General features: G+C 40.4%; 1 protein-coding gene and 1 long non-coding RNA gene across 7 annotated transcripts; one reads left to right on the forward strand and one right to left on the reverse strand.

The window, feature by feature from the left end:
* Positions 1 to 2,022: 2,022 nt before the first annotated feature.
* Positions 2,023 to 105,595, reverse strand: LCLAT1 (lysocardiolipin acyltransferase 1). 6 transcript variants are annotated; one of them, XM_044437850.1, is made up of 8 exons: positions 105,367 to 105,593; positions 95,748 to 95,960; positions 73,646 to 73,814; positions 68,750 to 68,948; positions 56,396 to 56,542; positions 52,510 to 52,626; positions 52,389 to 52,415; positions 2,023 to 4,486 (listed from the first exon to the last, which is right to left on the reverse strand). In XM_044437850.1, exons 3-8 carry the CDS (start codon positions 73,808 to 73,810, stop codon positions 4,011 to 4,013), a joined length of 1,131 nt encoding a protein of 376 aa, XP_044293785.1. In that variant the 5' UTR covers positions 73,811 to 73,814; positions 95,748 to 95,960; positions 105,367 to 105,593; the 3' UTR covers positions 2,023 to 4,010. The 6 variants fall into 6 exon arrangements, with proteins under 6 accessions (XP_044293785.1, XP_044293696.1, XP_044293958.1 ...); XM_044438119.1 differs by lacking the exon at positions 95,748 to 95,960 and adding an exon at positions 23,490 to 23,726 and having other exon boundaries at positions 4,360 to 4,486; positions 105,367 to 105,595; XM_044437761.1 differs by lacking the exon at positions 95,748 to 95,960 and having other exon boundaries at positions 105,367 to 105,592.
* A 2,098-nt stretch (positions 105,596 to 107,693) lies between these two features.
* LOC123027428 lies at positions 107,694 to 117,432 on the forward strand. Its single transcript, XR_006415516.1, has 3 exons — positions 107,694 to 107,825; positions 109,940 to 110,090; positions 113,760 to 117,432. It is a non-coding gene; the product is annotated as an uncharacterized LOC123027428 (long non-coding RNA).
* Positions 117,433 to 144,179: the final 26,747 nt, after the last annotated feature.

The following is a 144,179-nucleotide window of genomic DNA, read 5'->3' on the forward strand; positions in this document are numbered from 1 at the left end:
CCTAGCACTACGTGGAAATGCCATGACCGATGCTGGGACCTTCTGCATGCGAAGCAGCTGCTCTGCCATGATCTCTCATCAGGTGAGCTGCCTGTACTTGAGAGACAGTGACTTTATGTGCTTATCTCAACAGGTGAATGGGCATGCATGCATGCCTCTCAGCAAAGACCTCATCTGGCTGTCAGGACAGAAAAAGTTGTGCATTGCTGTTTTATGTGTACATAGACCACTCAAAGCATCATGGATAAGCTAAACATTCAGATGAACAAATAATTAATAGAAACCCTTTCTTTAAATTCTAATGCAGATGGAAAAGGGAAAGTATTAAAGATACTTCCATTAGATTTAATTAACAATCTGAATGCAATTTAGATAATTGTGAATTTACATCATTTTAATGTCTTTGCAATTATAGGGAAATGTGATGACATATGATCACTGCACACTTAACGGAATCAAATCAAAACTTGTAGCACCGTTTTCTTTCCATTATACTGGCTACTTGAGTTAGCATGTGATGCATGTTACCAGGGTTGCTAGGACACAATGCAATGCCTCACATCCTTGCTGCATAGAGAAGCCTTTGAACTCATTCTGGACATGGGAATTTTTGAATATCTACATAAAGCAGCAGGGTGGGGGAGGGAAGGAGGCTGGGGGGCAGATAGGAAGCGGCGTAAGCCCTTGGGATTGGCCTACTTCCTTCCCTCTCCCCAGCACACCTCCTTCTGCTGTCCCTAGTGCCCAGTTTTAACCTCCAGAAAGGGTAGGAAACAGCTGGCACAGATCTTCCCTGTTGGAGGCAGTGCTCAGCCTTTGGAGTCTTGGCTCTGAGATCATAGGATCCTAGACTTGGGACTCCCTTAGTCTTGGGAAAACAGGAAAGTTCCTTCATCTTGGCTCAAGTGCAGCCTAAGATATTTTGCTGCTTGGGTGTGGAGGAGCAACTGGTGCTCACCCAATCAAGGTGAACAACACCCTGAGCCAACTTGGCTTGGCACCTGGGGGAGAACATCCCAGAATGCCTCTCTCTCTTCCCGACAGCACAAATGAATGCAATAACATTCATGGCTTCCATGATCCTCCCATTCTGCTATGATTCGGCTATAGGACTGGGGATGCCCTTTTGGGCCAAGGGTTCAAAGAAGGAGCAGATTTCAAAGCAGGCTTCACAATGTGGCTATTTGTTATAGTAATGTGATGCAAAGCAGTAGGCATTTGTTGTAGTTGCTCATCTGATCATGAACAGAGGGGTGCTCTGGAGGAATAATCTCATGAGATTACCCTCCTCACCTTTGCTGAGTGATGTCCTATTACAACTCCAGGTTTCAGGGAGCCTCCTCCATCAATGGATCCTTCCAGGCAGCAGTCATTCACAGCACCTGATGCCCCACAGTGCTTTGCAGGAAATTACACTGGTTGTATCTCCTAGATTTATCTGCTCCAAAGGATTATTTCAATGGTGGGGATGGGAGGCGCTGTCCTTCTGTGGCAGAGCTGAACAACATGCTGTGCATGCAGAAGATCCCAGCTTCAGCCATGGCATCTCCAGGCAGTGCTGAGAAAGAATCCTGCCTGAAGCTTTGGAGAGCTGCCACCAGTTACTATCAGCAGTACTGGGCTAGATGGAACCTTCTTCTATGGTAGAAGGCAGCTTTCTGTGTTTCTAACAGTGGGCTCTGGTAGTTGCTGAGGGTGCCATGTGGCAAACCAGGCCTGATGGAGTTTTTGATGGTCACTGAATACATTCAGCAACCCATTAGTCCTTGAATAATCTCTTCTTGAGCTGACTTGGAAAGGTTTGGCCTTGGGCTATATTAAAACATCCTGTTCCATTTTGAAAATATCTGGTTTGATTAACTGAACTCATGTCCCTCTTTCCCATAATTGTTATTCTTCTAGTAGCACAACATCTTTGATCCTTTGACGCTGGAAGCCTTAATAGCAGATAAAACTGTTGACTGAACACAAACAACTTTCATTTTGCTATTATACCGAAGAATCCAATAAATAACACCATTGTGCCTTTTAACTTCTTTATTGTTGCTGTAGAGTAAGTTGTTCATTCCTGAATAAAACATTCTAACATTCAGTAAAGTTGTAAAACTAAGGCTATTTTGGAGACCTCTTGTAACCCAACATCTTTTAACACAACTGGTTTATAAAATGAATCCATAAAAATATACTGCAGAAGCAACAGCAATTGAACAAAGACATGGAACTAGACGTGTTTAGTATGATCAACACAGAGTACTTCACATGCTTGCTTATGGCTCTGGTATTAGTAATATTCAGTGCAGGAAAGAGAAATGCCTTGGTCTGTTTTGTCAGTAGTAATAACTTGGTGACAAACACAGCCAGTGTGATAGCTCATCTTAAGTCCAATAAGTGCTGGGGGAAAAGTGCTTAATCAAATATGATGATGAATGACTAAGCTAAGAAATGGAAAGAGCACATGTACACACAGCTAGAAATGTTCACTAACTAGAAAAGGAAGCTGTAGGAGAATGTTTGTTAAAAATATAGGCCTATTTTGAAAAGGATCTTGAGACTGGGAGTGAAGTTTCTTCCTGACATAGTGCTTCACCTCCAGGCATTTTGGGCAACATTCTCCATTAGCATCGTGAAAGTCCATTCAGATCATAGTTCTAACACACTGTGGGAAAAATTCAGCAGCTTTTTCAGAGAGGAGATGAAAGTACAGCATACATCTGACCTCATCTGCATGCTTTCACTCATTGGCTTTGCTGTATATCCTGTCTGGTGCCTGGGAAGGAGGTGAGGGCAACAGATCTGCAAGAATGGATTTTATTGTGAAGTTCACATATCCATGAATATGATTTTGCATTTGAAAACATTCCTTAAAAATTGCTTAGGGCACAATCTTAAAGCGGTTTAGAGAGGAAAAATTCTAGAATTCCCAGCATTCCCCAGCTGACCGTGCTGGCTGGCGAATGCTAGGAGTTGTAGGGCCTTTTTCTGTCCAAACATGAACAGGAGTGTGCTCTCAGGGTTTGTTATAATTCCAGTGTTAACGTTATTTCCACTTTCAATTTCATGAGAGAAAAGTTAATTTCCCCTAGTCAGGTTTCTTCCCCCCCACCCCCCATTCAGGTTAGATTCTTGCCCCCTTTTCCCTGATTTTTGTTGGTTGTCAAGTTTGTGTTGGATATATTTCTCTATCTAATGAACAATTTCCTATGGGATTATGTTGCAGGCCAACCCAGTTCTGAAGCTGCCTCTTATCTTAACATATGACAAACTATTCACAGGACATAGACATAGCAACCTGAATGTGGTATGATGCTATGGACAATTTAATATATGTGAGGATGACAATGCCTAATTCAGCTGTGCACAGAAACTTCTGTCATGTTTACTTAGTGATAAACCCTGATCAAATTTGTTTTAAAGCAGGATTTAAATGTAGAAATTGGAAGAATTCAACAGGGAGAGAAGAGGCGTATCAAAACTGTACACAATAGAATAGACCTATATTAAGGCCCTGACTTTTGTTTTCTCATCCACATGCCAGAAAAATTGCTGATGTTAATGATGACATATCATTCCTCTGCAGAGGGAAATATTAGAAAGAGGCAAATATGAATCAGTAAATAAGCTGGAACTGTGAAACCTCACATTTTATTTATGGAAAGGCTGTGGAGAAATCATAGCCCACTACTTTTAGCTCCACCATTGGCCCAGCTATTTAGAGCTACACATTCAAAAGGTTCAATGGCTCTCAACTTTGATTGATCAGCAAATTGTTTTGCAGCAACATAGCAGATGCTAGTTGCGAGCAAGAGACACACTCATGTTACATTCAAAAAATACAAAAATCACAGGACCTACAATTTTCCTTTTACACTGTAACTGTATAGTGCCAATGACAGCACTAAGAAAGAGTAATGATTCTCATGCAAATCTTCCCACACTTTGAAAACACTGTAGGACACCTGAAAAACATCCACAGACTCAACCACTTTAATTTAATCTCCTCTTGACTTCTGTTATTTCTTACTAAAAAACTGATGACATGCAAGTTCTATCAATTCAAGCCCACCAAACAGTTTTTGTTGGACAATAAAAATGACAACCACAGTCACAAAATACCATCGTACAAAGCTATACCAGTATAGCAGCACAAACACAGCCAGTGTGAAAAATGTCCAGTACAAGAGTGAAATACACTTAACAACCATGACCCTGAGCTCAGATTTACAGGGTGGAATCTTGCTTCTCCCTGTCACATCAAAGTATTTTTTGCCTTCGTAGAACAAACGCAGCCTTTCTTCCTTTTCCTCCCATCGCTTCTGACACCAGCGTTGCAGCTCTTCCCGAGAGGCAGGAAGAGTCTGTACTGGATATCTGTGGACGTGAAAATGAATTTCCTTTGGGAAGTTCCCATAGAGAAGATGTTTCTCAGTTTGAGGAATGTTCTGAGGATATGCCACTGTTATGTCATGGACAGCATCGAGGTTATTAGCTAGAGAATAAACAGGTAAAAGACTTTGAATATAGTCAATGACAGTCAATGCAATATTAGTTCATGGAATATAATACTGATTAGATAACTATTATGACATAAACATTCACAAAACCCATTAGAAGTTGTCATTCTCCTCTAAATGAAACCAGGAATGCAGCTCAAAGATTTTTAAATATTGCATTTACTATTTGCCTTTTCATATTTAATAAAATAGATTTGGAAATTCTATCTACTTAATTTTAGAACTTCAGTAAATATCCTACACATTATTCAAGATGCCATATGGGAAGCTTCAGGTGAGAATAATGCATGTGGCCATTTAGCTTGAAAGCAGTGATATGAGCCAAGAACTTACGTGTTTATAAGAGAAGACCTGTTAGATCAGACCAAATGGAAGTCTAGTCAAACATTCCATTTCCCAAAGTGACCACTCTGATGCTTCCAGAAAGCATGACAACACCACCCATGGCCTTAAGGCAATGGCCAACTCTTACAAATGTTCCCCACCGAATGGTATTTGGAGGCATGTCTTCCTCTGAATGTGAAAGTTCCACAGAGTTATTATGAGTGCTAGACATTATTATAATGCAAACTCATTTTGTGATACTGTGCTTTTAGTTGTATTTTTTATAATTACATGCTAAAGACTCATTTTGTAATATTTTAGGGTTCCCTTCCACCACGGATAAAGCTGAAAACAGTGCACCTTTCTAATAAGAAAAGTGGAGTGTCTTTCCAAATTTTGTGCTATATATTCAGGCCTATTTGCTAAACTGGTTCAATTTTGGTATTTTTTGCTCAAGAGACTGAAGAGGCTGAAGTTGACTGCTTCTATGATGGCCTATAACACCTTCTAGAATGAACACCCAAAAATGATGTCCTTATCATCATGGGAGATAGGAATGCTAAAGTAGAAAGCCAAAGGATAACCAGAATAACAGGCAAGTGCCTTGGAGTACAAAATGAAGCAGAATTTTGTCAAGAGAACATGCTGGTCATAGCAAACTCTTTTCCAACAACCCAAGAGATGACTCTACACATGGACTTCAACAGATGGTCAACAAAGAAATCAGATTAACTATGTGCTCTGCAGCCAAAGATGAAGAAGCTCTATACAGTCAGTAAAAACTAGACCAGGAGCTGACTGTGGCTCAGATCATGAGCTTCTCGTTGCAAAATTTAGGCTTAAATTGAAGAAACTAGGGAAAAGTACTAGGCCACTCAGGTATGACCTAAATCATATTCCTGATAAATATACAGTAGAGGTGGCAAATAGATTTAAGAAATTAGATTTGATAGACAGAGTGCCCAAAGAACTATGGATGGAGGTTCGCAACATGGTATAAGAGGCAGCAACTAAAACCATCTCAAAGAAAAAGAAATGCAAGAAAACAAAATGGCTGTCTGAGGAAGCTTTACATAGCTGAGGAAAGAAGGGAAGCAAAAGGCAAGGGGAAAAGGGAAAGATACACCCAATTGAATGCAGAATTCCAGAGAATAGCTAGAATTGATAAGAATGCTTTCTTAAATGAACAGTGTAAAGAGATAGAAGAAAACAATAGAATAGGGAGAACCAGAGATCTCTTCAAGAAAATTGGAGATATGAAGGGAATGTTTCATGCAAAGATGGGCATGATAAAGGACCAAAATGGCAGGGACCTAACAGAGGCAGAAGAGATTAAGAAGAGATGGCACGATTACACAGAAGAACTGTACAAGAAAGGTCTTAATGTCCCTGATAACCACGATGGGGTGGTCACTGACCTCGAACCAGACATCCTGGAATGTGAAGTCAAGTGGGCCTTCGGAAGTCTGAGCAACAACAAAGCTAGTGGAGGTGACAGTATTCCAGCTGAGCTTTTCAAAATCCCAAAAGACAATGCTGTTAAAGTACTACACTATATATGCCAGCAATTTTGGAAAACTCAACAGTGACCACAGGGTTGGAAAAGGTCGGTTTACATTCCGATCCCAAAGAAGGGCAATGCCAAAGAATGTTCAAACTACTGCACCATTGCACTCATTTCACATGCTAGCAAAGTGATGCTCAAAGTCCTACAGGCTAGGCTCCAGCAGTATGTGGAGCGAGAACTACCAGAAGTACAGATAGGGTTTCAAAGAGGCAGAGAAACAAGAGAGCAAATTGCCAACATGTGCTGGATCATGGAGAAAGCTAGGGAGTTCCAGAAAAACATCGACTTCTGCATCATTGACTATGCTAAAGCCTTTGATTGTGTGGATCACAACAAATTGTGGCAAGTTCTTAAAGAGATGGGAGTACCAGACCATCTTATTTGTCTCTTGAGAAACCTATATGCGGGTCAAGAAGCAACAGTGAGAACTGGACACAGAACCACTGATTGGTTCAAAATTGAGAAAGGAGTTCAGCAAGGCTGTATACTGTCGCCCTGCCTATTTAACGTATATGCAGAGCACATCATGAGAAAGGCGGGCCTAGATGAATCACCAGTTGGAATTAAGATTGCCGGGAGTAATATCAACAACCTTAGATATGCAGATGATACCACTCTCATGGCAGAAATTGAAGAGGAACTAAAGAGCTTCTTGATGCGGGTGAAGGAGGAGAGTGTAAAAGTTGGCTTGAAATGCAACATTAAGAAAACTAAGATCATGGCATCTGGTCCTCTCACTTCCTGGCAAATAGGTGGGAAAGAAATGGAGGTAGTGACAGATTTTATTTTCCTGGGCTCCAAGATCACCGCAGACAGGCACTGCAGGCCAAGAAATTAAAAGACGCTTGTTCCTTGGAAGGAAAGCTATGGCAAATCTAGATAGCATTCTAAAAAGCAGAGACATCACCCTGCCAACAAAAGTGCGTATAGTCAAGGCTATGGTTTTTCCAGTTGTGCTGTATGGCTGTGAAAGTTGGACCATAAGGAAGGCTGAGCGCTGAAGAACTGAGGCCTTTGAATTGTGGTGGAGAAGACTCCAGTGAGTCCCTTGGACTGCAAGGAGATCAAAGCAGCCAGTCTTAGAGGAAATCAACCCTGACTGCTCTTTAGAAGGTCAGATCCTGAAGATGAAACTCAAATACTTTGACCACCTAATGAGAAGGATGGACTCCCTGGAGAAGAGCCTAATGCTGGGAACAATAGATGGCAAAAGAAGAAGGGGATGGCAGGGGATGAGGTGGCTAGATGGAGTCACTGAAGCAGTCGGTGTGAGCTTAGGTGGACTCCAGGGGATGGTTGAGGGCAGGAGAGCCTAGAGGAATGTTGTCCGTGGGGTCATGATGGGTCAGATAAGACTTTGCGACTAACATAACATAACATAACCAGCTTTGGTTGTTTATTTTTGCACTGTCACTCTATGCTTTTGATAGAGCTCATTGCAAATTCTATCTGCAGTGCAAAGCCTGTAGGTGTAGTTGTTCAAGTGCTGGACTGGGACTAAGGAGATATGGGTTTCGGTCCCTATTCTGCCATTAAAACCACTGGGTGACTTTGACCAGTCACTGGCTCTCACTGGCTCTCTCTATTGCTATCTTGCCTTATTTAGTTTTTGTAGTTTCTTTATGGATTTTCATTGTTATTGGCCTCATTGCAATCATGGAGTTTGTTGTGCTGTAGATTATATTGTTTATTGTATATACAGATTTTATCATGATGTAAGCCTCTCAGAGAGCCTATGGCTAGTGGGGTGGCATCCAAAGTAAATAAAAAATGAACCTTGCATGTTGTCTTGGGTACAATATAAATGCATTGTAGTAACAACATCATAGTTTTGGATGATGGAAGGCTAGGGTGGGTGGAGAAAGCCTTGCTATTTACATCTTGAGGAGTATCATGCAAAAGCACATTTAAACAAACAATTTCTAAAATATGAGACTGTCATTTGATAGTCAGTTGGCAACTCAACTTGAGAATACAGAAAGTTGATGCTAAACTCATTTATTGCTGCTTTCTTGGAACATGAGAAGCAGCTAACAGAATTACTTTATGCACAAACACTGACATTAACATGACGCACTGCTTTCTTGTCCAATATCTTACCAGACTGCATTCTTTTGATACTTCATGAAGTCAGCATACCTAATCCAATGTAGGCACTGAATTACCTGAATGTAACAGTTACACTAAGCTGTGCCAGTACATTAATTTATGGTGTATTTCTTTGAAAAATCTCCTGGGGAGAACAGACTGCATCAAAATATTTATGATGAGAACTGTTTGAACTTGCGACATTTGAGATTCAGCTATTTCAGAAAGCTATTGTAAGTTATTGTTCCAGAAATGAGTAAGATGCAACACTGTAAGATGTAAGCTTTCTCCGTTCTTTGTCATTGTTTCTAAAATTCTGCAGACAATTTTTTTCTTCAGTAATTTTCTCATAGTTGCACTGAGAGTCCCTCTACCATCTCATCATAACACTACTGCAATAAGGATGGTGATCAAATGTTGTGTACTTTCCACATACCCTTCTTGTAAACACTACATGGTGGGCAATAGGCAACAGCAGACCATCCTTACCAGTACTGCCCCCAAACAATTACAGAACTGGAATTTCTCTATTGCTTTATTTTATTGATAGATCATCCAATAGTTGAAATGTTTGGCATGACATAAATGATAACAACACGCAATAAAACTAGAGAGGCCACTTTTAAACAAGCAAAGATAAACAGCACTAACAACATTTCAGAGCAAGATAAAAAGCATCAGGGAAAGGGGCATTTTAAAACTATAGCTTTAAAAGATACTAGAAGGTATAAAACAAGGACCATCTAAAAAGATCACTTAGTTTGTTCTTAGTGAAGTTCTTTGAGGTTGCATTTTGCAAATTTACTTCAGAATAAACCCCACTGAACATTTCTGAGTAAACATCCTTAGCATTTCATGGCAAAAGTGAATCTACTACAAAAACACAATCTTTCGTGCACATGTATTTGATTTCTGCGTGTATCAACTTGATCTTCTGGCTGTTAATAGCTTCCAAGCCACCCTACCCTCTCTGCTGACCTTGTGGTATCAACATAGAAAAACTCTTTTTTCCCTAATATTGAAAAGGATTACATGCGTCTAAATGTATCTATTATGTAGGTCGTGCATATTTCAAAACAACGTAACATAGCAGCTTAGAAGGATTCTTTTTTTAAAAATTCTGGTCATTTTGCTATTCAGAGATAGGAAACTTCAGCTGATTTATTTAAGCACCGATGAAAGGAGCATTCCTTTTCCTGTCAGAGAACTAAGCAGTCAGAAGCATAGTACCTAACTAATAGGGTCTAAATGTTCTCTGCAAGTTTTTCCATTACAAGTATGAACATGGGAAAGGCTAAACTATCATGTGTCAAGGTCTTTTGAATTTTTTAAATGCATTAGTTAAGGAAATCCCCCCTAAATCAGAAACTTCTGTAAGGCAGATAGAAGGAACTTTTGATTTCAAATTATCCAAGGTTGCTTCTTCCATACCTAGCTAGCAAATGGCTTAACCCATGACTTAAACCTCTCTGGAAACAAACAAGGACAAACCTACCTATGAAATCTCACTGACTTTTCCAGTTAATCTTCCACGAAGCCATATCTTTTCCACAAATATACTTAAGCATGCAAGGGAACAGATTTAGTTGAGGTGACAAGTGGTATTTTGTTTCTTTCTGGTCCCTTGTATCAGTCTAGACAAGTTAATCTTTTCCTTCAATTGATTTTTTTGTTTTGTTTTTATTTTTAAAGCCTAATGTAAAACCTTAAGATGTGAATTCCTGCCTAATGAAGTAAAATGAGTGAGGCTACCCTGATCTGAACTGTCCAGGGACCTTTGCCTAAAGGGAAGTATTAACAAGTAAAAAGCAAATAAATATTGTAGGTTTCTAACTAAAATATCTATGCATGGCTCATCTGTGACTGTAAGCACCTGTAATTCTACAGCCAAGTAGCTGTTAAGTTAGGCCATGAAGTTCAAAGGAAAAAGCCATTATCAACTGTTCATGGAGGGAAGGGGGGGTGACTGGCACCCTAAAATCTAATTCCAGTAGCACAAGAAGCTCTCATTTGTTTTCACAGGACCTTGCCAGCAGCTACACATACAGAGAATGGAGCCCTGACTGCCTTCATTTGAACTCCACTAGGTTGATGAAATTAATTTGCATGTGTGTGAAATCAGTTAGAAATTCTTCCCTAACAAGAACACAAGTTTGTCACCTGAAACTGGCCAAATTTGTTACTGCTGTTGGTCTGTCATGCCACCTGGACACAGTTGTGCCATTTCTGCATGGTAACTTTGACTTCCCAAAACCAATGAGAGAATCAATGATCTGTTCTAAGGCTTGTATGGTGCACAGTGGCTTCTCCAGACAGCTGGACTCAGGGATCTCCATTTACCATTGTTGGTATAGAATTGGCAGATTGCTGTGGAAAGAGCGATTGCTGAAGTGGCCACTCAGCCACCCATTCTGTTACCTTCAGCGTCATAACAACGCATGTGTCATCATTCCCTTTATTCTTACTGGCTGAGTGATGTGCCCATCTCTCTGTTTACTTGCATGGAGGAAGAAGGGGGAAATCATAGGAAAAGTGTTTATTTAATAAAAATTCCTTTGGGAACTGGAGCGGCTGGGCAGCATTGCAGAGATGCAGATACACTCAGTGGGTGGGGGGAAGAACCTGCATCAAAACTTCAGTGCATCAATCAGGATGAGGCTGCTGAGGACAACAGGGGGCAAGAGGGTAAAGAAAGAGATTTTACTTGTGGGGGCTGCCGGGAAAATGAGAGCAGGACGATGGGGTGGGCTTCATGGAAACAGCATTGCCCAGGAAACCACATGACTGTTTGATGCGAAGTTCAGGCAAAAATCTGTGTGCCATGGAAACAGCACAGACTTGTCATGCTGTGTTAACCCAGCCTTTCTGTGGTTATGCGTAGCATCCAGGCATGCACTAAAGCAAAGTTATGCCCTTGCTTATGCCACATGTCTGATCTCCTATGGAAAAATGGTAATACCTGTCTCTTCATCTGATTCCCTATGTGACTGCAGACACCCCTGCAAAAACATTACAGTCAATTATTATGGGGCAAGTAATCCATGTGATTGAACAACAGGCTATTCAATTCTTATTCAGGCCCCAATTTCAACCCTGATGGTTACACCTGTCCAAATAATTTTTAAGCTGCATTCTGAGTACCACACTTAGGAGTAAGTCCCACTGAACTCAGTGGGAATTTCCACTCTGAGCAGACCTGTACAGGATTGTACTGTTAATGTCCTAAGAAGAATTCTCATTCTGTTTAGGAATAGCAGCGTTTTTCTAACTTCATTTAACAGAGTACCTCAGAAAACAAATATGAAACAGTAATATGAACTCATGCACAAGATTCCTAATAAAGATGAAGCAGTAAAAAGTGCAATAGCTTCAGCTACTTAGAAACTACTAAGCAGGAAAACAGCCAGAAAGATTATTGTCTGGCTCATTTCTATTAAGATTTCTTTAGAAACTTTAAAATTGCTCATATTTCAGGATCTACAAGAGACATCTTTCTCTTTGCAATTACAATGCAAATTTAATTGCTTTTAGGTCAGGTCAGCAAGAGGCAATTCCAAGAATCATAGAAGGCATGGCCTATGTTTTCTGCCCTTGATATGTGCAAGTCTCTAATTATGGAGGCTTATATGCATCCAAGGCAAAGCCCAACTTCTGCTGCCCTGGATCTTGTGCCCAGTATTTTGCCTTGATGGCTTTTTGTCATTTAAATGATGTGGTGAAGAAGAGGAGAGGAGGAGGCTGGGGTGGTGTATGGATACAGTGCACCTATTGGCCCCACCCACACTTAGTGAGGTTTAATCCAGTATATTCAAGGTCTTGAAAACAGATCACAAGTTTGGCTATTCCCCTTTGCCGAAACGAATAAGAACTCTAGATAAATTAATTTATTATAATTTCCTGACACTAACAAGTTAGCCCAACAAGAGAGTTGCATTCAAGCAACATGGAACAGAAAATCAAAGGTCAATAATTAAGTGAAAAGGCAGTCTTACTGCAGAAATTATACTAAAATGCCCAACATGTTTTGGGCTATATCCAACTTCTAATCAGGAGGAAATTCAATTGTAGCCCAGTTACATGAAGGGTATTTTGCCAGTAAGGATCTGAATTCAAAAGCAAACATATGTTCTTCAGAATTCCCTTTGCATCTGTAAACATACTGGATCAGTAATACACCTGTCATTCTTAAGCTTTAATCCTATATTCATTTAAACGGGAACAAGCCCCACTGAGGGGCTTATTCTGCATAAATATGCATAGGATTGCAATCAGTATATTGACTGTTGAGTTCTAACATTAATAGTCTATTTCATTTAAGCCACACAGGTATTATCAGCCTTTTAACTAAAGCAAAGTAATGCTCCAATTTTAATTGCCGTTATTCTTGCTACTGTTTGGGCACCTGACTGAAGTTTTGCACTTTCACCTGATGACAGCAACCCTATTAAGTACAGCAGCCTTACCAGGCATAAAAGGTACAAATGCCTCAATTTTCTATTCTTCAGGCCACCATGTCATATCCCATATGTGTAACTGAAGTCTATTATGCAATTACCTTCTGTAGAAATCTGCTGCTCTTTCTGTGGATGGCCATTTTAGTCACTCAGGTCTTCCTGTGCTCATACCTGATAACTTTGTGGAATGTAGCCAAAGTATCAACGGCATCTCAACTGCACAGCTTAATAACAATTAACTGAAACCTAGCCTTTCTGCCAAAAGCGTTGCTTAAGACAGCTAACAATAAAATACAGAATAAAAATATTAATTAAAACATGGCATTAAATGAACAAATTAAAAACAGAAAAGAAATAAACACTCAACCAATTAAACAGTCCAGCTTCACCAATTTCACCCTCTGTTACTTCATTAACTATCACAGATCTCCTTGCTTAGCATTCAGACTTTTTGTGATGTAAAAAAAACCATCTTTTTGAAAGCTAGTTTCAGCAAGGCCATGAGGCATTTATCCATTTATCATATGGATAAACAAAATGCAGTGAGCAATTCCTTCCCTGAAAATGGTTATTCTAAGTACCACTTCCCAGTTTACATCTGACTGACCTGACATACTTCCTCATGTGCATACTTAAATATGCAAAAGAGTCCTAAACCACATGAAGGACGCTTAGGAAATACTGACATCAGACTGTATGCTACGCTTGTGTGAGTGGCAGGTAGCTAACTTAACCATGCTTCCTCTTCTCTTATTCTTCCTGAATCCTCCCAAAATCCTCTCCAGCAGGTTTGGGAGCCCTCCTGAATAGTGCAGGTTGTGTTGTGCAGGTGGGGAGGAGGAGGAGGAAATCATCTGAAATTGTACTGAGGGATCTTGAACCCACAGTTCTTTAAGCGTGCACTTAAGCTTCCTAGATAAGTGAATACAGGATTGTAGCCTAAGAAATGCATGTCTGGAAGAAAAAAAACACATACAGATGGATAAAGGGGCACTCACACTCCAAATAAGATTTTAGTAGTAACATAAATATTTAGAATGTATCATTAAAAATAACTGAGTGAAGCCAATTCTTAGGTTTCTTGCTCACTTTCATCTTCTGGTCGAGCTATGCTTTATTTCTAAGGCATTAAAAGTCTATTTTTCACAATCATTCCAGCTGACTTTAATGATTCCGTAGTATGAACACTCTAGTTGCCAGATAAATTTAAGTATCTGATGTAATGATGTGTCTTCCCTGGCAGGCTATGTTAATGAATCTCATCAGAAAATGGCACTATTGACTACTTAATTGGATGTTTATTTAAAGGGTTTGGGTGTCTCACTGATCATGCAGATGAATGAGGTGGTACCATACACCTGTCATCCTGTCAGAACAAATTCTAACTGCCAATAAGATGATGTAACTTTAGAGAAGAGGAAGAATCTAGATGTGCTATGGAATTTCATAGTGCATTTAAGACGTTTTCAATACAATCCTGTCCACTTCTACACAGAAAGAAGGCATACAACTGGTATATAATAACAATCTGGAATACTGTACTGAATCACAGCAGCAGACAGTTCAACACGACCCAAATTACTTCCTAAACTTGCTATATAGGAAATATGCCTATACCAACTCTTGCCCACAGGTTTGTAAACCTTACCAGATTAGTCAAACTCTCTCTGAAAAGTTTTCTTTAAACACGCGGCATTCCAAGCCCACGCATATTTACTTAGAAGTCTCCACTGCACTCAGTGCTCATTCCCAAGTAAAAAAGAGTTGGATTCGCCAACTGCTTATCTTAACTTTATTTGTTATGCTCCATCTACATCTCTTTTAGCACCCACAAACACTGCTATAGTCTTTGTTGAGTGGAACAAGTTTGCGTTAAGTGCATCAGGGTTGCTGCCCCCACAGGCACCCCTGTACAGCAATCAGCATAGCAGGCTCATCCAGGATTATTACACACTATCCAGGATGTCTTCTTACATTTAAAATCCTTCTCCCTTTTTACAGAGCTTGCTGTTTCATGAACATCTAGAATTCTCTTTTTAAAATGCTTTAGCGGCATTGTATGCTTTTTCTCCTGTGTTGACACTAACTATCCACATTCTTTAAAAAGCAGCAAACAGCAGCCCAGTTATTCTTCCTCTCTTTGCAATAATGGCACTGGATGAGGCCTGGCAAGATTATTGTGTACTGGATCAGTAACATGCATTTGCAGCACTCTTCACTTGTGCAGAAAAGCCTCAGCGGTGCTCCCTGTTGTTCACTGACAAGTTCATGTAATGCCAACTGGTTAAAATGCAGACTTTGCTTGAAGGATGTATTTCATGTATTAAGAAAGAATACAACAAAGAGCAAGGAAGGATGAAAGATATGGCTAACAGGACAAAGCCAGCTGCTGTGCAGCTTTCTAAAAGGTTGAATTTATCCAAGTGCCAACCTGGCAGCTGCATTTTAGCCTTCATAGTTATGTTTTCCTTCCCAGGCTCCAAAGTACTATTCTATTCTATGAATTACAAAGCAACTGAGCTATAAATAAAATGCACACAACATATGAAAAGTGGAGAAGAGGAAGGACAAAAGAATGGAATAACAAGTTATTTTCATCTTCTCAGGATGACCAGGCAGAACTGACTCACTGCTCTTTATTACCCTGTTTGTGTAATGCAGCTAACGGACTTAGCAATTGCACATTTCCCCCAATTATGCAAACCTGTTCCCTCTCAGGCCCATAAATCACATTTAAAAAATGTATGACACATGATCAGAGTAATCACTATTTGCTACTGAGCATCAGGGAAGTTGCCCATAGCCAGTTCAGAGGGCTCTAGTGTACACACAACTGGCAACTGATCCATTCCCTTGAATGTACAATGGGCTGCTTGAAGTATTCACTGGCATTAAACACAGAAGCTGTCCTCAGAGAACCCATATTCACTGATGTTTTTGAATGTATGCAGCATGAGTTGGACTGGCATATATAGGTAATACAAGGTGAAAATGGAAGTAAATTTTAAGTTGATTCTACTATGAACATGTAGCAGACACTTGGCAGCCACAGAGTGATACCGTGCCTGTTCCTGCACTACAATCCTACTAAGGTACACACTGAATTCCGTGAAGGTACCAATGTCTTACTTTTACAAAAATCAAAACATACATAAATTCCACTGTTCAACCAAATGTTTTGGCTATGTGATCAGTGTAGTATCAGAGTCTAAGAGAGGTAAGCACAAACTACACTGGTTGGGGCATGCTGGGAGTTTTATGCCTTTTTTCAGTCTAAACTTAGAAACCTAAGAAAGAAAGCGAGTCAGAAGGGGCCTCCCGAGCCATATACTCTGAACCCCAGCTTACAAAAGTCTTAGCTTACACAAGTCTGCACCTTGATTCACACAAAATCCTCCCCAACTTCTGCAAAACTTACATGAGTTTGCAACTCAAGAGCACACTGTTCATGCAACAAACATCACTGAAACAAAGTCCAAGAAGTGGCCTAGACAGGTATGGGGGCTGCTTTCTAGTTTTAGGGACAATTGTTTCAAGGTTGCTAAAATCAACTTTTTGAAAGTTTTGTACTTACAGCAAGCAATACACCACTAAAATATTCCAGTGAAAAAATATTGCCACATTCAGTTCTCGATCACATGTATGGTCTGTAGAATCTGTTGATTTGGTCTAAAATAGTAATACTGATACTAATAGTGATGACATTGTTGTGGTAGTAGTAAGAAAATGCTTTAAACAAATTCCCATTCACCTACTGCTTTATTAAAGCAAAGTTAAAATTTGTTCAAAAAACAGCGTAAAATGGTCAATAAATATATATTGCATACTGTTAAACTAAATATAATAAACTTAAAAGCATGCTGAAACTATGCATACATTATTAAAACATCATTTCCCATGCAAATAAATACAGCAGGCATTTATTTTTCTATAGCATAATTTAAATTAGTTTAATTTACTTTCTTAGTAGAAATTTGCACATAAATTCCATTGCAAAAACAGAGGTTTTTCTAAGTGGAAGGCCTGAAATGAGTGGAAATGCTTGCTTCTCAATTAGGACCAGTTGTCAAAGCTCCCCTATGTGAGTTCTACCAACCTGCATTATTCCAGAATTGCACATTTGGTAAATCTTCATCCCAAGAGAATTGTCAAAGGTGTAAGTACCCTGTTTACTTAACTATATTTTTATACAACTCAGTAAGTGACGCTTTATGTTGGACTTTTCCTTTCAAGCCCACCATTTCTGTAAAAAAGACTTTTTCTTTTCTATATGCAATATTCCACAAGACAATCCAAATTAACTTTTTGCTGCAATAAACTTATTTTGCACATTCATGGTGTTAATTATCTTGTGTACATGAAGCAGTAACAATGGCAGTTCAATCTACTTGAATCCATGTTGTAACCCAATAAAATTATGGGAAAAGTCAAGTGGTATGGTTGTGAAAGGCATTGTACATGCATGTACTTTACAACTGGCCTGTAATCAACTCAAGATTTCCAAATTCATAAAATTAACAGGTTAGTCTGGTAACTCTTGCTAAGTTACTTGGCGATTTCTGGCATCCACCTTTCTTCACTTTTCTAACAAAATAAATTATAGGACAATTTTAAAGGGAAAAAGTAGGATCCCCCCTTTGAGAGGGATGTTTTTACCTCCCTTGAATTCCATTTTAGGAACTCCTTTCATTATGTTCACCTGATTTTCTGCAGCTAAAGTACAAAATCTAACGCCGCATGGTAAACCAGTGACCTTTGCTACTTTCTAACAAGGCTGAAGAGCTGTGTTTTTGAATCAGAGAGGCTTTCTGTGACCAAGTTTGGAAAGAGAAGTTACAATAGAAATCTTAATGTAAAATGGTATATATTTTCTCTTGGTAAATATCTTGGTAAAATCTGTGCTGATGCTCTAAACTGTCCGAGCAAGTTTAGCTATTGGTAAATAAAACAAACAACAATATTAAAATCTTGTTGCCAAAACTACATCCTGCTCCTTTCATCAGTGCTCCAACTCAACCACTAGAGAGTTCTCTTTAGCTACTCAATGTTCTTCACAACTGTGTCCAAGGCATGTAAATGATCCTTTAATACTTGGTGGCTTAAGGAAAAGCAACTGAAATAGCTGCAAGGTTAAGGACTGCAAAGCTACATGATGTATTTACAATATTCATTGACATGATAATGAGATTAGATGTAGTAAATAAGCTAACAAATGGGTTTTTAATTCAGGGCACTTTATTGAGAATCCCATGGCTATTAACAGTAGTCAGGATCTAAATAAGCAGGCAGTAGTATAGCCTTATAGCTCCCCATCCAAATAGTGCTCATAAACAATGGAAGATGTGCAAAACTGAAATAGCTGCAAGATAAATACTGGAATGTATTTGGAATGTTTTGGGCATATACTCTTCATTCTGGAGGAGTCACATTAAAAAAAAGCTCAGAAAATGGTTTTATATGAGAGAGGGAGAGGGAGAGGGAGAGGGAGAGGGAGAGAGATTTTCTCCAGATGAATAACTTATGTTTAAAATATACTAAATGTGCTGTCTGGATAAATGCAATTTTACACTGATAACTCTACTCCTTTTGATCCTCTTGCTATTTGCTACCCTTAAATTTTTCACCATGCCACAAAGAAATTTCTTTTGCAATGGAGGGAAGTTTCAAAAGCCAGTTATGATATGCCTAGAGATCAAACAAAACAAAACAAAAGATGAAGTGAACCAAAATTCCACTGGGCTAGCACAAGCCCAAATGGCTCTTTGTTTCTTGGCTACTAAAGTTAACATTTTCTTCTCTAGTAGACTGCTGTACTGGAAAAAAAAAAGAAACTCCTAAACACCTTAATCAATGCAAGAAGTCATTACTAGATTTCAGAACTGGTATCTCTCACTACGTAATCATGATGTAACCTAAAATTCTCTTCTCCTTCACAATTCATACATTTTTCATGTCTGCTGTCGAAAGGAACTGGAAATACAACTTAAAGAAAATCAGTAATTTTCTGTTTGATCTAAGATGGATAAATTTGGAGCTTAATCAGACATAGGTACTTAATGCAAAGCACATGACCAGATTTCTTGCTGCTTCATTAGAACTGCCAAACAGGTATGTGTTAGTAAGTGAACATTCTCAGCAGGGTTTTAGGTACACATATTCAAACAAGCCATGGAAGGAAATCAGTTTTGGATAGGTGAACAATTAAGCTTCAATAGTTGCTGCCCTGGCCAGCAGAAGATGGTGCTCTTTAAGAACCACTTAACATTAAAGATGCAGCAAAATTACCTTTCCTAAGGAGCCATTATTGTTACTTCACAGATATCATGACTCACTAACTACAGGCAAACCCTGCTACCCTTTATATTTGGATCTGCAAAGAGGCATATCCAAATGCAGCTCATAAAACTTTGGAAGTGACAGGTGTTTAAAGCCATGACTGGAAGGATGGAGAAATGTTCTTACAGCTGCTAATCTGCTGGCACTGAAGCAGTTTCTGACATACCACAATACACAAGTGGACAAATCTTATTAAGTTCAATCAGCCCAGTATTCAGGGAGCCATCTTAATCAGAAAGGGATTTAATGAAACATCTCAGTTCCAATAAACACTCTTTAATTATGACTGACTAATATTTATCCACAAAGAAGAATTTGTTTCAGGATTAGCCTAAGACCTGGAGGAAGCCAAATACATCAATTTAATAATGAAATGCCTAATTAGGCTATAATGGATTTCTAATTGTGATATATTGCTATGTAGCACAGATGACTTGTTTCATACAATTGCTTTTCACTAGCCATATCATGGCAGTTTAAAAAGTACAAACCTATAAATAAGAGAAAGGGCTGAAAATGATGTGCTACCCATTGTTTCAGACACATTTAAATCTTTATATAGAGACCAGCTCACATTCTCTCCTTCCCCTAAAAGATAACACAGAACTGACCAGGAAGCATCAACTAAAAGGCTATATACTCAATGTCATCTGCAAAACTATTTCATCTGCCCCAATCTTTACTCAGGTTGTGGTAAAAAGGCAGCCTGCAGATTAATTAATAACTGAAAAAATGTTACGTTTTTAAGTTAAGTTCTAATGTTGCATACACAATCCAAAATACATGGATATAATATGAAATTTATATACATATACTTATTTTGTGTGTGTGTGTTGCATGTAGTCGTAAACTATTGTGAAACTCCTGATTGTTAGATACAGGAAAGAGACTACTCAGGTGACTGAAATTGCAATTCTGCACACATTTACCTTGGAGTAATTCCCACTGAAATCAGCGGCACCTCTGATGCATAGGACTACACTGCATGACTTCACTGCTGTTTATATGAGGCTTGCTTGTGGCAAAATAATTTTGCTAATAGTGAAGTCAGTTTCACAAACCTGTTGTCTAGATAATGGCTGACTGCTCTCTCATGTACTTTACAGATCTTTTTTGCCCCTGTTAACAGAGTGATACTGACCTTTGTTAACAGAGAACAGGTAATCTAAAACGTTCATGGCAGGTGAGAGAGGTGAACTTAGTTCATGCACGGAGAATTTCTGAAGTCAAAATTACCTTAGAAAAAGAATTACGAAGAGTATCTATGCTACACAGAACATTTGGTGAGAAAGGACTTGGCCCTTTAATAAAGGAAGCTGAGCCTTTGTAATTTTCATGGAAACATAATACTAAGTCTTTAATAGCAAATCAATTAGCTGGGAGAACTGAAAGCACTGTTATAAAATGTAGGAATGCTAGGGCCTGTCTAGTCTGTGTTTGTTGTATACTTAGCGTCTGAGATGCTAAGAAAAATTACCTGGGGTGTGCAAGTGCCATCCTATGGATGTTGAGGCAGAAACAAAGACCTACAACTCCCAGCATGCTGTAACCAGCTATGTAAAGTTACAGGTCTGTGTGTGTAAACAGGAAAAGGAACCTTTAAAGAAGTTAATAGAAGTAAAGTTTCCAGACTCCTCCTTTACTCTGCAGCCATCAGCAATGCCTGAAAACCATAGGAGTCTGGAGACATGGTGTCTCCCGAACTATGTGGGATTGCATACAGAAAGCTTTTCTTTTGCAAACCTCCTTAAATTATCTTACAATCCAGTGCAAGCCAGTATTTTTGTTAAATACCAATCTATCTTATTTCCCTGTGGATAAAGGAATGTTTTTAACCCTATTTTGCCACTTTTAACTAAATGTAGGATGCACTGAAAATCAGGATGTGCTGTAAGCTGTCTGGGAATAATGCAGTTCAGGAACCACTTTTTCCCACATGAATCTGCTCAAAAACAACCATCAAAGGGGAAACGGCAACAGCCTCAAAAGCACATTGAAGTTCAGTTGGTCGGGATGCAAAAAAAATACCTTTTCCCTCATGGTAGCCAAAGAATGGTTTGCTTAAAATGTTGTTTGCTTTTAAGCATGCACTGAAAGCTGAATTGTTTTGGCAGACAGTTTTAGTTTCACCTCTTTTTTCCCCTTGGTAATGAATGTATCATTCTTTCATTCATCCAATTAACAGATCAGAATTTATATAATACTTCAGTGTAGGTATTTAATTAAAAATAAACAACCAGACTCACTCCCGAGAATGTTCTCAATCTCTCAGCATGGACAAAGTAGGGATGGGATATGATAATATGCAAAAGAAAATACACACTTATTTGAAATAAAGAGCAAACCCTTGCACTTTTTCCATTTTAAAGTGAACTGTGTTCCAAGTTTATCTCAAGTTATGGTAAAGTGGCTGTATGTTTTCCTTTACTGATGTGCTGGCCTATACCCAATATTAAACTAATATAAAGTTTATAATCAGTGTATAAGTCTATGAAAACTCTATAAAATATTTTAAGCTGTGCTCTGCTGTCAGATGGAGACCTCACCTGATGTCAGATGGATATCTTCCTTTCCCACCTGATGACATTAAATCCGTCATCAAGAGCAGGCAGTTGCAGGGTAGGACAGAAATGGATGTCCCACTTTCAGTTTTCAAGTACTACTTTGTTCAGCTTGATACAGAACCATATTCCACCTTCACTGACTTCATCCTGAGCTTTCACTATTATTTAACTTTTCATTTAATAATCTGGCATCATCTGATGTAGAGGCTATCTTTAGAATTCTAGCTTTACCATAGTCATTAAGATAGCTATATTTGCTCTACAGTAGTCCTTCAACCAATAAATGTTCAGCGTGTTCCATTATTTCTTCTACTTCCTATTTTCAGATGCCATACAGATATGTGAAAATAGTTCTTTTACGTGATACATCAAATAGCAGAAGGATGCAATAACTAGATTGCATAATACATAAATAAAATAAAAACTAGACACTCCAGATTTGAAAAGTATGTTATAGGGCTGATTATACTATCTATATATCAGCAACTTGATGGAGCTGTCACACTTCATGACCATCACGATAGGGAACAGTAATGAGAAAGCAAATGAATTTACTGAACCTTTTTTCAGTCATTTTCTAGAAAATGATTTGGTTAGGCTGAACTATTTATTACCTTCATTAACTAGACATCGTTTGTCATGGGTCTGATGAATCTTCATTGGTATTTAAAATCTTTATGAGAGGAACTTTCCCCAAGCTGTCAAACACTGCTGTGCTATTTTGGTCACAAAGAGTGCAGTCCTGCTGGTGGTGTGCATGTGTATGCATGCCACATTTGTTTTATTGAATAGAGCTCCTCTATTGAAGGCATATTTTGTCCTCACTTCACTATCCAATAGTGAATAGGAAAAGGGCCTGTGCATCCAGTATATATACAAGGAACCACTGACATGCTTCGGCACTATGGGACAACAATGCTTCATGTCCTGGGATCATTGGCAACCATGAACTGTCTTTACTGCATTCTATTGCACCCCAAGAGCCATGGGAAAAGCTGTCATTTCCTTAATGCTAATAATGTTTCGCTCCTAAAATAGACAGATGTAGAGACTTCTAGGATGTTGAAGGCAAGTAGGCTAGAACTACTCATATCTGTGTCTTGTCTTTACAGTTGAACTATCTATATATACCATGGGTCCTCAAACTTCAGCCCATGGGCTGGATACGGCCCACCATGCTCGTTTATCTGGCCCGCCTCACATCTTTTGGTCTCGCTCAGAGAAAACCATCTCCGACCGAGTCCAAAAGCTCTGATCTGGTGCAGGCGTTCTCTGTCACTGAGATCTGGTGCACGTGCCAAATTGCAAGAGCTCAACTGCACATGTGCCGGCTCTCCCCCCCCCCCCCCACCACAATTGCATGCATGTACAGAAGAAAGCAGGGTGCAAGAGAGCGAGAGAGACGAAGACACTAAAGGATTGAAGGTAAGAAAAATCTAACTTGTAAAATCTATTTTTAATTATGTGAGCCGTGGCTACCTTGCCGAGCCCGGGGCAGCCACTTGATGATGGAGGTGCAGGAGCAGTGGCCTTCTATGGGCAAGCCACTGCCATCATCGAGCGGCAGCCACGCTTCTTCCCCCTTGCGGAAGGGAGAGGCGCCCCGCTCAGACAGCCACGGCCCTGTCCCAAAAGCAGTCCTTACCTTCCTTCTTGCGGCCCTCTCATGGCTGGGGGAGCCACTCTGCACTCGCCTCTCTGGCCTCCCCCTCCCCCTCCTGGAGCCAGGCAACCGCCTGAGAGGGGACCTTCCTCTGGCTTGGAAGCGGGGCGGTGGCGAGGAGCAGGAAAGGCCTTGACTGAAGTGAGCGCACCCTCATGGCTCGCCCTCGTATCGTGTTCTCCCTTTTGGCAGGTGGTGCGATGTCATCTTGGGCTTCTGCTGTGGCCCAAGCGAGCAGAGCAAACATTTTTAATTTTTTAATTAACTTTTTAATTTAATTAATTTTAAAATTAAATTATACAATGATACATCAGCTACTTAAGTGAGCAATTCTATGGCCTCTAGACAACAGAATAAGCTCTAAGATTCTAAGATTAGAGAAACCACTCTGGAGAATCATCCCCTTGTAGGTGACATGGAAAGAACCATCTCAGCTGCACTCCTAGGTTAAGAAAGTGAATGGGGGGGACTTCAATGGGTAGGGAAGGAAGGAAACTGGAGGGGCCAGTATACCAGCCTCCCCAGCCTTTTCCCCCTTTTCCCCAGCTAGACAAACAATAAAAGCCCATCTAGTGAAAATGCAGGGCAGGGTAAGATCAACTCTACTGCTTGCTTGTCCTCCTCTGCAAAGGATGATCATAAGCCTCCATGTTCAGGGACTTAAAATTACTGAGGGTGTAACCCATATGAATGCACCCGAAATGAGTATAAATACAGGCTATAGTCTTGTAAACTAACACACCTTTTATCTTTGCCTTTAATAACAGTGAAGCATAGTGATTGCAAAGATTGGATTGTTGGCTTTACAGAGAATTCCAACACAAAATTTGAATAAATAACCTATTCTAGTAACATAAAGGTATTAATGAAACATCATGGAGGCCTCTTGGTATAAAAATAGTTTGTGTTGGATGTATTTATAGCATTCTATTTCAGTGATCTATTGTTAGATAAAATGCTTATCCACTTTGTCTCCTCATGCAATCACTTCAAAATACTGAAAGGACAACATTGTCTGCAAAGTTATAACATGATTAATTCATAAACTTCACAAGCTCTTAAAAGCGCTCCCCGTTTCAAGAAATATTTACATTTGTCTAATGTCCTCAATGTCCTCTTAGAACACTAAAAAAGAAAGCAGAAAAAACCCTACAGCAATAAAAAAGAAATACGGCATGGAGATTTGTCTAGTGCTGATGGGGGGATCCGCAGAGAGTGTCCCACAGCAGCACATTCTACAAAAGGAATTAAAGCCATGAAATTAACATTTTAATGAAGCAGAGAGACCATTGACGTCAGGACTACTCACTGATTGCTGCTTCCAGGTGGCCTAATGAGATGAAAATGAAGTTTATATCCTCAGCTAGTCTAAGCCAGGCTTGTTTTGTGACTATGATTGAATTTAAATGAGAAGACACTGCTGTGTGCAAACATGTCTAGGCTAGTTAGCAGGCTGTTCAAATCTAAGCACAATACACACAATAAAAGCTTCATTTAAAATATTTCAGTTAACAGAAAGCTACATTAAAATTACAGCCTTTGTTACCCTATTCAATTTTTTATACATAAACCCAATGTACATATGATACAGCAGCAGCAGCTGTGCCAGTTAGTCTTGGTATCCATATGCATAAAAACACAGAAACGACTTCCACCTTACTCTGCTTTAAAAGGAGATTAGACATAAGGTTATCATTGGCTAATAATCATGATGCATATATATTCTGCTTCTGACACTAAATGGTTCTACTATCATAGGTAGTATATCTCTTAAGACCAATTGCTCAGGACAGAAATGGGAGGATGCTGTTCCCCCCATGTGAACTTATAGGATTCTCATAGACAAATATGATAGAGATGAAAAGACAACTGTTGGAATCCTCTGACAGAGTAGTCAACAGCAGGTTAGGCCAACTTAATAGGAAAAAGCAGTTTCAGATTCTGAAGTGGCAGCACTTTCGATTAGCCTTCTCTCACCTGGTATCCTCCAGATGGTTGCATAGTTAACCCCCATGGCTCTCTGTAGATGCTCCATTCTCTCTCTCTCTCTCTCCCTCTCTCTCTCTCTCTCTCTCTCTCTCTCTCTCTCTCTCTCTCTCTCTCTCACACACACACACACACACACACACACACACACACACACACACTATGCCAGGCATGCTAACAAGTGGAATGAGAAAAGCAACACAAATGATAAGCATATAGACATGCATGAATCCCCTAGTTACCAGGTTTGACTTCGAGATACATCAATTTTCAGCAGCCCCATGTAGGCCACAGGAAAGTATTTTAGCACATCTGAAAACAGTTTGAAACTACAAACTACAATGAAGAAAGCAAACTTTAAAGAATCATAAATTTAGACTGTCAACTTATAAGCAGATCTGGATGACAACACTGTCACTCTGTAGTGCAATTTTACAAATGCTTCAATCAAATCCAAACTGTGTTGATATTCAGAGGCTGAAATATTGGAGCAAATATATTTAATATACTTAAAATTCCAAGAGGGGAAATGATCACATCTCTATTATAGAAACATAGAAAACAGAGCGAGTCAGAAGGGGCCTCCCGGGCCATCTAGTCTGACCTCTGGCACCAGGCGGCTCCGCTCACGACATGCCCACCATGTGGACGTCCAGCCTATCCTTGAACACCCACACCGATGGGGCCTCAATGACCTCTCGTCATTATAAAGGCTTGCTTTTCACTCTAAAACAAGAAAAAAGGGAGGAGCCAGGAGGACCATATTATGAATACAAACTCTTTACTACATTTTTCTTTTAATATTTATTTTCTGTACAGCCTAAAATCCTATGTTTTTAATGTAAATACTAAAGCTTCAAAACCATTTTAAGTATTAATCTGAAAACTATTTGGATTATTAAATAAAGTTGGATTTTAAATAATACCAGATATTATACAGGGTAGTAACGCAGTCCCCACTAAAGAAATAAAACAGATAAAAATGTGTCACTTTTAAAATTTGAGTAGAAAATGTTTTGTCCATTCAAGAAACAAGAATGAAAGGATGAAATGCTAAAGAAAGTATAAGTAAAAAGCCATTTTTCAAGTTTGTAAGAGGCAATGTTTGCTTTGAGTTCATAAGAAGCAATCCTGAAAGATGCAATTCTAAAAGTATTTGGCAAGCATTCTAAAATCCATCAGCACACGCAAGAGGAGGGTCAGTTGGCTGTCCTGTGAAATACTTAACTGAATATTTTTAAGTCATAAATTTAATAAAATGTACATGTGCTAAATTTACTCCCCTACTTAACACACACCCTTTTTTGGTAACCTCTCCATTCTGGGAGACTATTTTCCAATTTGTCAATGCAGTGGGAAGGCTCAAAGAGTAATCCCACAGGAATCAGTCCAAATGAAGCAAGCAATGGCTAAATAGCTTTAAAAGCCTTTTAGGGTATAAAAATAGAGAAGATATAGAAAGTTTAATATCTGTGGTTGTGTTAAAATAAGGCAATTAAGAGCTGAGAAAACTAATGCAAAGAAAATATACAGCAGGCTAAATCTCATCCCTTGTAGGATTTGACATGTCTGAAAGGCAAGATACTTTCTCCCTACCTTCTATCTTAACACAGAAGCAGCTAGTTGCCTAGCTCACAATTCTGCCACTTTGTTCTAAAATTTTTGATAATCTTTTAAAGAGCATGATCCATCAATTTAAATAATTTCTAGTAAATACTGAGTAGATGCTATACTGAGATTGCAAATATGACAAAATGGTTAAACTATACTTTCTAAACCATTGTCTAATACTGATAAAAAATCAACCTATTTTAAGTAAATTGATACCTAAGGATATCTATATGTAAACTCTATTAAACATCAGTTGGAAAGCTGATTAGCCCAAACAGCAAAATGTCTGTAATGCAACAGTCGCTGCCTTCCTTGTTTCTGTTCTTGCCATGCTGAGCAGCCCGGTCTGAAGAGGAGTTTGACTCAATCTTTGAAATGCTTGTGCCTGAGCATCACCACCACCACACTGCATTTGTATCTCAACTTTGTCCGTCTTCCAAGGAACCCAAGGTGACTTACTTAGTCCTCCTCCACTCCATGTTATCCTCATAACAGCTGCAACCCTGTGAGGGAGGTTAGGCTGAGAGGAAGTGACTGGTACAAAGTCACCCAGTGAGCTTTACAACTGAACAAGCACTAGAACCCATATTGCCCAAGTGCTCAGTCCAACACTCCAACCACCACACCACACTGGCTCTCCTGAGAACTTTGTGCAGCACTGGAGACCTAACAGTTGTGAGTTGAACACCCATTCAGATTTTGCCACTTGATACATCAAAGTTTGGGGCTGAGGGGGCAGAAGCTGGGGGTGCTGGGGGCACAACCAAGTCTCTCTACACAGTTTCAGCCCACTTGTTTAGACAAATGCCTGAACAGGACTAGAACATTGCTATATCTTGGTCGTTTTCACATTGCTGTCTTCCAACTGAAGTTCAAAACTGTTCTGGGAGATGGCAAAGTCATTTCTGTGTGTTATATGTAATGGATGATATTAGTGTCTAGCCTAGCATTCTACTTTGTGTTATTCTAGTGTTGCTGAAAGTGCTCAGAAGAGAAATAGCAACTCCTACACAGGAGTGAGATAAATGAGAAGTTCTGTTCTGCAACCATTACAGCTTGTCATAATAAGACCCATATAACATTAATAATCAGGTTTTCTTATTCACATCAACCAAGAAATGGAAATGGAATTACTGTTCATGTAAGTATAGACAAAAGCCTCTAGTCCTATAAAAAATAATTTAGAAATGCCTTCTTTCACATTTTGAATTCCAAATTATCTAATTTCCTAAGAATATACTCAAAACTACCACTGTATTTGAACCTCTTGCAATTACTTGTCTCTTCCTGTCTTGTACTCACATGCACTTGTTTTGAAGATGGTATTTACAGAGTATCTTAAAACTAATGTTAGCACTTTTCCACCTGTTCAACTGAACTGTTAAGATCACAAGAGAAAAAGTTGTTTCTGTATTAAGAGAAGAACAGAGATTGAAATGTGTTTGTGATAAGGGAAGACAGTTAGTTTTAGAAAGCTGGAATAATATTTCAAGTTTTTAAAAAGTGACTATTTTGACAGGAATCCCCAACTGCTCTCAGAAATTTTGTTATGGATCTGCTGTTCTATAAACAGAAGAGTTCCTTCCATTCAGCGATCTTAATGCAATCCAACAGATACTCATGCAGGCCAAAGGAAATTTCTGCCAATTTCTTCCCTCCTACAGCAGCTGCCAGAATTTCGAGGCACTGCATCTGGAAGGGATAACTGGTGAAAATTACCCCCTTCTACCTGCAGGAAGTTTATGGGGCTTTGCTTTGCACAACTCTGGAAGCAACCAGACAGTTCAGATTCTCAAGCTTTGCACAACCACTCACATACAATATTTATGCAATATTTCTGATGCAAATATTCAACTAGAATTATATATGCAGATATAGTGGAACTTCAGTTAAGATACTGCGCATCCAACTAACTTCATATTTTTCAAGAAAATGTGTGAATGTTATGTTTGCAAAGGAACTTGCCGATATATTATCAGATGTATTATCTGTATTCACATTCATTCACATCACATAGTGCTTAATTAACAAGTACTGTTAGAGAAATTGTGTTTACTTATTAATTCTGGTCTAAATGATTTTACATGATTGGTTAATAGTCCCAGAAAACAGAACATTTAATTTCCTTTACTCTTTCGTACTGGGAAGCAAGAGAAGCAGTATGAAAGCACTTCAGGAATCATGTTCTTTACCCACCATTGCTGAATTATTACTCAAGTATTCCTAAGAAGTATTTAGTCATTCTAATTTACAAGCATCTAATGAGAAAATTTGTAATTTTAATAGTTGGTTTGTTTATTACACTGTGCTGTCAGAGATTCCTTTGTATCTAAATTCACCATTTTTTATTTCAGCCAAAGTAGAGAATTTTAAAAGCTCATCATTGCCCTCAGCCTTTTTAATTTGAAATTAATCATATCCTATACCTCCAATGCTTCTCTGTAGGGTATTCCTACTCTGGAATAATTGCATTCATCAGGTAAAAAACTGTGCTAGCATTGATCCAGCTCTCACTCTGGTTTCCTTTCCAACCCCACTAGTTATTCAACATATCCACCCTCACTAGGTTATACAGATGAGTCTGATAGATGCCTATGGGGCTATGTGAAATCTAGCTACTTGTAAATTGTTTCAAACCAGGCTCAGATACACATTTGGGAGCTCTGCAAAGGCCACCTCAAAGACATGAGCTTTGAAAGTTCTTTGAATTATCTGATTCGCACCAAACTCAATATGGATTAAAATTCCCAGCTTTCCCCTCTCTACAGGTACAAAATACATTGAAACATGGGAGATGGAGTTCTCCAAGGGATGTAGTTTTCTACTTCTCATGTCATAAAGCAGGAACAGTTAGGACTCAACAAATATAAAATGAAATATGTGGAACATAGCCTCCTAAAGAAAGAACTGAAAATCTCACATAGCTATGGGTGATATCCCTAATAGATTTCTATTTTCCCTTACAGCTCTACTGAACTCCTTCAGCCAGCTTGTTGTCATCTTTCCTGAAGGCAGCATACATTATCCTGTTGCCCTTCATTCCAGCACTCTAAATTCCCCAGATATTACTGCTAACTGTTCCTGACCAACTCAGCAGCACATACTTCTTAGAACATGCTTAACATTATATAGAATAAGAATACTATGAATGAAAAAGCAAACAAAAACAGATGAAAAACTGCATTATTTAATAAACCAATGCAGGAAGAAAGGGTCATTATAGACTAGTCCTCAAAACACACTCAGAGATTAGAAAAATAAACTGGTTTAACCTAAAGACTTCCAGGAATTATAACATTTATTTCGTAATATATCAAGTCTAAGGTCAGCATTATGTTTTTGTTAAATGGAGGCTATAAAAGAAACTGATTTGATAAAGGGAAGGAATGAAATCTATATTCGCCAGTCTCATATTGTATACTTATACTAAATTATACTGACATGGCACTAGCAAGTCCGAAATAGCTATGCTTGAAGCCTATTATTTAATTCCAGTGTCAAAAAAGTACCATTTTCCTCCACCACACTATAAACTTTTGGATTCCTGGCAAGCTTTCTCTGCATACCAGTGACTATGCAGAATGCCAACAATGTGGTTAACTGCAGTTAAACCAGGTAGCGAATCTGTAGAGAGTGTTTCAATGTCTTTGTTTTTACTATGCTACCATTCTGCAATTCTGTTTCCCAAATTAGGGACCTTCTATGACCTATATGGCCAATTCTAAGACCTATAAAGCCAATGCTCACACCCACAACCTTCATGTGCTGCAAGATCAGGGACAGGTCTTGGGTTGCACGTGGGTGGGTGCGCTTCATACCCACCTTTCACTAGATGCAGAAGACAGTACCTGAAGCAGAGATACCACACCTGAATGTACCATCTTCCTGACTCAGTGATCCATTATGAGCAAGACAGAACACACAAAATCAACTAAATAAAAATTAAAGCTTTTAGTTAATGCTGAGCAACTGCATGTTGGCTTCAGGTAATCTCCATGGGGAGGATATTCCACAGTCAAGATGGCACAACCAAGAAGGCAGTCTCATATGGAGAAGAACTTTCCTTTACAATCTGAAATCACTAGTTATTTATGTTACAGCTGCTGAACTTCTTTTGGCCTGAAAGCCAAATTTTATTCCAGAGAGGCCCTCAGGGGCCACATTCTAGAGGTGGGTCAGGCTGAAGGCAAAAGGGATAGGGCCAAAATACCAGCACGTTAACTTAAAGCTCTTACTGCTAGCACTCGTAACTAAGGCTTAAGAGAAATTAAAATGGGAGAAAGACTACAAGAACGCCAAGAAACAACAAAATGATTAGTAGTGAGGGAAAGAGGGTGGAGCCAGATTTAGGTGCTGCCATCTAGTTATGACCAGACCCAGACTTACTAGCTTCAACGTAGTTGTACCATATGCCCATATGCCCTATTGGCCCTGCTTTCAGTAGGGGTAATGGAAAACCTGGGTTCAGAAAGATGCAGTCTCACCTGATTCAGCCATATATTTTCTGTACTGTGAGGCAAAGGTCTAGAGGTGCATGGGTCTTAGACCCACTCCAACAAGTAAGGGCTGTGTATCTTCTGAAGAAGCACAGAAGTTTCATAGAATCGTAGAATAGTAGAGTGGAAGGGGCCAAGGAGGTCATCAGGTCCAACCTCCTACTGTTGTGGGACACCAATTTACACCATCCCACTCAGATGACTGTTCATTTCTGTCTTGACTCTGTCTAGTGTGGGAAAACTCACAACCTCTCTAGGCAATTGGATGCACTGTTGAAATTGATCAGACAGTGAGGAAGCTTTTCCTAATATCTGACCTGAATCTGGGTTGTCACAACTTGAGTTGATTATTCTGTGTCCTACATTCTAGTATCAGTGAGAAGAGATCTTGATCTTTCTCTATGTGACAGCCTTTGAAATACTTATAGAGTGATTATTATGTCCACCCTTGGTCTTCTCTTCTCAACACTGAACATGTCCAGTTCTCCCAGTCTCTGTTCATAGGGCAGTGTTTCCAAACCTCAGATAATTTTTGTTGCACTCCTCCGGACCCTTTCTAATTTTTCTGCATCTTTCTTAAATCTTGGTGCCCAGGACTGCACACAGTATTCCAGGTAAGATCTGACTAGTGAGGAGTATAGGGGAACTAGGACTTTTCATGTTTTGGGAGTAATACTTCTACTAATGCACCCCAAAATAGCATTTGCCCTTTTTGTGGCTATACTGCATTATTGGCTCATACTTAGCTTGATGTCTACAAAAGCTCCAAGGTCTTTTTCTTTTTCAGTTCTGCTGAGCCATATATTTCCCATCTTGCAGTAATGCATTTGGTTTCTTTTTCCTAGCTGGAGGACTTGGCACTTGTCCCTATTGAACCTCATACTGTTGCTTTCAGCCCAGGGTTCAAGTTTATCAAGATCACCCTGAATCTTTATTCTGTCTTCTAGGGTGTTTGCTATTCTACCCAATTTTGTGTTGTCTGAAAATTTGATTATATTTCCTTGTACTTCATCTAAATTGTTAATAAAAATGTTGCCGAGCACTGGCCCTAGGACTCAACTCTGCGGCATCCTACCAGTTACCTCTCTCCAGTCTGAGAAGGTGACATTGATGGGCATTTGTTGTGTCTGATTTAGCAGCCAATTTGGATCTACCTAACAGTTTTTCTATTTGGTCCACTTTTTGTTAATTTGCTTATAAAAATGTTGTGGGACACTATGTCAAAAGTTTTGCTAAAGTCGAGCAAGATTATATCCACAGCGCTCCCTCTGTCCGTTTGAGAAGTAACCCAGTCAAAAGATGAGATGAAATTAGTCTGACAGTATTTATTTTTGATAAATCCATGCTGGCTTTTAATAATCATTGCATTTTCTTCAAGGTGTTTGCAGACTGGTTTTTAAATAATTTTCTCCAGATTTTTTCCAGGGATTGATGCTGCTAACTGGTCTGTAGTTCCCAGGTTCATCTTTTTCCCCCTTTTTTGAAGATAGGGACAACATTAGCCCTTCTCCAGTTGTCTGGCACTTCTCCAGTTTTCCAAGATCTATCGAAGATAATAGCCAGTGGTTCTAAGAGTTTGTCCTTCTCTTTCGGTTCTCACATTCTCTATTATGTTTGACTAAATCAGCATTCTAGAATGCTGAGGTTTTATTTCTAAAATGTTGTGCTACTTTGCTGTCTTACATAGGCTTTCCAGATAACAATAAAACCTAATGTGACAATGTGACAGTTAATACTACAAAAGAATTACCTGAGAACAAAATCAGTTACTGTCGATCTAATCCACCACACACAGACTATAAAGGTAGCAAGATATCCAGACAGCAGTACATCACAAACAAACAAACATTTAGTAAAATACTTTCTTAAAAACCTGAGCTCATCTTTAAAAGGAGTGATTGCCTTTCAAATTCCACAGTATAACTGCTAAAAATGTCCTATCCCTCTAACAACCAGTCTCACTTCAGAAGAGGGGAAATCTAGAGCAAAACACTTTAGCATCAAGGCAGATTCCTAAGGGGATAGACAGATAAACCTTCAGGTTCCCTGGACCAAGGCCAATAAAAGCTTTATAGGTTAATACCAGCACTTCTGAATTGGGCCTGAAAACCACGTGGTAACCAGTAAAGTTGCTTGTACATAAATGATAAATGGTCCTCATCACAAGTCCCTGTTAATTCTGTTGCGAGCCGCCCAGAGGTGCTATGACACAATTGCTGACATGCTAATATTTTAAATAAATAAGTAATATTTGCACTGTTGTATTCTGGACATTATAGATCCTGAAATACATCAAAGACAGCCCCATGCAAAGCACATTGCAGTAGCTGGTTATAGGTTGTAGTGGCTAAGTGCCTAAGTTCATTGGATCACAGATGCACGTGTGCTGATGCCTTTTGGAATGGAGATTCTTACAGGTGATTGATTTCTCTCAGATTACCAGGATTTATACTGCCAACTGGAAGTGCTTTCTGGCAGCTTCTGCAACATCTGAAATTGCCCTGTGCATGAAAAGGTTAACAGCAAGAGAAGCAGAAATATGAATTAAGCAGCTACCAGAAGAGACATCAGGGGAGCAAGTCATCAGGGGAGCCAACCCCTTAGGATACCTTGTAGGATGATGAATCAGATTACCAAGGGTTAATATCTAGCTATTTCATTTACATCTCATCATAATATACATATGGTAAAATTCAAGTTTGAAATACATTTGAATAAAGTCAAATTAAAGTACGAGAAGCCTCATCTTTGGACATACTGGGTGCTTTGTTTTGCATCATGGAAGTATTAGGCTCTTTTGTTACTTGCTTTTATGTATTACTTTGCCAGTACAAAACCTGTATACTTCTCACAAAAATAAAGTATTCCGCTTCTTTAGCACAAAGAACACATTCATGGGTAGCCATCTATGTATATTTAATATATTTCCATGTCACCAGGCAGTGCTGAATAATTAGTTCCTGGAACTCTTACGGTGCTCAAACACTGAAACTGAAGATGATCGTGCACAACAGCAAAGTTTCCATTCAATGGATTAGACACTGTTCTGCCACTACCCACTCTTGTTTCTATATACTTTCGCTAAGCAACATGCCTCAAATTCTCAAGTAAATAAAAAGGTACATTTCATTGTTACAGGAATAACTACACAAACTTGTTGTTGTTGAAGGTTGCAACAGATTTCAAAGCATAAAAAATAAAATTAGCTCCAATAACACTCTTGTACTTTTTCATATGGATTGTATGTTTAGCCTCTTGTGTTCTAGAAGAACAGTGAGGAACAACCAGCCTGTGTGCTAGACAGGCCAGTGGAGTCTCTGTTCCAGACACTTTCCCATGTGTTACCTCTACATTACAACATCCATATTACTTCTCCAAGGAGAAGACGCCAAGGAATAGGGAGCAGTTAGACAGTTTTGTCAGTATGTTACAGCCTCCCTCTAGCTAAGACTCCCTCATTGTATAAATGTGTGGAATGCTTGAAGGGGAAAGCAAAGCAGTGAGAAAATACAATCTTGAAGCAGTTGGAATATGTATTTCTCAACACCTAGGACCCAGGAGGGCTGAATGTTCCCTGAGAGAAGATCCTCATTAATGCACACTGGGTATCCAGAAAGAGCTGTTGCTTGTTTTAATGAGAGCTCTCTTGCATATCATTTTAGGGAGGAGTCAAAATGTATTTGCTCCTTTTCAAATTCCAGTTGGGTATGGCAAATATAACCAGAATGCAAGTGAGAGACAGCATGTTTGAATGCTTCCATATGTCAAAAATTTCTTACTTATACAGCTAGCTAAGGGTGCTACGTACACTTAGAACCTTGTTACTTGCTGGGTAATTGATAACTATCCATATGTTTAGTTTTAAGCAATTAATGAAAGTGATGACAAAAGACTGGGGCCGGAAAGGGCTTCTCAAGCTATCCTGATATACTTCATAAGGAGAAAAGCTGAACTCAAAACCACATACTTATGCTTCTCAAACTATTTGCAGATGCCAACCATGCAATACAACATATTGGCTTCTTGATAAATGACATCAGCATAATCTGTGCTTAACAGAAAGATACATTTGTTCATTTTTGTACCTGTCCAACTGTGGTTTTCAGAGGCTCCAAAAGAAGGCAAGCTTGGATTCTTGAAATTCCAGAACAGCTGGTAAGTTCTGTTCTAGCATTTTTATTCTGTGCCTTGTAGTGCACTTCCGGCACTGCCAGGATTTTATAATGCTAGAACTCTGTTCCAGTATCTATTTTCAATGCCAAGACTTAAACTTTGAAATATAAAAGATGAAAATATGCTTAAACAGGTCCAGCATGCATTTCCTACTGAATAAGGAAAGAGTAAGTTCCCACATGCCAGAGATTAATGCGAGGATATCTGCATCAGGAGGTAGTTTCCAGATAGACCCAAGCTTTGGCATTGCTTTTTCCAAAAAATAAAAGTAGGTATTGTCTGTTTGACACATGCATATTACCACTGAACTGCCATGAAGACCAACAGACCTACACTATTACTGACTTTTGAAAATAATGCTTTATTCTTTCCATATCCTGTAACAAATCTGCATTCACAGAAATCCTTATCCTGCCCTCTCCTGTCAAGATGTTTCTAAAAACATACATAGCAAAAAAGTGTCCATTGTTAAGACAGGATATGGCACAAGCAGCCCTGGTGGGGGCAGAACTTCTCTTTGGGTTCTATACACAGAAATAACTTGTACATTTCTCCACTCTCTGCGGAATCCTGCCAGTTATTTGTCAGGAGTGGAAGGCAAGTTTTACAGAAGTGATAATGGACAACCACTCATTCATGTGGAAGAAAAAAGTAAGCACACCCAGGAATACTACTCAGGAGGGAGAGAGACACACTATCTTACCGCTGGTGACTCCTGTCCCTTCATCTGCAAAGCACCATCTTGGATCCTGTTTCTGGATCATATGATTGTAATGGAACTCTGATAACTGAAACTAGTGAGGTTCTCCAAGAAAATGTTACAATGCATCCTACAGTCCCTAACAAACATGTTCATGTTCAGGCTCCCCAGTCCAGAACAGAAATGTTGCAAAACTAATCTGCAATCACAGGTTGGGTGGGGGCCAAAGAAATGGGAAAAAGCTTTCCTGCAGCCCTCCCTTGCTTGCAGCCTTCCCTTGCAATGCTATGTAACACTAAGAGATCAACTTTGGGGATGGATGCCAGGGTGCTGGAAAACATGAAATGGAAAAGATGTCTTTTTGTCTCTTCTTCCTGAAACATCCATGTATAATTCAGGAAAAGGAAGCATTTTTATAAATATGGCACTCATCCCACCAACCACAATAATAAGCTGTTAATGACTCAAACAGGCCAACCTGTAGTCAACTGCCCACCAAATGGGCACCTTCAATTTTTAATAGTAAATTCTCTCAATATTCCATAGGTTTGGTCCAACTACTTGCATATGAGTTTTAATTTCTTTTTCTTTTAATTCAATACCATTAGACTTCTGTGTACTTAGGAAATCTTCCAAGTATGAAGAAGTCGCTACATTATTTTTAGGGGGCTGTGTTTCACTTTCAAATTGATAGAAATCTAAACATCAGTATTAAATAGTAGCAATATAATGATAACAATTTTATCCAACAATCAAGAGTAAAAATATGGACCATACAACTGCAAACACTGAAAAGTGTGAACACTGATGCTTTCATCAATAATTCCCCCTTTAAAAAAAAATGAAAATACAAAAGTGAGAGAATCTTAAATGTGAAGGACATGTTGATTGTACTCTGTCTCCTCAGAGACTGGCACAACTTATTGCAAAGTACATGTATATTTCATTGCCATTCTACACATGCTATAGTTTAAAATGGAAAGTTCTGTTTAGCTGAACGATAGCACTAAGTGGATTGGCATTTGCACTTAGTTTTCCAGTGGTTTGGCTGTATTAATAATGCAACAGAAGGCAGGATATCCTTCAAGCACATTAAAGTTTTTCATTAGCATTACAATGAATGTTGCTCAAAACTAAGACTATACTTGGTGATTACAAAAATAACTGGTTGCTTTTTAGCTTTTAATCATACTTAGAGGCTAAGGACTCTGTGGCTGTTAATGCCTCTCCCCTGCACACTCATAGTCTTCTTTTTTTGCTAAACTCTATGGATAAACCAGCTTTTGCAAATTGTTGTAATTCACAACAGGCTATTTTTAGCACTCTTACTCTAAAATATGTTCTGAATCAGAAAACTATACTTAACTGGCTGGTTTTAGCTAAATATAAGATGCTTCTTTTTGGTTTATATTTTTTGAAGTGCTAGTTAAAAAGAATTTTAAATTACAAGAGATTTAAAATGCTGACAAAGATGTGAGATGCTTTGGCACTCCCCATTTTCCATAATGATCTGCTTTTTTGGAAAGTTAAACAAAATGGAGTAGGACTGTTAACACGAACTCAGCTTCTTATAATTATGTGGATACATTTGGTTGGTTCCAGAAAATACATTCTATTTTGTCAGCTATGCTGAAAGCAGACCAAAGCAATGTGGTCTGCAGAAGCTAGTGGTTTTGGGTAGGGCTGGTGAACTACAGAACTTGAGATTCTCTGAATACAGTATACCTATAATGATAATTAATGGAGAGAATTAAGCATTAGATAGAGAAGATGGAATCCTTGTCTCAGGCAGCCAAGCTCCATGGGGCAAGGCCCTTTACTCATTGATTATAAGGGAGTCAAGCTGTCCAATGTCTTTTAATATGCTATATTTCTGCAAGATGCCATGACCATCAGCAGCAGACCTGGAATTTTCTGCTTCTTGTGGTGATCACTCCTCCATGAAAACTTGAAAAAGCTTACTAGAAGAGCCATCTCTTTTTCTAGTCTTCCATAACCTGGTGCCCTCCAGACATTTAAGACTACAACCCCCATCAGCTCAAACAAGCATAGCCAGTAGTCAAGGGATACTGAGAATTGGTCTACAGTGCCTGAGCATCTTAGATTGTTTATTCAAAAATATTGATAGAGCACTACTATTATATAATTTCACAGCGGTACAGATTTTTGTTTCTGGCAAGCAGAATGCATAGGCCAGGACAACATTTCAAAAACACTTTAAGGATGCCTTTGAGGGTTTTTCCAGGATGTCATTTAAACTCTGAGTTGCTTTATTTAGCAACCCTAACCAAAGCCTTTCTCTTAAAATGGCAAATGTCAATACTTTGAAGCTGCTGTGGATCTTATATGAATGTGTGGAGCTGAATTTTTACTGGTATAAAAGTATGCTCATTTTGTAGCACTGCAGATTTAACACTGAGGTACAAAAGGATTTTTATATTTTTGTGATTCAAGAAGGGCCACTAATGTGCCAATCACAAAAGGAATGTTACAGACTAAATGTGGTGTTTTTATTTTATTTTTTAATCCATTCTGTCAACCATACCTTTTTTCTGAGCTTTGCAGCACCTATTCTTTCTTCTAGTTTGGTTTCTTGTGTACTACTGGTTTAAGCAGAACTCCCATTTGCTACCTATGCATTTTCCACATCTTCCCACAGCTAAGAATCCTTTAAGTGGATTCCTATGTAAAGGTTTCCTGAAAAGGGGCGTGGGTGGGTTAGGGCTATGCTGCCCCCCCCCCCCATGACTACCTTTCTCCTCACAATTGCCTTTAGCAGGTTTCTTGATCTGAATGAACCCTGAGGTGACCAATACATTCATTTGCTTGCAATTTGTAGTGTGGTTCCACTGTTCAGTAGCAGCAGCAGCGCATAAAGTTTTCAGAATCTCACTCACAGACCATCCATTCAGATGCATAGCAGATGACACTGCGCCAACTATAAAAGCTACCACTATCTGCACTTCTCTTCTCGCAATCAAGGGAGAAGAATAGCAATGACGATACAGTGATACAAGCATTCTTCCATCTGTTGTTGAAATTAGTCAGGGCTTAATTGCACTAGAGGACTGGAAACACACCAGAAAGAAGGGCTACAGTTGGCTAGAAGGCCCCATAGAATTAAAAACCCTACCTAAATATGCTTAGATTATGCATTGTACTTGGACAGACTATATTAAACTATAAGATTGCCAAATTGAACACCATAAACTATATTCTAGCAGCGCATACACAAAATACTTTGGCTACAGGGCAGGGTCTAAGTATTCTGACCTGGTCCATAGATATTTTTCTAAGCTCTACTGGCTTGTGGACAACAATAACAGTCTCATTACAATTGCAGGCAAGACTAAATGTGAGACCAAACCATTTTAAACTCCATTACGAATTTGATTAAAGTTGGATCTACACTGTAGTGTTGATGTTGAGTGTGCTGTGTTACATAATTTTTCCTTACATGAGGTCTGTTGAGCATATGAAATTGCCTTACATGATGCCTTGGTGCGTCTATGGCACAACTGGCTCTACTGACCAGCAATGGTTTTCTAAGGTCCCGGGCTGAGATCTTTGTGACTCCTTAGCTGAAGGGACACAAAGCTGATCCTGGGACTTTATTCATGCAAAACAGGCACACCTGTTGTCAGATGTAGCCCTTATTGTTCTGTGATGGAATCATGGGAATGCCAACACACTCACTGTAAACTTAAAGAAACAAAGGAAGTATTGGGAGATAAAGAGAGTAGGTGGATATAGGGCTGGACACAGTCAATATGTGTATCCTTTTATGCACTCTGTTGGATGCAGATCTCCATACATGTACCTGCTCAACATGTGGTTGGCACTATAAACATGCCATTGCTTTGTCCTATTACACTGTCAAACTAAGTACTGTGGTCCTTCATCCAGCAATGCACACAGTATGTGGTCATCTCCCCTGCAGGCAAATGTCAAGGGGCTCTAACCTGATCTAATGAAAAGCTAGTTTATTAGCTTTTCAGGCCAAAAAATTTAAAAAGTATATCAATGTCAGAATCAATCATGCTAACTGTATAGTAAGAGATACAGAACTTAATACTATTATTCAGCCAGAACAAGACTGGTAAAAATAAGTTTGGGAAAAGAGAACATTGCTTCTAATATAGCAGTTGTGTAACAGGAAAATAAATGAAATGCGGCTTCATTTTTAAAAAAGAGTTCTGACTCCACTAGAACATTTTCCCAAGCATCTCTGTCCCATATGTTTTGACTTTTCAACTTTGGTGCCCATGGCAACATGCTGCTAATATAAATACACCAAAACGCTCAAGAGCTCTTCAGTAAAATCCAGCAATTGACTGTCAAACTGAAAAATGTGAATCACCTCAAAAACAGCCCAAACTACGTATACTTTGAGGGTAAAAGGAAGGGAGAAGAAAATGACCTCCCATACGAGCACATACTGACTATTCAAGTCAAACTGTTGAAAGCTGGTATAGTAAATGAAGTTTTAATATAGTGAACCAAAAATATAGAGAGAGATTTAGGGTACAGATGAAAATATTTAAATTTTACATTTTGGAATTAGGTTAATCAACAACTATGCTGCCACTATAAAGGGCCACGATTTGAAAATTCATTAGCAAGATGGAAGAGAATTCGTATGATTAGCCTCTAGGGGCCAGTGTTGTTGTATTCAAGGAAAAAGACCTGAATGAAACTACAATGCATTTTCATCTGAGATGGGAACACTATTTCTTTTAGTGATTGTACACAACAGAAGAGACCATTCAGGTCCAACTATCTGGACTATACAGGATTTGGTGTTCCTAATTTGTAGCTTCAGAGGATAGCTCTGACAAGCTGTTCCTTTGGATCGGGGGCTTTTGTAAATCATTACCCTAGCAAGCCATGCACAGAACACTTCTGAGGCAAAGCCCAAATAGAGTCCAACATTTACACATTGTACTTCTGCAGTAATCCAGGCAGAGAACTTTCAGCAACTGAAACCACCTCTATGGATAACATTATCAAGCTGAACCATCTATTTTCATATTGTTCTACACTTGGACAAGATTGCAAAGCTTCCCTAAAAAACCTGTTACATTTGGAGAAGAAGCCTTACATAAACTATTGACTGCCTCAGCACATCAGCTCCCCCAACTTGAGAAATGCTTTCCCAGGTTTCCTCATAAGAACTTCTAAATCCTTGCAGATCTGCAATGGCATTGCTTTTCAATGACTTTTCTCTAAGCCAGGCTTGCAAATAGACCCTTGACTGGAGCAGGTAAACACTGCCTCCACAAGAAAAAGCCTGGTGTACTGTCTCCTCTGGGAAGTTTCTCACATTCAGTCAGGGAAAACTAAACAGCCTGGTAGGCAGCCTCCTGGGCAGAACCCACTCCAGAAGGATGAGACAAAAACAAGGCACTCTGTTCAGAAACGGCTCCTTGCTTGTGTTTGTATGTGTGAATAGTACTGCATACTGCATAAGGAATAGGGATTGAGCTAAATGGACTTGCCTTATCTTTATGGCTTGAGGCAGGTGGGCATGAGTCCCACTACATACTCCCTGGCTGGCAAAGAAAAACAGTGCTGACTGCTGTATTTGAGAGTTTTGTCTCTCCTCTTTCCTAGAATCAGGAAAGAGAAGATAGGGTAATCTGTAACTTTTGATTTCTATGTGTGCCCTGTGTCTAGTTTCCATAATGGTTATAGACTCTCTATAGGCCTGGTTTAAACTATCCCTTGCAGAAGTCATTCTTTTAAATCTGGGAGGAAGGGAGCAGCCACCATTAATGCTGCACCAGAGAAACAGTTCAACATTAAGAATAGCCACCCATAATTCCTGCCCACTGTTGCACAGATTTTAACAGTTTGGTAGAGGAAAACAGGGTAGGTTCTTGTTCTCTTTCTCTTTCCACTTGTAGAATACAGAAAGTGTTATGGAATGCTCAGGGAGGTAGATCAAGGGCTCTCCCTTGATTAATTGTAGGGCTCAAATTTAGTTTCATACAGAAAGTATTTGGGAAAAATGCATTTCTCATTTAACTTCTCTGAAGATTCTCCATTTCAGCAACTTTGAGTGCCCTTCATAGAGGATGCCCACCCATCATCATAAATATTCAATGGCTATTTAAGTTTTGTACTTGTGCTCAAATTATTCTCTTGAATGAACTGCTACTGATTCCACTCCATTCATTTGTGCACACAAGCATGCAAATTATTAAACTGGTGTTGGAGGACAGTGATACGGATGTTCAGCATCTCACAGGAGATGCTGCTGCATGTTAACAGCCTGACCCCAAGACTTCCTTGAACAGAAAATAAATTCTTGATGTTCACCTGTGCAAGTCATAAATCAGGCTATGAAAATGACAGTCCCAAGCAAATACTGCAAGTTAAGTAGAACAGTTACAAGTAGCTCTAGGTAATACAGCTTTTGAAGATGCAATAATGACAATGTTTTAAGTGGCTGCAAGCACTGGCACACTGAGTTTTTTAGAATCACTTGCATGGATCCAATGGAACCTCAGATGAATGGCTAAAGGTCCTTCTATTCATAATATTTCACTGTTAGCTGTTTCACTAAGCCACTGCCCTACCCTCATGTAAAAGTTTCTTTAGACTCATTTTTGCAGGGGCGATTAAGGAGGCAAATACCAAGCTCTTAATTTCCTTTAAATAACATAATGGAATATAAACTATTACTTCACTGCACTTGTATGCCAAGCCACCAATTCCAGCACATTGCTAATAGGAGAGTCTATATGTTCAAATGAGTATATGAAAAGCAGAAGGCTACTAAATACTCTGAGAAATGGGCCAAAAATGGATTCAGATCTAGGACTATAACCTGCATTACCTTTAACTATTCAATTCATGAGTCAATGCATGATTAAAGAATAGGAACATTAATATGTTGAGGATATTTTCCAGACAACTGTACTATGTTCCCTACGACTTGCATCATAGCATAAATGGGAATAGGACGCTAGGCTTCTAACTTTGACACCAAGTACTCTTCATGCCTTTTTCTCCCTTGCTTGGAGACAGCAGTAGCACACTGGGAGTGATGGCCACACAAAAGAGCCACCCTCAATTTCTGTTCATATATGGTTAGCTATTACAGGCTACACATAAATTTATTCCTAGATTCATCTTCAGTTTTGTTGTGCGCTGCCTGAGGCACACTGCTGAACCCTTCCAATAAAGAGGGTTGTTTCAATTCTGAAGAAGCTCTCCAGGGTGGAATTCCAGGGGTGGGTGGGGCTAAAGGCAAATGAGGCAGAGCCAAAATACCCCAAAGACCAGCATGCAGTAATTTGGTTAAAGCTGACTCTTTGGAAAGTATCCAAGTATCAAAACACCAGAAGTCATAGGAAGGGGTCAGGGGAAGAGTGCTTGGGCATCTGAGATTGGACTGGGATTCCAGCCTGGCTGAATTTTGTCACAGGCCTGAGTTCTGCACCTCAGTAATAAAGGGAGACCTAACAATTATATTTTAAAAAATTCTATGGCAGCTACCAAAGAACCAAAGTATTTGGGTATATATGTATCTATATCTCAGACCCTCTCTCTGTCTTAACGAGGTGAGGACATTGGAGAATGTCAGAGAAGCCAAGAACAAGGCCACCAAGAAGGCAGACTAGGCTGGTCTCTTAACAGGGTCATCCAAGGCAGAATGGTTAAAGCTGTTAGGGCATAGGAAGCACGACAAAAGGCAGATGCACTGGGACCCAGGCAGCTGGACTCAAGGCAAAGCGACATCTAGCTCCATCCAATGTCCAACAGCAAAGTCTAAAAAAGCAAGGAGCAGGGACAGGATAGCCAGGTGGGGTTCAGAAACAACAAGGTTTGGCAGGCAAGGGAAGGAAGCAAGGCAGGACAAGGTGAGGCAAGGCAAGGCAAAAACAGGATCAGGCAAGGAACAAGTTACAGCATTCAGGAGGATCTGTGTTGCTGAGGAGGCCTCTGGAGGGAAGAGCCTACTCTCTTACAGGATATCCAGATGTTCCTCATCAAAGCTCTGAGAGCTGCAGCACTGTCTGGGACTAATCCTGCAACTAGCAGAGTCATTATTCTGGTGCTTGCTCAGAAAATGGAGTTCTGGAGCTGCCCAGATCATGACAAGAGCAGACCCCAGACTAAGAGGCATCCACTCACTTCAGGAGTAACAATCAAATCAGCAGAATAGAATGGATATCTCTAATGCTGATGGGGTGATGGTGAAGAAAATTCTGAAGGGCAGGTATGGGCAGCAGCAGCAGTTGTAGGTGACACTGACAAAAGATCTTTCACAAACAACAGAGGTGCAGTTCATTCTAACTCTGGTTAGTACCACACAGAAGGAGGCAATGGTAAACCAATTCTGAATAATTCTTACCTTGAAATCCCTAAGACGAAGCAATCCAAAATGGAACAAGAGATACTACCAGAAGGTGAGAACCCTAGGTTAAAAGGCACTCATCCAGCTACTGGGAATGGCAAAGGACAAGTACAAATAGCACTGTTGCTAACTAGCTCAATGCCAAAGGAAGTCTAGTGGCTGACAAGCACAGAGGTGAAAGGAGACTTGATTGCTTTACAACACATACAACTGGAACATGAAACATGAGAGGTATGAATCAAGGCAAACTGGGAAGTGTAAAGCAAGAAATATAATGGTTAAACGTTGCAGAACCTGGTGTGAGAGAACCAAAGTGGACATTTTCAGTCAAACAGACACTTGTTTACTCCAGAAAAGACAAGCACAGAAGAAACAGATTGGCTCTCTTAGGAGGCAAAGTGGATCACAAGGAATAAGCAGCTATAATGCACATTCAACTGAATATTGTCATTTGGAATTCTCAGAAAACATCATTCCAGTCTACACTCCAGCCACAGATCCTGAGGAAGAAGAAATTGAAAACTTCTATGCAGGCATCCAAGAGGTAATTGATAGCATACCAAAACAAGACATGTTGATAATCATAGGTGACTAAAACACAAAAACAGAAAACAAATCAGAATCCAGTGTTGTAGGGAAATGTGGCTTAGGGTTCAGAAGAAAAGCAGGATAAGGCCTCACATAATTCTGTAAAGCTACCCACTTACTTTTTGCAAATATCTACTTCAAGCAAACAACCAATCGAGTGTAAACATGGTTATCATCTGATAGCCAATGCGGAAATTGAATATATTATGTAAATGAAGCAAGAGATAGAGATGCTGTATTTTCACTGCCAAAACAAGCCTGGGGAAAGATTGTTGTAGTGACCATGAACTCTACAGCAATCTCTACAGCAAGACCAAGAGTTGCAAACAGGTTACAGAAGAATTATACAGAAGAGATAAAAGGATGACAGATTTCTTCAAAGAGGAATCCTATGAGGAAGAGCCTGCAATATTAGAAAATGAAGTGAAAGCTATTTGGAAGGAATAAAACACCTGGAACAGGAAAGGTGCCACTAGAACTATTCCAAGTTGCATAAACCGAATCAGACAAAATCATGACAAGTATATGCCTGCAAATTTGGAAAGCAAAACAATGGCTTATGTCCTGGAAACATTCAATATACATTCCATTTTCCAAGGAAGAATATGCCAAAGAGTGCAGCAAGTACAGGACCAATGCACTAGTTCCCCATGCAAGCAAAATGATACTAAAGGTGTTAACATGAAGAATTTTACCCTCAATGGAGCGAGAAATGCCTGATGTTCAAGCTGGGTTCTTAAAATGGACAGGCAGTTGATACCAAATATATGTTGGTTACTGGAACGCACCAAAGGATTTTCAAAGATGATTAGCAAAGCCTTTGACTGTGTGGATCATGAAAAACTATGGAGAGCTCTGAAAGAAATGGGGGCGCCTCAGCATTTGATTGTCCTGATGTGCAACCAGTATTGCGGATGGACAAGAAGCCAATATTAGATCAGAATTTGATGAATGGTTTCCTGTAGGCAAAGAAATTAGACAAAGGTGTATTTGATCTCCCTATCTGCTCAATCCGCACACAGAGTGTATCAAAAGGAAAGATGGATTAGGATCAGAGGAAGACAGAGTGAACATTGCTGGAAGAGAATTTATGCTATGCAGGTAAGTTCATATTACTGGCTAAAAAAGAGCAATGAACTAAAATGACTCTGGAGGAAAGTTAAAGAAGAAAATGCAAAAGCAGGACTGAAGCTGAACATTAAGAAAATTAAAATCATGACTACAGGAGAATTACACAAGTTTAAGGTCAACAATGAAGAAATGAAAATTGTGAAAGATCTAACATATGCTGGCTCAGTCATCAGTTCAAATGGAGACTGCAGCCAAAATATGAGAGGATAACAGACTTGGAAGGGCAGCAATGAAGGAACTAGAATAGATAATCAAGAATAAGGATGTTTCAGCGGAGACCAAGGCCAAGATCATTCACATCACTATGTATGGGTGTGAAAGCTGGACAGTGAAGAAAGCTGACAGGAAAAAAAAGATGCATGTGAAACATTGTGCTAGAAGAAATGTTCAAAGGAATTGCAAAGGCTTAATCACACAATTCCTGTACAGGGGCCTGGATGGGAAGAATACAGGAAGATATAGTCCTCATGGTGGGAAGAACATTCCTTAGACTTGTGAAGTCCATTAATAGCGATAAGAAACCAAAATCACAGCAGTGAAAGTGCTGATTAATGGTGAAGCATTTATTAAAAAGCATTGTTAAGCTTAGGAAAATATATTAATATGAATAAAGCTGAAGTAAACCTCAGCAAAAAAGGGGGGAACTAGGAAGTAAGGTCCAATATCTTACCTCAGTGAGCTCCTCGCTACTACTCAATAGGAAAAGGTGAGTATAACTCTCTTCTGAAGGTTATTACTTCAAATTCTCTCTTAATATTTTTACGGTTCATATAACAGTGGCTTTTATATTATACTAGGTAATTCATTCATATGACAGCTTGCAATACAGATTAATCAGAGCTCTTGACAAATGAAATTAATTTTTGCAAAGTTAAAAGAGCAAATAAACTTCTCATGACATTTTCCCCCTTCGCTACTGACCTATTTTTGGAGCAAAATAATGTACTTATGCCTGAAGAGAATGTATTTCAGCCTGAGGAATGGAAAACTGCCATGAGTCAAAATTTATTCACAGAAAAGCACAAGGCATTTAAAGTTGTCATCTATGCACAAGAAGGTAAAAAGTTTGCAAAATGTAGGTATGATATTGAAGGATTTACAATAACTTGAAAATTAACTTTCCCTGTGTTCTTAATCCTGTCATCTTTCAGGCTGGCATGAACCTTAGTTGATACTTACTGGGGCAGCAAATGCATTTCTTACATCATTTTAATTGAGGATGTGAAGGAATTAATTACCCTGGAACAGCACATGCACACACAATACAAATTTCTTTGAAGGCTGTAATTACCAATTCAATTACTACTTTATGATTAACTTCAAAATGCACTTTTATCGTTGCTGCTTGTCAGAATGTAATGGCTTGGTGATGAGTTCATTCAAGAAGACCACATAAGCAAAGGTATCTTTCATGAAAACACTACAAATGGTTCCAACATTTACTTGCTATGATGCTGTAAAGAGGAATCTCGGTTCATGGTAGAACATTCAGAAGACTCCTTTATTATGCACACACTGAACCTCTCAACAAAAATCATCATCCTGGATTTTAAAACTGGCTGAACAAACTGACCTGAATACATGCACTGCCAAGTAGTAGTCAGACAAAGCCACATTCTTAGGCCATGTCTGTATTTTAGATCAACTCGTTTCAACTTGATGCTCATTTGCTCCTTCCAATATTCTAACGGTACCCTACTTACGGTCTCTGTCAGGTTCTGCTCACAGAGTTACTGCCATTAATTAAAAAAAAAAAAACCCTTTTGATGTATTACATAGGCTAGGATCACTTCAAAAAATAACACAATTAATGACCAATACATTATCTCATCACGGAGAGATACTAGCACAGAATTTCACACTAGATGACATAGAATAAAAAAGACATAATGGTATCTATATTTCTCCTTCCCTTTGGATCAGGGAATGGATGGTCATTTCAGCATCTGATTGGTGAAATTTCATACAAACAGAAGAGCCACAGTGGATCATATTACAGGTCCACCAAGTTCAGCATTCTGTTCACATAGTGGCCAATCAGCTTCCCATGGGAAACTTACAAGCAAGGCACTAGAGCAACCCCCCACCCATGCTCCCCAGTAACTGGTGCATGTAGGTATATTGCTACTGACATTGCAGGCAGCATATAGCTAGTAATCAACAGCCCCATCCTTCATGAATTTGTCTAATCCCCTTTCATGCCATTCAAATTAGTGGCCACAACTACATTTTGTGGCAGCAAATTCCAGAGTTTAAATATGTGCTAAGTCAAGAAGTACATTGTCATGAATTTCCTACCAGTCAGCTTCATGGAATGACCCCAGGTTCTAGCATTATTAGAGACTGAGAAAAATGTCCCCCTATCTAATCTCTCCACATTATGAATAATTTTGTATGCCTCTATAGGTCTTCCCTCCTCACTTGCCTTTTTACCTAAACTAAAATATCCCAGATGGTATAAACATTCCTTTAAGGTGAGTTGCTTCAGCTCCTTTATCATTTTAGCTCCCTTTTATTACATTTATTCCAACTGTATGATATCCATTTTAGGTGTGGTGAATATAGACAGCATTCAAAGTTTGGTGCCCCTCAGATTTGTATATAGGGAACATGATACTGGCAGTTTTATTTTCAATTCCTTTCCTAGTTATGCCTGACATGGAATTTGCCTTTTTTCACAATTCCTGGACAATGACATTTTAATCAAGCTGACCCAGCACACCCCCAAAATCTCTTTCTCTGTTAGTTACTGTTAGCTCGGATAACATTAGCCTGTATCTGAGGTTGTGAATTTTTGACCTAACATGTATCACTTTACACTTGCTTCCACTGAACCACATTTGCTATTTTCATTTCCCCAATTTGATGAGAACCTTCTAGAAATCCTCGCAGTTCCCTTTTTTTAAAAACCACCTTAAATAATTTGGATTGCCACTATGAATTTGTCAAAAGCCTTTTGGAAGGCCAAATAAACAATGTCTACCAAAATACCACTGTCCACAGAACTCTAAAATGTTAGTGAGACAGGATTTACTTTTGCAGAAACCATCTGATTCTTTTTTGACAGGGCTTCTTCTCAATGCATATCAGTTTTACCTTGACTCATTCTTTCAATGGTATTTCTTCAGAACGGATTTTAAACTAACTGACCTATAATTATCCAGATTGGATAATTATAGGCCAGTTACAAAACTGGAGTTACAGTCACCATTCTTCAGTTCTCTTGAACAAAGAATGATCTTAGGGACATGTCACAAATTTGTTACCAGATCAGCAAGTTCATATTTGAGTTGTTCAAGAACTCTGTGATGGATACTAACTGAACCCAGTGTTTTATTAACTGTTAATAAGATTGAAAAGGTCATCTTTAGTCACTACTATTTGCCTCAGTTCCACACACACCCTTCCTGAAAACAGCAGCTCAGGCACAGGTATCTTTTCTGTATCCTTGTCAGTGTAGAGGAATGAAAAGACCTTATTCAGCTTCTCCATGATAACCTTATCCTCCTCTGGTCCTTCTTTAACTCCATTGTCATCTGCTGGTAAAATAGTTTCCTTAGCTGGCTTCCTGTGTGCAAAAGTTTAACAATTCTTCATTGTTCATTCTGATGTTATTAGTAACATGTGCCTCAAGGTAATTTTTGAATCTCTTATTGTTTGCATGGACAAGCTCATACTCCCTTTTGTTTTCCTCATGTGGGCAAAACTTCCATTTTCTGAAGGACTAATACCTTCCTTGACACTTCACATCAAACAGGCTAGTGACTTCTTGGACCTGGTGCCACCTTTCATATCTTATGGTCTCTATTCTAGCTGATCTCCTGTTATTACAGTTTAGAGCATGGGTCCTCAAACTACAGCCCGGGGGCCGGATCCGGTCTGCCATGCCCATTTCGACCCGCTGCGCATGCGCCCCCACACATGCCCGCCGCTGCCCACCTTGCCCTTTGCACAGGAGGCAGTGAGAAAATTATCTCCAAACGAGCAAACTGCTGCCTCGTGCGCCCACCTCACGGCGCGTGCTCGCCCCTGCCTCCCCTCCCCTCTCCTTGCCGCGTGCGCCTGCCAGCGCCTTGCTGCGCGCCCAGCCCCCACTTCAGCGCGCATGAACACACGCGCCACCCCCGCTCTCTCACCGGCCCACGCGCACCACTTTTCCGGCCTGTGCCCAGCACCAGCACCTTTCAAGTGGCCCCCTGGTCAAAAAGTTTGAGGACCCCTGATTTAGAGTAACCTCCCATATTTTGAAGGAATTTAATCTCTTGATTGTCTAACTAATTTTTTTTATCTGTTTCCTCATTTTAAAGAAGCTTCCTCGTTTGGAGTAAAATGTGACTGCCTTGGACTTCCCTGACAATTTTCCATTTCAATTAGGGATGTGCAAGGAGTCTGTCTTTCTCTCCCTGGATTCTGGTCCTCTTTACCATGGCCCTGAGTCCAAGTTCCTGGTGAGTGTGTCCACTGTTCACAGGGTGTTCACCAAGAATCCAGTACAAAGAGCACCCTTTTTCCATGTCCTGCAGCCACTCTGTGAGCGGTTGCACTTGACAGGGGAGGTTGCAAGTTGTGCAACCAGGGGTACGCAAGCATTTGTGAACTTCTTCTCATCTTGGCTTGCTTTTCAGGGCCAGGCTGAGCATGGCAAGAAGCCCACAGATGCTAGAGTAATGGATTCCAAAAACATTAATCCCAGCCATAACTTCAATATATATTATATATTGCTGCTCTAGCATATCTGTGATCAATAGAGATCACAGCATGACCATTCTGTGCCAACTGAGGTCCCTATAATCTGTTCGTTATAATCAGTAATCATTATTACTATGGTGCTAAGAACAACAGAAGTCCACCAAAAACCCTGATCTACCATTTAATGTATCTTTATAAAAGAGATGAATAGAAAGCAATTCCAAGCTAAAATATGGAATAGGTAAAAAGTGATTAGTAGTCAGAATGACTAATCAGTGGATTCCAGCAGAGGAGCTCCCTATTTGTTAGTTTCTTTGCAAGCCTTGAAATAAAAATCGAATGCTGACTGAATATTATACATTTAAAGATGCACATTTACTTCTTTTTACAGAGTAAGGGAGAAAAGTATAAATCTTTCTCTACCAGCCACTTTTATACTTTGAATGATCCCTGGCTATTTTTGGATGTAAATATGCACCTGAGACTTCATGGGGAACATCACTGGAAGGATGTTATTTTGAGCAGAAAACTGTTACGCTTCCCCTTATCTCTTCAACACCACAGTGTATATCATTGCTTTACATCCATTTTTATTTTTAAATCTAAGCTTTGTTATTCACATATAATGTACAGCTTGCCCCAAGACCAACTTTGGTTGGTGTTTTCTTGCATCAGAATGCAGATTTCACAGCAGAACATAGAAGCAGTTTAATACACCATAATCCTGGCATCTTCATTACATGTTATCAAATCACAATAAACAGTGTCCTCACTTCTTAAGAGTATGCAACAATTTTTCTTCTCACTTACAACAGTTTATTTTAAAAGAGCTTTTTTGGGAGGAACTTCTTGAAAGTAATTGAGAGAGAGCCAGACAGTTGATCAAAGATGATCACAGAACCTGTTCCATTGGGATTGTCCCCTTCTCACATGCTACCATTAGCCACCAACTGACCCTGTTCAAAGGATTCCAGGAGAAAGAGGGAGACCATCACAAAAATATTGCTTCACGCTCCAGCCAGATGGTCCATCCCTTCCCCAACAGGGTTTTCCACCCTCAGCTGTTCTGTGGGATGGATCTTTATGAGTTGGTTTAAAGTGGTTGATTTAGAGTGGCTTGTATTAGTGTGTTTTTGACTTACCCGCAAGCTGCCAAGAAAGAATTTTACCTGAAAAGCAGGATATAAAGAATTGAAAATGAACAAATAACATTTCTTTATCTAAGTTATTTTGAGTTAAAAAGAAGAAAAAATGTCTCATTACCATCTCTTAAACGTTCTACTATAAATGTGAAGCCTGTAGTTCTTGGGTGCAAGACATATTCATATTTGTGAAGTCCATTCTTTTCAGCAAATTTATTACTGCGGGCTTTGGTGTCGTCTATGAAGATAAAAGGCACAAAAAACACTGATTAAAATCAATGTAGTGGCTAAGCTTTAGAAGAGTTTAGCATCACAGAGCACATCATTGTAGCAAGGGATCAAGGAGATTATAAGAGCATGCTTTCCTTTAGATTAATAATGCCATGAAATAATACTTGTTTTGATTCCTTACATAAACATGTAAAATCTTTAGTCCCCAATCTCATTCTTATTGTACAGATTATAATTGGCAAAGATGTAGTGTGTGAGCTCCACAGCTTTGGACCAAAGCTAGTCCCAATGATTTTGTGAGTTGTGCTAGTAACACTACCTGAGGAAAATCCAAGGTCCTTTGCAGAATGACGTATCAGGAACTTTATGTAAATATTCTATTTATATATAGAACATTATTCCAGCAATTTGTTGAAGGCAAGCAGACAGAGGAAAATAGTGAACAGAGATCTAGCAGTTCTTGGTGAACTGCTGCTATTACCCCAAGGCACAGTCATTTAGACACAGAAGCAAATTACAGTGCAACTGCTCAATGAACATCAGATTGGGCTAAGACACTAGAACAAACAAGGTAAGAAAAATTCTACAGGTACTATATTTGGACAATATCTAGGTTATGGATGGGAAGCATTTAGAATATTTAGCAAACCTGACATACAGAGGCAATAGTTATAAGGAGGAACAGTGGAAGCCAGATGCAATATTTTGAAACCTGATATCTGCAGCAGGTCTTCACCTTTTTAATTTGTAAAGTGTTATTGCTGTAACTCTCACCACTCCCCTCCCAAATAAATCTCCAAACAAAATTCAGTACCCCTTGGACATTTCATATTGTCCTATCCTTTCCAGGGAATGTTTCTTACATACATACATCAGGTTCAGCCTAATCCCTTTGGACTGTTTTTTGGGCTTCCTGAGATGAAATGGACTTTCTTCTATTATCACCAAAACCAAAGCTGGATCCTTCAGTAGTCTTCCTTCAGAATTTTCTTTGGAAAGGGAGGAACTGTGTCACCACAATTAGCATCCTCCCTACAGGGGAAGGGGCATAACTAACAAGTCCACCTTCTCATAGGGTGAGTTTTCTACAAATCATTGTGCATTTGGGGAGGGCAAGGATGGAACTCTGAGATAACTATTCCAGTGTTACCAGGCTTCAATATGGGGGGGGGGGGAGGCTTAAACTGTTTTTCAGTCACAAAAACTCTCTAGTCCACACACCTATTCTTCTAAAACTTCCCAGGTTCCTCTCTTCAATACATCTCTATGATGAGTGGTATTTTCATACAAACTTTCCCAAAAACCACAGAAGGAGGGCAACAGGAGCAAATCACTTTGCCCCCACTCCAATCTGAGGATTTCTCTTTGCACAAAAACTATTATACCTAACCTTTTGAAATTCTGTAGCTTTCTTATTTAGGATGACAAGACAATCTCTGCTCTGTCTTTCATTTTGAGGAAAACAAACAGGGATACTGTATTTTCCTCCTTTTCCTCTGTGTGTGTGTTTGAGTGTGCATGTTTATTTCAAAATCTTGAACTGCATCCATTCATTTGAAATGTAGCAGGCCTCATACAATCAGGAGGGGCAGCTACCAATACAGATTTCATCCAAATTCTACTAGGAAATTAAAACATTACAAGCAGTTGACTTTCTTAAAAAGTTGACTTTCTAAAAAAGGTAGCACAAAACCCACAACAATGATTTTTCTTCAATTTAGCAGGTGTAAGCTCATGCCTATAATTTATGTGGTACAGCAATCTTAACACTACTGAGGCAAATCAGTCTGAGCAGGATAGGTCTGTCTTTTGAATCACTAAATTGAAGTCAGAGTCAAATCTCATAGTCTTTTAATCTCTGCATTAAAAATAGCCATGTTTAGATAACCTGAAAAGGTAACAAGCAATGATAAAGCATGAAATATTAACAAGTGGGAGAATAAGAACAGTTTTTTAAAACAAAAAACTTTTTTTTACTGTAAACATTTCAAACTGGATTCATGCTGCATAAAAAAACAGAAGTAGTGTTAGGAAACAACATAAATTCTTGACATTACTAGGGAAAATCATAACAGAATTTGATCATCTTTATCATAAGGATGTGTACTTTCCCTTCTATTTCATCAGTTTTGAAGAAACAAATTTCAGCATTTCAATTTATTTCTGAATGCAAGTCCAGCTGTCATATGCAGGAGGCAACACTTAAATTTGGTTAATTATTTATTCTACTTGTGAATGAGCATGTAGAAGTAGAAGAGCCACTTGTTACCTTCTGTTACACAGCATTGCTTTGCCTGGCAACACACTCTAAGAATAATTGAACTTCGTGGCTCTCACATATAAGATGGGGGCAAAAATAGTCTTCAACTACCTAGCAACCTGGCCAGCAGAATTCTGGTACCATTGTACATCTTGATAAATTCTAAGGTATCAGAGGCCCTGCTGGGTAGATAAACTGTTGCTCTGCTAAAATCAGAAATGCGGAGAAACACTGCAGGTGAAAAAGTGATTCCTAGACTGCCATCTCAACCTTAATATAAACTGGAATACACTTATCTTTCATTTTCAAGCTTTATTCACTCCATATCCATTATCACCACCACCCCAATCAACTAGGAACTTTTCATGCTTTCAACTCAGTGCCGATATTCATTCTATCAGTTAGCAATGCCATTACTCCAGCCTTCTTCTCCATCAACACCTTTCACTGTTATATTCTTCAGCCTTCCCTTGTCCGTCTGTCCAGAACTCTACTTGCATATGAATAGTTGTTCAGATCATGCAGAAGGCCTTCCAAAAATTCCTAGACTAGCCTTCCCATTGTCTATCATATCTGTTTTCTTCATATGCTGATCCCTGATATATCACTGGATAGTATCTAGTGCTGTCACTGCATTTTCACTCATTTTGTTGCACAAGTGGGAACCACAGGTCTCACAACATGCACTTCTGGAAACAAGCGGAAATGCTCATTTCTGGTTGGTTTTGACTGCTACCTCCTGTTGTGCTAAAGTCTGTGAGCACAGTTAGGTATGGCCCTGTCTATAGCTTTTGTGCCTCCAATCATATCACCCTGCTTCTGTTATAATTGTCTCTTCTCCCTTCCGTACCTTCAGAGTCCGGAATGCAGCGGAAGTAATTTTTGCTATTATCCTTGCTGGGCCAAATGTGAGCCCCACAATATTAAATTTTCTATATAACACCATATATATGTTCAGTGCCCCGTCTAAAACTGGAATGTATAGTAGTTCATAGAGCTTTTTATGGAAAAAAATAACATTTTTATTCTTACCTAAAATTTAAGATCTAATGTTCTAGTGTCCGGACTGTGACTGAAACGGTTTAGAACTTAATGTACTACTTCAAATATATTCCAGAGCATACTTTCAAACCACTTGCTTATACAAACCACAAGGAACCGAAACTATGACCAAATTTGCTATAAAAGCCACTTCCCATGGGCAAATGTCATCCCAAGAATGGCTTATTTGGTGCAGAAAATATTTCTAAAAATTAAATGTTCTTTGTAGCCAATTCATCTTTTTAAAATTTGATTTACTGAAACAAAAAATAACTTGAAAAAGAAAACAGAAGTCTCATCCACTGTGGCTTCCAAGGAGCTTTTAAAGATAAAATGTTATTCATATAATAAAATGTTTATTAAGACTTGCAATGTATGACTGAGAGAACTTACTTTTAACATTGTACAATTTTTAAAACCCTGCTACATTTTTTTCTACAATAAGATTGTAGGGGGCACAAATCATTTAAGGTACCTGTGAGATCAGTTCCTTCAGGAAAGATGAGAAGCTGCAGTGGCTCACGAATGTCACAGAAGTAATCCAGCATTTTTTCAAAATGATTTTTGTCTTCTTCCCATTTCCTCTGAATGAAAATGAAGGCAGCAACTTGCATGGCCCAGCCTAAAACAAGTTTAATGAATCTTTTAAACATAGTACTGGAACTGTTTTGCTTCTTATCCTTATGTATTTCTTATTCAGTAATTTACACTAAAAATGACTATGATGTATAACTAAGACTATGAGAAATTTTTCAAACCACATGCCAAAAAGTAGAGAACATCTGAGCAATTTAAAATTAAATGTGTGGCACAACATGTCTTGTGTCATGTCTTTTTGCACCATCCCTCTGCTGCTCTCAACTTTCCACCATTTTCCAGCCCCTCAGAAGCCAGAACATCAGCTGTTCAGAACTTATAAAACTATACAGATTAAGTTTCCAAATAATTGATATTCAGTTTTTTAAACATATATCTGCATATTTGAATCATTAAATCAAGATCCTAATTGAAACTCAAGTAATTAGGTCAACTAATTTCCACTTGCAAAATCAACTTCCCATTGGTGCAAAATTTACACTGCAGAGTGACCTTGGATGACCTTACGTTCCAGTGGGCAGGGATGTAAGGATGCAATAAATGCTGTAACTTCTCTAGCTCCAGCTCCACCCTGCAGAAGCCCCTTTTAGAGGAAAACTTCCATAAAGGAAGGGGGAGAGGCAAAAATTGTCTTTGATGCTCCTTATGCCCTGCTAGGAACACCCAGCACTAGGTATGTGAAAGTCGAACAACAACATAAAACAGGGTTCTACCTTTATTATTTATTTATTTAATATACCAGGGTGTAGAGCAGGGTCTTCTCCAATGTAGCACCCAATTTGGGAAATTCCTTGCTCTGGTATATGAGATTGGCCCCTGTATTACATAGCATCTGTAGATGAGTTATATTTATTTGAAATGGCATTTATTGATTATATATCAGCCAGTTTTATTTACAGTGCTACTGTTTTGAATGTATGGTGGACGTCAGATGACTGTTTGTTACTATGGAAAGGCATCAAAGACATTTTATAAAGAGATAAACCCTAACACTGCAACCCAAGGCAGTTCAGGTCACTTCTTCAACAATACAACATTTCGAGAGAATAGACACAATGGGTGAATCCTAATGTCACAACCTCTTTTTAATGTAGGGTGATCTAAAACAACTAAAACTTGGAGGTGTAAAACAACTACTGTTTCTTTAAACAATGTTTTGGCAATGCTCAGCAGTTGCCTCTTTTGAGGAGAAGAACATAATATGGATACTTTGCAAAGAAAACTAATGCCAATGTTCTACTTAACTATCTACCCATTTCTTGGGAGTTAACATAGACAGATTTTCTGTACCCCTTTGACAGTAAAAAGACTGCTGTTAGAACACTGGAAGGATGAAAAGTCACTTCTGATAATTCAATAGATTGAGGATTTGGCAACACTTTCAATATATAAACAGGCAGTATTTAGCTGCCACATATGAATGAATAAATGCATAATTATTTAATCTACCTTTACTGAAACTTTCATATACATTTTAATTAATAGCAGTAGCTCTCTTCCATATTTAAGTAGAAACATACATTCATATGCTTCTATTCAAATTGATCCATTCAAATTCCATGTAAGAAACTATCATATTATTTCTTATTTTTCTTTTTATGTTTTCTTATAATTGCTTTTATTGTGTAGAAACTCACAATTATTATTATTAACAATAATAATAGTAAAAACACAGAAAAGCCATGCTGAATCAGAGCAGAGGTCCACCAGTCCAGCATGCCATACACATGGTGGCAACCAACTGCTCACAGGATCATGCAAGCAGGATGTGTGCAAGATCTTTGGCTGCCCAAGCTCCTCATCAAATGGTATATGCAGGCATGCCACCTCTGCTGAAGGAGACAGCACATAGCCAGTAAAGCTAGTAGGCATAGTAATTCTAGTTCTACTTCCATGAACTCATCCAATTCTTTGTAAACCTAGATTTGTGGCCATCACTATTTCCCATGGCAGTGCATTTCATAATTTAACTATATGTTGTGTGAAGAAGTACTTTCTCTTGTCTGTCTCCCTCTCCATTTTCTTCATTCTGTGCATAATTTAAACACTTCTATATGTTTCCCCTTATTTTTTTTCTAAGCTGAACATTTCCAGTTTTTGCAGCTATTCCTCATAAAAAAGATGAGTAGACATCTATTTGTACAATGGGATTTGACCCTCTCTCTTTCTCTCTGCAGGCCCCAACACTCCTAGATGCTCTAGAGGGTCACCCAACACTCTGAAGATTTTGAGGATGTATTAATAGCTGTAGAGACTATTACACTAATTGGAAAGAATGCAACATTTCCTCTCATTAAAAATTCTTCATGCTTATTGCCTAAAGAAGGTTTTTGACAAAAAACAGCAGTTTATTTTCAACAAATATATACTACCTATCCAATGTAGTACTCTTGGCGGTTTACAAAATGTAAAATCATAAAATACCCTTAATCAAATAGTTTAAAACCGCTATGAAAGAACATATTAAGTACATAGCATAAACCCAGCAATAAAATAACCAGAGCAGAAAATTAAACACCCTGTTAAATTAAACAACCTCTTTAAATTTACAAAAAGTGCAACCCATTACTTCTCTTTTCCTTCTCTAATTCAGGTTAAATGCTAAATGACTTATTGTTCTTATGTGTGACACACGCACACGGGCTAAATACATAAGAAAATTTAGGCATGAAGTACCGAAACTATCGTATTATACACGAGTTTGATCTTGAAAGGCAAGGTGTGACACAGCATGGCATGTCGGGCATCTCGATCCTTCCCCATTTCTACTCCCCCTCAGTAGACACTGATATCTTTCACTGTCAGTCAAGTCTCTGTATCATGCCATCCAGCAGTTGTTCAGATTCAAATTTTTCAATCCACTTTAATTTTTAGAAAGCGATTTTGTCTCTATAGCCACAGTCTGCAACAAAATGGCATGCAGAAAATGGTGCATGGTTTGTGGTTTCCTGTGGTGGCCTCACTGCCGATTGGATTAGGCACTAGTGTTTAAAAAGCAGACTATCATATCAGAAGTGAGGACTCCTAAAAACCAAACCTCTGTTAAATGTGCACAAATTATTTCTTTGAAACGTACCATGCAATCAATGTTAGCCTTGATGTTCATCTCACTACTTGAACAATGCAACCTTCAGTCAATCAACTGGCCAAAGAGGTTTGACCTCCATTCATATACAAAGTGATTCTCAGTTTAAAAATTGTGTTTAAAACACACACACAACTTTGTTTATTTTTCAGAACTCAGCATTGAGATTCTGGCCTGCTAACATTAAGACACTGGCATCTGACAAGTCTCTAACATGTATAGAATTTGCTAACCATACTCTGTAACATTGGTCTTCAATTTAGTTGTTGACAACTTACTTGATAACATATTTCATCTCTATCCTTTTCCACAGTTTGAACTATTACTCATATTCTGCATATTTATTTATTTAAAACTTTTATATGCCGTCACCACATGCCTCGGTGTCTCGGGACGGCTTACAAACCATCTATAACTTTCTACATGTAATTTTTCTACAACTACATGTAATTCTAGATTAAAAGTTCTACCAGTTTGGGAGAATTCTAATGCATATTCCTACAGCTGCAATTACCAAACCTCGGCTGTACTTAGGCTATCAACAATAGACAGGATCCAAAGAGGATAAGTGTCAGAATTCTACAAATTTTGGGTGGTCCTTACTATTTCATCAAGATCCTGCCACTCTTGAGGGTGTGGGGTCCTGTCTCTTAACAACATACTGAGCTTTGAAAATATTTACAATCAAGAATCCCTCATCAATGCCTCCTGCATACCAACCAGACAGGACTCCTCTGATATGTCAAGGGACGTCACACACCCATGGCAAATGGCCTGGCAGTGATCTGACTGTCCCACCGGCAGAGCTGAGGCAGGAGGAAGTGAGAGAAATTGAGAACAACGTAGCATACTTTCATTTCCATAGTGATGGAGGTACTTTGGTTTCAGCAAATAAACTTGGAAGAATTGCATGTGTGATCAAGGGTCATTAATCTTTTGTCACTTTGAAAAACACTACCATCACTATTCAGCGTATGAAGCTCCTATTTGCATCAGAGGGAAAGACATGACTTATACAGATTATCATACAGAAACATTTGGTTTATTCATACATAACAACAACCCAAAGTTTAAGTTGTCATTGAATTGTAAATTATCATTGAAGCATGGTCTGTCATTATGTGTGAACACTGCACTAGGGTTTAACTATGGCTTAACAACAAACAATCCATTACAAACTAAATGTAGGATTTTCACATACTGATAACCAATGATTCAACAAAAATAAATGATTCAAAAATAGTCCATACTCAAGCAGACTCTGGATTATTATTACATGTAAACCAGGTCACTGCAGTATCCTTGGTCTACAAACAAGGCTACCAATCCTATAATGTGATGATAAATAATATGATACCTGGGGGTATCCACATTAGCCTGCAAAGTACCCTATTGATACCTTTGTGTTACTGAATTTTGAAATTGTTTTTCTGAGTGTCTGGGAATTTTTTAAACTGAGGGGCTGGCCTCCACTCATTTGCTATCATTATTTCCTAGAAACAATGAATTAGCTATCTCACTGCAGCTTTTCATTCCTCTCCAAACCTGCTGTGAGGGATTAGGGAGGGGGACTGATAGCATGCTGCAAGATACATATAACACTGAATTTAGCCTATTCTGAGAAAACAAAGATGGTGTGGCAACTGGACATTGATGCTTCACTTTGCAGCTCTCCCGCCTACCTAAAATGATTATAAAGAGGAAGGGACAGAGGCTGTTGCCACTTCCTGGAAACTAGGAAAGCTGAGAGAGAGCATCAGATCAACTGGGGAAAGATGGGAAGATCAGCATAGAGCTGATGTGAAAAGATACACTGGGGTGATGAAATGGAGAGGCTGGAGCTAGGGAAAGAAGATTGCAGAGAACAATCAGAGAGACGCCTGCAGGGCAACCTAGATAGGGTGTTTTGTAAGTATGTGCACATGAGAACATGGGGGTGGAGGTAAACCTGGAAGAGAGAAACACATGCTGGTTGTATGGAGTGAGGTATGGGCTTGTTTAGAATGATCCTAAACAAGATGGAACTTCAGGTTCAAAAGTTTATATTTTAAGCCCTAATCCCCTCTCTGCAACATGTTCAGGATTTTGCTTCAACAGTTTACCCACAAATGTTGAGTCCCTGTGAGTCGTCAATTCAGTTCGAAGGTCAAGGCTTGTTTGTGTGTCCAGTGTTTAAATCAGGCAGGGGTGTCCAAAAAAATGTCCAGGAAGCAAGCCAAAAGTCTAGGTATCTGATTTATCTTAACGAAGCCAAAGACGCCGGTAACAATTCAAGCTCTGGCTGATCTAATTTATAGCCAGCTGTAAATCAGTGCAGCTGGCTAATTAGGTCAGCTTGTTGTTTTATGAGAGGCTCCACACTCAGACTGCTGTTTGAACTTCTGCTGAATCCATGACAACTCTTCCTTTCTATAGCGTGAATTCCTTCGCCGACTCCAGGTCCTGCCCTTGAGGAATTTCATGGACTGCCCAAGAGGGGCCTGGCTGTTCCTCTACTAGAAGGCAGTCAGCTATAGCCTCAACCCCTGCTGTGGTGGGGCCTGCTGTGGTGGCTCTCTTCTCCTGAAGATTCCTCCTCCTGGTAGGGCATGACACTAGGGCATCAAATTAGTGTGAGTTTGACTCCACATTATCTTCTATTCAAATCCTTAGATAAGTTACTGGTCTTTTAGCCTCTTAACCTTTTTACAAAGAGGTATTTTGTTATTGATCACAACAGAGCAGTTATGTCATAAATGGACACCATTTTCTGATAGTCCCCATGACAAAATTCCAGGTGCACTACCAACCCAGAAAGACAGGAAACTGCTGCCATAAGATGATTGTGCAGCTGATGAAGATGACTGTAATAACCAAAGCTCATGCCATAAAAAAACAACACTGTGTACATAAATGTTGCCCCATTTTAAAAGCTTTAGTTTAAAAAAAGATGTAAATTCATCTGGCTGTAGTAATCACATATTGCCAAAATTAAAAACACTACTGTATCATGGTAAATTTCTACCTTAAAGTGGGAGTTCCCCATGTGGTCCTAGTTGGAAGATGCACTGGTGCCCCCAAAGGACTCTCCAACCTCCAGGCACCCTCCTCCTCCATATATGTGGATGGATTTGTAGGAAATGCACACAACTTTCTAACAATTATAAACGTGCTTCAACAAGAGGACAAATATCCAAATCAGTATCCATTTGATATTGAGGTCTACATGTCACCAACCCTTATACTGAAAAAATATAAAGTCTTCAATCTACTACATTATAGGAAGTGACTGTCAAGTACTATGATGGAGGTAAATAATTTTAAAGAGTGTGCTGTTCCATTAGGAAATTTATCTCTGTAATAATTTTTCCTAAACTGGAACATCTTCTAGACATTGCAGAAGCATGTGTTTAAAATAAGCATTTGCTGTATTGCACTGCCAGCAATTATTTGAATTAGACAATCACTTATTACAAAGGCACCATGGTGTCCAACACAAAAAAAATATTTTTGTTGCTTTTGTTGCTGAACAAGACACAGGCAAAGATCATACAAACACAGAAACAGAGCGAGTCAGAAGGGGCCTCCCGGGCCATCTAGTCTGACCTCTGGCACCAGCTGGCTCCGCTCACAACATGCCCACCATGTGCACGTCCAGCATATCCTTGAACACCCGCACCGATGGGGCCTCAACGACCTCTCGTGGAAGCCCATTCCACACCCTCGGGGTCCTAACTGTCAGGAAATGCTTCCTGGCATCCAAACGGAACCTTGGCTCCCTGAGCTTTGCTCCGTTGGAGTGCATCCTGCTTTCCTCTGCAGGGGAGATCCATAGGCATGACGGACCTAAAGCAATTCTTTGATCAGGAATTTTGTGGTAGTACCCACTGCAGTTTCCCATGAAAAGTTGAAGAAAAGTTAAGAGTCCCCTGAATGAAAGTAAAGCCTTAACTTGGAAGAAAGGAAAATTATTTTAACTACTGCAACCATTTCAACAATTACAGTGCCTGAAATATTGTGCAAAATCTTATTCATTACACATTTCAGCAGGTCGTATATATCACATATATTGCAGCATATCATATCTTCTTGTTCTGTCACTATATACAATCTAGCTTTCAAAGTTTATATGTCCTCATAAAGGAGATAAATCAGCCTAAAATATAGGGCTTGTATCCAACAGTCGCAGCAAATATAGTTTGCAGTTTTGGGCAAGACATCAGTGTGGAGTGATGTAAACCAGGGAGGTTTTTGTAGATAGCTTGGCTTGCTTACATGAATTATCTGGCACATTTGCTCAGCAAGCACAACTATACTGAGTTCAGCAGGACCCCCATATCTGTTGGTTCAGTTACTGTGTTTTCACTTAACCTAGGCTGACCTCAGTCTTAAAGAGAAGTCATAAATTGCCAAAGAGAAATCATGAAGTGTTTTCTTTGAGTGAAAATTCTTGATTTAAAAGGGAAAGAAAAAGAGATCATATGCTGAGGTTGCTAGAATGTATGGTAAGAACAGATCTTCACATGGAATTGTGAAGGAAGAAATATATATGTACACAAGATATAGCACATATAGTATTCACTATTATCTGTGGTTTCAGGCATCTGCTGGGAGGAGGGCATGGAAACTATCCCTGTAGATATAAGGGTCTTTTTAGCATTTTAAACTGCCCAAAGGGCTTGGATATGGAATTTCACATACTTATTAAAGACATAATATTTTGACATGCTAATCTAAAAGACTAGATGAGTTCTTTTTCGAAACAAAACTTTGATCTAGATTGCCTTGTAAAAGGTAAAAAAGGTAAAGGTTTCCCCTTGACGTGAAGTCCAGTCATGCCTGACTCTAGGGGGTGGTGCTCATCTCCGTTTCCTAGCCAAGGGAGCCAGCGTTTGTCCGCAGTCTCCATGGTCATGTGGCCAGCATGACTAAACACTGAGGTGCACGGAACGCTGTTACCTTCCCACCGAAGTGGTATCTTTTTATCTTCTTGCATTTGCACGCTTTCGAACTGCAAGGTTGGCAGGAGCTGTGACGGAGCAATGGGAACTCACCCTGTTGTGCAGATTCGAACCAGCAACCTTTCGATCAACAAGCCCAGCAGCACAGCAGTTTAAACCACTGTGCCACCACTGTGCCACCTGCATCCCTAGATTGCCTTGTAATCTCTTAAAATTGCTTAGTCATTTATTTTCAAAATATACACCATTAAATAGTCTTATTTTAACTAGGTCTTATTTAAATGTCAATTTTTAACATTGAATGAACAGAATTACAAAATATTACATATAAGCAAGCTGCGTATTTGTCTAGAAGTCATTTTATTCCCCCTTCTCAGCATAAATTTAGAGCAAGGTTAAAGTTCATACATTAAAAAATATCTGGTATGCATCTTTCTGGTATAAACAATTCTGCAAGAGTGATAACACTACAAAGAACACTTTCTAGCACATGCTCCCAAAGCTGCTACTTAATATAAATAACCCTAAAGTAATTAAGTCTGACAGCTCTTGATGAAAGTGCTGGAAGACATCACATGTCCCTGTTGCTTAAAGAGTTCATTGCCTACAATCCACAAGGCAAACCAACAAGCTATTCATACATTTAGATAACAAAGGCCTATGCCCAACAAAAAAGAAAAAAAAAGACCCTTGATTAAAATGCTATCTTTTGCAATGCAGGAAGTTATCTCCCTCTAAGGAGCCATGGACTTGACCTTTCTTCAGCCTAGTTATTATGTGTAACTTGGAAAAACAGTCCAAAGTCTAACTACACAATTTTTATACCATATTATCTTTGCTAGTCAGGTTTGTGAGAAAGGCCAAAACTCAACTTAATATGCAAAAATATCCTGCTAAGGTCACCATATGAAGACTTTTTAAAAAGTCACAATGAACGTAGTTGTCAAGGAATAACAAACACTGCAAGATTATAAGAAAGTTCTCCTTCCAGAGTGTTTCACCTTGAATAACTTCATAAATGGCATGAGGGGCAGGCTCTAGACATAATCATACTTATAGGAGACTCATTGAGATAAACAGGGCCTAGATATGGGTCCATTCTAAGTATAGTCCATGTCTGGATGCAACCTATTTATTTATTTAAAACTTTTGTATGCCGTCCCTTATGCATGGCATCTCCAGACGGCTTACAATCATTAAAACATTAAATTTATGCTTTTGCAGATAATTTACATGATCTGATATTCAATAGAACAAACCTATTACTTGCTGAGTTTCTATAGTGTGGACTCATTTATATTTAGTAAAAATATTCTTGTAGCAACCTGTACAGGAAATGGGTCAGATTTGAACAGCATTACCTCCAAACAGTTCTATCTGGTTCTAAAAGCAAGAGGAAATTCCCTTAGTACAACTTCCAGTTGATTAAAGGTACTTTTGGCTTTAGGACAAATGGTCAGCAGATAACTTCCTCCCTACCTACACAACCTACACAATGAACGACACTCTTGTGCAAGTGAGGACCATCCATTCACTAAAAGCATTAGGCAACTGATCCTTTGGTGCAAGTCAGGCTGATATGCCTAAAAGCTAGAATGCCTGGTCTTTTATCACTAGGCTCTTGGGATGCTGCCACCAAAGGCATACCACAACCACCTGAGCTCTATATTTCTGCAGTGCCGTCATTTCCATTTGCTTAGCTCTTCTCACACTACCACCATCTGGATCAAGTGGGGCATACTCCCCTGAAAATGTTACCAGGGGTTTAATGTGCAATAATATAATTGACAGACCTGTTCAAAGCAAGACCTTTCCAGAAAAACAATGATCTAGCATAATTCTAACGTGATGATTGATAGGGATTTTCTTCTGCACCTAAAGGGACTGTCCCTCATGAATTGCAGTAATGACAAGAGATACACTGTCTGTCTTGCCGAGTTTTGCTAATAGGTTATTTTAGTTTTAAGTGGTAATAGAACAAAGATAAACACTATCCAATAGAGCTTTTATTCTTATTATACCAGTTAAGTGATAAGTGAACGGTATCATGCATCCCACAAGTCAGTGAAAAAGCAAAGACCATAAAATAACACAGAGATATGATTAGACTGTCTGCTATCACAATATTTTCTGAAGAGAAAAGGTTAAAAGAGCATCCACTGAATAGAATGTATCAAAAATTTTACTTTAGTATGTACAATGCACCACTTTTCTTAAAAGTGGCTCAGAAAAATGTGATTGCTAATAATATTAGTGGGTAAATCAAATCAACAGTAGATCATCAGATTCTGATATATGGACAGCAGTATCTTAGAAGCAACAGGGTTTTTAATTTTATGCCTTCAGTAAATTACTAAAACAAAATGACACTTAAGAAAAATTGAGGCAAGCAAAACAAAAGCATTAGGTTTTAAAATCTCCAGAGGTTTTATATATCTACCTGTTTGTAAATTTAAAGGCCTTAATAGTTTCCAAATCATCCTAGAAAATTCAAGTGAATGTTTTACTTCAAAACATTTCAATAAAATATCCTGGCTAGGGTCTAAATGGTCAGTTTAGACATACACTATTCAACTAGTCTAGAATGACCCAAGGGACATGATGTTTTGTGAGCCGCCCCGAGGCTTCAGCGAATGGGGCAGCATAGACATTTTCTAAATAAACAAACAAACAAACAAACAAACAAACTCTTTGATACTCAAGAGATTTTCAAAGCGGTTTGGGATATTGTATAGCAAGTGTCTGCTCTTCAGAAGAAACAAAAAGTCAAAGGATTCCTGCTGGGAGGCTCTGGTATTTGTTATATGCTGTCAAGTCATCTCTTGACTTATGGTGACCCTATGAGTGAATGCCCTCCAAAATATCTTGCCCTTGGCAGCCCTGATTAGCTCTTGCAAACTCAGGGCTGGGGCTTCCTTATAGAATTGATCCGTCTTGTATCTGGTCTAACCATTCTGCCTTTGACTATCTCTAGCAATATTGTCTTTTCCCTTTGAACAGCAGGTTTCCCATCCATGACATACCACACAAACTGCTTTTCTAACACCCACAACCTTTAAAGACTGTGGCATGAGTGGCTGCTGCTCAAGTAACATAAGCCCAAGTTCTGTATAAAAATGTTGAATTATTTGGTTTGTGGGATCACACCTTATAAGCAACATTTTCATCCATGGGACTCACATCACCTTCCTTGGTGCCAGCAAAGAAACTTGGCAATTTGCACTTAATTTTTTATAGCAAATTACTACAAAGGGTTAAAAAGGCCAAACTGCCACTAGAAATGTTAGCAGCATATCAACAGGAAATCTTAGTGGGTGGCAGGAGCTGCATGTAACTAGTATCTTACCTACCCCCTTTGTTTATCCTCCTTCTCAAACATGAGAAGAAAAATGTGCTTGACTAGACTGAATACCCATCGGGCCCAGCATTCTGTTCCCACTTCAGTATACCACAGAATGAATATAAGGTGCTGAAAAACTACACTGGGAAAGGGCTGGTGCTGTCTTGCCCATGCTTCTGGACTTCATGGTTGTACATGGTAGGAAGCTAACCCGGTTTTGATCCAGCAGATCTGTTCTAATGCAAGAGCCTGACTACACACAATATAAATCAATTTTCATCAGATTTGAAGAGAGTAATATTTAACACATTACAAATTATTTTCGGCATTGTGAATCAGAAAGCAGTTTAAACAATTAAAATATTTTTATTTATCATTTGGGAATTTTGATCAACTCACCAAATGACTCCACAGAGGCTTGAGAGCAGCTAACAATATCTAATTAAACAATACATGCAATTATAGTCACCATTATTATGAAAAGAAATATCCTAAAATACTAGGATAGATAATGATGAAGCAACTAGTAGAAGAACATAGAAACACAGAAACAGAACGAGTCAGAAGGGGCCTCCCAGGCCATCTAGTCTGACCTCTGGCACCAGCCGGCTCCGCTCACGACATGCCCACCATGTGCACGTCCAGCCTATCCTTGAACACCCGCACCGATGGGGCCTCAACGACCTCTCGTGGAAGCCCATTCCACACCCTCAGGGTCCTGACTGTCAGGAAGTGCTTCCTGGCATCCAAATGGAACCTTGGCTCCCTGAGCTTTGGTCTGCTGGAGCGCGTCCTGCCTTCCTCTGCAGGGGAGAACATGTAAGAGCAGAAAAAACAGGAAAAAATACTTTTATGTTGGTGACCTACCAAATCCTGGAATAGCTTTGAGACTAGATTTGAGACATATTTTTTCAAGTCTGAGGTAGCTATATCTCAGCAGGCAGTTCCATAGGAACATCCAATCCATTCGTGTTCGGTGGTTCATGATTATGACACTTCTTTCTCCAGGTATGAATCCATCACCTGTTATAACCACCTTTGCGCCAAACACTATCTCCAACAAGGCCTAGGAAAAGAAATTTTGTTATTTATTTATTTGATTGACTGATTTCTAACCCACCCCATGAGTTACACAGCTTCCTGCGCATATTGCAATAAAAATTATGTGGTGAGAATCCTGCACACGTATTATAAAACAAGACAACATCATACACTAAATATAATAGTTAATATCTATTTACCCATTTAACTGAAGGTATTTGAGAAATCATTGACATCACATAAATGGATGAATTTTACAGTAGCACATGGAATGGGGCCTTCTTCAGAGCTTCCATCCCATGGCAGAGTCTTCCTGGGAAATCTTTTAATACACTATTAGCTATATGACAGTAATCTTATGATATGAATAGTAATCTTTCTATGCAATGACTTGTTAGGTCTGTTATTATTACATTGTATTTATATTCCACCCATTTCCTACTGAGAGGAACCCAAGGTGGCTTCCAAAGCTCTATTTTATCCTCATATCAACAAGGTAGGTTGGGTTGAGAGTCTGTAAGTGGCCAAAACTCAACCAGTGAGCATCACAGCTGAGTGGGACTAGAACCCAAATTTCCCAGGTATCCAATCTGACATTCTAACCACTATACCACACTGGCTTCCCACTGTTGCTCTTCAGGAACATTTTACAGCTCTGTATTTGTATTTTTACTGTTTGCATTTTTGATTATGCTGTACATCACACTGACCTGCTTTAGGAAATGTATCTAAGAAATTGCATTATAAATGAATAGCATCTAGAGTATTTGGAAAGTGATCCAAATAGAAATCCTTGATCAAATAACTTTCTTCAAATCTAATTGATCACAAGATGAGGTGCACATCATCTTGAACCCTTCAAAGCAAACTTTGGATACAAAAGTAGAAAACAGAAACAGCATAATGTAATGACCAAAAAGGAGCTCAAGGAAACCAGCTGTAGGTTACTCTTGCAAGATGCAGGTTCAACAAGGGTGTCTGGCTGGGGAGGTTTTACTAACCACTCTGAAGTTCAGGGCTTGTTCATCTACCCCCATTGGATTCAGATGTCATGACAATGCAAACCTGGAAAGCACAATCATGCTAATTAGGTGGCTCATGAGTAACACTTGAGGAGGGAAAATAAGCCTCCATGGAGTATTTTTTCCTCTGTGAATGTGCAAATCTGCATATTTTACCCTCTGAACTACGCAAAGGGAAAAGTGAAATCTTCTATCTCAAAACAAGCTACGATGTACAGAAATATGAAGCAGCATCAGAATTAAGCAAGATGGAAAAATAAGTATATAAAACAGATTCCATGCCTCAGCCAATCAACTGAGATGTCGCTTACCTCTGTGAAGGGCTTTTAGTTCATGGTGTGAGTAATAAAAAGCAGTAATGGATGACTCAACTAACTGCAGCACTGGCCTGATATTATTGATCAAGTCTAAGACTGAATCATTATAATAAGCAGAACAGACTATATATGACCATTCAAAAACTGGCCATATATCAGGGACAAAAATAGTCAAGCTCATTAAGATGTTGCTTGCAATTAATACTATAGAGTGCCCACTGCTGGAAACACAAAGTTGGATTGTATGGTTTAGATTCTAAGCAAAATTAACTTAAGGAAATTCGCAGAATGAAAGCCTCATCTTTCTTTCCTTACAGCCATTTCTCTGTGCCCCAAAATGCATCACCAGAAGACAGGAAGAGAAGGCTTCCTGAAAAAAGTGTGGGATGAGGTATGCTGGGGTAGAATGAGCTTGGAAACATTCCTTCCACTAACTTTTCTCAAGATCCAAATCTATGTAGACAAGAGACTTTATCAAGGCCCAATCCTACAAGGTAATCATATTCAAACAAAAGATGGTACATGTGTGAATGCACATGCCCTCTGCCCAAGTATCCCCACAACCTTGCATCCTCAGATAGCATTTTACCATCCTAAAGTTACCACTCTTGGCCTAGTCCTTAATTTAATACAATTACTGAACATGCTCTGACTTGCTTTTTCTTTTCCCTACATTCTTGATAGGACTGATAGACAGAATGTTAATTTTCAACTGGGAAAAGACATTCTGGCAGGGCCTTGGGAGCACCTATTCCTGCTGCCATCACCACCTTCCCTTTGGTAAGTTTCTGAGTCTTGTGGCTGGGGCAGTTTTAATTGCCATATATTTTTAAGGCATTTTGGGTATGGGTACAGTTCATGACTGTAGTGTTGGCCATGGAGCAGTTTTAACTTCAGTGCCACAGATCTATATAAATTTTCTTTCTTTCCAATATCAGCATTATACCTAACTACAAGTGTGATCTGCGTCTAAATGCTGCAGGAGTTCCAACTAGTCAGCCACATACCCTCCCAGAATACTCCACTCCATCTACTCTCCCTTCCTGATTTTTTGAATTCACCTCTACCACAGAAAGCACTTGCTCAAGCAGCCAGTATTCTGCATATAGTAATCATGCTCAATCCTTACAGGGTTGCTTTGTAGTTCCAGCCTCCACTGTAGGATTGCTTTTTTTTGGGTACTTCTCACTATTAGTATAAGTTACAATTACCTGACATAATCATCATGTTCTTTTAAACATTCTCTCTATCTCTGTCTCTGTCTCTGTCTCTCTCTGTCTCTCTCTGAGCATACCAAGAATACAGGTATCCTTGATTCTGGTATTGCAAGACAGGCCTGCTAATTTACTGACATGCTCCAAGAAAGGAACAGTTCATATACTTTTGTATACCTGATGTTTCTGCATTAGAATCTCTCATTTCTATGCCACACACATGCTTGTGAATCCCTAATGATAGTATGATTTTAGCTGAATAAAAGAGAGTACTCTGTGCCCATGAGTTTAGCTCCCATGTCAGCTTACAATCAAATAGGGATTTTAAATTAAAATAGCTAAAACCGCCAAGCTAAAGCAAGACATAAAAAACATAAAACCACCTTAACATTGAAAAAAATGAGGGTGGAGTCATAAACATAGATACAGATACAACCTGAAACTTATTTAGAAACTGTTACTGTTATTTATACTGATATATTAGAATTAACAAGTAGTGACTTTGCTGGACAGCCAAAGGTCAAGAGGGACTACAGAGCAGCACCTTGAAAGTTATAGGTATATGTGCTGCAGCTTATCTGAAGTACACCATCAGGAAAACCTCCTTTTATTAGCTTATTTAAATAAAATAATATGTGCTACAAGAAAATTAATTAAACATAGATACTAAAATAATTAATGACAAGTCATTAATGTGGTAAAAGTATCATTTAGAAGACAATAAATCATATGGCTGCATGTTATTACATTTTCCATTCCAGAATAGAACAAATAATGCCCAATGTTCCATTAATTTTCTAATAGTTGTCCTTCCTGAGCACTTATGTGACTTTTCAATTTAGTCATTTTGGGTATCAGCCAAATTCTTTCCAGACCTTCCTCTCCCCAGATCTCTAAATGAGAAGCAGTTGCTTTTTATGTTTATCTTCACCAATTAGTAATACATAGCTAAGGTTGCAATGCTAAACACACTTATTAGGTAGGGACTGAGCCCTATTAAACAAAGTTTGAATGTATTACTCCATGCCAGATGCAATACTATGCATACTTAACCAAGACTTAAGTGGTTCTCTTTCTGGAAAAAAAAAAAATCAGTGCTTGACATTGCACCTATATTTTTGGACTCTATTCTGCTACTTGAGACAGGAGGATGCACCGACATTATCTCCTCCTCGCTGCATCTTCATCACTCCCTCTCCCTCAATGGTTCAATCTGAGGTCTCCTCCCTCAGAGCAATGGTCTGAAACAAAGGCGATCTTGGAATTCCTGTGCCATGGCAACATAGCAGGAAATGGAATATGCATTGATAATCCTATCATCCATGAAAGGGAAAATACAAACACATGTGTACGGACAATAAAAAGTGTAAACCAGTGGGAATAACAGAAATTCGATAGGCAAGTGGTGATACTTTTCATATATATTATACATATATGTAATATACCTATTATGACGATGCATGCTGGTACAGTACATGGAGGACCCCATGTAGAGAAAACAGTGCACACGTGTGTGCGTGCACACACATATACACAGTTGCACTCTGCCCATTTTTCCAAGCAGTGAGAAGCTCCCAGGTGCAGTGCAAATCCAAGTTTGGTCTCCTTTGGAAAAAGGTCACTTAAAGAGGTCGTCTGATAATCTCTGGAGTTGTATGGCATCTTGTAATTCCTGAGTCCATTTATAAACATTCAGGCTGAAAATAGGTGGAGTCACAGCTTAATACTTCCAACGGCCAAATCCACATCAAGTCTCTAGAGCATGTCAGCCTCACAGAGCTTACTGCTCAGCTCACTCTTTATCTGCCTTCTCAAAAAAGCTACTTCTACTGTTTTCCATAAAAAGCTAGACTTCTCCCCTCTGAGTGGGAGAATTAAGAATAAGTTTTCTCTTAGCCTTCCTGTGTCATTTACCTACAGTTTCCTTAACAAAAGTTGTGCCTGACTCTTAAGGGAATCCCCAACCACTGAATCTCTTTTCTCCAAACCCAGGTCATGCAGACAGATTTCATATTCATTTTTAAGTATATCTACAATGAGAAAAACAACATTGTTTTGACACTTCCATTATATTACTGAGAATTAAATTATAATTAAGTAGAAAAATTATTGTTTGACATCTTATAGTAAACATGACAATTTTATAAAATACACATGGAAACAACTTACCACTGGAAGTGTAAGCCAGGTAGCAACAACACGGTCAGTGATCCAGCGATACCAAGAGGGGGAGGCAAACATCAATGGAAGCAAGGGGCTGAGCATAAAAATGCTTCCAAAAACACTTCCCAAGAATAGGGTAAGTACAAAGTAAATTCCTCTACATGACAGCATGGCTCTGAAAGACAAAGGAAAAGGTTTTTACATAAATCAATTTCAACAGACTTCTTTCCAAACTGACTCCACTCTGGATTTTTCTATTAGATGGTATTACCGGAAAAATAATGCTACCGGGAAGCATACTGACACTGACCCCTCAAAACAATTCTGAACAATTAAGGTGGGGCAGAAGTAAAATGTTGATGTTCAGTTTTCCCCACTGTGTTCGCCACTTCATGTCACGGAAGAGTATTTTATTTCATTTTTGTACTACCCGGTCAGTGAAGCTCTCTGTATACCAGTGGTCATTTTAAGATTAGATGAATATTAAGTTATTCAACTTAATTCCATGTTAATTGTGTGCTACTGAATAACATTTTAAATAGAAAGATATCCAATAAAATGTGACAGAGGCAATAAAAGGGGGGAAAGCTTCCATTGCAATATCTTTGCAGAGCTGAATCTATAGAATGGTTTTTAATCTCAGGCAAGATTAGGTACAAGAGCTGATGGGGGGAATGACCAGGAGCTACAGGTAGAGCCTGGAGACACCTGGAGAGCCTTGTTCAAGCAGGCCCAAACTAGCAAACATGAAACAAACCCCACAATTCCACAGCCCACCAGACTTTCCTCCTCTGGAGCAGGAAAAGCAGGCAGGCCGGCAAGGGTTCAATAAAAGGTAAAGGTTTCCCCATGACATTAAAGTCCAGTCACGTCTGACTCTTGGGGGCGGCGCTCATCTCCATTTCCTAGCCTAGGGAGCCAGCTTTTGTCCGCAGACAGTTTCCATGGTCCTGTGGCCGGCATGACTAAACACTGAAGTTCACAGAACGCTGTTACCTTCCCATCAAAGTGTACCTTTTTATCTACTTGTATTTGCATGCTTTCGAACTGCAAAGCTGGCAGGAGCTGGGACAGAGTACACCCCATCTGTGGATTTGAACTGCTGACCTTTCGATCAACCATCCCAGCACCACAGCAGTTTAAACCACTGCGCCACCTGCATCCCAAGGGTTCAATACTGCAGCATAAATTTGCTTATGTCTTAACTTGGTGCCACCCAAACCAGTACACTTCCTTAGGATAGCCTGGCATGAGGGGGCACCTTCACACCACAGGAGAAGAGCTCACACAGAGGAATTGGGGGTGGCAACTACACATTTTTGGTTTGTTGATAGACCTAGCTTTGTTTCTGGTTTTTCAGGTGGAAACTTCAGCCAGGGATGTTTTTGCACACTTTTGGCTTGTTTGTCAATTCTAGCCCTTCCTGAAAAAGGGATGTTGAGCTAATTACCACCATGTGCTCTATGTGGGACTGCTTTGATGAATATTGGAAATCTACAACAAGTGCAAAATACTTTAGCCCATGTTATCAGGGGTTGGTTACTTCGGAGTATATTTTATGAGCTGAACTGGCTCCTGGTCTGTATCTGAGTTAATTCAAAACACTGGTTCTAACCTTTAAAACCTTAAACTTCTTTTATTTCAGTTTAATGGATGAATTTATTATCTTATTTTTATTTTGCATGTTTAAATGGTGACCAAATGGTGCAGTAGAATGTTGGAATAGAAATTTTCTAAAATTTTAAGTGGAATTCAAGGAAGCACCTTCAGGTGAGCATAACATGCCATCTTAAGCTTCAAGTTTTATCTCCTCTTGCCTCAGAAACAGTTGCTAGTTAAAAATGCTGCTGTAACAAAAATGTAGATAATTGCATTTGCGTGCGCGCGCTCTCTCTCTCTCTCTCTCTCTCTCTCTCTCTCTCTATATATATATATATATAGAGAGAGAGAGAGAGAGAGAGAGAGAGAGAGAAACTATCTAACCTCTACAAAGCACCCTATAAGAATCTGAGTGTAAATGTTCTAAGATTATTGTTTCTGGTCAAAACTATAATGTAGTGCCCATATTAAATAAATGAGATATATAATGAGTTTTGCTAAGCGTGGAACATTCCCAGAGTATCCTATCATTGGATAGGAAAGTTTCCATCTTAGTTGGCACCATGGTATCATTAAATAAATTTGGAAACACTAATTTTCCAAATTAAGAGTCTACAAATAGCCCATTTTCCATTATTTAAGATTAAATTGGTTGTTTGCAACATATGGGGCTTCACGTAGGCAGCTCTTCAATAGTCTGAACTGCCCTTTAAAAAGATGGTTAAAATGGACTTAGAAGAAATCACAGAAGGCTGACAAGAAACTGATGTTTTCAAAAAATGGGAGGTAGTAGCAATGAAAAAGCAATTCATTATGCTAAATAATCAGAACCAAATATGTTCAAGTTCCATTACACACACACACACACGGCTCTCTCCATTTGTTAGCTATATTATTCTGTATAAGACAGAAACTCAACTTAAACTCAAGCGCTGAAGATTGAATTTTCCACTAAATGCATCAGACATACCATGTCTAAAAATCATTGCTTTTATCTTGGAGCAAATAGAGCAAGGAGAAGTATGGTTCCTTTGTGCTTTAAGAAAACATTGCCATGTTTTTATAAGGAGGGCTTTCTGCATGAGTTTTTCCTTCAAAAGGCCAGGCAAGAAGTAAAGTGTCCAGCTAAATTTGTATTTGGGAGCTCTGGAGAAAGTCTTGTTCCTGCTATGGTCTGGTTCATGTGGAATGCTAAACCATAGTTTAGTTTCATTGGGAATAAGCCTCAGGTGCTTCATCTTTCAATGCAGCCACAATAAGGTCAGAAGCCTTTTCTATTTTAAACTAGATACAGTTAGTATGTAAGAGCTGGGAACTGTGCTGAGTCTTAACTGTGACTTACTGAAACAAGCCAAGATAATTTACCGCAATTCTGAAATTCCAATCTCTTCCTCTGAGCCATACAGGAAAGGGAAGATGGAAGAAGCCTACAAGCCTAGAGCTTATACACATTAAAAACCCTGTGGTTAAATGTTATGTGCTAATACAGCCCCTGGCTATAATCAGACATAAAGCTAAACTATGGTTTATTTGTCCTAACCAAAGTTAAGAACAGACATAGGTTCAGACTTGAAAACATACCATGCTTCAGTATGACCCTGAATGCAGCCACTGTGCCTTTGGGCAAGACTCTGAATCAGTATGCAGAGTTGGCAGCATTGTCTAAATGAGCCATGAGGGGTTACAATATGCATCAGCTGTCATTTGTGAATATCCAAGTTGCAATTGATGGGCACTGTAACTTATTGAGATGTACCAAACCAAACAGGTTGGTTTGTTGCCATCATTAACAAGCTATCACAGATCCCTGCTGCTGCCCACTGTTCATCACCAGGAGGAAAAAAATTGCCCCTAAAGAACAACCCATCAGTTTGGGTGGACAGCAGCAACTCTTCATTATTGCAGCTTTGTCTGGATTTGACAGAGACCTTCAGATCAACTTGAAATACATTAAATAAAACAGGTGCACCACTGTTAACCTTCAGTGACCTTTCACCATAGATGCTGAATACCTACTTGCCATAGCAAAACATGTTATACTCCCTTTGTAACTAAAAATTAAAGCTTGACTATCTCAGATGCTGGCTGCCAATTCCAAAAAATGTCAATACAAACTGAATGCATGCTCTGAAAAAAATGAGGCTATCTAGGAATGTGAAATATGTATCTTGCCTTGGGTAGGAAAACAACACATTCATCCATAAAATGAGTTCAAAACAGTATCTTTGTTTTTAAAAAATCCTTTGCAAAAAACCACAACAGAAAACTACCCCATTTCGACATAAAGTTCTTAACACTACTTCATGAAATCAATTTGGGTAGTTAAATATGGAAACAGTTTTTAGACAATTATCTTTTTTGCTACAGTAGGAACACATTTAAAAAAGGTTCTTAAGGGCCATATAAAAACGTTATTCTAAAGTAATTTTCCACTTGTAAGAAAAGATCATGGAGAAATATTGGGAGGAGTTAGGTTACATTTCAAATTGGAGGCTGGAAATGTTGAGATACAACTCTATTGTGGCACAAAATAGATTTCCCATCTATTGTGTGGCAGTACTCCAAGATATTGGTTATTCACATGTTCTTGTTGCCATAGCAAGAGAAAAACATTTTCTGTTTCCAGGTAACAGGGGATAGTAAATCCTAAAATATTTTGTTTTATTTTTCAGTTAGTTTTAAACATTCTTGGCTAAGAATAGAGAGTTACTTTCCAAAACAGTTGCATTTTTAACTCCAAAGTTTATTTTTATAATGAACATAAAATACATACAAAAATTACTGAAAAATATACAATTTTTTTCCAACCCAAAATTCATGACAGCATCAAAATTACTCTGTTCCTTATAGAAATCCTAATCCATCAAGGAAACTTAATGTACAACTATTCCCAGATTATTCTAAATATTTTGATGATTACAGTCTTCCAAAAGCATATAATTTAAAATAAATAATCAGATCTATCCAAGCCATGCCTGAGCAGTCAGGAATGCGTCCCTGGACATTCACTCCATCCTCACCCTCCCCTTTCTACTCCCCTCCTCTGCACTCACATACTAGCTACATCTAAACTGTTACAAACTGAAACATTTTGCTGTGGTTGATGTCAGTTAGCTAACAAGAATCTTAAAACACTCTGAAGTTGATCTAAGAATGAGCATGCTGTTCCATTGTACTTCCTCACTGTTGAAGGGTGATTCAGCACACCAGGAACTGAACTTGCAAATCACACCCACATACCTAACTGAATGCAAGTAAGTATTTTTTAACAAGATCACTAGACAATGAACATTGAGAGCAGTAATAATACATACACATTGGCCCCTTCAGGTCTATACGTTGTCCCTTTTGCTATTATGGCTTTAATAGCTGTGCCCATATAAAATAAAATCAAAGCTCACTTAGATATGTACTCAAAGTTAACTATATGGACTTCACTGGGAATTACCCCCACGTATGTATGCAGCCTAAGAAGAGCAGTGTTGCTGCAAGTCTGTACTCATTTCCTTGGGAGTAAATCTCATGGAACTTCGTGGCTTACTTCTGAGTAGGATGGCTTTGAATAATTTTATGTCATTATTAGTCACTATTATGGCTTTCCAATAATGTCACTAACACCACATTTCAGATTCTCACTTTCCTTAACCTAAAACAGTGAAGGGCTGAATGGAGTCCAAAGCAACTAAAGGTCTACAATTCCCATCATTCTTGACCATTAATATACTGGCAAGAGCTTATAGGAGTCAAACAACTAACACCTGGAGATTTATCTTCTGCCCACCCTCCACTTAAAACACACGTTTATTTGGCATAACAATGCAGAATATTAGTTTTGTTTTCTTGTAATCTGAGATATACTATCCACTTTTCCCTTTCAAAAATTAGGCAACTCAGATCGCTGTTGCTGTTACAAGATGTCAAGCTGCCTTTGACTTCTGGTGACCTTCTGAATGAATGCCCTCTCCTTCACAGCCCCACTCAACTCTTGAAACCTCAGGACTGCAGCTTCTTTTATGGAATCACGCCATCTCAGAGTTGGTGGTCTTCTTCTGCCTTCACCTTTCCCTAGCTTAATTGTCTTTTCCAGTTGGTTCTGCTTTCTAACTCTGTGCCAAAAGTATGACAGCAACAGCTTTCACACCCTTGCATAATGGTTGGGAAAAGCATAATGTGGATGACTGCAGTGTTGGTCTTCAGTGAAATTTCCTTACGTGATCTTTTCTAGTTCCTTCATTGCTGCCCTTCCAAGACTCAGTCTTCTTCTAATTTCTTGGCTGCAATTTCCATCTGCATTGATGACTGAGCCACTGTATGCAAAATCTTACACAATTTCCATTACTTCATTGTTCACATTAAATATATTGAATGTTTCCAGTCTGTGGGGCATTGTTTTGTTTTTCCATATTTGTGAATATATTCTTATTAGCATTTGGACTAAATCAGTGCCTGTGGCTTGGAATACTTCTATTGGGGCCGTTGCAGCCTCAGGTGCTTTTTTCAAGTGCTTTCAGAGCAGCTTTCACTTCATTTTCTAATATTACAGGCTCCTCCTTACAGGATTCCTCTTCAAAAGAGTGTGTCCTCTTTTATCTCTTTAGTATGGTTCTTGTGTATATTCTTTTAACCTTCTCTTTATTTTATCTTTTATTTTATTTAGAAACATAGAAACAGAACGAGTCAGAAGGGGTCTCCCAGGCCATCTAGTCTGACCTCCGGCACCAGCCAGCTCCGCTCACAACATGCCCACCATGTGCACGTCACATATCACATAGTATGTGCCCCTCTTCAGCATTCTTAGTCTATGTTTGAATTTCCCTTTGATTTCTTGAAGCTTCCAGAAGAGGTCTCTTTTGTTGTTCTTTTCTGTTCCTTTGCAATGTCAGTATTTTGGTTCTATGCAAGTCACCAAAAAATTGAAGTCAGGATTCTGACCCTGCTTCTGTCACCTTTCCAATCTCATTACATTCTTGTCCTTAGCAACTGTGAGTGTTTCTTCTATCATCCATCTAAACTTTTCCTTTCCTTTTTTTTTCTACCGGAATTGTTGTTTTGCATACTATCCTGAGAATGTCTCTGGTTTCAGTCCACAGTACTTCTGGTTCAAAGCCAATTAAGTTCAGTAATGCAAATCTGTTCTTTGTGGACTTTAAATTCCTCACTAGTGTTACTGAAGTTGTATTTGGGCATTATATTTCTTTTAGTGATCTTTCTGAACTTTATTCTGATTTTTGATAGTAAGAGTTCGTGATCATTGCCACAATCTGCTCCTGGTCTTGTTTTGGCAATGAAAAAAAAGCTTCTCTATTTTCTGCTTCCAATTACATAATCTAATTTCAGCACTGGCTATCTGATGATATCCATGTTTACACTTGACTGGTTGGTTGCTTGAAGTAGATATTTGCAAAAAGTAGGTGGTTAGCTTTACAGAATTGTGTGAGGCCTTATTCTGCTTTGTTTCTGAACCCTAAGCCAAATTTCCCTGCCACACTGAATTCTGATTTGTTTTCTGTTTTTGTGTTTTAGTCACCTATGATTATCAAAATGTCTTGTTTTGGTATGTTATCGATTACCTCTTGGATGCTTGCATAGAAATTTTCAATTTCTTCTTCCTCGGGATCTGCGGTTGTAGTGCAGACTTGAATGATGGTTATGTTGATCAGTTTTCTGAGAATTCCAAATGACAATATTCAGTTGGATGTGCATTATAGTTGCTTATTGCTTGTGATCCACTTTGCCTCAGTAAGAGAGCTAATCTGTTTCTTCTTTGCTTGTCTTTTCTGGAGTAAACAAATGTCTGTCTGAAAATGTCCACTTTGGTTCTCTCACACCAAGTCCTATGATGTTTAACTGTTATATTTCTTGCTTTACACTTCCCAGTTTGCTTTGATTCATACCTCTCATGTTCCAGTTGTATGTGTTGTAAAGCAATCAAGTCTCCTTTCACCTCTGTGCTCTTCAGTCACTAGACTTCCTTTTGGCTTTGACCTAGTTAGCAACAGTGCTATTCATACTTGTCCTTTCCCAGTAGCTGGATGAGTGCCTTCTGACCTAGGGTTCTCATCTTCTGGCAGTATCTCTTGTTCCATTTTGGATTGCTTCATCTTAGGGATTTCAAGTTAAGAAATATTAAAAATGGCTTTCTAGTGCTAACCAGAGTTGATTAAATATCACAACTCTTCCTCCACTAAAAGGTCTTCCTCCACTGCTGCCTTCTGCTACTGTTGCTGTCTAGTAGCTGCCCTTCAGGAGTTTTTCTGGCCCCATCATCATTAGAGGTATCTATTCTCTTCTGTTGACATGGCCATTACTACCAAATAGGTGGATGCATCTTAATCTGGTGTCTCTGCTTTGACCATTCCACCATGTGTGGCCCTGCTAGGAGTCCAACCTGGTAAGAATGGACTCTTGATGACATTGCTCCTGACTTCTCTGACACTCTCAAACTTCATCACTGTGTTAAAATGTGCATCTCAGAGCAGGACTGTGTTGGGGAACACCTAAAAACAAATATAAACTTTAAAATAGGAATGATAAAGATTTCAGCAGGCTCAGATGTTATCTTAATATTTATTAGCATACCAGCATTGTTCATGCCTTGGTTTTGGTACTCTGCCTGATACATCACTCTTTTAGTTAACTGCTGTTTTAAGATTATGTACTCCTATTTTATACACTCATAAAAATTACAATCATAAAAATTACAATTAACCGTCTCTGGAACCTTAACTAAGATCTCACTTCCAAATATGTGAACATTATTAGTTACATTCCCGACTACACAGGGCAGACTGAAAAGACCATTTTAAATAGATAATATGATTTTCCATTATCACAAAATCTGCTCAATAGAAGAGCTTACTTGGATGATCTGTAATGCCTAATAGTTGCCTCGCTCTTGTTACTATTATAAATGAATGATAAAGATTCAATAATATTCTGATAAGAACCTACTTATCTTTCTGCAATTCTATGAATATTTTCCCGGGGAATGATAGAAAGACACTGAATGATTCAATATGCCCTTCTCATTGACCATTTGACCATCTTGCATTTTTATAGACTCATGACTTCCATTTAAAACATTACTGAAAACAACAGATATATGTCTTTGGTCTGTAAATATGGGATGTGCCAGAAATACCTACTATGCAACCCTTCAAGTGGCTCAGTTTTTGAATCCTGGTGGGAAAGACCAAGCCATAAATGTTTGGGCCAGATTCCATTGCCCATTGGCAAAACACCCTTTGATTTTAAGGTCTAGATTGTCTTTTTGCTGCTAAATGAGTCCCTTCTTCAGAAAAAAACACAAAGAGCATACGGTGCTGTTCAAAACTTTAAGCATTCAATGTGTTTGCTCCATATTTTCCAAAGTTACTCTGGAATTTCCTGCAGAAGATATGTGTGAAATATGGATGACACACGCTGAGTTCGCCAAAGTAGGGTTCCCTAGTGTTTGAATGCAAGTGTTCAAAAAATACACTTTAAATACTTATTTCAGAAAACACAAATAGTTGCTGCAAAAATGTGGTGCTCCCCTGAACCTGCAAAATGAAAAATCAACTTTCTAGTTATCTAAATTCCAACAAAAGTAAATTTGGGATAAAATTACTAGAAACAACCTCATATTGATTTTAAAACACAAAATTCTTCATTCAACTGAATTTTCTGAATTCATCCAGTTTTAAAACTGTTCAGTCCCTCCAGAAGCCACTGTATCTCCTGACTTTATAAATGCATATAAATCTAAATATCTGCTGTATAGGTTCCAATCTAGCAAATCTAGCCACTTTGCATCTTACCAAACTGAAGTGATTGCAGAATTCTTGTTCATATTATCTATTCATATTGCTCTACCAGGTCCATGTATCAAACTTGGATGGGAATTAACATAAATGAAGGATATTAGGAGGGTGAGTACTCGGAGGAGGGCTTTCTCCGCGGTGGCACCCAACCTATAGAATGTGTTCCCCAGAGAGGTTCGCCTGATGCCGTCGTCATTTGTTTTTCAGCGCCAGGCCAAGACCTTTTTATTTAAATGCTATTTTAATTGTTAAGGTTTATTTATTGATTTTAAACTGACCAGGCTGTTTCCACTATTTTATGTATTTTATTTATTCTATGTATTTTTTTTTGTATTTATAGGCAGGATTTTAATGATTGTAAGCCGCCCCAAGGCTTATGCGAAGGGGCGGCATATAAGCTGTCTAAATAAATAAATAAGTATTGTATTTTACTTTGCATTTTAAGGCAAAGGTAATTTAGGAATCAATTAAAAACAGGTTTAAACATAGTGACTTCAAACTAAAAAATAAACAAGCAATGTAGTAAATGTCCTACCTCCATAAACAGGGTTGGGTAAGCTTTAATCCTTAACTATTGTTTAAAATAAGATTTTTATTCATTCAACCATATTTGTAGCATAATCTGCAATTAGTAATTTGACATTTCCCTCAATACTGCATTGAACCAGCATGTCATCAACATCTTCCATTCCATGAGAATTAACATTTGTGACATCACTTGTTCCACATTCAGCAGCAAATACATTTATTTAAGTTAAAAGAATCTGGAATGTTAAATGCATAGGAAAACAATGACCTCAGCTAAAAGGCACCTGCCTAAGCTAAGGAACTGAGATCATCAAATTTAACTAGGGAATTTTGAGGCCTATTACCTCTTATTTATATTTACAAGAACTTGACATAATGGAAATTACTCGTTTACAGGAAGATCACAAAACACATATAAACCCTGCTTCTCCTGGTTGAGCCTGTAATGTCGCCAAATCACCATAATAGCCAATCTACGCATTACATAGCATGAGCTGGTAGCATTCTCAAGGGGGTCTTAACTGTACAGCTTCACACTATGGTGATGGCAGTATTTCTGCATGTTTCTCCCAAAGTTTTGGAGCATTTGTTTTGGTGCACTAAGTAAAATATTTTAGACCAGGCTATTGCCTGCTGTGTATCCTCTTCTTGAAGTGCTCAGTTCCAAAATTCTGCTTGAAGGTGGTCATAGGATCACAGAATAGTAGAGTTGGAAAGTGCCAAGAAGGCCATCATATCCTACTCCCTGCTGTTGCAGGACACCAATTTACACCATCCTTAAATGGCTGTTCAGTTTCTTTTTGAATGTCTCTAGTTTGCTAGAACCCACAACATCTCTAAACAACTGGTTCCACTGTCATATTGTTCCGACAGTGAGGAAACTTTTCCTGATATCTAGCCTGGATCTGGGTTGTCACAACTGGAATTGATTATTCTGTGTCCTACACTCTGCTATCAGCAAGAAGAGATCTTGACTTTTCTCTTTGTGACAGCCTTTGAGGTACTTATAGAGGGACTATCACATTCTCCTCAGTCTTCTCTTCTCAAGGTTGAACATGCCCAGTTCTCTCAGACTCTCCTCACAGGGCAGTATTTTCAAACTCCAGATCAATTTTGTTGCCCTCCTCTGGACCCCTTCTAATTTTTCTACATCTTTCCTAAATCTTGGTGCCCAGAACTCCAGATGAGGTCTGACTAGTGAGGAGTATAGGGGAACTACAACTTCTCGTAATTGGCTCTGGCCTATTCTTCCTGGCCTGCTTCATAAATGCCTGTCAATGTAGGGAACAGTTGACAATATGTCCTTTATCCAAACAGGTGAGGTAGAGGAAATGTCTCTCAGGAGCTGGGAGCTCACTGCCACACTTGCCACACTATCAGAATGGGATCTTAAGCACTATACAACCTAAAAAGGGCCCTCAACTTCACAATGGAGGCAAACAAAATACTGACAAAATAAAGAGAAACAATAATAAAATGGCAATTACTGGAGAAGCTTAGGTCAGCAAAGATAAACAATGTGCTAAGGAATGAACACAACTTCCTGAGGCTACCACAGTGACAGTCAAACAAGAATGGAGTGAAATGGGCAGGAACCCTCCATTATATCCTACCAATAATTGTGCAAGAAGGGTCCCCCCAAAAGATTCAGTTATAGAAACTCCCCACAAAAGGTTCCATGCAGATGCATAGCCCATATGCGTGATGCACAGGAACCACAAAGTGTGGTTCTTGTCTACAGACTGGAATGATACCGTCCAGTCTACTACCTCAGGCATCTACCATATTATTTGGTACACATCTAGTCCAGGCCTCAATCAGATGATGTAATCTTAAACAACAAAGAATAAGAACTAGTTTGAAGGATAAATAATGAGCCTTGTTCTCATGCCTTTCCCCTTCCTCTTATATTTGTGGCTTAATGAACAGGAGCCTGGTTTTATAAAAAATCATAATTGCCCATTATAATGGACCTGGTAAACTATGGTACAAACTAGTATTGGAAGGTCTTCAAACTAGTATTGGAAATCATATTTACTTGCTTGTTTCTATCAATATTCCCTTGTTACACTGAGCATACATTTTCAGGTACCCACAAATTCCTTTATCAGCAGCAATTGCTCTGAGCTTTCTGGGAAACAAAATGCTCAGCAGCATGCAGATTTCCTATTTGCACCGTATTTTGGAAAATGTATAAAAGCATCCTCTCCAAACTTTATCATGAATGAGAGAAGCCACTACTACTTAAGCCCTCTTAGAAGTTAGCAGTGAACCAGTTAGTAAGCCAAGCCAATATCTAAGGCGTGATCATGATCTATACCCCAAATTAGCCTTCTCAAATCTGGGATCCACCAGATGTTTTGAAGTACAACTCTAAGGATTTCTGAACATGGACTGGTGGAAGTTAAAGTCCAAATCGTCTGGAAAGTATCATGTTAAGTGCTGAATTAAAGGACCACCCTTACTCTGGCATTTCAGAGACTTAGGAAGTAACACCTGTTCCAGTCGCTCGTTCAAATACACACTGGGATATACAAAAACTCCCATGTTGGCAAGAAATACATGCTTACATGACCTCAGACTAAAATTATGTGCTCTCACAAATGGTTCCAGCATCCCATTCTGAACCTATACAATGGGTCAGACTGTTGGCAAGACACTCTGATCAAGAGAGTGGTACGTACAACTTGATTAAAAGATCTTAGCACAGGGTACCTGCAACCCAGGAAGTTTCATGGGATGTTTTATAGGGGAAAATGATGCTTAGATACAAAAGTTTGGCTGATGTAACTGCTACTTCCTGCCAAGTATAAAGAGACATTCTGAACCAGGGTCCTCAAAGTTTTTCAACAGGGGACCAGTTGCAAGGTGCCAGCAGTGGGTGTGGGCTGCCAAGGCAGTGCCGGTGGGGGGTGGGGGCACAGGGCAAGGCGCCAGCTTGCTCGCGAGATTGTTTTCTCTGAGCGAGTCCAAAATGACCTCCTCACAAGCAAGCCATGCACCCACACATGCACACTGCAAGTGCAAAATTTCTGGGGCGGGCCAGTTAAATGGGCATGGCAGGCCAGATCTGACCCGCGGGCCTTAGTTTGAGGACCCATGTTCTGAACCATGGCTGATGAGCCATGGATTGATCTAATAGAGCAGGACCAGCACTTAAAAAAACTAAACAGTCACAATACTACTTGCACAAAATTGGCACATTCCAGGTAAAAAACATGACTAATGATCATATCATTATCTTGAGATTTATACACAACATGGGAGCACTCGGAAGCAGGACCCAATTGCACGGCACTGTTTGAAATTAGACAGAGATTGCCATCACCAGAAGTCAAAGATCTGCACCATTGTCATTTGCAATGCTGGTGAGCCATTCCATTTTCCCCCCAAAGTTCCAACAAGCTGTTTATCTTCCATAAAGAAGATGCAGGATAATATAGTGCTGTTGAAGCTACACTGGTGAGGATCTGATCTTTGCCCAAATGAAAGACCACTAGGATTTGCTCTGAGCTTTGAAATTAAACACATAGTAAGTAAAGTGATTTAAGTTTATTAAATATCCTGATTACTTTTGATTACTCAATTTGATATTCTATTAATTTTTTAAGAGAGAAACAAGGTAAATCTTGGGACTTTTCTCTCTGCAAATGTGACTAGATCCAAACTTGCACTAATGACCAGTGCTTCAGTTCATCTATGCTTTGGTAAGAAACACTGGAGCAGGTGGGCAGGTTCTGCTACAGAACTTTATAACATTTTAAAAGAAATGCTAAGCGTGGTATTTCTGTAAGATCACAGTATTTCTAAGGATTTTAAAAGAAGTTATTCAGCCAGCACTAAGAACTGATCAAGAAGGAATGGATTTAAACCTAGCAAAGTGTAAAAGTGGGGTTACTGTTAGGAACAAGTTTCCAATTCTGAAGTAAGGCAACAGAATAGGTTTGCCTGGGAGTTTGTAACATCATTTTTCCTTGACCATTTTAAGGAGATGCTAGGCAGGCTTGATTATGTGCAGCTCCATGTCATCACTCCCCCTCCCTCATCAGCCTATTCTTAGAAAACTGATGAGTATTGCTGTTCATTTAGGGGAAAGCAGTTGCAACACAGCAAATGAGAAAGGGACAGTTGCACCACAATAATCCTTCACCGCATATTGAAGATAAGAAAGACTGTTATTTTGGTGGAGAGCTTGAGAAGAGCAGAACTGAAAAATCTCAGCAGGAGGCGTAAAGGTAAATTCTGGCAATTTCTGAGCATACCTTCTTGTTCCTTTGTTGACACTTTTAGAAACATTTCAGTCCAAACAACAGGGGTGGGGGGATAACTACTTGAAAACTGTTTCCCAGGCTGCCCAGCTTCATAGGACCTGGAAGACTGCCATGAGAGATTAACACATAGATGTTGAAACTCAAATACAACAGAAAGCACGAAAGTACATGCTTTTAACACCAAAAGTGATATTAAAGAAAATGGAACTAAACATATGAAGCACCTGTCTATGAAATCATATTGGAGCCAAATTTTTACAAAGCTTTTGTGTCAGGTTGTCTGGATCCCAAAGCTAGACTGTAATAAGAAGGCACCCAGAATAGTGCAGTGGCTAGAATGTGGGACTGAGACTCAAGTGATCTGGGTTCTAGTCCCTGCTTAGCCATGGAGCCAACTGGATGACTTTGGGCCAGTCACAGACTCCCAGTCAACCTACCTCACAGGTTTGTTGTTGTGGGGATAAGATTAAGAGCAGAAAGAGGAGAATGATGTAAGATGCTGTGAGTTCTTTAAAACAGAAAAAGACAGGATATGAATCTAATAAATAAATAAATTTTGCATTGTCTATTCTTTGTGTTTTTCCTTCGGAACCCATGATCCTAACAGCCCAAACCAATAAATGCATCATGGGATTTCAGAAAAGCAATAAAACTACATAAACCCAGTCTGTTGAGTTTCAGAAGGCCAGCAACAACCATCTCTGATATGATACTATTTGATCTAGTGAGATTATTATATTTATTTCCAACCTTTTTTCCTTGTGTGAGGGAGAAAAAAGCCAAACCAATGTGGCTTACACAGACCTCCTTCATGCCATTTTTTTAACCCCACAATAACAATTCTGTGAGGTAGGCTAAGTGGAGACTGAGTTATCTGCCCAAAGTTACCCAGTGAGTTTCATGGGTGAGCAGGAAGTGAAATCTAGATATACTGAGTCGCCAGTGCAAAACTCCAACCACCATACCACACTGGCTCTTATACACTGCCTTTTAACAAAAAATGGCACTCAGGGCAACTGGAATTTGAAAAGTCTGGCAGACTATTTAGATTCACAATAAGCTATGAAAACTCTTTTCACCTTCCATATCTATACACACTATTCAAGAATGCTTTTATACAAAATATCCCTTTCAGTAGTCAGACAAACTGTAGACATATTTGGATTTATTTTGGTTAGGAATATGCACTTCTGAAAAGTACTTTACACAGCAGCTGATGGGGGGGGCATCAGAACAGAATGTGAAGCATGTGAGGAAAGGGCATTCATTCTTGTTCTCCATGTTCCCTTTCCAATAAAAACACTGAAAAGTAGACTACAGTCATACACTCTTCAGGAAGAACAAGGAAGGACATCCTGGAGATGGTGTTGCTCATTGCAAAAAAAGAGGACATAATGCTACACAGTCTAGAAAATATGGTGGATGACAACACTGGGCTCCAGACCTTTTCTGTACTAGGAACATGTCATGGGCCCTGACAAAAACACTCAGGGGGATATTGAGATGGAAAACAGAGAAGCATGGCTGTTAACAAGGACCGGTTCTAGAGAACACGTCACACCAGTCCTTCGCCAGCTGCATTGGCTGCCTGTTGCCACCGAGGTCCAGTTCAAAGTGCATACATTAATATACAAAGCCCTAAACAGCTTGGGGCCAGGATATCTGAAGGAATGCCTGTCTCCATATATCCTCTCCAGACCCTTAAGAACTTCTATGGATGCCATCTATGTGAGTGCTGCCCAACCCCTATGAAGCACAAGGGGAAACGATGAGGAAAAGGGCTTTTTCTGTTATCACACCTCCTCTTTGGAAGACACTTGGTAACCTCATTGCTCAGCTTCCATTCCCAGGGGAAGACATTTTTATTTTGTACCTGTTTTTAGCAGAATTTGTGGATTTATTATGTCCTTTTACTGCTTGCTTTTATTTATCACATGCATTGTCTCCTGTTCCCATGTTAACTTTTAGTTTTACGATGTTGGATTATTAGTTTTAAATTTGCTGGTTTATTCTCAATGCCTTTGTTGTTTTGTGAGCCACCCAGAGAGCCTTTGGGCTTTAGGGCAGCATACAAGTGCCATAAACAAATGAGCAAACAAAATCAGGAAAGCTTCCAAATAAGAAAGTAGTGTAGTGAGGGGTGACTTCAATTACCCCCACATTAACCAAATAAATAAATGTTCTAGTCATGACAAAGTGACTAAGATTCTTAATACCCTAAATAATTATGCCACAGAGCAGGGAATCATGGAACTGACCAGAGGGGAGACAACTCTGGATTTAATCCTAAGAGCAACCACCATACAAAGACACTGAACCAGGGGCTGGTCCAACTCTGGCTTGGGATAGAAAGGCTAATTCTAGAAGGGCTAACATGGAAATTAAGCTTCTTTGCTTGGCAGTGAAGGTTTGTGATGTCTTTTGGCAATTTCCAAATCTATTAGCTGACCACCCAGAGAGGAGAAGATTAAAAAATCCTTATAAAAATTTAATAACATTTAATATCCACAGTTCTCTAGAAAAACACCCATTTCTATGAGATCAGGTACAGATTTTCAAAGCTAGGAAAAGATAGTTTTGAGTTTTGAGCATACATTTTCCCCTTGATAATCTATCAAAAGAAGAATAAGATAGGGAAATTATAAAACACACAGTAAAGTTATTAGAAAAGCAATTATGCTACAGTAATCCATGAAGAAGAAAAAATGAAAGTTCCTTTGATACAAATTAGGCTACAAAAACATGCAACATCTTCTCAAAACTGTGCTTTACCACAAGACCATTTATCATTTACTTCAATGAGATATGGATCTGACCTTTAAAATGCTTTAGAAACTCATGCACAGTATTTGCATTACTGTCTTGCTGATAGCTGCATGTTGTTTTAAGATGTTTTGCTGCTGTTCATTCTATTTTATTATTGCTAACATTCTACTGATTCTATAAACCCTTTCTGTGAATTAGATTGCCTAAGAAACTATATTAATTTGCTGATGTGGTTGAGAAATACAATATAGTGGTTTTGTAAACCAAAACATATGAATTGGTGGTAACCCATAGAGAACACTTGTAATAAAATTTAAATAATTGGGTTAGACCCACAGTTCAAGGAGCAATATTCCACTTACTGAATGGGGTGCTCAGGTCTCTGCTCCCCCTTTCCATGGTGCCTGAAATCTGTTCCACAGAGCTGGTGGACTCTCCAGACCAACATGCAAGGTGGCTTAGTAGATGCAGCACTGAATTGGCAAAATTTACCTTCCCCCACATCTATACAGCATAGTTCCACGGAATGCATGACAAAGATGAAAGCAACAAGTTTTAGCAATTTAATGAATTCTAAGACAGATATATTTACAGACCAATGTGTACTGTCCCTACTGAAAATGCATGGCTGACAAAAGTACTGTAGGTTGCAGTTCTAGACATATGTACTTAGGAGCCAATTCCAGTGGGGTACTTCTGAGAATGTGTGCACATGATCATGCTTCAACACTGTTAGGTAGAATCAACACCACAAAGTTCAAGGTCAACAAAGTTCAACAATCTTATTTTTACATATTTGTTATGGTTTTCAACTGGAAGCATGCACCATACTTCAAACATTAGTACCTTCATGACAGACAGGATGCATAAATGCAAGCAAGCATGCTGAGATCAATTGAATGGACACTGGCAAATATATAAGATGGATAGATCAAACAATGCCATTACAATTCAATAAAAAGCTTGAGTTTAATGCCAACACTGAGTAACTCTGTTCCAAATAGATCCTGAAATCACAAGTCTCAAAAGAGCCACATTCTTTAAAAAGACCACTTAATATGCTTCACTGCAACTGTTCCCTTTTTAACTGAAGCCTAGTTCATTTGATTTGTGCATACCTTAAATCACTACTGTCATTCACAGAAAGTCCAAAAGTAGCTAGCAATAAAAAGGAAATATGGCAACTCTTGTTTTCCTTTATCAACACTGTGGTAAGAATCCAACATTGTGTAGATGCTTTTCTACAAATGTGACCTTTATACAACTTGAAACAATCCAAAATGCATTTCTTTTTAAAAGATACACTTGCATGTATATGAAACATACATACATACACTCATACTTCATGCAGATTATACTACTGACTTGGGAACTAATTGAAGCTAACAAACTTCAGAAGGTTTCCAGTTCTTTCAAACTACCAGCAGTTGGCTTGATGTTTTAGAAAAGGGGAAATGTGTTAGTATCTTATGTTAGCATAAACACAGTCAAGCATCAAAAATCAGGCCCCTAAAGAGTGAACAACACTGGACTGCATGTTTCTGATTCAGTGGATTTTAGCAACTGCCAACAAAAACTGAACATTCAGCCCTCAACAAGTATGTATCTATATACTTAAAGTAAACATGTATTGCTAAGCAACAAATATGTAGACACAAACAGATATAGTGTCCAGAATATGCTAAAAAAAACTAGAGAAGGATGTGCATATGCCCTGGAGTCCCTCTAGATTGAGTGAGATGCAAGCTATGACCAACTTTTTACACTAACATCTTTGCAAATTAAATGCAATGCACAACCTTGATCCAACCCATCACCTTTTCGTTCAACTATGAATGCCCAATAGTGTTGCCTCCTGTGCCTTTAAACAGCAATATGCCAGAATGAGGCTTAGTAAGTAAGCCTTTTCCCATCACTGACCTTAATTCTGGAAAAAGCTTTTAGATGAATGGTACTAGTCACCTGTGAAAGGCATAGCAGCAGGTCTAATGAGGGTGGCAACCCTCAAATTTTCATACTCCAGTATCCTTTAGTCCAAAGATGGACAATGCATGGCTGTTCAAATGTTTTGGCCTAACACAATCCATCAGCCCAACACAGCCAAAACATCTGGAAGGCCACTTAACAGAAAGCTCTTCGGCCCTCCAACTGATGGATTCTTAGCATCCTCAGCTGATGTGCAACTCCCTTCTGAAACTGTTACTTCAGTATGGGTTCTCATAATGAAAACTTGCTTTAAAATGTTACTGTAATAATTCAGCACAGGCTGCAACTTTCTTGACAGCTGGTATTTCTTTAACAAAAATGTCTCAAATGGATTATGTGCAACATTCTTTTAAGAATTAATTTCCTTTCAGTGTTAGATGCTGAGGCACTAAAAAGTGCAGGAATTTAAGTCTTGAGGGACATGCTAGCTCCAAAATGTTATTTTATAATATCCTACTGATGTTTTTACAAAGATAAAATCTTGGCCAAAATTTTATTTCTGACGAAAGGAAAGCAGTTCTACTCTAAGACGGCATGGCACAAACATTTGGTGTTACAGATTTAGATTTCAAAATAAAATTCAACATTTTCAATAGTTACTATTCAAAATAGTTACTTCAAAGTAGCCAGTTCTCCCAGAACTCACTGCATTCTGTAGAATTATGCAGCTGGAACTGATGTAAACAAAACACTACCATCCACCCAAATTACATAGTCTGTTTCCTGCATCCTGCCCCCACCCCACCTCAGTCTTTGGTTCCCATGTCTGTACAAAGTGCTCTTAAAATACATACAGTTCTGGGCATCTAGAGGGTTTCTAATAACTCCATTAAACAAAGGCCCATAAAAGGCCAAAAAAGCAAGCAGATCAAGCAGGGAGACTCTCTATAAAGGTGTGCACATTACACTATACATGTAATGTCAGGTATGTTGCACTTCTGCTTGCCATTATCCTTTATGTACTCAAGATCATAAAATTCTTTATTTTCACAGAACAGTTGAGTTGGAAGGTGTCAAGGTGGCCACTGGGTCCAACACCCAGCTGGCAGGATACCATGTCACAACATGTCAGCTGATTGTCCAGTTTTGCCTTGAAGGTCTCTAGTGTGGGAGAGCCAATGACCTCTCTTGACAACTGGTTCCGGTGTCATAATGCTAATTTTATTCCTATTCAAGATGTTGGTCACTGGTGCTTTCTTTCAAAATAATCCATTCCATTCTCTGATATCAGGTTTTCCTTCCAAAAAAATCAAAACTGAATGCTCAATCCTCATGGTATGCTCTAGTGGGGAGGAAGTTGCCTCTCAGGCAACTCCATTTGCTGTACTATTGCAAGTGTACGGTTATCTCCCTTTTGGTTGGGGGTGGTGCCATTTTGGCCACACAAGCTGCAGAACTATCAGAACGGGGTCTGCTATTACTATACATGATAAAATGACAAGAACATCCCAGTGCTGCCCAGTGTTGGATTTCTGTTGAAAGAAACTGCTGACCAGATGAAAATATTTATTTTTCTACTCAGTCAGGTCCAAATTAAAAGACATTCAGTACAGTAACATTGTACTGTTAATGTTCTGTCTCATTTCTGCTTTGGCTAGAGCTGATATACATTATTTAACATAATTCAATATTTGAAAGAAAACAAAAGTCTGTACCTCCTCAGAGATTGTGAGCAAAGCCATACTTTAGAGTTACTCTGTTTCAGTGCGCGCGCTCTCTCTCTCTCTGTGTGTGTGTATGTGTGTGAGAGAGAGAGAGAGAGAGAGAGAGAGCGAGCGCACAATGTGATACAGATGTGGATGGACTGAGGTGGTGAGGAGCATGGAATGCTTCTAGTAATGCAAGTTCTTATTTAAATTTTTACGAAGTATTTAAGTTACTTTTTTTGGGAACTGAAATCCAAGATATAACTGCTGATGTAGAATAACAAAGTTATGGATTGAAATGTCCGTTTTGGAATGAAAACCTTGCCAGATATAAACACTGGAAACAGTGGATAGCTGTCAAGTTTTATTTGAGACTTTGATTTGAAGGCAAGTAAATTCAAACCTCATGTTCTGAACAAACTAGTCACTCTTATCTCTGCAATCCAAGTTTTTGCCAAAAAGTCATCCTTTGTCATTTCCAATCACTGGAACCCCCCTCCCCACCAGAAAATTACCATTCACAAATGCAAGTTCTTTCCAAAGATAGAAGGCAGGTTCACATGATCACAGAAGGAAAATAAGCCACTATTATTTTTCCTCTCTGCATAGGCCAGTCATGAACAGCCTAATTAGCATGGTTATGCTCATCAGGTACAAGCTGACATGACATTCAAACCTAGCAAAGGTAGGTGGTTAGGATAGTTTACAAACCACCCTGAGATCTACTATTGTAAGCTACTCCAGCTAGTTCAGACATTGCTGGAACAGTCTTATTTAGGCAATCCCTGACAAAGATGCATGAGGAATGTTTATTTTCCCAATGTGACTGTGCAAACCTGCTCAGTAAATTTGGAAGCAACTTGCTTTTGTGAATAGTGAAAAAATTCTGAAGACTACAAGTGATAAAAGGATGACTTTCTCAGAAAAAAATCACATACAAAGAAGAAAGTGTTGAATTAGCTTATTTCCCCGCAATGGACATGCAAATTCTGTCACTATGATATAGAACTGATGTGCTTTCAAATAACAGGACCAGTGCCATAAATAGTTCAGCATAAGAAAAATCACACAACAGCAAGAAACAATTACAATATGGTACCCCACAACTATAATCAGTTTCCTTAATTGGAATGATTTATCAAGGAATTATCAATGGGCCAAGAGTACTGCTGGAGCAGCCTGCCCTTCAACTGACTTGGAGCTATTTAAGACCTTTGTAACTTGAGTGAAGACAGGAGCTGTCAAACCAAGGAGCTTGTGCCATCAGCTCTGGAGCTAAATATGTTCTGGTAGTGGGGTTTATTTGCTAGTAATGTTTGTTTCAAGACTGCAAAATCATAAACTGCCTTGGATGCCTTAGCAGGAAGGCAGTAAAGAAAAATCTTCAACCAGTCATACTATAATCTTAATATACTCTCTTAAAGTATCAAGAAAAAAAATAAATTACCTTTCCCAAATGCCTGGCCCACTGCAAGACAGCTTTGCATTTGCTTTTATTTGCATTACTCACTTGTAGCTGAATGGAATGAGAACCACTCTAAGGCCTTTTAGAGCACACTAATGCATGTTCAGGAAGAAAGAAGCCCTGCAGCCACAAGCATTCCTCAGCCAGTTGGAATTGTAGTATTTTTTCTTTCTTTTGTTGTTGTTTAGTTGCAAAGTCATCCTTGACCCATCATGACAAAATTCCTCTGGGCTCTCCTGTCTCCACCATTTTTTCTTTCTAAACATGGATAAAACTACAGCATTAAAAATAGGTGAACTGCTATCCCAGAACTGTCATGCCTATTTCCAACCAAAAACCTCCTGTTTACCTTCCCTCTCCCTGCTGTCAACCTACTATGAATGATTCAATACCATGTATGTGGACCACAGCTCATATGAGACTAAACGTTGGAATATTGATTGTCTCCCAAGAGACACAGAATTGAAAATGCATGTATGTGAAATATTTCGAATTAAGTGCACACTGAGCCTGCCATATTTCTCTTCTAAGCAGGTCATGGAGGTACTCAAACACAAGCTCACCAACAGTGAAAATATCTGAGTTTTTAATATGCCTCATAGCACAAAAGTGCAAAAGCAACAAGAGGAAGAGAAGATTCCAGGTCAGACAACTTCTTATTCTCCTGCCAAGGGGGAGAATTACCACAGATGAGCATCATTACAATGCATCACTCGACATTTTAGAAACATAACACCTAGCTGCAGGAAACTTGCCATTTGTCAGATGAGCTGAGTGACTCCCTTGATCCCAGCAGGAATCTGATTTAGGAAGTCTTCTTTGAATTTTTTTAGTATGCAAATAGGCATTTATCTTTGGTTATAGTAGAAGAACAGCCTGCAACTTTCCCCCACCACCTTTAAAAAGTATTGCAGTGCCAGAACACTCAAGACACATAAGCATATGTCTTTTAAAACAACATACAGTACTGCAATATGCATTGTCCCCATAACAGAGCAACTCCTTTCTTATCTTCCCTTCCACAAGAAGCAGCCATCTTTCAAATCCTCCCAGGACTTCTTGACCCCTTCCAACTCTACTATTCTATACTTCTATGAAACAAGAAGACCGAACCACAAACATGGACAGAGAAGGATGGAGTTTAGAAAAGACTAGCACTACTGCTTGAAAAGAAGCAGCAAGATTATATAATTAATTTCTTCCCGCCTTCCTTCCAGGTGAAAAAGTGAAATGATCTGGCTTATAAAGCTATAACTGGCAAAGCTGACTCTAAGCACTTTCTTGTGACAGAGACAGACCTTTAAGTGTTATTGGGCTGTTATTGGAAAAAATACAATTCTCTCAGCATGTTGCTAGATCAAGTCCAGCAATTTCGTCACATTTGGGGTTTATATCAGAAAATGGAGGACACTGTATACTTCTGAATCTTTTATTAACTATCAAGCAATGATATTAATGACAGCTGGGTAGAGCAATCCTACTGGGAGCAGAAAAATCTATGGCAAAGTTTCTAGCACCTCCTAAGTCCTGCCAACCTGTGCCAACCAGGAACAAGGAGTGGGTAATTTACTTTTTTCCTATGTGAACAGAATTACTCTTTGTTTCCCTTCTGTTGACATTAATGGTAAGCAAATTGCTGGCTCTTATTTTGGGTATGCTGGAGGTTTGAGGGTGCATAGCAAACTCCAGAATGCCTCATTCCAGACCAGAGTTAGAATTTTCCAGGAGACCTCCTTCTCTGCCAATGGATACAGTGGCTCACTGTATCCTATGGCCTTCCAGCTACTCTCCCCAAAAGCATGGAAACGTTCCTTAAAATTGCATCATTATGATCATTACAAATAACATTATTAATTAGGATTTCAGCTGTTATTTTAAAAAGCACTGAAATAAGTGCACCAGGAGATTGAGTAGCTTTTAAAAAATAATGGCTTTCAATCCAAAGTACAATTTGTGATGCTGTGTTTCAAAGTTCTTGTGAAACTATAATTTCTATTTTCATATCAACAAGTTATTCTAGTATTAATACAAATGGTAATATGCATCTGTATCTCATATTCGAAAAGTTTTTCAAATGCAGCAATATTTCATGTATGAAATAGAGTTTAATGGAGTATTCCACTTTTTTTTCTTTGGAATTATTCAAAAACTCATACTTTGCTGAGATGTGCTTCTTTCCATATCATTTGAAACTCTGGAGCTTTATGCTAGTTGAACAAAGTCCTCACTGCATAGGCAAAATGGGCTGGAAACCATTTCCAACTAAAGTGCCAGCATCTGTGCTGAAGAAATCAACTGGTACTGCCAATCTCATACTTAATGACTGAATAACTATTTCAGAATCTTAGATCCCACCATCAAATTTCGCTGCATTCCAGAGTCAAGGCTTTTGAGATATCTCCAGCTGAGCTGATATAATCAAAATGGGTTCCTTCAAATCAAATTTGATAAATTTAACCATGTAATTCTGTAATCACCAAGGGCTGAATCTGGATTCATGCACAATTTGAGGGAGGAAGCTCTATGCTTAATTCAATCACAGGGTGATTTGAAGGACAATGCTTAGTAAAAGCGTGGTGATAGATATTATTTTCGGTGCCAGGTAAAACATTTTTCTTTGGCCAACATTTTAATAGTTAATTTTATTTGTTTATACTGTATACTCATAGTGTTCTATTGCTACTTACCTTCAGACTAATCTGAGTTGTTGTGGGCCCATTCCTGTTTTTACTGAAATACTATTTATGTTTGTTTTTATCATCACTGTTATTGTATATTGTGATTATTGTATATTTTTAACTTTCTGCACTACCCAAACAGCTTGCCCTGGTTAATGAACAGTAAATAAATAAATAGCCATAGGATTAGCTGGAGAAGGCTAGACTGTAGGTCTTCAGAATGCTCCTCTCACTTGTATGCATCTGTTACTCCATTATACATTCTATTACGGCTTCAATCTTTCATTTATGTATCCTTTTGGGGTACATTGGCTTGCACTGTTCTTCACTTACTAACTGAAAGTTCTGTGGTATAGAGAGACACATGTATTTGCCTACATGTACACTCAGACAGCACACAAACCACATTGGACAGAATCCAAGCAGCTGCCCTGATCCATAGAAGAGGCTTGCACCAGCCCAGTAGATTTCTTTTCTCTTTGAACAGCTGATCCCCCATGGTGAAGCACAAACTACTATAAAAATCTCTGCTCAACTCCAGGAGCAGCTTGCTCTGTAGCTAGGGGACAGGGTGCATTGCAAATGAACGAGTATAAGTTCCCTTGGGCCCCCAAAACTAATTTTACATGTCTCTGGATCCTAGCCAGAAATTTCAGTAAATACTTCACACTTATTTCCCAAATTCCCATAATCAATTAATGGCAAAAGAGTAAGTAAAGTTTTTTTTCCAGCTTTAGAAAGTAAATTAATTTCAGCTTCAGAATTATCTAGTGTCATTTTGCCACTTAATTATCTTCATTACTTTTACCCACCTATGTAGACATTTAAGATTCTATTGGCAAAGACTGTTTTTAAAACTTTGACCATATCTGAAATAAGTTTTCCAACAGTGATTAGCATCTATTTATAAAGCGAATGGAAAAATGTCACCACAGAAACAGCATCTACTTTAGAAAAACGAGTACAAGATGCTGCCTTACATTTAGATGCCTATTTCTTCACACACTGTAATTATGAAAAACCAAAATTGATTTCTAAATAGTTCAAGATGAAACTGGCACTAATCTCTAATTATGTTTTTCAACTCAACAGTGCCTGTACATAGAATGCTATTCCTTTCCATGAAATATTTCAGACAGCAATTCCTTACTGGTATAAATATCCTAGGGAAATCATTCCAAGATAAGCATTAAAATGTATTTTAGCAAAGTTTGCAATAATTTTTTTCAATAATGTGCAAGCTATTTTCAACCATAAAAATTTACCTGCAAACCTAGCAACTTGTATTCAAGAGATTATACGAGACAGCCATTCTCGAACTGAGAACGGTCACACATCAACCAAGATTGTGATTGATAAAGATGGAAGTATCAGGGGGTTCAGACAAGCCCACACATTCCTGGTTTGCTCTTAACCTGCTATTTACACTGTTTGACTTTTACAAGTAGGTTTTGAATCACTTTTTCTCACTGTATATATTCTTCATGTTTTCCTATTTATTTGGTCCTACCCAATATGGAGTACCTAGTCGTGTTATTCCAAGCACTCAAATATTGCTAGTGGAATTCCTCTGAATCTCTGTTATATAAGCTCCTGTGTATTATGCTTGCACAAGCAGCAGCACAATCAGTGTACTGACATGTATTTTATTTTAATTTGTTTTACTTTTTATACACCTCCCCATTCCTGGTTTATAAGAAACTAAAACCACAAAGGTAACATTAGTTGGGTTCCCTCTTGTAAAAATCTATCTTTTAAAAATCCAATTTCAGAGTATCACTACTCTGATAAAAATCCAATTTCACTATCATATACCTATACCCTACTATATGGTCTTTTTTGTCTTAACTCTTCTGCCTTGTTTTGCCCACATCCACCACTCTGAAACACAGAATCACAATCTCATCTTACCTGTTTCTATATACATTTAACTTTAATCAGAAAACTTTAAGTTCAGAATGTTCAAGAAGCAAATACTCTTAGGTTGGCCAAAGTCATTTTCATGAGATGTGATTAATGTCCAGGTTTGATTGGTAGTAAACTTCATTTTTATAAGACTTTAAGTGTAGGTTAGCATGTTTCTGACAAGGTTTCATTGTAACTAAGCTGTTTTTTTTTAAGTTAGAGAGAAAATTAGCACTATATATTGGGGGGAGGGAATAAAACTAATTATTAAAATGGATTGTTTGGATCGACTTTCTTCGAAAGATTTTTATCCATCCTATGATGGCAGAGTGACTTCTTCAGTGAGGAGCCTTCTTCACTCATGTAGGCTCCCCATGGGTGTTAGAACCCATTAGAGGTTCCTGACCGGAGGCAGAGCCAACACGTAGAGCCAGTTGCTATCTGCAGTGATAGAGCACACAACACATGGAAGAATGTAGAACTGGGCAGTAGGATATGGCAGGTTACAGGTTTTTATTTATTTATTTATTAAAACATTTTTTAATAAATTAGGTTAATAAATTAGGTTTTTTTAATAAATTAGGTTAATAAATTAGGTTTTTTTAATAAATTAGGTTCATCCTAATTATGTGGCCAGTTACTTTCTAAATACAGATAAAAACTAATCACACTCTTAAAAGTGGGAAATGACCTTATGTTATCGTATTAATTGGAGATGCCAATAACTAAACCCGAGGTCTTCTGAATGTAAAGTATGTGCTCTACCATCGAAATATGGTTCTTCCCCATTTCAGGTTACAAAAGCAATAAAACCACATGAACAATTGTGCAAGTCTTGCAATTGTGCAAGTCTTGCAATTGTGCAATACAATTAGCACCTTACTAAGAAGACCCATTCAGAAGGACATGTCCATTTGCCTACAGTTTTCGTACAAACTCCAATAGCACAAGCTCTCACCATGCCACTGCATGAACATGAAGAGCATTTAAGGTAAGTCTAACCTAAATCTATGACATGAGATTCTCTAAATGCTGGCAATCAAGAACATGTAATAGCTTTATATATTTCATTTGTCATTGATTTTACCTTAAAGACATAAAAAAGAAAGAACTCTAATATTAAAACATATTTTATGTTCTTATAAAATCATATTAAATAGTATGTTCTACAACAGGGGTCCCCAACCCCTGGCTGCCAACCAGCACTGGTCCATGGCTTGTTGGGACCCAGGCTGCACAGCAGGTGAGCGAGTGAAGCTTCATCCGTGGCCGTAACCTCCACAATTCTCCTCCTTTTGCTTGTGGGCTGCTGTGGCGCCAAGACCCAAGAGAAGGAGGCAGGCTGTCAGGAGTGCTCTGACCAACCAAGTCCAATCTTTTTCGAACAGGTGAAAGCTCCTCTGACAGATGCCTCATTTCTCCAACAATGTGAGCTGCTCTCGACTAACACTATCCAATAGCACGTGTGGACTGTGGCTCAGGCACGGGACAGGCACTCCAATAAAAAAGGTGGAATGACTGAGCCTTAGACCAATGGGAGCAGGTGGACTGAGGTGAGGGAGCAGGGTGGGCTTATTCATTTTTCCCAGTTTTTCCTTTTCGAACCCTACCGTAAACTACACATGCAAGGGATCTAGGTTGCATGATTCTTATCAGAATATAATGTCTGATGATCTGAGGTGGAGCTGAAGCGGTGAGTTGTATAATTATTTCATTATATATTCCAGTGTAATAATAATAGAAATAAAATGCACAATAAATGTAATGCACTTGAAACATCCCAAAACCACCACCACCCCCAGTCTGTGGAAAAATTGTCTTCCACGAAACCAGTCCCTGGTGCCAAAAAGGTTGGGAAATGCTTTTCTACAAAACAGACTTTACACATTTCCTTAAAGGAAAACACTGTAAGCAGGAAATTGCATCTTCATCATAAAGTGAAATATAAGTATATGAATAATACTAAACTACAGTAAGAATTTAGAATCTTGCAGCCAGCATTTAGAAGCATTTTATGCATTTTACAGGGTAATACTATGGCTGCTAGATAGTCTCTCATTCCAACATTAGACATGGGAAAACAAGTTCACAGTATACATCTCACACCCACACTGAAGACCACAGTTAGACAGCTTAAATCGGCTATCCAGTTATTTTGCAGAATGTGAGGAACACGGGCAGTTAACAAATTTAAAAAGACAGACAGACAGACACACACACACTAATTGAAAAGAACAAAACCGTAATAGCAATTGCTATTATTCAGAATTGAAGCACAGCAGCAGTACAGGATAAAATGAGATATATAAAAACAAAGTTAAAAAGTTAAACTGTTAAAATGTTGGGAAAATAAAAAGGTCTTTACCTGGTACAGAAATGAATACAAAGTAGGTGCCAGGCAAACCCCTTTGGAGAGTTCATTCCAAAACTGGGATGCCACAACGGAAAAGGCCTTCCTGCCTCATTTCCTTTCACAGGGGCTCTCAGAGAAGGACTCTGGACATGACTTCAGCATCCAGGTAGGTACATATGGATGGAAGCAATCCTTCAGATAACCTGGCCCTAAGGTGTTTAGGACTTTGAATGTTAGTACCACTACTCTGAACCAAGTCTGGACTTCAACTGAACTGGAAGAGTACTGGCATAATGTGTTCTAGTGAGCCAGTCCCCAATAACAGTCTTACTGCCTTGTTTTGGATCAGCTGAAGTTTCTGGACCATTACCAAAGGACATTACCGTGTATACAGCACTACAGTACCAGAGTTACCAGAGCATGGATAGCTGTAGCTTGGCTCTCTCTGTTCAAATAGGGTCATAGTTGCTATATCAGTTTAAGAGTAGTAGCTGCAGTAATCTCTAAAGCACAATTTTAACTATCCAAGAATGTGTACAACTCATTGTGCTAGCTATAAATATGAAACTTTAATCATAAATTTTAGTTTGGGATTACAATACTTGACAGAGTGCATCTCCCAACTGCAGTCTCCTTTTCACCATGCTCAGCATTCAGGGCCTTCCACTGAGTGTCAAGCTTGAGGAAGGCTTGGAGGGAAGCAACAAAGTGGCTTTTATTAGCAGTGCACCCTCATCTATGGAATGACCTCCCAACTCAGGCCTGCCTGGTACTGGCCTTGTTTTCATCATCAGGTTAAATCAGCACTTTACGCCAAAACTTTTAAAGACATACATTCAAAAGAGTTAAGGGGATTACCCATCCTAGGTGTTTTACAGGGTTATATTTTTTACCATATATTGTTTTAATGGTTTCCACTTTTGTTTTTATATTTTATATTTCCTGTAATGTTTAAATTATACAAGGGGAGACCCCCACAAAACCCCAGGAATTATCTTCTGGAAGGTGGGCTCCTTGTAGTAAAGGCTTCCCCTGCTAGGTGAGTGTTATAGGAACCCATATGCATCAGTGTACCTAGCTGGGTTGTTGTGAGAGGCTACATTTGGCTTCACTGAGGTTTTTTGGAGACTCTTTCAACACATTTGTCTATTTTGTGATTTACCTGAACAACACGCAGTGGTGAACTTTTGTTCAGCTGAATGTTCAGCTGTTTTTGACCAAAAATGGCATGACCCTTGTGCCCCAACCTTCCCCTGATCTCACTCCATGCAACTTTTTTTTGTTTTCCCAGAAGAAAACTCCTCAAAGGGAAACATTTGCCAATGTGGAAGAGGTGAAACAAAAAAGGCAGAAGCACAAAATGGCATCAAAATTGATGAGTTCAAAACCTGTTTTGAGCAGTGGAAAAACTGTCTCAATAGGTATATTGCATCAAATGGAGAGTACTTTGAAGGTGACTGAACGTGACACAATTTTTAATAAATAAATTCCCTTTTGGGGGGCGTTCCCCCCCCCCATATTCCTGCAATGTACTATAGATTTTGCAAACTGCAGCAGCCAGACTAACAACTGGGAACAGAAGGTTTCAACACTTAAGTCCAGTTCTGGTCCACTTTCAATGCTTCAAGGTTCTGCTTTTAACCTATAAAACCATGTAGACCTTTAGACTGCAATACTTGGCAAAACACTTCTAACCTTACAATACTTAAGGTCACAATCTGCCCTTTACACTACCTACATGCTTAATGCCTTCAGAAGGCAATAACAAGGTGGAGAGGCTTCTCAGTGGCAGCCCTCCAACTGTGGAATTATCTCCCTGCAGAGGCTCATTGGTTCCAACTTTATCATCCTTCAAGTACCCCATTAAGGTAACTCTTTGCAATGAAGACCAGAAGGTATTTAGGGCTTATATAATGGCTTGATGGGGACACTCATATGCTTTTGCCCGGTCTACTAAATCTATTGCGAATTTTTCTTGTAGTTTGTCTACATGGATTTTAAATTTGGTAGTGTGGAAATCCTTTTATGATTATGTTGCTGTATTATGTCTTGTTTCTAGGAACCATGATGAACTTTGGCTATTCAACAGTGTATATGAAAATAAATGGATGAATAAATAAGTAAATAATGCTATTTAACCATTACTCCATTGAATATCTCATAAGCCTCCAAGAGTGTACAAATAGGCATCCCCTTCCAACTGCCCGAAGCTTTTTTATTTTTAAGAAGATGCTATTATAAGCTTGAGCTGCACAGGGAAAGACGTAGGTCCTGTAGTCCTCCCACTCCAAGTGAGTTGAGAATATTGGTTCTGTCAACTATATTCACACATACTATCCAGATCTTCTGCCAAGGAGCACAAAATGGCATTCCCACGTGACAGCCCCACGAAGATATAAGTGAGATAGCACTGGTGACAAGGCCAACTGGCGCATATCCCCCTTGAGCAAGGATTTGAACAGGGTTGTTCCCATGTCCACATCCACTACTCTACCCACACTGCCACAAAGGCAAGCACCAAAACCTAAAAGGCACACCGCGACGCCAAGGCGTTAGATACCAAAGGAGAGGGGAGCGAGTACTAGGAGCTCGCCGACCCTGTTCTGCGCTAGGGAGATGGAATATGCCTTTAAAGCCCAGGTGCTCACCCGCCCTGGTGCCGCACCCGACCGCCCACGGCCCATCCTGGCCCTCGCACTGCTACCTACGCCGGCTACCGTCTCCTCACCTGCAGCGAGGCCCCCGAAGCGACGGCGGGAGGAGGCGGCCTCAGCCTCCTCAACCCCGCACCGCGCTTCCTTCACACCGCGCCAACCGTCAGCGGCCACAGGCGCTGCAGCCCCGCCTCAGGAGCCAAGGCGCCCCTTCAGCATGCCCGAGCCTCGCAGGTGCAGGAGCAAAGCCCACGCCGCCGCCATGTTCCCGCCTGCGCCACCTTTGCTCTTCGACCTCTGTGACTTCCGATCCTCCGCGGCCCGCGCTGCGGTTGCCATGGAGATTTCCTCCCCCCCTCCCAACTCGGGTGAGCTTTTCTTAAAGACACACGCCGCTTTTAAGGCATTCGTTAGGGGCAAGAGCCAATTCTCCTCCTTCCTTGGTCTGGTTAAGACTCGCTGCACTCCCTCACACATGCACAGAGGGGGCGAGAGGCATGGCTTTATTCTGAAGTAAAAACTAATGGCGTCAAACGGCTGACTGCAACTTGCCAGGAAACCGGATTGTATTCATTTAGGACTCAGAGACCACGAATTTTTCTCCCACGAAGCTATTATTAGTAGTATTACACTGCATTTATACCCTGCCTTTTTTCCTTTTGTGAGGACTGCAAGGTGGCTTGCATAGCTCCATTTTATCCTCACAACAACAACCCCGTGAGGTATGTAGGCTGAGACTGAATGACTGGCCCAAAGTCACCCCGTAGCAATAGTGGCATGCCTATGTCTAAGTTAGACCTTGACACCTGCCAAACATCCAAGGACAACTAAAGCAGCATGCATTAATGACAAACACTTAGGATTGTTGAGGTCCCTGTCATGTGTGGTTACTAATTTTTAAAAAAATCAGTTCCAGCTTATAATAAGACTACCTGCTTCGCTTCAGCAAGGTTGTTACATCGTGCACTTTCAGATCATGTGACTTAGATATTCATGTTTTCTGTTTCAGGTATCGCATCTTTCTAGAAAGGGAAGATGCTGGTAGTTCTTAGTGGTGCTGAGGGTCAGATTTTCCGCATTCTTTTGCCATTTCTCTGTCATAGCTTTGCCATCCCCTTCTCCACATAGATCCAATTTATGCACTGATCATTCTGTACCAGCACAGTTCCAGTGTTCTGAGATGTCAAATCAGTGCAATGCCTTAGATGAAACTCCACTTGAGCATGATCCCTTTTTTAAACTTGCATAGGCAACCATAAAATTTGTTTATCAGCTGCATAGGTTATTTTGAGTGCAGAATGAGCATTTCCCTGTGGAAGAAATCAGAATTGAAAACATCACACATAAATGTTTGCTTTAATTTTGCAAAGAACATGGCCACCATGAAAGGAGTGGTGCTACATTGCCTGACTGATGAAAAGAATGCTTTAACTGGGCCTTTTCCATTCCTGCCAACTATGAATCATGTTGACTAGCATGTAACCAGAAAGGAACAAAACTAATTATTCTTCTTATTACGTTGCATTCATATCCTGTTTTTTTCCCTCTTGCAAGAAACTCAAGGCAACTTTCACAGTCCTTTGCACTCCATTTTATCCTCATAACAACAACTCTGTGACAGAGGTTAAACAGAGAGTGACTGGCCCAATATCATCCAGTAAGTCTCATGGGCAAGTGCAGATTAGATCTTGGATCTTCCAGCTCTCCAGTCCAAGCCCTATGTCACAGTTCAGGCTTCAACATACAGCCTTCATACTTCTAAAAAAGAACAGTAATCTGATACTTTGCTGCCTTTGCTGGGATTCATCAGTAGTTCTTACAGCAACACAATCAAAGAAGCGTACCTGAGTTGAGTCCCTATTCCCTTAGCATCTGTTTTTAATGCTGTTCAATTCATTTTCCTGCCCTTCCCCTGCATACCTGCCATTTCTAATCTGAAAGCTTGAGCAAAGCACTAGGCTCAAATGGCTCCTAGCCTCTGTTCTCTTCATTACCACCTGGCTTTCTCATTGGATCTGCTGCATAGCAAACGGTGCCTTTTGGTGCTGGCTTTTCACTAGACTGTAGCATAGGGGTAATCCTATACCATCCCTGGAGGACACATGCTTCCTTCTTAATAGCATCTCCAGCTTAGATCAGTGGAGCTGCAAGGGTGGTCAATTTTGACTGGGGAAATAGTCACACTCCGGGTTGTTTCCTCAAATGCACATTCCTTCCTGCCTAGGGAGCAGATCATAATATTGGGGTATTAAACTCCCCCACATGAAGACCGGATTTGTGCTTCTGGTTTCAATAGTCACTTCTAAGGGCAGGGGCCTACCTGCAATAGCCTGTGGAGTCATTTAACCAAAGGCACAGCATATGTCTATACCATGCTGTGCTGTTTTCCACAGGGAAGAGAGGCTTGTCTCCAGATTCCAACATTAGAAACAACTGCTGGGATGAAGATTAAGAAGCATTGCATAGAAATCTCCTCCTATAACTAATGAACATTTTTTATCCCGAGAAGGACAGTTCCATGGTCTGTTTTGGGGTAAGTTTTGCTGTTGTGGAACTGAATTTTGTGAATGTTTGAAAAACAGTTACATCGGCAGAGAAGTGAATAGTTTTGAAACATGAATGAAATCTAGTTTGGGAAGTTTCAAATTGTTGTTTGGTCATTTGTCTGAGTTATATATGCCCCACCTTTCACCCAGCTTTCCAAAGGCCCTTGTGAGGAAGGGGCAACATAAGCAATAACGTTTTTTAAAGGGGTGGGAGCCTGGGGAAATGTAAAATGGAACAGCATTAACTCCATAGAAAACAGCAGAAACAGCAGACATCGGTATAAAATGTCTCTTTACAAGTAAAATACCCTTTAAAAGGGTGGGAAAGAGCATGTCATCTGTTAGAACTTCAGATTTTGGGGGCTTCAGCTCCCAGCATTTCTGACTGTTGGCCATGCTGGCAGGGACTTATGGGAGCTGAAATCCAAACATCAAGAGAGGTATCTGAGACTACTATACCTGCTTTTATGGTTTCCCCAAATCTGGTACCTGAAGCAGGTTGCCTCTGCCTGTCTAATGCTTGGTCCTGGCATAAGCACACCATCTCTTTATAACTGCAGATTACAGACACTGTATTTCTGGAAATTGTGAACATGGTGGCTTTTAAATAAATGTGCATGAGTTCATTTAAGCACCTACCTGCATACACTCTAATCTGATTATTATTATTTTGGGATTATTACTTTATACTAAAATGACTAAGACATGCCATTTTGATAGAAACCACATGTTTATTCAGAAACTATATGTGCACCATTTAAACGTCTGTGCTTAAAAAAAAAGATGGAAAGATCAATTTTTATAGCCAAAGACAACAGTTAGGGTAAGAAAAGAATGTTCAGTATTCAGCAAAAGGAAGGATATGATAGACTGGGAATTTATGTGCAGTTCTTAAGGCTTTGTTAGACTAACGCTAAGGACGCTCGCTTCATCCCACAAAGTTTCATTAAGAATGCAGGGGGAAATTATAGTACATGAGATCCATCTTTTGGGGGATTTTTATTGTGGAAAGGCAGGGTAGCAAATGTTTAAAGAAATAAACATGCATTTAAAACTAAATATGGGATTATTATTACTGTTAGATATTCTAGTTTCAAATACATGGAGGTCAGGAGAGGGATTTTGAGTTACATCAGTAGCAGGTTTCATGGCATAGCTGTGTCAGTCTGTCAGAGCAAAACAACAAGCGGTCTTGTCACACTCTGCGGATTTGTGGCACAAATAATACACTACTTTTAGAGAGAATCTTATGCTCTAAAGATGACCACTGGCTTGACAAGGCTTTCGTTGCTCAGCCAGCAATGGTCAAAAGCACAGCATCAGATACAGAAGTAACATTTTCTGTAGCAACACTGAGAGCATCTCTGGAAGCTCACAAGCAGAGGGGACAGTAGCTTCAATGACAGTGGGACCAAGTACCCACTCTGGGTTTCAGTCTGAATTTAAGGGACTGTCCATGGTTCTGAACCCTCATATTCTGCCCGGAATAGCTATACTTCCTCACTGACATGGGAGCCACCAGCCACTGCAATGGCAAGGACACTCGCAACAATGCCCTCCTCAGCATGAAGAGAAGGTACCCAAATCCATCTATGACAAACATCCCCATTCCACAACCACGCCATACTTCCCAGTATATCCTCTGCACACAAATGAAAGATCAGGAATTGCTGCTAGTGCCTGCTTTGGGGTAGCAGGCAAGCATAGCATAGGAAAGAGCAGAAGATGCAGGATTTTCCCCAGGCAAGGGTTCAAATAGAGTTCAAATATAGACAGACAGACTGCAAGCAGCCACCATTTTGTTGGGCACAAAGAGAGAAAAGGAGTTCCACTGAAGCTGCAGCATCCAGCTGGACCCAGCATTGTCAGGCCCTGTCAGGACTAGAGGAGTAGGATGCCCTCTGCTCCATTGTCAGATCCACAACATCTTCCAGACAGTAAAGTACTCTCAGGCTGTGGACAGTAACAACCTGCCCAGGCTGGCCACTGGGCCCCCCAAGCAAGAAGAGCTATCAGGTGCATTCTAGGCCATGCATTCTATTTTATGGATGACTATCCTTTGTTTGAAGAGCTCTAAGCAGACTTGTCCTCTGTGCTGAAGGAATTGTCTATTTGAAGGAGTGTCCAAGGTGGCTTAAAGATGATGAACCATCATTACAAGGGGTCGGGCCTTGAAGCAGTCCATCAGCAGCACCTGGGCAGCAGACTGAGCATGGCACACAGGACGGCTGGGCACAGCCTGCCTTAATAGGGTGAGATATACTCTGCTTCTATTGAAATTATGATAATGATGTCTACATTTGCATCAATACATATACATCAGCATGAGCACGTTTCATGCCCATCACACTGTCTCCCTTTTTCCTCTTTCTGGCTCATGCATGTCTTCTATTTTGGCAACAAGCCTATAATGTGTAACATCTCCTAGAACAGTGATGGCGAACCTTTTAGAGACCGAGTGCCCAAACTGCAACCCAAAACCCACTTATTTATCGCAAAGTGCCAACACTGCAATAAAACCTGAATACTGAGGTTTTAGTTTAGAAAAAAAAACAAACAAAAAACTACTCCTTTCCGAGCATGCACATGGCCCCTATGTGTACTGTTATCCAGTGCTTGGCTGCTGGGCGATGCTGGGGCGACCTGGCCCGCTGCGGCACTAATGCCATAGGTTCGCCACCACTGTCCTAGAGGCTTCTGCTAGCCTTGGTGGGATGGAGAGGAGAAAGGCTGCAATGAGGGCAAGGGGAAGGCGGGTTTGCTTTTTCCAGCTGAGTTGCCATAAATCTGGATCTACCAGAAAGTAATCGCTGCTAGAAGAACTTCACTTACAGAGCATGCCTGCATGTTTAGACAAAGTAAAGCCCTGCAGCTCTCAACACACTTCAGTCATTCCTGGGAGCTAAGGCATGCTAGGAGTTATAAAACTTTTTCTGTCTGAACTTACATATGATTGCATGCCTATTCACATTAATTAATAGGTTCCACCCTATTCCAGGGAGAAAGCAGTTTTCCCACATTTTGGCACTCATTACTTAGCCATTGCATCAACCCATGGGCCAAGATCCAGCTTAAACTTTAGGAGAGCTGCTGCTCTGTTTGTCATATAGTTGAGCATCATGAGGTAGACAAATTTGTATTCTGAAGAAGGTAATTAAGAATTTCAAGGAACAACAGACTCATGTTAATGTCTCTTATTTCAACATTAATGACCCCTTTTTATCTTTGGCTAAAAATAATCTGCCCTGAGTTGAAAATGGCCAAGTGAGTATGTGGCAGAAAAAGGGAATGTTGTTGGGTTTCTAAGAGAGAAATAAGATAAACAGAATTTATTTTAAAAAGAGGGAGAATGTAAAATGGGTTGACCTTGTCCTTTTAAGTTGAGCCTCATGCATTCCATTGTTTTGTAGGCTTAGCTCTTTTGTTCCAAGACAGGTCTTTTGTCTTTGTTCAACCATCTGCTTATAGAGATTGGAAATGAGCAAATAGGGAAGAAACTGTGTTTTCTTCTTACATGATGCAACAAGATGTTATTCTTCCTGGCCACATGTACAATGAATTTACATTAGAAGCATGCCAGAAATGCCTCAAGGAAACATTACCCTTAGTTGAATACTGGATTCCCCCTCCCCCTCTTTTTGAAACACTTCCAAATAATGGGAGTGAATGCTATTTTTCTTAAAACAACACTGGGACAGATGGCTGTATTTTGTTGAAGTGCAACATCAAAGCTAGACTTGTTATATAGTAGATTTTTTAAAAAGTTACTGAGAAGTAGTAGAGAAACAGGGAAAAAGTTATAAATTGTGTCCACAAAAACATTTTCTTCAGGTAGTCTCTTCAAGTCAGTGTCTCTTCACCATTACTGATTATTGAATTATTGAACTCATAGATATCTGTGAACAGTTGGTATGTGTAACCAGTGGAAAAAGGATTTCATAATTCATTAGATGGGTGTGAATAGAGTTCATACACTTCAGTGAAGCAGAAGAACTAGAATGGAGTATTCTTCAGCTATTGGGTCTGGAACCACAACACACAATTGGCTGTTGCAGGGAAGTGTGCTAGGCCTCCACAAAATTATCCTAAGAAACAAAGCATGTCTCCATTAGAAGCAAGTTCTGCTGAAATTAATGATGCATAGTTTCAAGTTGTATATTTAGGATCAAGGTACAAACATGGAAGTCTACAAAGCCCAGTGTTTTGTGTCTGGACTGTGCAAAACAGACCAACAACATTCCGGCTTTGACAACAATCCAACCTTATTCAACCTTCTAGCACTTACTTTAACTACAGGCTAGAGCAAACTTTGCCTTCCACCCTGTTTGCCTGTAAGAATGCACTTCTGGATTATTCTATCATTATGTCTAGCAAATGAATGTTAGTATGGATAGCAAGGGTAAGTAGATGTTACAATATGAAACTATTTCAGCCGCAGTGTTCAGATCAAACATCAATAGTTCAATTTCTGAGTGGCCTCTAGAGTAGCCATTGTGTGTGTTTGAAAGGAAACAAGAGGAGACAAGTGCAAAACACATTTCCCTTCTTGGCCCTCATCTTTCCTGGAGCAGCTTATTCAAGCAGATGCCAAAATAAATTTGTCTCCAATTGTGCACAATACAAATCTAGCTTTATCTGGTCAATCTCACTTTGACATCCTGAATTGTTTTCAGACCTAGATCTGTTCTAGCTCATCTTGAAGCATGAGCCAACCCTGCTTCCTTCCTAGCCAAATCCAGCACTGGAGGTTTCCTGCAACTTCAAGTTGGCTGCTGAAACAGCATGTGGCTTTTTAAATATCCTGCAGTCCAAACCAAAACCAGACATCATGGTGCATTGCAAGTAACAAACAAGGAGCTGTGTTAGCAGTGATAGAGGATGTGACCGTTAATTCAGGGAGTGAATAATGAGCTATTAATCATCAAGGAGGATTCAGATTGTCTTATGACAGTCTCAGGCTGCCCCTTTGCCTTGAGTTGGTCCAAGAAGTCTTGCACATGAATATGTTTCCCACTTGCCTGTCTCCCAACAATGTAAGAAAAGCCTTGCTGGAGTGGGCCGAGTATCTAGCATTCTAGCTGTAAGAGCAACTAACCAGATGTCTCTGAAAAGCACATTAGCAAGGCTTGGAGTCAACAACCTTCCTCTGCAGTTTTCCCCAGCATCTGACTCTTGGAGAAATGCCATCCGCTGCGGAGGCTCCAACTAGCCATCATGGTCAACAGCCACTCCCAAATGTTATGCCAGACTCCTGGCTTGAGCACTGGATTGATGAAAAGTCTGGCGTGAGTGGTCTCTGTCATCTGTGACACCTGGCTATGGAACTTCTTGCCCAGGGAGGCTCACCTGGCATCCATTACATTAACCTTTAGGTATGAGGTTCAGACGTTCTTCTTCTTTCAGACATGTCAATGGTTCATATTTCAAGTATTTAAAGGATGCTCCAGTTTAAACACAGGAAATCAAGTGTTCACAGATGCTCTATCTAATATTTAAAGATGTTATTTGTTTAACATTTTAACCCTTTTAGCTTCTATCATTACTGTTTAGTTTACGTTTGCCCTGTAATTTCTTCTGGAGTAGATATTTTAAAGAGTGGTATATCACTGCCTTAAATAAATTGTTAAAAATGGTGATGGACCTCAAGGTCCTTGCACTGGCAAAACAAACCACAAAAACCTGAGTTAAAAAGAAAGAAGCTTGTTAAGACTGCTACTAATGGTGAACTGTACCTCTGAGAAACTGTTAGCAAATTTCCCCTTTCCCTAGAGAAATGTGGTGTCATTTTCCCTCCAACGTTTCAGCCCGCCAATAGGATGGAGGATATCAAGAGGACATCTGCTAGGAGCTGTGTTTCTCCTTATATGTTTCAAATGGCAGACAGTCTGTGTGCAAAAAACCTTTGTTTTTCCAATTCACAGCCAACAAACTATAACCACAAGAAAGCAAGGCTCTGTGCATGAACAATGTGATTTGTTGAACCCAAACTGGAACCTACTTCCAAGAATCCTCCTCTTCTGTAGCCCTGGGCTCCACCAGTAGCCCTGGGTGTGCCCCTTTGAAGAAGGGCTAGCCTCCTAGATCTATGTAGGCCATCTAAACGGGTAGCTGTTCTAGCCCAGCACTGTGTCATAGGGGCAGGGACTAGATCAGGTTCATCTTCCCTTGTTCCCCTTCTTCTCTGCTTCCACGGTCTGCCTGAACATCTGGAGAGAGCAACTCTGAGATCACCTCACTATCCTCCACCATCTTGGATTCCACACTCCATTTTCCAGCCATCACAGTCCTCATCCAAAGACCCTGGAAACTGTGTCAAGAATAACTGCCTCTTTCATTCCCCGACAACACCTGAGCGCACCTGGATCTCCTTACAGTTGCTATTCTTGTCAGTGTGGCTAGCACAGAACTCCTACTTAAGTCCCACCAAAATGAACTGAGCTGTGAAGCCATAGCTATTTTAATTGCCCCCATCATAGGAATTACTCTTTTTCCATTGAGTGGAACTATTCTTTGGAACTCTTTTAAAATTAAAAATGGTTTTATAATTATAAATAAAAGCCATCTTGGTGCCAGAATATGGATGATTCTCAGGAATTATATCTGAGAGTATATTTCTAGTGTTAATTTCACTGAGGCTGATAATATTTAAAGTTCAGCCCAGGCAGATCACATATGCAGATATTTGTATCTGCATAGAAATGTAGCTCTGGGACTGTTCATGGAAAGTATTGTTCCCATATGTTCAACAAACAAGATAATGTGCAGTATTTTTTCCTTTACAGATATGACAGAGTGCAACCTTTTTTGCTGGACTTGCATTATGTGTTAAGACTATTTTGAATATGTTGTTGTTGTTGTTGTTGTTGTTGAAAATAGCTCCACTTGCATGGGATTTTAACATAAGGAACATGATCCAGTTTAATTAGTTTTGCCAATTCACTTGGTGGGATATGGCTTGCACCCAAGAAGAGCCTGATCTGATACAGAAAGTCATAATATGTAAAGAACACTGAACTCTATATTGCTAGTTGGAACAATAGGTTATAATTTTTCATAAACAGAGAACATTCCAGAGGTTTCTGTGGGACAAGAAATAATTTTATTCTTTGGATCTCTTCTCTTTCCCACTCACTCAAAAGTATCCAGGGTTAATATCTTTACACCAACTCCATGGGAAAATTTATGCTAAGTGATGACAATGTATCACTCTGGCCACCAACATAGGAAGGTGCGTAATAATGGGTTACATTATTCATCCTTCTGGCATGGTATTGACTGAGTTCAGACAATATAATAACCCACACTCAAGGACTCACCACCAGTGGTTATCACTGAAACAGACTATCATGTGATCTCAGCCCAGCTGAAATTACAAACAATGATGGAGAACTCAACCCAGAAACAGACTTTGCATTCTCTTCATGGTTTGTTTGAGGTGAACAAGCCATGGCTTGTAAGTGCAGCTGGGTTTGGACAATACAATAACCCACATTTCAGCATCAACCCATGGTTCAATAACAGCCCATACTCAAACCTTCGGTGTGGGATATTTTCTTGTATAAATCCAGTAATTGACTCCTCTGATGGGCAGAAACTCTCCATGGTTGTAGGCAGATGTCTTTGACATTCAAAATCCAGTTGAATAAGCACTTAGCCATCAGATATACATGCTAAGGCAGAATCTAATTCATTGCAGATACAATACAGTTAACTGCTTGACTTCATTAATCCCATATACTACACCTTAATCACCTGTAGAAAAAGCACATGCTAGAGCAGAGACTTGAAGATAGCCCTGTCATATTGACTCTGAATTCAACACTTTCTCTTACAAAGAATATTGGTGTTTATTTTATTGGTAAAGTAAAATCACCAATAAGATTGGTCTGTGAAATGTGTGGGATATGGAACAGTATTTATTTCTCTAGACAACAAGTCTAGATAGAAGCATCTCACAGGAAATTAAGCATTATTGATGTTCAAACATTAGCATCTCCTTGACATCATTAACAGCTATAAAGTGTAAGTGTATATTTCATTAAGTATATAAAGGATGAGGCTATTGAAGAACAGCTTAGGGATAAAGGGCCAGGGGAGAATTACAATTCACTGCTTTCTCCAAGATATCCCATCATAATTTTGAGATTAGTTTACAAAAGGATTCTTGACATTTTAGCCAACGGTCAATATTTAGGAAAGATTCACCTCTTTGTTCTAACTATTGTGCCTACTGACTAAGCTACTGAGTAGGCAAAAGTCTGATGCAGAATTGGCAATCCTGTATGCTGACTGGATTCTCCTTTGTATGGGATGCAGATGGAAAATTTACAGCCCCATCAACACTCTTGGGCCATTTATATCACATAATGCCTTAAACTGCAAAGCACATGAAAGGACATGATTTTTTTTCTTCTCACTATCAGTGACAATTATGATGTGCACACCTGGAATTAACTGGAATAGCATGATTCAGTGTCCATAATTTCTACTGGCCTGGTTTGTGCTTGGGAACAATCTTTACTACATTTCTCAGAAGCTCTGCTACTCCTAATTTGGGCTTAGATCAAAATGGGTGCATGTTCTCCGGAATGATGGATTATAAACACCATGAGCCTGATCTTCCACATCCCACCAATGTGCTGTTATTATAAGCTGATTATTAGACAGTCAGACTTGGACTGGATGGCCAAATTCAAAATTATCTGCCAGATGCTTGCTAAGCTATGATGCAAGTGTTTTGCAAAAAGGAATGTCAGTGATGCTGCGAAGATGAAGAAATATTTATATGGTTAGTCTTTGAGGAGCCGAGTATCAGTATGGCTTACTTCTGGGTATGAAATATGTAATCCAGCCACATTTAAACGAGGGTGTGTTTATTCTTTCTCTGGTTTGCTGTATGATCGTTATTACCTTGTGAGCCAGCATTATAGATCAACAACACGTATAAATGAACATAGGGTGCTAACAGCTTCTTTACCTCAGGTCTTGGGACACTGGACTGGCCAACCTCACATGTCTCTGGTCTGTAGGTACCTGTTTCTTAAGCTACGTTTTGGCTTTGCTTATTTGCCTTTCTGTTTTGTATAAACCCAATCACTGCAACACGATTTAAATTGCTTCTATTTGTATTAGTTATCACTTGTGCTATCTTAGAATGGTTTGTTTGATTGATTTTTGAAGAAGAAAGTGAGTAGAAAGGAAAGACAGATCTAAGCAATCCAAATGGGGAAAAGAACATATTTCCTGGAGACCCTCCACATAACTATCCCCATATGGCAGATATAAGGTATATCCTGTGATTCCAGAAAGTCGAAGGCATTCCTTTGCACGTGCATTTTTGGCATCATTTTTCATGATTGATAGTGTTACCTATGTCAATTTTGCAGTTTCCCCAAACTGCCATGGGGATTAAGGCTGCCACTTTCCTCACAAAACCTCGCACGCTGCACCAGCACATTCCACAGAATTCATGGAAGTGTAATGGCTTGAGGAAATGTTACAGAAATCTTTAATATTTAAACCTGAAGTCTTTTTATTAAGCATTGTGTCTGAAGATGTTGATAAACAAGCAATGTATTTGATTCTACATGTAATTACTGCAGCAAGGATTGTATTTGCCCGACATTGGAGGAGTGAAGAACCACCCACTGATGAACTGATTCTAAAAAAGATTCTGGACTGTGCTGAAATGAATAGGCTGACTTTGTCTCTGAAGGAGAAAGAGGATACATACTTCTATCAAACTTGGAACTCTTTTTATTATTGGCTAGAGAAATGGGACTATGCGTAGATTTGAATATGTCTGTGGATTGCTATAAAAAAATGGGGGGCTGACCCAGTAGGTCTGATGTCTTTGATGATGTTTTAGTTTCTTTTTTTAGTTTGTAGAAAATAATAATAATAAAACTTACTTGAAAAAAAAAGAATTCATGAAAGTGTATCCTTGCTCCCATTGGCCTAAAGGGGGCCCAGTGCCCTCTTTTACAAAGGAAAACCCTCTATTTGAAGGGTTTCCAGAGGAATGCTCTTTATTTTAAAGGTATCTTTTATCTGAAAGACTGCCCAACCCAAAGTAAAGAACCATCAGAAAGAAGAGCTGAGTCTTGAAATGGCTCATCAGCAGCTCCTGGGCACTAGGCTGAGCAAAGCACACAGGTTCTCTGGCCACAGTCTTCCACAGCACAGTAAGATTTCTACCACCATTTAGACTGCTCTTCACATTTAAATTAGTATATGTACATTTTATGCAAGTCTGTATCCTCTTTTTTGGTGACTCACAAATGGCCACCCTTTGGGATCCTGCAATTCAAAAACAGGATCCCAAAGGATCTAAACTACCACCGCTCCAACAGAGGTCAGTTCTGAAGGGTTGTGAGCATTGCTGGAAAGCAAGATGGTAAGTCCTTCTTTCTCTGAAGTAGAGCGGATCCAGGCATGGCCAGTCCTATGATGGGAGGCCCCTTGGACTCACAATGCGTGTCACCTTGAGTTCCTTGCAGGAAGAGCAGGATACAAAATAATTAGAAAACAGTGTCAGCAAGCCCAGCTGTTTTACAAAACACCTTCCTCCCTCATCCATCCCCTTCCAGAATAAACACTTACGACAGTACTATGACATTTTGCAGATGTTAGGTGCATAAGCAGTTCCGGGTGTGGTGATGAGTGTAGGGGAAGCTTGCCAGAAGGAGGGGAGGGGGCAAGGAAGACTGAAAGCCATTCCTTGAAGGGGCTGCAGAGGTCAGCGACAGTGGTGCTGAATGGATTTTCCCAACCATTTTGAGCTGAGATCTGCACTTCATAATCTGAATGCTTTTATCTGTTTCTGAAAATAGACAGGAATTTTTTCCACCGGCTGCTCCAATCTGACTGTAGAGATGTGAGGAAGGATTACACGGATAAATTCAGGTTTTGTCAAACAAGCGTGTCTTTTCCAAATCAAATGTTGGCTTGTAACCGCCCCTCACTGTCGTCCTCGGAAGAAAGACATGCCAGCTCGTGAGACAGGTGAAAGGCCAAATAACTCCAGGCCCTGACTCTCTTTTTTCTTCCTGGTAAATGGCTGGGATCAGCTATTTTTATCCCAAGGTTTAAGAGTCACCAAGGGCATTTATAAAAATAAAACCTCCAACATTGAACGTACGATACTAATTGTATACTTTCAGCAATGTTTTGCCTTCTTGCTAACATGCTCTTTGTTACATCAGCTGCAGTTTCACTGTCAAAACATGACAGACTCTGCTTTGGAATTATTTTTCCCATAAATTCTTTCATGGCACTTATTTCAGTTTACAGTTTTAAAGCATGATTCATCTTTTCACTTCCTTTTGAAAAACACGATCACGTGTCCTCTCATATAGAGGACAGTAGGCCTCTGTTGAAGACGTCCTCTGTTGGATGGATGGTGCTATCAGTTGCTGGTTTAAAGATAAGGAACAGTAAGAACTGCTGCCCATCAACAGTTAGTATCTGAATAGCAAACTGAGCAAGCCAGGCACAGGTCAACTGGCCGGCCTTTCACGTTGCAATGAGATGCATTGTATTTCTGCTGAAATCGTAGCCATTATTCCAAACTTTGCATCCATACATACGAATGAGCATATGTGACTGCTATTAACTGCTGTCCTCTTCTGTCCTCTTCTGGGGTGATGAATTTACTTTTTTGAGGAAATTCATAAATGGACACAGTCCCATTAAAATAGAAGGTACAACACCCTATCATGGGTTATGCTGAAGTGTGGAAAGCTTTTTAGGGTACCGTCCTACAGATTGTGCCATCAGTGCCCATAACTCCCCATCTTCAAGGCTTGTGAATCTCTACTTCCCTGCACCACCTACTTTTCACTTTTGCTAGATGGCCGTTTCTAGCTGAGATGCTCCAGATGAAGAATGAGGGAAGCTGGAGTGACCCCAGTCTTCCTCCCTCTCCCAAATGCCCCATCGCCTCCCTTCTAAGGTAGATTTTCCAAACTTGAAGAGTTCACTCTTTCCACACCAGCTGTAAGGAGTGGGGAGAAGGACTGCAATGCTGCTACCTCTGATGCTCTGACTTTGGAAATGGGCATTTAAATTATCCTGTTGCCTTCCAGATAATGTATAGAGGCTGTAGGATCACTCTCCCTGTTCGTTTGGAAGTGATACATTTGAGAAAACATGAGTGTCTCCCCAGAAAACACATACAGTTCTATGCTTAAATATTTCTTGCATGTAAAACGAAACCCTCAGTTCTCAGTTTGAGCTCATTGTTGTTGCTGTTTACATTAGGAGCAGACAAACGGTGCTTCCTTTGGGATTTGGTGCCAAACACTGTTAAGGGCAAACTCTTTCTGTGCTTCTCTGGCTGTCCAAGCAGTGTATTTGTTACATTTCCACTTTTCATTCCAATCCTTCAGTTACCAAAATTAGACAAGCTTACAGAGGAATTGCAAACTTCCTTGTGAGGGGCATGGCTCAGCTAAGCTCACTTTTACATAGATTTCTCTTATGGGAAAGGGCTGGAAGGGGAGGTGGCACCTCTGATTCGACATACCTGTGTGGGCTTGGGCGCATGTCTAAGGGCAGAGTTTTGACATTTGTCCAACAAAATAGCTCCTGGGGAGATGGGTCATTGGCACCTTTCAACAAGCTGGGAAGGTGTAAGCAAAAAAGAGAGCACTGGAAGAGGTGATTAGTCTATTCCAGGTAGACAAGAACCATCCAGTGGGAATGTCAGTGAACAGAAGATACTTGAAACATGGCAGGTAAAGCTGCTAGCTGTGGAAGCTGGGCCACTGTGATAAGCAAATTGGGTTTTTAAAGAAACAGGCATTTAGTTTTCAGGCCTCTGCACCCTGCTCTGAATTCAGGCCAAGTGGCATCGACAGGGTCCATTGCATCTCCCAAGGCACAAACACAACCCTCTCCTTTCCCACTTCCCACAAGAAAGCCAGGTATGGATGCTTCTGTAAACAGAATAAGGTGTGCATGACATTTGGAGGAGATGTGCCAGTGCAATTGGGCTGAAGCCCTGACGAGTTCATGTGAAGCCCTGAATCTCTGGGAAGCCATCTATCCCACTACCCTGACGTTCATGGGCACTTGCTGAAAGGTACCTGATTATGTGTGCTTTATCTGATTCCCCGGATTAGCAGGGCTTTTTGCCTACACATGTTTCATCTCCTACTGACCCCCCACATCCTTCTGCCTGAGGTTTTCTGTTGCTGAAACCAGATAAGCTCCTCTACCCTGTTCTTGTCTCTCTTTTTACAAACAGAGGTATCCTTAGAACTCAGGATCTTTTAAAGACAGCAAGAAATTACCGTATACATCAATTAGCACATGCCAGTTTGTGTGTGTGTGTGTGTTTGTCTGTGGGTCTGAGCACTGGATTTTTTCAAACTGAACACTGGCCCAAGGACATCACATCATCCAAACTATACAACTGCAGCTCTGCATTTTGAAAAAAGTCTACAGTGGCTGACTCCCTAACTAAAATGTGCAGCTTTTCCCAAAAGAACATCCAAATGTAAATATTTGGCTCCAGTTTAGGTTTGCTCACCACCCCTCTCAATGTCAATATTGTAAGCACAATGGACAGGGTCCCATGTGGGCATAGGTTGAATGCATACTTTGGATCCAAACAACACACTACTTTTAATACGTAGCAGCTTTGGCTGTTCTTTTTTCCTACTCAGAAGTAAGCACAGGGAACCTGAACTGGACTGAGACGTGTGTGTGTGTGTGTGTGTGTGTGTGTGAGAGAGAGAGAGAGAGAGAGATTGGCCCCTGTTGTGATACTGATTATAGATTGTAGTGTAGTTTGTAGTCTACACCTAAATGTTGCAGGGAAGCTGCTTTCTATAAGCAAACTGTGGCTCCAGGAGACATGATCTGGACTGGGACCAAGGCAGTGAAGTAGCGGAACCAGGGCTCACAGGGATGCAGTGCTGGCACTTTTTATTGGCAAGGATGCTGATGGCATCTGCCATACTCCTCCAAAAAATTCCCTGTCCCTGCTGAGTTTAGCTACAATCCTCTTATTAGCTAGGAAGAAACAAATCTTCCAAGAAGAATATTTTGTTCTGTTTGGTACTGCAAAGTCTTTTGCACCAGGTTGGTCTTGAATCAGCAGTTGAGATTCATTTGCTTTATGAAAGATCTTTTCCCTGATGAAGTAAAACCTTCCAGAATGAACTTGTTGACACGAAACAGCACAGCTGCCTGAATTTTTGAACCACCTTGGGAGCGTGGCAATGGTCACCGTCATGCAGAACGCTTGTACTTCACCATGTATCACTGGGCGGGGGGGGGAGTTAAACCCCCCCCCCACTTCCTTGATAGTAGACACAGATCAAGTCCTCCAAGTTCACCTCTGAGTAGGAAAAAGAGCAGTCACAGAAAATGCAATCCGCTGTTTGCCACTTAGTCACTAGGTGGCACTGGGTTTAGTTGTTTTGGGGAAGAATCTGGAGTTTTCTGTAGCTGTGCACTTCTTGTGGGAGAAACACAATGCAGTTCCTATCCAATGTTGTAACTGGCGTGTCCTCTAATTCTTGCATGACTATCAAATCTACTGGATCAGTAGCTGACAGAAAGGACATACATATAACAGGAGAGGTTCTGCTGATACGACAAGTTCTGCCATCTTTTCCTTTGCCTGTTGAAGGGATTCCAACTTGTTCCCTTAGTTTTAGCACAGCAGTTGTAATCTGCTCATATTCCCATGCAACTAACATGAGCACGTAGTGGATATTCATGAAACACTGAGGATTTCAAAGTATAATGATGGAGTAACTCCCCCTGGAAGGACCAATTTTAACTGAAAAAGGAAAAATGGGGATTCTACTTTCCCTGAAATGTGTCCAAAAAATCACTTATTTCAGGGCTGTCCTTTTTTAGAGGAATTGGGTAATAATTGAGGGTGGGGAAAGAGAGAATCATAAATAAAGTCAAATAGTTTTGGATGGCTTATCATGTTTTAGACAGCCTCAGGGAAACCTGGTACAGAATTCAGTTTCAAGCCTTTGCTTCTTGGTATTTTGCCAAAACCTGCCTTCTCTAGGAAAAGTTTGAGCAAGTAGGAAAATTTGGGTAATAAATTTTCTGTAATTTGCTTTCCACAGAACAAACACCATAATACATCACTGAGCTACGTTAATCCCCACCACCCTATGCCCTCGTGTCATGTTATATAAGAATGTTCCACGAATATGCCTGACTGCTTTTTCCTCCTGAGTTGTTTTGCCAGCATGGGTGGGAAAGGTGCCAGCACAAAGGATAAGGAGGGGAAGGGTCATCGACTGCACCTGGGGAGCCTGCCATCTTCCCCAAGATGAAGCTTCACCTTTGTCCCAGTAATTGTCTAGGCAGAAGTGCTGACTTTGGATTGGGTGATCCAGGTTCTTATCTCTGGTAACCTGGTGACTTTGGGTTGGTCACTGACTTTCAGCTTAACCTACCTCACAGGGTTGTTGTGAGGATAAGATGGAGAGGATTATGTAAGAAGCCTTGGGTTTCCAGCAAGAAAGAAGGACGGGATAGATTTAATTAATTAAATTACAGCAATTGGTGTGCTATCATGCCTCACAGAAAGTCAAGGAGCAAGGACGGTCATATTTCGCCCTCCTGGCAGGAGATGGTGGAAGGTAAATGTTGCTTGCACAGAAGTGAGCAAGAACTAGGGGGAAGTGAGAACAGCATTTCAAGGGTGTATTCACCAAAGTTTGGGTCTAACAAAACAAAACTCTTTTCATCATACATTCATGGGCATTTGCCACACGTTGCCCCATTTGCTGGGCAACTTGCTAGTTTTGGATTAAAGCCTACTATTGGGTTCCATGAACAGAAGCACTTGTTTCACTAAGAGGGTACTTCTTTTGTTCCTGGGGTGGCACATTAAAGAAAGATCCAATTTTCCACGGTTTTTGGGAGCTGCCTTTCTCATTATTTAGAATAGCTTTATAACTAAAAGAGGGGCATGCAGAGATTCCCGTCCTGAAATCGCCAGGTTCTACCTTGACCGAACCCTGGCTTCTGGCAGAGGCTAGCACCTCAACCCTGTCCTGACCTTGATGAACCACAGTAGGGGGATTCTGAGGAGACCAGGGAGAAGGAGTCCAAGGTCATATGAGAGGCTGAAGGAGGGTCCTGGGATGGTGCTGCATACACTGCCCCCAGCTTCTCAGTCTAGGCCTTGCCATGTCTAACTAGCGTTCTACTTAGGTTGGCTTGAAGTGGAGTAAAGCTCTCCATTTGATCACAGACGCTTCTTATTTAGGTTCCCAGTCACATCACAAGTTCTACTTGCATTCCCAGAAGCGTGAACTTTCAGAGCTGTGCAGACCTTTCTGGCTCAGCATGAGAGACCAGCATGCCCAGGGATGTCGGGGACATGGCCAGTATGCAGGGTCCCTCTTCCCGGACCCGCTGTGAGCCGTCATGCACTCCCTTGGCCATCAGAATACAGCTATTGGGAGGAGAGATGCTGAGAGAAGAGAAAACAGAGACCACAATGGAGGTTCTGAGGAAACTGTGAAGAAACAAAGATTAAAAGAGACATCCTGAAGAGGCTGAGAAATGACCATGAAAGACAGCAGCACCTGTCTTTTGCCTTTCAAACAGTGATGGCAGTAGCCCTCCCTCAGGGTTTGCCTTTGGGTTGAATGTGGGTTGTTGTTAAACCAGGTGTTACTGTGTCATCTGAACCCAGGCAAAATAGCAAACTGTGGCAAATATTCCACAGTTCACAACCCAACATCAAATCGTGGATTCTCTTCATGGATTGCTCAAGGTGAACTAGAAGTAGCTATGGCTTGCTAACACAACTGGGTTCAGACAACACAGTTACCCATGTTTCAACATCAACTAGTTGTTTTAACAACATCTCATAATCAAGCCTTGAGTGCAGGTTATCATGTTTGAACCCAGTCAGGGTGTATTCTCAGTCTCTGGCAATGCAGTGGGAAATACAATGTAAATGAATACATTTCCCATTGTGGGGAAAAAGCAGTCAGTGCCTCTTTTCAACATGTATCTGAGCATCACCCAATCTTTGGCAGTGGAAATTACCCTCCCCACAGCAGTAATCTGTATTCCCAAAGCAAAACTTTTATAGCTATCTCTTCTCATTGACCATTTCCAGTACCTACAGCAGTACTCAGTCTGGAATGAATGGAAACAGTCCCTTTAGGTCATGAGAAAGGAAAAAGGCCCTAAAATGACTCTTTTTTTTTCCTGTTTCCCACCTCACAAAAGCAGACAATTAAAATGGACAGCTGACAACTAATCCAGCCTGCATGGCAGCTTTACAGCAACAGTTTTCCAAGGATGCCTGTTGCTCTCGTTGATGGTGTTGGCATTGCATTGTTCTTCTTGCAAGGAAGCCGTGAGAGCATATTCATCCTGGCATTTTAGAGACTGAAAACCAGATCTTTGACCTGAAAAATGACTCTGGGCCAGTGCCTCTACCACCTGTTTTGAGGGAGAAATTAAGCATGCATCACTACCTCTGTGCATGAAAACTGAAGAAAGGCCCTGCTAGATGAGAACAAATATCCACCTAGATCAGCTTTTGGATTCCCAGAGTGACCAACCACATGTCTTTTGGGAACCCTCCAAACCAGAGATGATGTACGCTCTGTTTCCTGTTGTTCTTCCCCAGCAATGGGCACTCTGAGACGTTCTGCTTTTCAGCCTGGACGTCACATGCAGCCAACATGACTGTTAGCCTTCGATGCTAGACTTATCCTCCACAAATTTGCCTAACCCTTCCTTAAAGACTCCTAAACTAGTGGCTGCCCATCACAAGCTCTTGTAGTACCAATTTCTGTCTTCCATCCAAACTGGCTCTTTTATGTTACTTTTGTTGTCTTTAACTTCTAAGGATGAGCTTCAATGGGTGACCTCAAGAAACCACTCACACAAAATATCTTTCACCAGGATGGAAACAGGGGATCTATCGGGGGGTTTTCCATGTTGCTAACCTAGTTGCAGAATCATCTGAGCCATTGTCCTCCAGTCTGGTCTGTGTGTGGCAGCAGTGGCAGCCCTGGAGACAAAACATGGGCATGCTTGCTATTATCAAAACAAATCATCCATAAGAGCTGAGGATGCTGAGTGCAAAGCAGGGTGATGTTTACACAGATGGGCTGAAACGGTCAGTTGCACATAGGAAACTGCCTTATACCAAATCGCACCAGAGGTCCATCTGGCTCATTATTATTTATACTTCAGGCTTGCCGGAGCCCAGGAGTTTATTTTGAGTACCAGACCTGGATGGATGTCACAGTCCTTTCACACAAAAATCTATTCCTGGTTGCTGTTAGCTTCCTTCACTTCGGCAGTGTAATTTAGAGCAAGCAGGGGATGGGAGAGTCTTTTCGTTGCTGCAATTGTTCTAGAACTTTCCCTAGAAGCAAAAGTGGCAAAGCTGAGACTGACATATTTTGGGCACATCACGAGAAGGCAAAACTCCTTCCATGCTAAGGAAAGTCAAAGGCAGAAGAAGAAAAGGAAGACAGAATAAGAGATGGATTGAATCCATAAAGGAAGCCACAGCCTTGAACTTAGCAGAGCTGAGCAGGGCTGTCATGGGGAGGATATTTTGGAGCGCTTTCATTCACAGGGTTGCCATAAGTCAGAGAACACTTGATGGCACACAGCACCAACAATTGTTCAGTAATTAAGACTCATAAATCCTTGCTGGTCTCCTGCAAATATCCAAAGATTCAGTACCTACAGCCTGCTGTGTCTTCTGCCTCTGCTCAATGAGAGCATGAGCATCAGCCTTAAGAAGAGAAGACTGAGGGAGGACATGATATCCCTCTATAAGTACCTCAATGGCTGTCACAAAGAGGAAGGTCAAGATCTCTTCTTGCTGATGCCAGAGTGTAGGACACGGAATAATCAAGTCATGCTGTGACAACCCACGTTCAGGCTAGATATCAGGAAAAGCTTCCTTACTGTCAGAGCAATGTGACAGTGAAACCAGCTCCCTGGAGAAGAGGTGGGCTCTCCCACACATCTTATTGGTGTTGTTAGTCGTGAAGTTGCATCCAACCCTTCGCGATCCCATAGACAACATTCCTCCAGGCCTTCCTGTCCTCCACCATCCCCCAGAGTCCACTTAAGCTCACACCAACTGCTTCAGTGACTCCATCTAGCCACCTCATTCTCTGCTGTCCCCTTCTTCTTTTGCTGTCAATTGTTCCCAGCATTAGGCTCTTCTCCAGGGAGTCCTTCCTTCTCATTAGGTGGCCAAAGTATTTGAGTTTCATCTTCAGTATGTGGCCTTCTAAAGAGCACTCAGGGTTGATCTCCTCTAAGACTGACTGGTTTGATCTCCTTGCAGTTCAAGGGACTTGCAGCATGACAATTCACAATCCCATACTAGAGACAGTCAAAAAGAAACTGGACAGTCATCTGAGTGGGATGGTGTTACTTGGTGTTCTGCAACAGCAGGGGGCTGGGCCCAATGGCCTTCATGGCCCCTTCCAGCTTTACTATTCTACGATTCTGTGTAGGGATCTGTCCGAGCTTTGCCTATTCATGCTGGGGCTTTTGCATGCCCAGCATGTGTTCTGCCACCGAGTCTGGGCCCTTCTTACAACACAATGAAGGAACTGCTTTGTTGCTTATGCTTCTTTGTCACATCTTTTCCTGTGGCTGTGATGCCAAGATGCAATGAGCCGTGACAAAAGGAAAAAAAACAGCCAGGAGCATCATCTCCCTTATTTCCAAAGTAGAGAAAGAAATGGCTCCATCAAGGATCTGTTGTGATTAATCAAGGCCAAAAGCAAAGGTGACTCATGCAACACTGATGAGATCTGACCTCCAGCTTCAGCCAGCGATAGGGCTTCTCTCCTGGAGGTACTTCTTGCATGCCTCTGATTCTTCACCCAAAGTAGTTTGTGGGTCCTTCACATAACATTGCCATACTGCAGGGGTTCTCCCTACCTACTCAGTGTTTTCATAGCTGTGGCTAGAATGGACAAAATGAGCTCTTCAGTTGCAGCTATGAGACAAACCAGAATGAAAGGCTTGTGTGCTGTGACGGTTGTGCTGCGTCACAGAACAGTTTGGGATTGTGTAATGGAACATACTGAAAGTCAGAAAAGGACCCCCCCCCCTCAACTGCCCCTCCCCTCAAAAAGAATTCAGGTACGGGAGCTGATTTCAATCCAGACATGGACACAAGTGAAGTGGTGGTTAAAAGCCTAATGCAGAAAAGCCCATAGTAGGATAGCAAGAGGCTACCTGAAAAAGCCATCACTGCCTTTGCTGAACTCTTCCAAAACAATTCGGGGAGTGAAGCCAGGCAAACGAAGTATCTCTTGGGTTATGAGTTTTGTGGGCCCTGAGGCAGGCGCTTAGTTGCTCTTCCCGCCAATGGCTTCAGACTGGCTCTCTGCTATCTATATTTATCGTTATCCCCTTGGGAAGTGCTTTGGCAGACGCTTGCAATGAAAACCCTGCCCAGAGCACTTTCTGGCACGCGGTGCGCAGCCTTTAAATAGCACAGTGACATACTGCAATAATTACTCATATTAGCACTTTTCTTTGAGCTACACTGTGTGTGTGTGTGTGTGTGTGTGTGTGTCAAATCATGTGTGTCACCTGATGTGATTCACAGCACAGTGCACAAACAGCTAGTTCTAAGAAGCAGCTGGCAAAAATGTAGAACATGATATTGTCCCAAGTTCTGCTGGAAGCTGTTGAACTGCTTTGCATTCCCAGTTTGGGTTTGCTCAGTGCAGAGATGTGGGATGCATTCATACATTCCAGTTACAGCATTCACACATGCCCATTACTCTCAGTAAGCTGGATCCAGGTTTGCCTTCTGTGATTAAAAGGGACCTTCCACAAGAAGAAAGACTCTGCTTGCAGAAGGTCCCCTTCCTCCACAGCCAGGGATCCCCCCCCTCCTTGAGTACCACATCTCATGGCATTCAGCAGGGTCTCCTGACTCTCTGTTGCATTTTCAGCAGTGTGAAGGGATGCTGTGGAAAGGAAGGAACCAGGAAGTCCACCAGAACCAGGCCGGTTGATCCAGCCTTAATGTGGACCCAACCCAAAGTTTCTGTATCTTCCTTCTCTGCATGTAGTGACCACCTGAGCACTGTCCAGGTGTTCCATCTGAATGTAGGTACCAGGATCATGCTGTCTCACCGCTGTAAGCCTAGTGCCGGCTCCTGCTTTCTGAACGCCCCTGGGCAGAGCACCCTCATTATTACTTTTAAAAGTAGTCTAGAGCATGCATTTATTTACTGCATTTCTTTCCCATTTTTCAGACAAAGAGCATTCCATCAGGCTTACAAACTGGAATAAAAATGACACACCTGGGAATGGGAATGGAGTGGAAAAAAGAGAAAGAACAGAGTGGGTGAAGGCCAATTCTTCAAGACCAGAGCAAGGTGGTGTGCTATAAGCAGACATGCCCTTGGGCCAGCTTCCCTGTTCTGTGCCAGAACAGTAACTGTTGGCTCTTCTGAAATAAACAAACCAATATATAAATGGTCTACCCTCCATTCATATTCATTCATTGTTCTGCAAGAATAAAGGACATAGACTTCTTCATCCTCACTACCTATCAGATATGCTTGGCTGAAAATCTATGTAGGTTATGAATTCACATTACAATTTCAGGTGATTTAAATGCATACTAAAAGAATAACAACAACAACAATGGGTGAAGCATTTCTGGTTCCAATCCAGTGGCATGAAGATGCTATGGTCCTGATCAACATTTCAGGATGCTGTTGATCGGATGCCAACTCTGGGGAGACTCATAAAAGTGGCTTTTCTCATACCTTCATAAAACAATGTCCTGGTCTACATTCAACTTCTAGCTGGAAAATGCTGGAGAAAGAAGAACCAAGCCAGAGTCAGCAGCATTCTATGACCAGCTGGAATTCTATTTTTCTATTGTCCCATCTCCATGGTTGGTAGCTGCAGATCCCTTCTCTAGCCAAAAGCCACTGTGGCGCAGAGCAAAAGTTTGAGACCTCTTTGCATTGCATATTAACCAGTCTGCTGAGATAAAGCACTATTATATCCCTTGCACAACAGCAACAGCTGAGACTGAGAGTCTCTGACACAAGTGGACTATTTATTTGTGAAAATATTTCCACCCCACTTATTGACCCAAAGGGCTGTCATTGGGCTTCGATGGCTCCAATCCAAGGCCAGATTACTATATGCCAAACCAAAGCAAATCCCTGAACTGGAATGGAAATGAATTGTGGCCAGACACACAGTTCCAGGAAAGCAGGAAGCTCTAACAAAGACTCTGAATTACTAAATGAAGTTTCAAAACTTTGGGAGCTTCCTAAATCCCTGCTCAAGCATACACAAAGTGAGACTGGCAAAGTTCCCACTGACAAACAACTGAAAAGGGTCAGACAACCTAGCAACACAGGCATGAGGGCAAAGCAGGGGTTGCATGTGGGTTCTTGTTGAAATGTGGGTTATCTTGTTGTCTGAACCCACCTTCATTTACAAACTGTGATGAACAACCCACAGTTTGCAACCCCACAATAAAACCAATAGAGACCGAAAGGGTTCTCTTCATGGCTTCTTATCATAGCTTGGTTCAGACAACTTCACAACAACAACCCCCAGTTCAACAACAATCCACACTCAATGCACACTTACCTCTTGAGTGTGAGTTGTCATGCTATCTGGGCAAGCTCACATTCAAGCGTTGCTGTGGGGCGGCTTTCAGCCAACTAGAGCTCTCCAGATGCATTGAGCTTCAACTGCCATTCTTCCAGCCAGCACATAGCCAGTGTTGAATAGGAAAGATGGGTGTTGTAGTCCAACGATATATGGTGGTTACTGTAAGGAAACAACTAAGAGAAGAATAAATTGGGATGTGTTAGAGCATGGGGAGGGGGGTTGTCTGAAATACATATTCAAAGAATTACAAAGAATGATTTCCAGCTGGGAGTGGGTGGTTTGTAGCATCGTAAACGTTACTTGATGACTTTGCTTTTGAAGACCAGCTACTGAATGTATGGCCTGAGTGCCATGAAAACCCACTGATTTGGTTCTGCCCCAAACATATGCCACTGTGTGTGAATATTCAAGCCTTGGTGAGCAGCCGCTATGACTTATCAGGACATTCAAACCCAGCAAGGGTGGGTTGTTGCGCAGTTAAGAACCCACCCACAACCCATGGGCTGTTTTATGGGTGTGGTGGTTTCTTCACTATTCCAACAATGCACCCTGTGCTGGGTTCCGACAATACAATAAGTCATGGTGACCAGCTCTCGGTGCTTGAATATTCAACATGGCTGCCAGCCCATACTACAGCCTCCATGACTTAAGTAATTGTGTGCAGCAGTCCACTGTACCTGAGGTAATGTGAAGCAATAAAGAAGTTCTGCATTTATTATCACTTTTACAAGTCTCCTCTTACCCTCCAAGGAACCAATGGTGTTCCTTCCTCCCCCTTTCTCCTCACCATAATCCTGTGAGGTTGGTTGAACTGACATCATTTCAGACTGCAGCCATCTTGGGAAACATGTGTTCATGTGGACCAGTGTGAAGTTTCTGACAGAAAATGGGAATAGAAAAATCTGGCTGCAGATTCTTTCATTATTACTTTCATTCTAGTTTTTTGCTTGTAGCTTCTTCTGGCTTAGATGTAGGAAACAACCGAAGGCATTCTTTTCAGTAGATTTGCTGAAAGTTATTCAGCTCTATACAAAAGTGGTCTTTATAGGCATCTCAGCTTTATAATGCTTTATAAAGGGGCTGGAGTCAGCTGTTTGGGGTTCATTTTTATCCTAAATGTAAAACTTTGGACTCAGCTAGTGCTCCATGAATCACTCTGAAACTACTCAAATCAGCTGCAAACTAGCCAATTCTATATTCAGACTCACTGTAGACGCTGGACTGATACGGATTTCCTGGCTACTAATTAGTTTCTTTCTGCTGTTTGTTGTTCATTGCATGTGGAGGACTGTGTGATATCATTTCTGCTGCCTGATGAGATGTGTGAAGCCTGGTGGGAGAAGAACAAATGACCCATAATAAATGATGAAGGATGAATAATGTTCTGGTTGAACAACAAAGCAACTGCTCATACGTAGGCACTCCCCTGCAAGTCACACTAGAGTTGGAAGGGGCCTATAAGGCCGTCGAGTCCAAGCCCCTGCTCCAAGTTAAAGCATCCCTGACAGATGGCTGCCCAACTGCCTCTTAAGTGCCTCCAGTGTGGGAGAGCCCACGACCTCCCTTGCCCATTGGCTCCATTGCTGCCCTGCTCCAACAGTCAGGGATTCTTTTCCTGCTATCTAGTGGAATCCAGCTTCCTGTAACTTGAGCCCATTTCTTTGTGTCCTGCACTCTGGGAGGACTGGGAAGCAATCCTGGTGCTCCTCTCTGGGACAGCCTTTCAAGTAATTGAAAACTGCTTTCATTTCCCTCCTCGGTCTTATTTTCTCCGGGCTAAACATGTCCATTTATTTCAATTTCTGCGCACAGGGCTTCATTTCCAATCGCCTGGTCATCTTTGTTGCCCTTCTCGGACATTTTCCTTGAAGTGTGATGTCCTGAACTGGACACAGTACTCAACTAGTGCCTCAATGGTGCCAAACAGAGGGGAGCCAGGACCTCACATGGCTTGGAAGCTCTACTTCTATCAGTGTGTTTGATTTTTGGCTCAACACATGGATGTTGAGAGGTGGAACTGGAATGGTGACAGATGGCAGGGTGGGGTGTGGGAGAGCAATCTTGCTTCACCCCCAACACATCTGGGATTGCACTGCACTGTTAAGGAATGGGGGAGAAAATTATTGGCTTCACATTTTAATGCAAATTTGGAGGTCCTGAACTTGTACAAAAATTGGAAAGCAGTTTTATGCCAATATTCACACTTTTCCATATTCTGTGATGCAGTATTTTTTAAATGTACAGAAATGCAAATAACAAAGAAAGGTGCATGTAGAAGAAAGACTGTAAAAATGTATCATATTAAAGAGAGGATTAGAGTGTAGTGGTTAGAGTATTGGACTGGGACTCAGAGGATTTGGGTTCTAGTCCCCACTCAGCCATGAAACTCTCTGGGTAACTTTTTGCTGCTCAGAGACTCTCAGCCTAACCTACCTCACAGGATTATTCTGAGGATAAAATGGGGATCAGGAGAACCCATTGGTTCCTTGGAGGAATATTAATGTAAGAATAAATACAATGCAGCACATTGGGTAAAATCATATGGAAAATGTATGTAATTGGAAAGGTCTGTACATACATGCATATCTTTGCAGAGAAGTACATGACAATACATACCCATTTTTATAGACTTTTTTGTGGGGGAATCACAGACTGATGGGGAAATGGGATGGAGTGAATGTAATGTTAGAAAAATGAGAAATTGAACTAGGAATTGAACTAGACAGATCTGGCCAACCCGATCGTATAATATAAGCTTCTTTTCTTCACCCCAACCTTCACAAGCACTTTAGATCATACCTACTAAAATATGTGATCAAGATTGGTTTTGAAATGTATTATTTGATGGGAAGGCGAAGAACAGTCTCCAGCGAGACATGACAGGGATCAGTTAAGTGCTTCTTTTCTGGAATGGCACGAAACACGTATATGCATACATGTGTACGTCCTAATCTGCATTTCTAAGCATGATTTCCTCTGCAGTCAGTCCTTTGCCACAGAGGGGTTAGAAAATAACAACAGAGAGCATTTTATGAACCTCTAGCAAAGTGGGAATCTGCCAAATACAACATCATCAGCAAACAATGCTGCAGTCATGTGGAGATATTTTTCCACTCTGTGTCCTTTATTAAAATATTTGGAAAACTAATAACTGAAAGCCAGAGCTGCTCTGACACAGAGACAAGGTCATCCATGGCTGAAAAAGCCAGATCAGGCAATGGACAGATCTTTCATGATTTGTTTAAAGCTATCATTAAACATGATGTTTCTCTAATTGTCAGAACAAGCTGGTCATATTAGAGAATAAGCTCGCATTAACTTACAGACAGGTGAAGCCTATCTTGTAGTACTACAGCTCAAAGATAATCTTGTCTAATGTGTCTTTCAACTTGCACATTGTTCAGCATCGTGGACATTATCCAATACCTCCCACCATTATCAAGGGAGGCACTGGGACATGATGACCTTTCAGACAAAGTCTGCTATTGTTAGTAACCCTGTAGGTATTTCTTTGGGACAACGTGTGCTGCTCTTAGCCAGGACAGATTTAGAATTCAGGATTCTGTGTTCAGCTCTGTGGATCTTGTGAGGATTTTGCTTCAATGATAAACAAGGTGGAAAGAAGATTGGAAGGAGAGCTACCCAGCTTCTGCAGCTCTGAATACTGTTGTTGTGTTGGCTTTGTTTAGACAACCACTCAGGGATCCTTAACAGCCTGGGCGTTCTGATGGTAAAAGATTTAGGAATTGTAGGAGACCAAATTGGTTGAGCAAGTTTAGCCCATATCTGTTCGGAGTATTACTTTGTTGGCCTTTGACAATTCCACTTTGCTTATGGACAGTTCACCGCTCCTGTTGTGGTGAAGCATTTTTGAAATGGCTTGGTTGTTTCATGCTCTTGTTTTACTGCTGTTTTGATGTGATGGTGATGTTACTACTTTCATATTCGCCTTTTTCCTCTTGTGAGGATGGCTTGTCTAGCTCCACTTTATCCTCACAACAGCAAACATGTGACGCTGAGAGTGAGGGACTGACCCACAGTCGCCCAGTGACTCGGCTTCATGGCTGAGTGGGGATTAGAACGGGGATCTCCCAGGTCCTCAGTGCAACATGCGAACCAACACACTGCGCTGGCTCTCAGTGCACATCCAGTGCAGCAACCTCCTTTGCTGCAGTGCCTTGCACTGTGTATACTGTCTAGGCAGCATAGAAACAGAGTGAGTCAGAAGGGGTCTCCTGAGCCATCTAGTCTGACCCTTGGCTCCAGCCAGCTCCATGCATGACATGCCTACCAATGCGTCCAAGGGTGGCGTTCACCCTCTTGGCCACCACATCACACTGCTGGCTCAGCACCCCTCTAAATCCTTTTCACAAGTGCTGCTCTCCAACCACTTGTCCCCTAACCTGTACTTATGGTGCCCATTCCTATGTCCCAAGTGCAAGACCTTGCACTTATCTGCACTGAACACCATCCTGTTGTCCCCAGCCCACTGTCCAGATCCTTTTGGATCCGGAGTCCCTGCTCCTCAGTCATAGCCACCGCCCCATTTTAGTATCGTCTGTGATACTATTGGCAGTTTTTGGCCAAGTAGATACATTATCTGGGAGTGAGTGGGAAGAGGGCTGGGGTGCCAGGAGTAATCACTGTGTGCTGTCAACCCCAGCTTCCTCCCCTTCCAGTCCCTCTGGGGCTCTGCTTTTCATTCTCTCAAAGACAATTTCCAACCTCAGAGCAGCAGCTGACTTGCTTATTTCCTCATACTTATTTCTAAGAGGAGCAGGGTAAGGCTCAGTTTTTGGGACCCCAAACAATGTTGAGAGAACATTGTTAGGCTTTTAATTGGTGTATTGCATTTGTTTCTAAATGTATCATTCATATTTTGTTTTGGTATTCTAAACAGTAAGATGCCCTTCGGAGGAACAAAAAGGTAGAATTGAAATTTCTCCTCCTCATTCCAAAAACGAATAAAAGCCAAACTATATTTTGCAAAAATGGTTGCTTATGAGACAGGTTTGATGCATTGGACAATTTCTTTGATGCAGAAATGTGCTCCTTGCAGAGACAGTCTGACAAGGTTCATGGGACTCCTCCAGCCTGAAAGACTGTCTTGTTCGTTTTAATAAGAAACTCTTGTCCACAAGTACAGATTGTCTCCCTCCATCGAAATTAATGGGCACCTGTGTAAACGGTTCTGTTTTGCTGTGTCACTTCAGGTGAAACTGAGAAAAGGATGTGGAGAGAGCACATAAAAAAATGCCTAAGTAGATATGGGGCAGTTTGAACCACAGCAGTGGCCCTGCACTGTTTGTGCCGCTCTCTCAAAAGAAGGCATTGTGATGTTCAGAGGGTGTTCCCAGTACCCTTGTTCCCTTCCCCCTGCCCAGCATTGACTTAACATTATATTGCTACTCCCTAAAAGCTCGTAAAGCTTCTTTTAAAAGCCCATAAATTTCAACCTGTGTTTGTTTACTGCCTACAGGATGTAAACGGAACTCGTTTGAATTTGATATATTTACACCATTGCTTGAGTTCCATTTTCCATCCAATGAAACACTTTATTAAAAGGAATTCATTTCTTTTGGGTTGCCCTCACTGAATGACTTCAATTGAAAAAGTTGCTGAATATATTCTTCCAGCAAGAAGCCTGGCCCTGAGGATTGGTATTACCCAGGTGTGCAGTTTAAGATTTCACTGGGGAAGCAATTTGATATATTCTAGATTCCTTTGCAACAAAAGCAGTGCATTTCAGGAGAAACGTGCTGTGCTTTTTTTTAATCTTTCACAGTCATTGTTACAGCAATGTTGCTTGTATGGGCCGGTCTCCTTGGTGCCTTTGTTGTGTATGACTGCAACAAAAATTCCTGCCATTGTCATTCAGAGGCTGCCAGTAGCCACCAGGGCTGGAGCCCCAAATGTTTCCATTGGAGCTTTGACTCTCTGGGCCCTGGCAATCTCTGCCGCATCCGATTACCCTGGATTCGCTGGCTTTTGCCCAAATGTGCTTCACCTCTTGCAGCTGCCCCCTCCCTTTGAATCTTTCTGCCCAAATCAAATACGGTGCTCTCCTCTCCCGTCTCTAGAGCTCTGTAGGTCGTTTGAACACACACACAGGGAGAGGGAAGGCTTTAGAGTATGTCTAAATTAACATAGGCACCTTGTGCTTTTTTTGTCCTGTGGCCCTGAGCTCCAGCTCTTTTCAGTAGCGAGCACAGTCCGTGAAACCATTAGCCATCCCACAGTGGGATTTACTCTAAGCCTAGCACACATCAGGCTTAACGTTCTGCCGGCTTGGTCCAGAACAGCTGCTCTTCTCACGTCCCCTTTTCCCAGTCCTGCCATCTCCTGTTAGCAGCATCTCCCTTCATCTGCCCCTGCATCTTCTGATCTGCATTCCATCTTCTTTCCCTCTCCTCTCCCCTTTCTCCTTTGCTCTCCCTTTCCGCTCTTCAAGCTTCTACTTCTGTCAGGGCTAATGTGGGCTCTGCTGCTCCCAGTCACGTAAAGCGCTTCCTGTTGACAACGTTCCCGAGACGCGCTATATTTCATTATGGTTTAATCAAGTTGAGCGGCCCATTTGAATTCTCGGTGCGTCTGGTGCCCACGGCTCAGAGTGTGCACTTTGCGGGAGACACCGGCGCTTATCCTTTCCAGGAGCCGATCATTTCGTCAACATTGTTCCATTTGTTCCTGCATCAAAGGCGGACAATGAGATTGCCCAGCTTGTAAAAGCAGCGTGCAGTGATGGTCTCACAATTACATCTGACTGGAAAGCTTTCTGTTTTGTCCCTCTTCTTCAACGGATTCCTGTCATTCTCTTACAGCCACCCCCTGCCCACAAAAATGGGGGGGGGGGATGTAGCAAGAGCACATTATGAAAAGATTATTGCTGTCACTGCCACACAAAAGAACAAGCTGGTCGGATCATAAATACTCAGCTACCAAAGCACATGCAATTCACACGCACCCTGCAAATGGAACCCCATCAAATGGGAGCTGCTTAAACTCCACAAACCTGCATGTGGGTTTTCCATATTGTTCTTACCTGTATGCATATCTCCTTAGCGTGATTTTCCTGCTTATGGGTTTTATCAGGGTTTTTTTTGTTGCGACAGGGGGCCAAATGGCATACATGCTTCTATCCTGACCAGGTGTCTACCACAAGTCTACATTGTTTGAATTCATAAAAGTGCAGGGCAAAGGCATTGCTGTCCACAATGTATTTATTTATCAGATTTATATTCTGCCTTTTTTCTTTTTTAAAGAACTCAAAGCAGTTTACATCATTCTCCTCCTGCTGCTTTCAGTTTTATCCCCATAACTACAGCCCTGTGAGGTAGGTTGCGCTGACATCCTGTGCCTGGCCCAAAGTCACCCAGTTGGCTCCATAACTGAGCGGAGATTAGAACCCAGATTGTCTTAGTCCGAGCCCCGTGCTCTTAACCACTATGTCACACTGTCTCTCTGATGGCCAGCTTCATTATTGCTGTAACTCACCCAGGGAGAGCCATATGGCTAATGGGGCAGGTTAGAATAATAAAGTATGAGTATTATTGAAATGAATAGTTAAAAGCCACTGAAGTTTACTCAAGAGGCTACACAGACATAACTGAGCCAGTGCTCCAGCTGGTAAGTCATGTTGCTCATAAACTGTGGCTCTTGCTCTAGCAAGCAAGAATATATTGCTAAGCAGACTATGGAAGTCCTAGTGCAAGAAACGTATGTTGGGTCAATGCCTGTCACATCACCAGAAGGTGCCTGATGGTGGTGCATCATGTCCGGCTGTTCTGCTGTGAACAGCCGAACATGCTTTCAGCCTTCCTTGCATCTTCCTGCAGTGACGGTGGGTGTACTCATCCTCTGCAGCACTCAAGTGTGTATTTACATTTGAATGTGCGCGCACACAACTCCAAACCCAAATTATTGGTATTGGACAACAAGGCTACCTCGGGGCAGCTGAACCTGCCCTTTCCATCATTTGGAGATAAAGTATTGCTCTAGGGCAGCATTCTCTGGCCTGAAGCTCCCGCCAGCTCCCGTGGGCTCCAGCCAGCGGTCAGGAATGCTGGAAGCTGCAGTCCCAAACATCTGGAGGGAACCAAGTTAGAGGAAGCCCCAGCCACATGAAACATGGCCTGGGAGGCTTCAAAGACTCCCAGGGTGGCAGCAGCCATAGGGGTGGCAGCAGCCCTCCTCCTCCTCCTCCTCCTCCTGGCCCAGCCAGCCTTGCTAGCAGACAGAAGCCACCAGTCCAACGCACATTTTGTTCTTCTAAATCATTGTGGCTGTAAGAAGCAGCAAATGGGACCGATCAAATGCTACCTTTGGAGCACAGCTTGTGAGGGCACCGGCGCAACATAAAGATGGCCCCTTCACTGCTCCCATGCTCTTACTGGTTGCACCCTTCCTCCAAGACAGCATCTGCTTGGTTCAGAGCACTGCTCCTGAAAATGTATGGGAAATAAAATTCCCGAGTTTTAATAGCATGCTTCCGGTAGGGCAGGGCTGCCCAACTGGCTGCCACCGTGCTTCCTTTTCATTTCGTCAGGGCGGCTGGCAGAGGGATTGAACCTGCTGCTACCAGCTCAAATAGTAGATGAAGGAAGATGTCTGGCCGGCCCGGCCAGGAAAGAGGAGCGGGAAAGCAGCTTGCCCAAGTGGCTCTCAAAGCCAGGCTCACAAACCCCTGGCAACATTATTCCTGACTTCCCCACCCCTACGGGAAAAGAAATTATATTTGCAAAGTGTGTCTGCCTCTGTTCTTCATATGCAAAATGGTTATAGCAGTAATATGCTTAACAGAGTTGTAGTGAAGATACAGAATAAACTTGTGTGTGTGCAGGGAGGGCCTGTGCTTCTCCGTTCCTGTTCCCCGTGGGTGATCAATAGGCCCATGCGCAATGATCCATGGAATCCCTGCAGGGCCCTTCTCAATGGAGCAGAGATAGCCCCTATCCGCACATTTGTCCCCAGAGTTTACTTCTCAGCCCGATGTTAAATTGTAGCTTCAGGGCTTGGGGAACTGGCCATTTATCTGCACTGATGATAGAGTCTGAAAGACTGAGCTTTTTAGACTAATCCACTATCCCAGCAGTGGAATCTAATGAGATTAGCACCTTTCCCCTCCCTTCTTCAGGCAGTTATCCTGTCACCATAACAGCCACACTGCCATCAATCAATCAGTCAGTCAATCAGTCAATATTACCTGGAGCAGCTTTCCCTGTGACTTCATACCTGTACTGGGAAAAACTTGCACTTGTTGAATTTCTGCCTGCTGTATGACTGTTAAAGGCACCAGAGCTTTGCCAAGAATATGACTGTAACCTTAGATTTATACAGAAATGGTGTCATCACCCTTACCAATGAAAAGTGTTCTTATGCTGATCAAAATAAATATTTGCTCACAGGAATGTAAGATGTTCTTGATGCTGAATCAGGCTATTGTTTCATACAGGCCAATAATGCCAACACGGGCTGGCAGTGGCTCTCCAAGGAAGACCATGCACAGCCCTAGGTGGAGATGCTGAGGATTAAACCTCAGATCTTCTTCAGACAGTGCTTCCCTTCACATTGCTTTGGTAAGGAAACTGTAAGAATCAGATCTCAACTGTGTTTAGCACAATACAAATCAAATGCAGGCTGCAATCCTACATGCACTTGTTTAGTCACAAAGTCACACTCAGCTCCTCACAACCTCATGGACAACATTCCTCCAGGTTCTCCTGCCCTCCACCATCACCCCGAGCACACCCAAGCCCATACCCACCTCTCCAGTGACCCCATCCAGTGCTTACTGGCAGGTAAACACCACGTAACTCAATGGTACCACTCTTGAGGACGTCTGTGTAAGAATTAGACTGTTAGTAGACTTTTCCTTTCCACAGAATGCTATACTTTATCTTGGACTGTACTGCCCCATTTTAGAAATCTGCTTCTTTGAAGTTGATTGACCTGATGGTTCCAAATGCAGGAGAAGCAAACACCACAGGAATTTGCCATGTGTTTGCCCCTCCACTGACACCCCATTATCTTTCCCACTTTCTCAGAGGCAGCTGTTGCCATGGGCACCAAGAGATGAATCGTCTTTTGAATCTGGCCTATGAATCTCCCTTGACAAAGTTGGACTCAAGACCCGTAGCACTCGCTATTTTTAGACCCCACTGCATAATGCAGCACCTGATGAATGTTCTCAGCTCTTCATTACTCAGCTGCTTCCTGCTCCAAAGAACGTTGATAGTCTTTGGATTGTGGTTGGGTGAGAATTAAAAGAGGGCTCTGGAGATCTTGCTTCAGCAAATAGAAGAGAACAAGGCCTGATGGAACCACATTCCAAAGGTTTCCAGAACTGGTGCTCTTGTCACATCTACACAATTGGTGATAGGGTGGCCACTGAGGCCGTTCCAGAAGATGAGGATAGCAGCTTGCATACATTAATTTATATGAATAGATGCACACTTCATAAAAAATGCAATGCTGCTGTTGAGCAGACTCCTGGTGGGCCTTTTCAAGGTCCAGCCCTCTCTTCTTATGGCACTGACCTTTCAAGATGGACTAGCATTGGACAGCCTTCAGATACAGGACACCTTCAAACAGAGGACTGTGCTCTGATAGCGCCTCAGTTGAAGACTGTTCCCTATAAAGTAGAATTCATGACTGCCCTTGTCAGAATCCTCATAGGAAAGGGTTAGATGGAGTTGTCTTCCTCCCTCACCGATTTCAAAAGAGAGGCTTCTGTTTTGGAGAGGGTTTGAAAGTGTCCTCTCTTTGATGGGCCACCTAGTCCAAGCCCAGTTTAAAGTCAAAGGACCACCAGGAAAGAAAGCAGAAGCTTTGGAATTGCCCATCTAGACAGAGCACCGAGACAGCAAACTGGACAGGCACGTGGGTCATAGGCTTCTTCCTTATGGTGAAATGTATTGTATTTCAATGCTTTGCTTATGCAAATCGCATGTAAATTGATGCTTCCTTCTCTTCCTCTTCTTCACAATGCATTTCCTCTGCTTGGCTATGCATGCAAGACCACACTAGTGGCAGTTCTGGCCTCAGCAAAGCGCTCCTTCTTGGAAGTGCCTTCAGACTAGTTCTGAGAGCAACGCAGCTGGCAGCATCTGGGCCGGCAGGCCTGGTCCTCTCCTGCCACACACTTCTCGCCTCGGAGAGCAGCCTTTCGGCCAAGGGATGGGAAGATTTTCTTTGCTTTCTTCTGGTCTCCCCTGTGAGCTCCGATGCTCAGGAAAATGACTGAGAAGAGGAATGGAGGACTGGATCATTTATTTTTAATCCTGGAAAGTCTGGCAGGATTAATAAGTGCTACATTGCACCACTAATGTTTTGTGGGGTGGGATGGGGACCAGCTTCTTCTGTGGTGGCTTGCATGTTTGGGCAAGCCATCCCTCACAGACCGAATAAGCTATAATTATTGTTGCTTTCAGCAGCTTTTACTTTTCTAGGCCGAGAGCAGTAATTACCAAAATAGTAATTGCAAGTTTGCTTGGCCGGATTGTCCAAGTCTGAAGTGCTCCCACCCCGGCCTTTGTATCTCCGCCTGTGTGGGCTCCAGGTGCCTGCTGTATGCTGAGAGGCCTTCACACATCAGGATGCCGGGAAGCCAGACCCTGCATGCACAAGCAGACATCAAGTGAGGGTGACATTTAAGTTGCCTCAAGGGCCACCTCCCCTAAATTTGCTGGGCTGGCTCCAGATTTGTTGGAACCTTTGGCAAGAGACCCTCACTGCCCCCCATCACCAGCTCCTAAGGGCTCCCACTTTTCTTCCGCTTTCTCACCATTGCTACAGTTTGCGTGCATGACAGGAAGAGAGCCAAAGATTAAGTAGGCAATGGCATTGGTGCCTCTCTTTCTCACTGCCACCTCTTTCCCGACCAGGGCCGGAGGTGAGCCAACAGGCAGATTGCAACTGTAAAGAAAAGGAGCAAGTCCAGGGGTTCAAATGGGAGCCTTTGCCAGTTCCCAGTCATACCTACCTTTGCATGAGCCCTTCTGGGCACATTGAATCTGTCAGCAAAACATGTTTGTGACCGCCCTTTGCCATGTAGTGGTCTTTGATAATTTTTTGCTGAAAAATAGTATATGAATAAGGGAGAATGAACCAAGCAGCTTTGACTGGACCTGTAGCAGGAAGTTCTGCTCAGCCGCGAAGAATGCTCGGGGACTGTGCAGGTGGGTTCGCACAACACGAGAAGCCACAGTGGTTCTTTACGGTTGTTGGTTTGCTGGGTCATCCAAAACTCATTGTGGCATTTCAGCGTGGCACGCTTGGCTGTTCTATAGCTTCTTGGTCCCATGATGGCTTGTGGAGTCATCTGAGCTGGTTGGCAAGAATGGCCCATTGCCACTCTTGCCAAACAGCTAGCCAGGGAATGCCACAGGCAGCGGCTGTTTGGGGCCACTGTCAGAGGCTTGCCCTCTTCCTGGCCCTAAGGATTCCCCTTCTGCTCCCCTCCCACACATGAACAGGAAGGGTGAGTATCAGATGGGCAGTGGTTCCCAGTTGTGGGGCTGTGGGCCTCAGCGGATTTCCCCTCTGCTGCCCCACCTGTGCACCCCAAAGGGAACCCCCTTTTGTATGCTGGCAGGAAGGGCAAGAGTCCACTGTGTGGCGGCGCCCAGTTGGGGAATGGGCACAACATTGCCCCCCCCCACTTGCCAGAGAGGCACCCCCAAACAGCATCCGCTCAGGGACCCGGCTTGTTTGTTTTATTCTACTCATTTTTTGCAAGCCATCCCGAGATGCTTGTAGTGGACAGGTTAGAGAAGCTTTTAACAAACAAACAAACAGTGGAAAATATGTAATTTTGGCTAGAATGTTTTCTCCAAGACCTGTGTCTTCTTTAAGCAAGAGCTCCTTGGAAGAATGATGGAATAGCATGCAATAAATAAAAATGCTCCTGTTGTATTCTAATAGCTGTGAGAGCTTTCTTGTTAGAAATTGCGAAAGTTTCTTTTTCTCCATAGAGGGCCATAATAGAATCCAGGTCGAGACAAGCAGTGGACAAACAGAGAGCAACAGAAGGAACAGGAAGAAGGAAGTGAGTGGAAGGGAAAACATCATAAAAAAGAGCTTAGCAAGAAAGTTCTGTTTACATTAAAATCTCATTTTTGGGACCTCATCACGGAAAAAAAAACAAGCACTAGTTTCTATTTCTTTTGCAGGAAACTGGCTACCCTAAATAGCATCTCTGCCCCACTGCATTTAGGATGCCTCACAGCCTTGGGTTGTTTCATCCCAACCTGAGCCTTGCTGAGCAGGTTACAGAAAGTAGTAAAGAGTTCTTATTTATCCATCATGGCACTCTCATGTTTGGAATCAAGTCTGCACGCTGTGGGAATTGTTTAACTTTCAGCTTCCTCTCCAAACAAGTTCACCTCATCTGGGTCTAAATGAAGGAACAATAATACACATTTTTGGATCCTTTTCCTGCTAGTTGGTTGGTTGGTTTCCATTTTGTCATTCTGATTTTCCTAAGAAACAGGCCCTACAGAAGACATGCAAGCCAAAATAGAAAATTTTCCAAATTTTCTGAGATGTGACCCTGTTGCACCAAAAATAAAATAGTCTTGTGATCTCTTAGGGGCATAAACTTTATGGCGTAGCTTTCCATGGACTACAGTCCATTTCTTCTGACGCATGAGGTGTTATCCTGACTTAAAGCTGCGTGTGTGTGTGTGTGTGTG

This window comes from Varanus komodoensis, unplaced genomic scaffold (assembly GCF_004798865.1).
Source record: "Varanus komodoensis strain SLA01 unplaced genomic scaffold, ASM479886v1 scaffold1, whole genome shotgun sequence".
Classification (NCBI taxonomy): Eukaryota; Metazoa; Chordata; class Lepidosauria; order Squamata; family Varanidae; genus Varanus; species Varanus komodoensis.

What these genes read in the sequence shown, in the direction of transcription:
- LCLAT1 (XM_044437850.1), bottom strand. Translation starts at nt 73,810, where the DNA reads ATGCTGTCATGTAGAGGAATTTACTTTGTACTTACCCTATTCTTGGGA. An exon ending in CCTGGCTTACACTTCCAGTG is followed by an intron (nt 68,949 to 73,645) that starts GTAAGTTGTTTC and finishes TTCTTTTCCTAG; the next exon opens with GCCTTGTTGGAGATAGTGTT. An exon ending in TCTTTCTTGGCAGCTTGCGG is followed by an intron (nt 4,487 to 52,388) that starts GTAAGTCAAAAA and finishes TTTATTCTCTAG; the next exon opens with CTAATAACCTCGATGCTGTC.